A 144,179-nucleotide genomic window follows, 5' to 3' on the forward strand; every position below is an offset into this window, starting at 1 on the left:
GCATATCTTCTTTAGTTTTTATGCAAATAAGCTAAACGTCCTTAATGGTCCCATATTCCTTGCAGGTATACCCTAGAAATTCGATTTTCGGGGGTTTTGTGGTGCTGTTTCGGCTCTCACCCAAAGATTCCATTAAAAAAAAGCCTGTTCTCACCCAATGACCCCATATTTTTTACATTTTGTTCGAATGCCAAAAATCATGCTCTCACCCATTGACCCCATATTTTTAACATTTTGCTCTCACCGAATGCCCCTTAGTGCGAAAGTGCTAGCCCTACACCTAGGCCTATATCCATTTCATATTGAAGTGCCCCCCCCCCTGTGCTAAAACTGATCTTTCAGGGGTAGATAATGGAAAAGCGGGGCTTTTGGAGGATCTTTAAATTTAATTATTTCGTGGGCAAATTCTAAAAAATGTGTGTTTTGGTTGCAGATGCTGAAAGCCGGCCTCGGATTTTGGGGGCGGGCAAGGAGGTTTGTGAGAAAACGAATCAAATACCGTAAAATGGGGGTAACTTCGGTCAGCGGGGTAACTTTGGTCGGTCAAATATATTTATTTAAATTGTCATATTTTCGTACAGCAATATTGTTTTTAGTCATATTTGGTATGAATTTGTTAAGAAATATATTTGGAAGAAATAATAGTCGCTCATGTCCAATTTCCTCGAAATTTACGAAAAAATCAGGATTTTGACCAAAATGAGCATTTTTTATACATTTTTTCAGAAAAATAAAAATCGATATTTGTGAGCAAGGATGTGTGCTTGATTAATTTTACAAAGGGGTCAAATGTCACAAAAAATAACAACTTGCCCATATACAATGAAGATCAATTAAAAAAAAAAATTCTTCATGGAATGTAGGCCTAATACTCCGGGCTAATATACTCTGACCAAAGTTGCCCCAAATGCGGGGTAACTTTGGTCAAGCTATTTTTAACCCCTAGGGCACCCTTACAAACTTATTAAACTTTTTCAACTTCAAGGTGTAGAAGGGAATCCTAATGTCCTAAAAAAGAGATAATTAGAAATGTAATGGGTTTTTGTTTGGAAGCAGTGGTTTAAAAACTCTGAAAAGTGCCCAAAGTTACCCCATTTTACGGCAATCATGCAAACTCGCAAACGCAAAATGAAACAGAGCTTACCTGCTATTCTGACTGATGGCAATAAAAGTCAAATTTAAACATGCGTTTTAGTGTATTTTTTTATGCTGTGACTTGTACTATACGACTAATTATTTCAGGTTAAGCATTATAATTTTTAGAAAAAACATTTTCTAATATTTTTATAACCAATTATCAAAATTAATATAAAACATACCGGGTAGCATTTACTCACAATTTTGAATGCTTAGACTTTTTGTTCCAAATCTTTTGAATTTTGAGATAGCAAAATTGTATGTTTTTGGCCCATTTCCCTCCAAATTGAAAAAATGTTAAAAGTTTATTTTTATTGTCATGTAGATAGTAGGCCCCTAATCCTACTAAAGTTTTAGAATTTAGCTATGTCGCAAAACAGTAATAGGATAATATTAAAAAAATAAATAAAACCGTAAGTCCTGTATTTTTCTGGGATCAGGACAGGAGTACGATTGTCAAGTCATTTGGTGGTGGTTTACCTATGCAATTTGGCACTTTGTATCAAAAGCCAGAGGGGTTGCAGCAACAACAAAATTAGCCCAAATCACTCCTCTATCAGAACTTTGGGAGTACCAATAACTAAGGTCCGTTCACTACGCCGAAGAGTTTAAAAACTCTGAAAAGTGCCCAAAGTTACCCCATTTTACGGCACTCTCGCAAACGCAAAATCGGAATCAACTGAAATGTTGGGAATAAGCTTTTTTCGTGGATAGGCCTATCTACTGAAAAATGTCATAAAAAGAGGATGCTAGGATCACGAATACTCCTTTAAGCCAAATAGGCCTACGTCTAGAGCCCGGGTCTAGAGTAGACTCGTAAATTATTTTATTAACTCTCTTGTCTGTTATGATGACAGATGCCGTCTGCCAGCTGGTCCACTTTCATGACTTTCAGGGCTGATGATCTGGATGACTTTTAAATTGTGTTTACGCCCTCTTCTTGCATGAGCCATATCAGCAATTTCACCCAATTTACGCCCAATATATTGATCTTTTTATTGGGTTGGTGGCTCGGTAAATTTCACCGCTGTCGCTGTGATGAAACGCGTGTGAAGGAAATCCATGTTCATTTTATACAACATGAAAACAGTAAGTTTACAAGCAAAATAGCATAGCTATAGTATAGTAAATTAACAGTGATTGAGCAATTGATCATTTACTTAAATCCTCGGTTAGGGCCAACGTGAACCCTATAATCCCTGACCCAAACATGAAACATCTTTAAACATGCAAACTGCAGAAAAACGTGTGGCAAACCATGATTACCATGTTTATGTTATGATGTTTACCAATACCATGCATGCATGTCATACCATGCATACATACCATAATATGTTTGGTTCCATAATTATAATTATGAGTCCCCCCGGGGGCGTAAATTTCCAAGCGGCTTGCCAAAAATCGCCCGCCAAAAATCCCTTGCCCCCCCTAGTCACGATTATCGCACTTTCAGTTTCCCACGCGTTTGAACGGGAATTGGATTGCCTACTTTTTCGTGTCTAGTGAGCAAATTTTTTCATATTTTGAGAAAATGATGTCAAATTTTCTATTCTGTATTGTTTGGTAATAATGTCTTTTGCCAATAGTATGTTTAAAGTTGTAATTTTGTGTTTTTGATCGCAAAGATCGGATATTTTCGTTCGATTCAATTCTGAACCCTTCGCAAGGGGTGCCGATTTCGCAGAACTTTGACGATAATTTTGCCTTTTGGACACTAAAATGCTTTCGATCCTTAATTTTGTTTCAACCGAGTCTTAAATTAGCAAGCACAATACGGTTGGTACCACTTTTATATACATTGATAAAATTTTAAAGATTTTTTTCAAGTTTTTAACCGGTATAAAGCGTTAAGTGTGTATTTCCCATTGACATCCAAAATGGGAAATACGAGTCTGATGGACATAGGAACGGCGTCCATGAGACTCAGCGAGTCTAGCCCCCCCCTATCATGCCTATTGGGCCACCAAAAAATGTTTGCCCCCCCTTGCCTTGAACTATATCTGGTTCCATACAGCAATACGCAGTATTGCTGTCTGGTAAGCAGGTACTGAATTGAGACGTTGTGAATTGAGGCGTCGGAGCCGGTCAAACACAGAGGACTAGCCTACATCCTGTATCCTACTATCACTCAAACAAGCAAATCTCTTCACGAATTCACTCACCTTGCGATCCTACATCATCAGTTGAAACAAACATCTAAGTTTCCAAAAACAACTTTGTCATTCCTCAAAACTACAAGTAACTTCATTTAAAAAATTGAAATCATACTATTACCCGTTATTGAAAATTTTGTTCGATTTATGTGAACCAAAAGAACGCATACGAGTCGAGTTCAGTTTACCAAAATGGTAGCTCCTGCCTCCTGGTCACCTCAGATATGACGTCAGTATCAAGCTGCTTATTAAACGGTGGATCGGATTGGTTGAAATCAACGCCACGTTTTTGACCTTACAGGGGTCAGAGATATGCATATTCATGTATGAAAACAGCGATGCGGATATAGTATCATCACCGAGAATTGCGACATTTTCGATGTTTGTACCGGGGAATTTCAGACACGGAGACTCAGCGGAGATTTCAAAAATTCGTCCAAAGGTAACCAAAGGGTTGGGGATCGCATTTTTAACTATCACTAAATGTTTCGGAATTGAGGTCGGCTAAAAAGTAGACAGTTTCGGGGACTGTAATTGGTGTAGATGTCACATTTTGAACAGTGAGCGATAAGTGACCAATTTCATGCTCAGCACAAGTGACTATCTTTACACAGGGTAGCCTTGAACATGTTATGCCAAATTTTTGGGATCGATTTGCAAACCTTAAATGGTCTAAATCAATTGTATGTTGCGAGCGCAGCATGCATGAAAATGTGCATAAAAGCGTTTCCGTACTGTTTTTTATTAAAAAGGCGCCCCATGAATGCGTGCCAAAAATCGCTTGCCCTCCCCTCTCTCGGCTTGCCAAAATTGCTTTCCCCCCGTTTTGGCTCACCAAAAATTTCTTGTCCCCCCCAATTTTGCCCTCCCGGGGCGTCATAACAATTAACATGATGATTAAACACATTTAAGGAACTCTGATCGTAAGGTATATTGCTGATCAAGATAGATGCCGATGGGCAAATGTGATGCATGCTGGGAATGAAAAGTACTTCCATGGTTGTTCATACTAAGTTAGAACCTTTTGAACAATATGTGACCAGCTCCAACAAAACCCGGAACAAGTCACCAGGCATGTTAAAGATGACAATTCCCATTTAAGGCAGCTGTGTACTCTCAGACATGCATGTAGTGAAAGTGCAATAACTTTGTAATTATTTATGCAAGACATATAAAAGTATACATTTTTATGAAGGCAAGACATCAATAAATCTTAATATAAATACAGATTTGGGGTAAAAACAACAATTATGAAGAAAATCACAAAAAGTGAGTTTTTGGCAATATTTGTTAGGTACATCATAACAAAAAAACACTCTTTCCAAAATATTTTATTTTGTTTTTAGCTCAATCTTGAGGCTCCATTCCAAAAATGGTTTTTAATTTTTTGATATTGGCCTTATTTTTTGAGATATTGACCATATAAGGCATCAAATTGAACTTTTTAAAATTCACAAATGCCTATTTGCACAAAATGATGCCTAAAATCGAAATAGACGAAAATATAAAAAATGAGAAAACCGTTTCTTGAGTCGATCATGCTTTTTACGATGATCGTATTTGCTTACCTATAGATGCTGTATTTATTGAGTTATAGTGTACCTAAATCGTCATTTTACCGAGAAAATGAACATTGAAATAATGGCCGTTGAAGTTTAAAGTGGTCACATTTTGCACTTTCATCGAATCTCACAGGAGAATCGGCAGTTTTCGTTTTGTACCTATTATTACGTGAACATCTGGTAAATCCATAGCCCCTTGAGAAGTTTGAGCGAAATCCATTCATAACTTGATATTTAAATCGGGGGAAAGAACTTGCAAAAACCCACATTTTATCAGCTAAAACGGAGCCATTTGACCGCTAGGTTTTGTGAAATCAGTGCTTCATGCGGTGCTTCCATAAGATGCGCCACAGCATGCAGATAAGCGTCAGCGTGTGCGTAAGCGTATTTGTTGTGCGTTAACAAATTGCGCGATTATAACGCGATGCGCTGTTATGCAAGCGTGTACCCTGCTGGTACAACAAAGATTTTCTTTCCTTTTCAATTTCAAACACGAGTGGAATAGTGAAATAAAATCCTTAAAATATTGCAGTTGGAGTTTACAAATCTGGATTTTCATTCCTTGTATTTATAAAAAACATAACAAAGTACAAACATATCAAAAAAACTCAATTTTGAGAAAGAAACAATGTCTAGAGTACATAGCTGCGTTAAAAAAAATATCAAATTATGGAATTCTTAATTTCATGGTATTTGACTGTGGGACTATTTTAAAAGTGGACTTTCAAATCCTTGGAAGTACTTTAAGAAGTTTATTTAATCAATAATTAATAGTTGATCTATGTCACTAGTACTCACTACTATGATAATCCCTATTCAATCCTGTGTAAACAAATTGGCTCATTACTCAGAATAGCAATTTGGGAAAGATACCAAGGTATTAAAGCTGGCATTTTCAAGGCGGGCTAGCTGAGTACCACCGAGATTACATTACCAGGCGGGAAATACTCTGCCCGGCACCAAATTCAAAAATTCGGTTTTGTAGTGTCCCTAGACCTAAATGCTAGGATCTTTCATGGTTGACCTAAAAAATAATTCATGTCATAGTCTATTAATGATTTCAAAATGCATTGAATTTGAATGCATTTTGAAATCATTAATAGAGTATGACAAGAATACAAAGTATCAATTTTCATATTAAAAATACAAAACATCTTGAAATTTTTTTTTTTTTAGGTCAACCATGAATGATCCTAGCATTAAGGTCTAGGTCCAGGGACACTACAAAACCGAAAAAATAAAAATCATGAAATGTCAAAAATTTGACTTATTCCTGGTTTTGACAGAGCAGGTCACATAAGACCCTTGATTTATGCTTCCGTCAATTGCAAGCCCGGCTACCAGGGACCCGGGCACAGGGGGTACGTAGCGGGGGAGATTACCAAAGGCAATTGTAATAATCCCGCTATGCCCCGGTATTGTCCCGCTTTACAGGGGCACAAATTGTGGGTGAAACCCCGGTACTGTCCCCGCCCATGCCAGCCGGGTTTCAAAGTGCTGTATTAATTTTCAATGTTTTTAATCAGCAAATCCAAAATTTAAGTATTTTCATGGCCCCGCTACCGGGACGACTGATTGTACATCCAGGGTACAGTCCCGGGTACAGTCCCGGGTACCGGGGACGTACTTTCTGGTAATTTCAGGGTGACAATCCCGGGTATTGTGTCTACAGTGCCCGGGTCCCTGGTAGCCGGGCTTGCAATTGACGGAAGCATTACCATGAAGACTAAAACATGTGAGATGTAATGTTTGAACCAGAGATCAAACAAATTGGGATATGACAGCTAAGGGAATGGTATGTACATATGTGTAAGCCGCCATTATCCTGCCATTGCGTATCCTGGAACACTACCATGATTTCTACCGGCTGTATTGCGTCTGTGCTCCACATTCAAGTAATGAAATTGCTCAAAAAAATCATGGCTTGTTGCATCAACGGAGCCTGCTACAGTGTATTTTTTTTCAAATGTTAAACAGCTATTTTAAATATTTTTAATGACATTTTTAGAGCATCCATGAACTAACATTTATTTTAATACTGTACATCAAATTAACCATTAATCCTGCTATCCGGGCCAAGATATATAAGAAAATACTGTTTCAAACAAGAAAATTAACCCGGTAAACCTAACTTACATGCCTACACGTAAGACTTGGTAATAGTCTATTCAGATATTGTTGTCAAGCTGGAGGTGATTGACCCCCGGTGATTGACAGTTGGGTATGCGTACTGTACGCGATGCTGATCGCGTAGCCATGGTAGCCGGTGCTAAAGGATGTGCTTTTTGGCATCCCAGGACCCCAATGGCAACCTGTACCGGAGGTGCTAAAGCTGGAACCAAAACCCCGGGACCAAAACAACAGCAGGAATCGCTGGTTAAATGATTTCCACTGGAAAAGTTGGCACACATACATGTAGTAGCAAAATTTACTGTCGGAATCCTGTTTAAACTGTCTAGTCATGCTAGTTTAAGCCATGGTAATGAGGAAAGTTTTAGATTTGCGTCCACTGCCCGCATGCTTCAAAACCTACGTTGTACTGCATGAAAGTTAAATTATTTTAAAAAGTTTTCATTATTTCCACAAAACAAGGCTCTGAAACAAAAATGGTATAGAATATAAAAAATTTGAATACATTTCAAAAATTCCAGCATCGCTTCAAATACTCCGCCATTTTAATTTTAATCAGGGAAAAACCTAACATCACCCGCACCAATCCATATTTGGCAATATTGACCCCTGTTTATTTTCTTACATGGAATAAATCGCATACCGTACCTAATCCTGTTGAAACCAGCGAAAGACCAAGCGCGCATGTGGATTTTAATAGAAACAACTCCTGACCAGTTTGGTCGTCAGTGGGTCAAAAACTGGTCTACCTCGATATAGTTGCAGAATGGACTTTTCGCTGCTCTTAAAAATCATTCAAAAAATCATCTTTTTAGGTATTTCTTCGGACCAAAGCTGATGTATAGAATAAGTTGAGCAATCACAGATGACATACATCAGTGACACAGGTTTCTAAAATGAGTCCCGGGAAATGAGTACTTTACTAGATATACTTATGCAAACTTGCCAACAAATTAACACCATAGGACACCCTACCGAAGGTTCTACAACTTGAGAACAAGTCCTCAAATAAATCCTTGCTCCAGGCTTGGCCAGAAACAAAGACTGTAGCCTGTATTTTTTCACACTTGACAAACACAAGCAGTAGCTTATTTTACACAATCACAGCCATTGTTTTAAATCTGCTACAAAAACTATCTCTAATTTCTAAAAGTCTTTTTTATTTGTTTTTTACAGATTCAGCTATGATTCAAGCAGTTAACATAACATTGATACATGGACAATGATGTCATGCCAGATCAAACACTCAGTGTGTCAGTGGCACACCATCCACAGGGTTTTAGTGAGTCGGTTCAGCAGCACAGGCCAACAACAATCCAATAATCACTTAGAATCCAACCACAGGGTGATCCAAACCCAACCATGTGATAGACATACCCTATGTGCAATATCTGCAGAGCCTTCGACTAGACACAGTCAACAGACACTACACACCACTAATTGCATACAGAGAACTTTCCTATCTGTTCCGGATGTTAACACAAGAGTCGTACACAGATGTTTATCAACCACACCACCAAATGCAGCTAGCAAGAAAGATAGCAAATCCTCAAAGAAATATAAGCATAATCCTCTGACAGCCAGGACCAGTAGATATGTGCTGACACCGGAGCTAGCTTCTTTATTGGTAGACAAGATATGGAATTGGGATAGTGTGTCATCAGAGTCAACACAGAGTCTTATCATAGATGTGAATCCTGGTAAGTTCATAACAACTCTGGATATGAATACAAGTGAATGCTTATGAATACAAGTGAATGCTTATGAATACAAGTGAATGCTTATGAATACAAGTGAATGCTTATGAATACAAGTGAATGCTTATGAATACAAGTGAATGCTTATGAATACAAGTGAATGCTTATGAATACAAGTGAATGCTTATGAATACAAGTGAATGTGAACCATCTGGAGTTACCAGACTCTGACATGGTCTTACTGAATTAATGTCAGAGCGGAATGCTTCCCAAATTTTGAGATTTTTTGCCAAGTGCGAGAATCCTTTCGGATTCTCCCAGTGGAATTTTGCAAGAATCCATGGATTCTCGCCATATAACTTTGTATGATAAATTGAAATATTTACGAGAATCCATTTAGATTCTTGCAAATTTGTTGACGAGAATCTTTGCGAAAATGGATTCTCGCCGAATTACTGACCCTGTTTGCATTTCTGTACAGAGCATGCATCATGTCAAAGTTTTGGATAGATGTTTTCAGAAGTTTTACATACTGTAGTTTAAAGTTCTGTAGTTTTATGGAATTAGCAGTTGCATTATTTGCACCAGATAAAACGTTAAGATACATGTACTCAATTGCTTAAATGCTGAGTATTTCTTTAACATTTCACACTTTTGTTAAATTGTTAAGCAATTTTTTTGTCATCATGGTTCAGCCTTCAATTTTCTAACTGATTTTGATTTTCAGGACCAGGTCATGTTGTAAAAGAACTGCTCAACCGTGGTGCCAGTAAAGTTCTTGCAGTAGAAAGGAAAATCCAGTTCATGAGCGATCTGCATCAACTAGCCGAGAATAGCAATGGACGGGTTACAGCTATGCATGCCAATTATTTCAAGCCATCTCAAATCAATAATGCAACTGCCCCATGTGTGGTTGTGGAAGATATCTTCAAAGACGTCCAACCTCAGCCATGGGACACCACAGATCCTAGTAAGTTCGACCAGACGGGTCTGGAAAATTTCCAAGCGGTTTAGATTTTTCACAACACCCAACATACATGTATAACTGATGTAAACTTATTAACAAAAGTCATCAATGTCACTTTTAAAGTCCTCAGTTGACAAAATAATAAGATTTTTTTCTCTAAAATTTGTGAAAATGATCACAACTAGGCCTAATCACAACTTCCATTTTGCCCTTCAAACAATAGGGCAGGCTTACCACAATTACAGCAGCTTGAAATCACGCCCACTACAGATAGGCGTGAACTGTTCATCACATAGGATGTAGGGATTGGAGTTTACTGTTAATTTGCTATCCGTTTAAAAAATGTATATTTGTTCACACAGTTAACAGGTTGCTTTGTTCAGGAGTGCAGTAAGTACTCCCAATGGTTCATAGCACTATGGGCAATATTAATGTGTGGCCCACATTAGTTCAATTGTGGCATTAATCAACAAAACAGTGTTGATAGGAAGTCATTGTACAATGTAATCCTACAATATGTTATACATGGAGGTCATAGATGGATACCAATAACCTCTGCTTGTATGTGTATGTATCATGATTGGGATGCACATACATTGTATAATGTGATATGTGGAGGTTATGAATAGTATAATCTTAGACAGATTGAAAAAGACTAGTCTGCTCCTGATATCACTGTCAATCAAACTCCCCACAACCCTTGATTGGTTAGTTGCACATAAAAGGGTGCCGATCATAGAAAGGGAATTGCAACAAATAGTGAAAAATTACTGCATTTTTGACATGGTGCCTTTAGGAAAGAATATTTCCCATTACTAACACCGAACTTTTGAGGTGGTTTGTATGTTTGAAAGTGCAAAATGAACGCCGTTTTACCATCACATTCACAAACTCAATCATCACCACACTGCCACACTCGTAATCAAACCTCCGAGTTTCATGATTGACAGATGATGTCAGACAAAAACAATTCTGTGCTTGATTATAGTCATAGGTTTGAAATATTTGCTGTAAACAATTTTCAAATTCTTCTTACTATAGTATGTTGTCATAAAATAAAAAATGAAGACAAGGGGTGGCAAGTTTCCCTTGGCAGTAAAGCCAGTAGTACCTTCTCCCCCCCAAAAAAAATCACCTTATATAGACTTTACCTCTTTTGTTTTCCTTCCAGAATTTCCTGTGAATGTTGTGGGTGCTCTACCCGCTGGAGCAGATGAACTAAAACATGCGTCTGCCTTAGTTAGACAATTACTGTATAGGAATAGAGCATTCAGCTATGGTTGTGTGCAGCATAACTTATTCATGTCTGAGAAGATGTACAGGGTAAGTCTGAAAACCAGAGGAGATATCTTACCCTTCCCAGAAACCTTTGCAACATGATGCATCACCCCACTACATCAAATGACACAACTATTACTTTGTACAGGTTAACTTTGTTTTCATGTTGAGAATAAACTGGCTAAACATGGGTCAATAGTCATGATATAAACATATTTTGCAAGATTATGATGTCCTGTGTTCATTGAGGTACTTTTCGTCACTATTGATCCATGTTGCACTAGATAGCAAATCAGTACAGATAATGGCAATGGACAAAATGCATTGTGGGAAGTGTAAGATATCTTCTCTGGATTGCCACCATCCAAGTCCTTATTATGTAGAGGATTAGAGTTGGTGTAAGGGGTTGTATACGGAAGCAGGCTGAGCTACATACACTCATCAAAAGAATTAAAGGATCAGTTGAATATAATCAGCATTTTTGAAAACATTGGATATGATGATAATATTATTGATAATTGTGCTTGATCTTTCATTACATCACTTCCCCATCCCCGGCGATATATTGAGGGCATCTTATACCCACTAATATGACGTATAGACCCACACACATGTCATATACACAATCGAAATTTTGGCCTCCATTTTCCTCCCTCCCCTCACGATGTGGGTGATGGCGGATATCATATTTGCAATGAGTGAATTTTGTCTGCAGCTTAGGGAACAAGTTATGTAATGAAAGATCAAGCACAATTATCAATACCGTAACCACTCGGGTATAAGCCCACCCCCCTAGATGGGCAATTTCACTTCAAAAATGGGGGTGGGCTTATAACCGAGGAGGGGCTAGTAGTTAAATTTAAAAATAAGAAAAATCTTCCCCATTTGTATATGGCCAATGTATCAGTAATTACTATCATCTTTTTCAATTTTTTAAAATTTTAAGTATGGAATGTTAATTTTTAACTGATATTTTTTCAATATTTGTTCTTAAATGTGAAAGAAAAGCATTGATATGATTTATCAGTAATTATTATATACTTCATTAATATATTCTTGTTCATTGATTGGTTAAAAGTGGATCACATGACCAAAAATAGTTCTACCAACAATACTCCTATCCGTAAATAGTACCTCTAAGCCGTAAATAGTATGTTCAATGTCCCGGATGAGCCGTAAATAGTACCTCCAAGCCGTAAATAGTACTTTTGACCATGCCTTCCGCGTGCGCGGCTGCGCGCATTCGATGCGACGGAACAGATCACGCACGCGAAACTGCCATAGCGCGATTTCGCGCTGCTGTATTGGTTAGCCCGATTTTAGCCTATTCGATTTATTTGAAGGGTCGTACTGTTCACTCAGGATAGAAGCTGAAGAGTGCCAAACGTCAAATAATTTTCTTTTAACCAATTAATGAACAAAGAACATATTAATGAAGTATATAAAACAAATATATACTGCCTTTATTCGAAGTTCTGGTTAAAACTATGGTCCCTCGTTGAGATCAATTAATACTATTGATCTCACCTCGGGCCCATAGTTTTAACCAGAACCTCTCATGGCAGTATATATTTGTATACTATCATCTTTTTCAATTTTTTAAAATTTTAAGTATGGAATGTTAATTTTTAACTGATATTTTTTCAATATTTGTTCTTAAATGTGAAAGAAAAGCATTGATATGATTTAAAAACTTAGCCAAAATGACTACTGGGCTTATACCAGAGTACACCCTTGTTCCCTGAATGGTTTGAAAAATAGGGGGTGGGCTTATAGCCGAAGGTGGGCTTATACCCGAGTGGTTACGGTAATATTATCATCATATCAAATGTTTTCCAAAATGCTGATTATATTCAACTGATCCTTTAATTCTTTTGAGGAGTGTATTATGTATATAGCTGTAAGTGTAAGCAGTAAGAGACCCACATTAAGATCACTTTGAAGAGATTTTGATGTTACAGTAACCTATAGAGTTACAATGTATGCAGAGGATGATTAAAGGCAGTCCCATCATGCAACAGGATTCTCTGTCCTATAATTGTGCGCTAAGTCAAGGTCAGCTACAGTGTCCATTGTTGTTTGGTAGCATGTTGAATTGTATTTTCATGCTCTCAATCTCCTAGGAAAACATCACATGTGAATTAAAAGTAATATTGGAAAATAATATATCAAAATAAGCTATTTGTTTTCAAGTACTGACAGATGACCAATTGTTATACCATTTCTTACTCTGATGTGGCAGTGACGTCGACACGTTGAGGCAGATGTTTCGCTCGTGCATGTATATGCAGCGTCAGCGCTTTGAGCAAATGCTAGCGATCTGAGGCTGCGCCCAATGAAATACACACTGACATCACTCCCACATCAGGGTAAAAAATGGTATAGTAATGTTTATATATAATCCACTGGACACAGTAGTGTCAAACAGTCCACAAATTATGTGCCAGATTAACCCAAGTCATAGTGGATTCTGCGAGGCTATTCATCTGCTATTGCGAGTTTTATCTCATACCAATTTCTCCCAATATTTTATTGTCTATACAGAAAATGATCCAAGAACCTGGGCATAGACTATTGTATTATACCAGCCTGTCAGCAATGTACCAGCTTTGTTGCCATGTCAAATTACTTCATATGGTAAGTAATGGATAGAAAGATTGGAATTGAATTCTCACACTAGACTAACCATGCAGTAACAGGGGTAGCGCTAGAACAAAGCGCTCCAGAGTCCGCAGGGACCCCATGAACTTGCAGAAAATCTGAAAGTAGGAGGTCCGTAGTACACTTTCGTGAGTCAGAGTTGCACAAATGCAGCATAAATAGTATGTCTGCGGTAGTGCTAGATTGAAAAGCTGGGGTCTGCAGGAACCCCTGAACTCACAGAAAATTTAAAAATAGGAGATCCAAACTGTATTTTGGTGAGTCTGGGACCCCAAAAAGCAGCCTAGCGCTACCACTGCCGTAATAATAATGTTTGGTATGGCCAAGGAGATGAGACCCAAAGAGGACCAACTCAAAATTGCCTCGTGTGTAATGCTATGGCAAATCTGTCATATTGGTTTTGTCACGTATGGATACCAAATTTGTACATCTTTGGCATTTATTAGCAAAAGCCTGATATTGATTGATAACTTGCATCTTTACGCTTGAGCATTACAAGGTTTACCCTCTGTGAACAACACACAAACATGGCAAAGTTGGGTTTTCTTTGGGTCTAATCTTTTGGTATGTTGAATCTGTAGATGTACTTTACTAATTTTGAGAAGGGGATGTTGACAAGGTCCAGTGCCCTCTATCTTTCAATATTTTTGTTGATTTTCATTTAGTATTTAGTATTTCTTTGTACTTAAGGGGGTACTACACCCCTGCCCAATTTTGTGCCTATTTTTGCATTTTTCTCAAAAATTATAGCGCATTGGGGACAAGTAAGATATGCATTTTATAGGGGCAAGGACTACAACTACTGCACTGGAAATTTTATTTCAGCACAGACACCAGTAGTGGGATTACAGTCAAAAATGAGGGAAAACCAATATTGATCAATAAATCAATCACTACTTGCTTTGAGTTGCTGAATTTTCAGTACAGTAGTTGTAGTCTTTGCCCCTATAATATACATATCTTACATGTCACCAATGTGCTATAATTTTTGAGAAAAATGAAAAAATAGGCACAAAATTGGTCAGGGGTGTAGTACCCCCTTAATATATTCATATTTGGTGCCTGCTGGTGTCATTGTAGGGTCATTTTTAGAGGAGTTTCAGTTGCCACCTACCCCTCCCCCCCCCCCCACCCGATTGCTCAAAACTTGGTAACATGATAAGTCAAGATGAGTAATGTTTAGTTCCAACAACAGCAAAGTTGATATGTTTAATTATTTTAATATGTTACCATTATTTAAGATATATCAAACAATCCCTAAAGCCTTATACAAAGCCTTATATAATTATTTTGTTATATATCAGTGCATCTCTGCATACCATTTTCATTTTTACTTGACACTTTTTGTTTTCAGGAACCAAAAACATCCTTTTTCATCAGTAAAACACCTGTTGAGGTAAGTATTTCTTTCACATACCATTATCGCCTGTCAATTATTTTGGATCTTGAAATGCTCATAAATTGTGGTGATTATGATGGTCAAGTTTAATCCCAAAATCAAAGCCAATAGGATCATGTTATTCTAAATAATGAATGGCAGTGGGCCAATCCAACCACTTTTGTTTAAATATACACCACTTGGGGTAAATAAAACTATTAATGTTTTAGGCTCTAGAAGTATAAAAAGTAGGTAATGGTGAATCCAACGGACAACAAGGCTCCCGCTGGACGCAAATTCTTGCATCCAGATGCAAAATTGTATTGCTGGACGCACTGTTCAGCAAGCTGCATCAATGCCTTGCGTCCGAGTGGACGCACATGAATATCAAATCAAAATCCAGTCTAAGCTTACTCAATCTACTTCCCATTGAAAATAAAATAAATATTTTATTATTTTCTAAACCTCCATCGTGCATAAATGAATACAGTTATGCGTCCAGTTATGAATACAGTTATGGTTTTACAGTTGTGCGTCCGATCGGACGCAGAGTTTTTGAAGGCTAACGGGAGCCTTGACGGACAAGGACACAAAACACATCAAGGATCAATAACTGATACATTAGCAAACAAGACAACAAGTTCAGAGTAAAATTAGCTAATCTTATCTTTACCCAATGAAGGCAAGTTCACTACTATACTATGATCAGCTCTTAATAGGCGGGAATTATTTGGTTTTTGTTACTGCGCGAGTCAATAAAGTTCCAACTTACGGACGCGTAAATTCACAAAAGCGCGCATCATTCACGCAAAATGCAAAGCGCAGTTCGCGTAGGTGCTGCGCCTAGCTGTGTGTACGCCATTCTCTATCAATCCACGATGTTATGAGTCCCGCCTATTACGAGCTGATCAGAGTATAAAATTATATTCAATTTGTTACTATTTAACCTTGTGATTTTCTTTGTTGATTGCAGAAACCTGAGAATCTATGCTTGGTCCAGCTGACCCCTAAAGTGGATTTCTTTGAGCGTGGTCTTCTTGCTGAAGAACACGCATATCTGTTCATTCACTTCTTAATACAGATGCTTGTCAACAGGAAAACATCATTAAAGGACAAGATAGAGTAAGCAATTTACTATTAATTAAAGGCCCATTCAGTGTTTTGCTAGTAGAGAAATTAGCTACATGTATTTGAATGGGGCGTCAACTTTGTCATTACTGCTGTTTTCTTGTTCTAATGACAATTTGAATGACTTATCCTTCACTTTTAGGCAATTTATAAACAATTTTAATTTTTTTATACTTACACTGGGATCACTGAATGGACCCTAAAGTCAAGGAAAAATATTTAACACCCTGAAAAAAATATTATGGAATGCCTCCTTTGTATGAGTATGTGTGATGTTATATAGAAATATTCCCAATCCCTTTTTTCCAAAAGTTGTTCAGTCCATGAGAGCATATTATCTTTGTCATGAAATTGTGGAAGTTGCCCATTTCAAATTAACAAATCAAACCTGCATCTTTTCTCAGGGAAATGTTGGATGTTTATAAATGAGGAATAAGTTTATATAAATACAAATGCTGGTGGACTGAGTGTAAGTTCAGGAAAAGCATTCTTTAAAACTCAAATTTCTTCCATTTAGAGAAAGTTGGTTTGCTTGAAAAACCCTGAAATATGCTAACATTTGTTTTTGAATGTACAATGAAGATGTGATCACAAGCGTATAATCCTCAACCCAACATACCTGCCCCACAATTAATAAAACTATCTCTCTATCAAAAAAATACTCAAGTCCCATTGCAACAGTGGCACACCCAGGCCACTCCTACCTGGAGGTTGGAGAAAAGGTGAATTTTGATGCCCCCTTCAACAGTCCGAAAAGTTTTGCACAATTTTTTGTTTGATGGTTTGAAAAATGTGAAGAGCAAAGAAAAAAAAAAGGATAATAGGCACTAGGAACCTAAAAAACAATTTTTTTATAATTTCATTTGTTTCACATTTTTTTTTTTTTACAATTTTCCGCCTTTTTTGCTTTTCGATTACAATGAGTATTTTGAAATAAAAAATAAAAATTAATAACTGTTTTGTTACTCTTTGTAAAAACTTCTTCTGATCTGATAACATCTACTTAGAAGTTGTGATTTCCACTTACACACATTTCAATTTCTCAACAGAGGGTGGGCACCAGGTCATTCAGATATCATCTTTGATTTCAATTACAACTTGAAGACCAAAACGGGAGAATTGAGCGGCACTGACTACCTCCACTTATTCAACGCAATTCGCAAAGTGGACACATTTAGCGAATGGATGGGAACTCATTTTTATAACACGTTACAAAGAAATAATTCTGAAAACAAGGACTATGAGGACCTGTTGGATAGGATAGAGCTAGATGGAGTAACTGATGTTGATGATGATCACATGGATGCTGCAGCTCTCTCCTGATGAGCAAAACTTTATAGGTGAGATTCAAGTGCCAAAAGTAAAAGAAAATGATGATTTCTCAAGTAATCCAAGAAAGCTCAAAACTAAAGGGGTTGTTTCCATAGATAGTAGGGCTCTCAACTAATGGATAATTATGTACTGGTACCCGATTGAATTTTCAGGAAATCTGGGTACCGAAAATACAATTATTTTTTACAAAATTGAAAAATAAAAGTTATAGGCCCTAAATTAATTGTTATTTAAGGTTTGAAACTAGAAATACTACAAAAAAAAAAAAAAAATTGCCAATTTTATTTAGTCAAAGTTGGATAAAGTTGTACTTTTTAATTACTTTTACTTCTATTGAACAGGCAGGGACATATTGAATTAGTATGCATTGCTAGCTGTTCAATAGAAGTAATTAAAATGTACAATTTTATCCAACTTGCAATTTTTTTTTTGAAGTAGCAGTATTTCTCTGGTTTCCAACCTCGAATAACAAGTAATTTATTTAAGGCCTGTAACTTTTTTTTCTAATTTAAATTTTTTTGCATATTCGGGTACTTTGACCCGTGAATTTTGACCTGGGTAAGCCAAGAATGGGCAGGAACTCGGGTACCTGAGAAATGAGAATTGGTGAGAGCCTTAATAGATAGACCAAAAAGCGTAAGGTGTGATCAGTGAGATACATTTTTTCTTTTTAATAAAGATATTGTGGAGTTTATGTAAATCTGCCTCAAATCACACTCGTTTTCAATCCCTGTATAAAAAGTGAAGTCAGTGTACCAGCATTTAGGGAGTTTTTAGCCTAAACTTAACATCCTTGTGCTGATGCAATGTTGACGTACTGCTGCAATAGTGAAACTGACCGACTCCCTATTTTGTTTGATTGACAGTTGCTAGGCTTGATCATACTTAGTCCCAGATCTTCAATTACAGGTTATGATTGTTACGCAATTACGCTATATGGTCTTGATCCAAGTCTACCATAGTTTGTCTGTCGCACTTTGGAGAGATAGGCAATTAACTTCATTTGTGAAAACAAGTGTCTTATCCTATATAGACTAGGAGCCCAGACAATTTATTCAGCTCATCAGACACAAAAGGTTTGATGGCCTGGTTATGTTAGTATAGGGCCAAGATTCAAAATTCCATATTGCTGCCAGGTCACAGCCTGTACGTTTAGCCTGGGGGTCACAAAATAGGGGGCCAAAAAATGCATTTATTCAGCTCAAGAGACACATGGACAAAACTTGTTGGATATCACTCCCAGAAGGATACTTTTCATGCCTATAGCAATGACAGCAATTTGGGCCTGTGCGGGGGCCCAGACAGTAGCCCCAAAGGGGCCCGCCCATATGGTGTTATTCAGCTGAAGAGACACATGGATAAAACTTTTTGCATTGGAACTATCACCCATTGGGGTGCTCAAAAATACCAATGACAGCAACTTTGTCCTGTACGGGGGCCCAGACAGTAGCCTTAAAGGGCCCGATGTCCATCAACTGATTTATTCAGCTGAAGAGACACATGGGTGAATCTTTTTGCATTGGAACTATTACCCATTGGGGTTTATAAAAATACCAATGACAGCAACTTTTTCCTGTACGGGGGCCCAGACAGTAGCCTTAAAGGGCCTGATGTTCCATAGCTGGTTATTCAGCCAAAGAAACACATGGATGGATCTTTTTGCATCCGAATTATTACGCATTTGGGGTTACAAAAATACCAATGACAGCAACTTTTTCACCCCCCCCTTATGAGCTCCTAAAATCTAAAATTTTGAATTGCTGAATGGGTCTTCAAACATACTGACATCTTCAAACATAACTCTCCCCTTATGAGCTCCTAAAATCTGAGAGGGGGGGGTGAAGGGGGTAGCAGAACGTCCAGCCGAACTGATGAAAGTCCAAATCGGTATTTTGTCTCTCTATCCCATAAAAGAGTATAACGTACCCGTGGGTTATATACATTAAAAACTCTATTCCGGTTCATTAGTACAAAGCAGTAATATAGATGGATTTGCTTGAAGATTCGGTCATATTGTTCTCCTTTTTGTGTCGTATCCCGGGGGTCACTCCCTTTGTGGCCTGTACACCATCCGCGATAATCAACTTTTGAAAAGCACCCTAAACAAGGATTTAACCCTTGGCTAAAACGACACCCTAAACAGGGATTTCAATCCTAACATCAAATTTCATACCCTAAATTTCATTTCCGCGTATTTAGAAATTGCAATTTTGCTACCCTTTTTCCAATTTTTCATGTTTTGACACCCTAAACGCGATCACGCTGGTATCGTGCCTACCCACAAAAAACGACCCTTTTACGCGTTTTCATTATCGCGGATGGTGTACAGGCCACAATGGGAGTGACCCCGGTGTCGTATACATGCAGAAATTTCAAATGTTAATTTCATAGAAATTAAAGAAAAAGGTGTAGTTGTCATCCTTGTTGGGTCTTGGTTATGATGCTGCATCCTTGACCATTTTGTGAGAGGTATGTGCACGTATTTCGCGTATGGTGCGTATAAACGCAATCTAGTGTGCATGTGCGCTAGTGTTGGAGACTGAGATAACACGTAACTATTAACTATGATGGTTAGCTCCGAAATAGAAGAGACGCATAGGATTAGAAATCCCGTCATTTGAGTTTTTATAAGAGACTTCTTGTGATAGGGGATCTTCGGTTTCTGTGTCCACTTGATGATTAAGACAAGGTGGGTCGCATGTCCTGAGATATGGGACCGGAGTATAGCTGGATACTACGACTCTCAGGCTCCGTTTTGGAGTCTGAAAACTGTTACTCAGTGAAACATGAATTGTATGTGATTCACTAGGGCCGGGTTGTTATCTTGTAACATTTAACAGGGTCGAGTCCAGGCTATATAGCAGCTTGCTAGACACGTGTTTCTGGACCATGTAAACGGAATACGATGGTCCTTCATCAGTAGCTTGCTGGAGGCCCTATTTCTTTGGAACCTCTTTGAAGAGCTTGTCTATTCCTGGTGTAGGTGGGTGCTTCAGGGCTGTCAACTTTTTGGAATTGCTTGGCGTGAGACAGAGGCGTACCGGGATTTGCCGACTCAAATGTTCATTTTCTGCCATAATTATTTGAGCCACAGTGCTCGGAAATGTGAAGCGGGGGGTAGGGGCAACATAATATTCATGACGATGCGTGAGATTTTACCCATTTTCCAGCTTTTTTGCGTGAGATTTACTACCTAGGCGTGAGATTATACTACCTTGGCGTGAGAAAGTGACCCAATGCGTGAGACTCACGGCCAATGCGTGAGAGTTGACAGCCGGCCCTGGTGCTTGGGTGACTTTGTGTTTGGTATAGGTCCGTAGGCCTATTCCCTGTGTATATTTGAAAGATCTTCGTGAAATTATAGGCTATCTATTTTGTTGGTGGTGAAGTCATGTTGTCACCTAACAAGGCGTTGCGTAGGCCTTATGTCTTCGTGCATATTTTCTTAATGTTTGCAATTAAGAAGAGTTGCTGGATACCTCGTCTCTTCAAAATCTTCAGATGGAGAGATCTATTATGTGTGGGTGGATTCAGTATCTGAATCCTCGATGGCTACAAATTTGTTGAATCCCCTACTCTCTGTTTCCAGTTCTTGAAGTTGTTGTAAGGTGGGTGAGGCGAGAGGGGTGCCCTCGTACCTCATGGAGTCCTCATATAAAGTGTGATCATCTTCTTCTGGAGATGGAAGTTTGGCCTTTACTAGCGAGTCCCGCAGGTTCTCAGCTCTGCTGTAGGCTATCATTGGTGGTTTGGGGAATGTTATTTTCAGCTTCTGATTGTTGCTGATAATATTCCAATGTTTTTGTATGGCGTGTTTTATGTGCTTGCCCGCGAAATGCGGGGCATATTTGGTCTTGAAAACCAAAGGTATTTCTCGAGATTTTGGTTTCTCCTCGAGGAATAAATGGCGGTCTTCAAAGTTGATTGAGGAACCTGCCTTGAGAAGTTCAGCTTCGCTGTAGCCTCTGGTGGAAAGTTTCTCCATGAAGAAATCTTTCTTTTCCAAGAATGTTTCATAGTTGTTATTATTTCTTGCGTGTCGCATGACGTCAGCGCGTATGACACCATCGAAACCTGGCTGCGGGTGGCATGATGATCTATGTAAGAATTGTCCTGTCTCTGTTTTCTTTGTATGACATTTGATGTCCAGGATACCTTTCTCTTTAAAGCGTTTGCCTTTGTATATGACCAGGTCTAGGAATTGGATTCATATGTAAACTTCAAACTGTCGTGGAAGGTGTTCACCTGCTGGACGAAAGTTTGTAGTTCTTCTAAACTTCCCGTCCAGAAGACTAACGTGTCATCCATATACCTGTATAAGGTGTGGATGTGTGTAGTCGATTGTAAGATCTTAGTTTTCCAATTCATGGACTACAAGGTTACAGATGCTACCTGATGATCTTTGGCCCATAGGTACCCCTGAGGTTTGTAGGAAGTATTCGTCATTGAATTCAAAAATTCCTGTATAACACCAGACGTAGGAGTTCTGCCATGTATTTCATATCTGGAAGGATTGGGTCGTTATCAAAAGGGTCCAGATTTGCGAGTGTCTCCAAAGTAACTCGAAAAGCTTGATCTTGTGGGACCGATGTGAACATCAAAACCACATCCAGGCTAGCTACAATGATGCCTTGAGGTAGAGTCAAGTTTTCGATCTTCCTGATGGTGTCCCCTGTATCCTTCAGGTAAGTGGGTTGGGATCTCACCACTGGTAGAAGGTAGAAGTCTATGAGTTCTGAGGCCCTCTCCAGTGGAGAGGAGCAATTGGAGACAACTGGTCTTCCTACAAAGCGTACTCCTGGTGGAGGTGGTTTTGTGGACTTTAGGTAGCATGAAGAAAACCGGGGTTCTCATTTGACCATTAAATGGGTCCAGGTAGTCTGTCAAAGCTATGTCGATTTGTTTTTCAACATACATTTCGCAGGCTAGACTGTGTAGCATGTCTGCTGTAGCCTTTGTAGGGTTATAATCTAGTTTTAGGTACTGGTCATTTATACTTAGTTGTCGGTATCCTCTTCTAGGTAGTGTTGCTTAGACATTACTGCACCTCTACCTTTGTCGTATAGGGTTTGAGTATTATCTGAGTGTTTTTCTTCAGAGTTTCCCATGCCCGTTTCTCATTTGGGTTATAGTTGGGTTTGACTTTCTTGGTTGGGATTTACATCCCAATGTGCAATAGTTCCAATTCAAAAAAATCCGTCCATGTGTCTTTTCAGCTGAATAACCAGCTATGGGACATCAGGCCCTTTAAGGCTACTGTTTGGGCCCCCATACAGGAAAAAGTTGCTGTCATTGGTATTTTTGTAAACCCCAATGGGTAATAGTTCCAATGCAAAAAGATTCATCCATGTGTCTCTTCAGCTGAATAAATCAGTTGTTGGACATCAGGCCCTTTAAGGCTACTGTCTGGGCCCCTGTACAGGACAAAGTTGCTGTCATTGGTATTTTTGGGCACCCCAATGGGTGATAGTTCCAATGCAAAAAGTTTTATCCATGTGTCTCTTCAGCTGAATAACACCATATGGGCGGCCCCTTTGGGGCTACTGTCTGGGCCCCCGTACAGGCCCAAATTGCTGTCATTGCTATAGGCATGAAAAGTATCCTTCTGGGAGTGATATCCAACAAGTTTTGTCCATGTGTCTCTTGAGCTGAATAAATGCATTTTTGGCCCCTTTTTTTTGTGACCCCCAGGCTGAACGTACAGGCTGTGACCCGGCAGCAATATGGAATTTTGAATCTTGGCCCTATACTAACATAACCAGGCCATCAAACCTTTTGTGTCTGATGAGCTGAATAAATTGTCTGGGCTCCTAGTAATAGTATATGTGAGCTATCACATCAAAAGGGACCTCTTGGAGGAGAAAATAAAAATTGAGTTATTCATACAAGATGAAAGCTGATTATCTTAGCTTTAAAATAACACCATTTTTATGGGTATCGGATGTGCCATTCTCGAAAAATTATCAAAAAATCAAATAGAAACATGCCCAAACTTGAAAATCATGTTTTTGAGAAAACCCTGTTTTAAAATAAAGGTTTACATAAGAAGTGAATTGACATGGGTAATTTATTCTTACATTTGTGCAAATTTTATTAATATGCTGGGTATTTCATATTATTTTTCTTAAAATATCCACTTCAAAGTTTATGTTTATGTAGAAATTGAAAAATCAACATCGGACATGATTTTGAGTATGTGTAATCTTCAACGGCCTGTATCTCAAAACGCCCAGTGCCACGAAGAGGTCCACAATGCGATGGCTCACATATTAGACTCAAGAATCCTTGATATTATGGTAAAATCTGTGCTAACTTTTATAAGTTGTGAAAAAAAATTACAAATTTTAGAAAAAAAATTAAGCAGTTTTTGTGTCCCAAAGGAGATACCATCAAATTTGACCATTTGTACTGTTCTGTTCCCTGTTTTGCCAGATGAGGCTCAGTGAAAATTCACATGGGTTTTTCCTGCCCAGTGACGATATTTGATATCAATGTTCTTGATGAACTCTGAACGAAGTGCCAGTTATAGGAATGGTCTAAAGTTTGAACAAAAACGGCATAAATATGCACTCTAAACAACGGTCGCATTGGATGTGTAGGGTACTGTCTGGTCACAATTCTCACTCTTTGCTGGCCTGGGCCTTAACAATGAACAGAAGATTACTAGCATTATCATCTCATTGAGTGTCTTAAGGTAGAAAAGAAAATTCTTGTGGGGTATATAGCCCCAAGATTAGGGACTTACAAAACATAAAATAGACTGCAATAATAATAGAGGATTGTTTTTCCTATTTTTACATCCTCTTCTCATTTCCCTTCTTCCTCCCCCCCCCTTTTTCCTCTGCTATTTTTCCTCCCTTCTTCTTTTTTATAAATATTCTGCTCAGAATGAGTTGCCCACCCGGGAAAGTCCTACTCCCAATTCAAGAAAAATGCGGCCCTAATTTTTTGGGATTAAAAAAAAAACATTATCTTGTTTTGTCAATTTATGAAACATAGCTAAATCCTAATCCTTCAGTTAGTTAGTTTTAACTGGCAATAAAAGTCATCGACATTTTAATATTTTTGCAATTTGAGGGAAAATGGGCTAAAAACATGAAATTTTGCAATTTCTTACAATTGTATTTACAAAATTCTAACCTGAAGATTTGGCACAAGTCTAAGCATTCAAAATCTTTGAGTATATGCAAATAGTTCACTAATAACATTAATATTTTATATTATATTTGATAATTGTTATGAAAAAGATTAGAAAATGTGTTTGTCAATACTTAGAATGCATAACTTGAAATTAGTCTTTGTACAAGTCTTTGGGCTTGATTGTCACAGCATACAAAAAACACTCTTAAAGTGCATGTTTTGGCCTTTATTTCCAAAAATTGACCAAATATTAAAATTGGACTTTCATTGCCAGTTAGAACTAAATAAAGGATTTGGATTTAGCTGCGTTTCATTTGTCAAAACAATAACAATTTTTTAATCCAAGAAAATGTGTGCTGTATTTGTCTAGAATAAGGAGTAACTACATGTATGCCATTGATTATTTGCCATTGGTAATGATAAGCTGAAACAACCAGGAAAAATATAACCAAGTCAACCAAAGTTGAATTGCAATTGAAAGTTTTATTTCAGTTCAGAAAGTAACAAGAGCTACAGTGATAAATATATCCACAGAATGTAGCAGTCAACTTTGTACAAGGAGGAAACACATTATTAGTGCAACAAGGAGATATCATCAACAACTGCCTTTCCTTAATTGTATCGTTCAATGTCAATTTGTTTATGAGTTTCCTCATGAGTTTAACAGTTGATAATTTTCTTGAGAATTGTATTAAAATTATTTTAAAATTAAAAATCCGACACAAGGCAGTTATTGTTGATACAATTTTGTTGCAAGTAAATGACAATAAATATGACTGCAAGAAATATATAACCCTGTCAGCTAAGATATACCTTGCAAACCCCATAAGGGCGTAAACCACCAAATAACTTCTCCATTGAAAAGCACGTAAAAATCACCTTTTTTAAACGGCGTTTTCTACCAGGCGTGACAATATTTTTCACTTTTTAACGTCATCCCTGTATTAATTAAGGACTGAACTTTTATTTAAGCTTCAATTTTGGGGAACTTTATAGAATCAGTTTTTATTAAAAATGTTGAAAAGCGGCCTTACGCTATTTCAACGCCAAAACTAGCATTAAAACTTGTTCTGTTAGCAGTAATTCGGACAGGGCCTACTTTTCTTGTGAAATCGATTTGTATAATTTCATATCTATTTTAGTCATTAATAGGTTAGCATCTTTCATTTAAATCAGAACATGCCAACCTCACGAAGAACATGGTCCCTAAGGACACCACATTGTCTCATGTAGGCATATCGTTTAACCGAACTCATCACCATTGCACCTTTCACGCAGTGATTTAGTGTAATCGCCCTTGAACCGCACAAGAGGTTTGAATTTTTTTAACTTTTCTCTATTTTTGGAAACAATAAACCATTCTAAGAAAAAGTGTCATTTCTTTAATTCATACATTACACCAATCTGCTATAAGGGTTCTCTAAACAATTTTTGATACATTAAAAAAACCCGCCATTTTGGGTACTTTTGACCAATTATGGATAAACAGAGTTTATAGCAGGTTTGATCGATCTTTAAATACAATTATGACGTCATAATAGTTAAAACGTTAACAACAGTGAGTCAAATAACTTAAGTTGCACATTACATAAGCAAAATGCACAAAGGTTTCCGAACCCCCCCCCCCCCCCATGACAAGCACCATCTCATTGCACGAGTATATGCCTAGGTCGAAAGCGTTAGGGGTAGGGTATAAAGACACAACACCCCCCCTTGCGCGCATATTTTCCCCCAATGTCTGATAATATTACAATATCTTCAATCAAAGAAACTCGTCACAAACTTGGTTAATCAATTTCCCTCTAGAGAATTGAAAACGGCGCATTGTAAATAATAACGCCATATACCGACCAAATTTCGTTAAAATTGAGAGGAAAATAGACACGCACCTTAAAACGCTATTGATAAGGTAGTTGGAGGTACTTGGATACCTTTGATGGGATAAATGTTTCCGAGAGTATCTTATAAACGCATTTCATGTTATACGTTTGTCAATTATTGTACCATTTTCTTAAACAAAAATTTTAAAAGTTGAATGGTTATTCGATTTTAAACTCAAAATGGTATATCTGAGCAAACATGGCCGCCATTGCCAGCTTTGGTACCAAACCCTGTTTCCAACGAGTTTTCCAGAAATTTATACTCTAAAATCTTGTTTGAAAGCTTCGGCATTATCACATAGAATAATCTCATTTCAAAATAAATCAGTTTGAGGGGAAAACTTTCTTTAATAACTTTAAATTCCGAACTTTATAGCTCATTCCACCATTTTTTAACATGCTTTCAAGGGCGTAAACCACCAAATAACTTCTCCATTGAAAAGCACGTAAAAATCACCTTTTTAAACGGCGTTTTCTACCAGGCGTGACAATATTTTTCACTTTTAACGTCATCCCTGTATTAATTAAGGACTGAAATTTTATTTAAGCTTCAATTTTGGGGAACTTTATAGAATCAGTTTTTTATTAAAAAATGTTGAAAAGCGACGCCGCTATTTCAACGCCAAAACTAGCATTAAAACTTGTTCTGTTAGCAGTAATTCGGACAGGGCCTACTTTTCTTGTGAAATCGATTTGTATAATTTCATATCTATTTTAGTCATTAATAGGTTAGCATCTTTCATTTAAATCAGAACATGCCAACCTCACGAAGAACATGGTCCCTAAGGACACCACATTGTCTCATGTAGGCATATACGTTTAACCGGAACTCATCACCATTGCACCTTTCGCGCAGTGATTTAGTGTAATACGCCCTATAACTAGAATTGAAGCTTTCATCAGGACGCCCTCCAATAATTGTTCAGAGTTTGTTACTGCAGGGATATGAGACATGAATGGTGTTGTGTGTGCATGCAATTGTGATTGACCTTTTGGATTTTGATTGAGCCACACACCATCTGTGCAGTGCATGTACACTGTGCTTGGGGCTCGCATTTGCGATACATGTATGTTGGGCTTACTTGAACTCTGAACAATTATCAGGTGCATACATATGTACATTGTACTGTAAAAGTGGTCATTTTCATGTGTGTAATTTTTCACGCTTTGCTGATTTTGAACTACATTGCTTGTTTTTAATTTTGCAATTTTGAGTTTCTTACGTAGACCTACATATTAAAAGAACATATTTGTGTGTTTTTATTTTTGTGGTAGCTGTGTTGCGTGCAGAAAGTGCGAAAATTAATGTACCCGAAAATTTCCACTTTTACAGTATTTGTTTTGCTGTATTTGTGTGACTATTTTACATTACATAGTAACTTTATCCATTACCAAACAATGCAGTTACAACTTACATCAAGTTTGTGAAAGTTTTTAATTCAATATTAAATTTAGAACTTTGTTATGGTTACCACAAACTGAAATAACATAAACTATCATAATAGAATCAGTTGCATTATTGTCATAATCCTCTATGTGACATAATCCGATCCACTCACTCACACCGAAGTCGGAAATTTTAAACATGTTGTTGTTATCATTGCTAACTTGCTTAGTTGCTACGCTTACTGCGATGTTGAAATCCCAACATCCCAGCATAATTGGTTGCAAAATAATTATGAACCTTATATATGTTCATTTTTTTGTGTTTTTTTTGTATTTTTGCTTCTTATTTTTGCCTGTATCTCAATTTAATCATTACCGCCTTTGATGTACTAATTGGATTGAATAATGTCACATATTTATATATAGGAAAAGTATTCTCATTGATTTATAAGTAGCAATTAATACACAAATACAATTTAAGATATGACTGAAAACAGATTAGTGAAACCTTTCCAAAGTGAAACATGAGCTTCAAAATACATCTACGGAAATATATATATAAATTTTTAACTGTTTACCAATAGGTAACGATGACAAAATTACTACATTACTACCTAACATGACATAATGCTTCAAATTGTAATATTAACATTTGAAAACAATAATACTGGTATCAAATTTTACTTGGATTCTCAAAATAAAGATTAATTTCCCTAAAATATTCAAATACACACACTGCAGGTTTAGTTCAAGCATTAATCCACAATAAAGACAGAGGTTTTGCAAACAGTATGTCTTACTGCAGTATAACACACACCCTTTAATATATATACATAGTCAAGAGATTTTCTGTTACAGAAAAAAATACTTATGATAACACCTTTTTTAAAGGGGAGCGGTCATTATTTACACCGGGGGAATTGAGGATTTTAGGGGGTATGCGAAAATGTTTGCCAGGAAAGAGGGGGGAATGTTAAGTTTTAAATGGAGAAATTTCATGAAATAAGGGGGATGGGGAATGCGGAATTTTTGAACGGCGAAGGGGAGCGCGAATTTTTTCACCAAAAAATAAAATCCTCCATTCCCCCCGGCATAAATAGTGACCGGTCCCTAAATGACTTGACAGATCTGCATTGCAGATACTTTTTCTTAATGTATTGTTACTATGGTTACGATAAATAATATTATTCATTAAAGCCATGTTGTAACATTTCCATAAAAAATACAGTACTTAAAGTACATACAGTTTTATATGGTTATCGTGTATGTGTTCCAACTAATATTTCAATACAATAATTAAACCATGTATTCCGTTGTTTTATTCAAAATTTCAGGTTTTGTCACAGCACCTAAAGCCTTGATTTTTGTAGGGAATGTGAATTTACTAAAGTACATTACAATCATGTAATAATCAGAATTTTGCCAAATCTTGGGGGTGTCCTCGGTAAATGTTACAATATGGCTTTAGCTGTTCTACATGTGACCTACCACAATTTGAATTTTTTTTTTAATCCTTTGTGGTTTTAGGTAAAGGCAGTATTAACTAGGCAGATATAAATAGTAACTTACTGAGTATTGTCTTAGTCTAGGTACAGAATATATTTTATGGCAAGCTTTGTTTATAAGTTGAAAGGAAGTTACATCACTTCTGTAGTTTTGTTAAAAGGGAATTTATAAAGGTATTACAATGTTCACCTTGAGTATTACAATCCAAGTACTATACATAATTATAAAATTTCATTTATGGCACATTTGTAATGGAAAATACATAACTGATGAGTGGTGTTCATATAGGCATCCTCTAATAATATTAAAGAGTTACATAAAATAGCCTAGCAATATGTTTGAGTCATACAATGTCCCAGGGCTCAAATTACCAGATCTAACTTCCATCCAATGAGCACACTAGTGACATTGCGCAATCAGAGCAGTTCAGCTACCCTGAGAGTATGCACACACAGTAACAGGCAGCAGTGAGCTTCCTGTTTCTAAAAATAGCTACAGGGTATTCCCCCAGATTGTAGGATAATCAGTGCACTCAACCACATGATATACCAAACTTAAGTACGATGATTAAAGTTGTAAGTGTGGTAATAAATATCTATATTAGTACTTCCTTTTGGTATGGAATGTCTTACTTCTGTAATTTGAGATTTATATGCAAAATGTTTTATTATGATTACATACATATTCATTGAATGCTTTTAGCATATCATTCTGTAATTAAAAGTAGAAATTTTTGGGAGATTAAATTTCATGCTTTGTCAATTTTATTCCTTACTTTGATCTACCAGGCTATACACAAAAGGAATATCCATATGTGGTGTTATTTTTGTGGTAGTTGCTTGGAATGCAAAAAGCAAAAAAAATTATTTCCAATTTTACAATTACTATAACTTACATTATTGATATGTCATTATGTGACTGCAAGAATATTGTATGTGAAGTAGCATTTAATAGCTGCTCTATGCAAAGTGCATTACAGCACAAGCCACCTTGATGTAAATGTAGACTTGCTGCCAGTTGCTGGTACTTCCATGTTCCAACATGTAATCTTTTGTATGTTTTAAAAAGGAAGGCTAGTCAATGTTGACACAACCTAGCATATTATAGAGCTCCATGGTCATTTGTAAAGTGGCAGCTATTATTATACTAGCACAAAACCTAGCATAGAGTTCCACGGTCATTGGCATTTGTAAAGTGGCAGCTATTGTATTTCTGTGCACATCAGGTATTCTTGCACTCACACAACTATTTGCACAATGTTAAAAGCATAATTTTAAATCACAATTTCTGAGGGCTTGCATCATTTATTTTCTGATCCTCGCATATATTATTTGTGCATCGCATTATCGCACCCCTTGCTAGGATAAAGCATATGACCACCTTATTCTTCTTTATTTATGTTAAAAGCATGAAATATAAAATATGTTATTCGGCAGGAAAAAAATCCTATGTGTCATTGGCCCCTGAACATGTTTAAAGCAAAACCTCCTATGTAACCTGTTGGTAGTTTTGTTTTAAACATGTTCATGGGCCACAAGCACAAGATTTTTCCTACCCAACAACGTCTACTCTACGTCTATGAAATCAAATCCTTTATTCAGTGATAGGTCCAGTAGGATTGTGTAATCATTCAACCAGTGATGAGTCACTTTAGTAGCAATACATTGACATCTTGTTTGTACTATTACCAGTACAAGACAAAATTGATATACATTTTTAGCTGTTACAGCCTAACAGTGGATGAAGACATTCTGGCATTTTTATTTGAAAATGTGCGCAGATTTTGTTCAAATCTGGCAGCTTGTTCAAACTGTGCCAAAATTCTAAATAATTAAACACAAACATTTCCATACTAGAAATATTTGCTTATAATTCATAGTGAATCATGTAATATTAATCAATATAATTAATCAATATTATTATAATAATGATAAATCAAATATAGTATGTGTAAATCTGAGTAAATAGCTAAATAATATGACTAGAATCTAAACTGTGCACAAAAAGGTTGTTATACTTAACTACAGACAATTTCTTGATGATACATTACACTAGATGAGAAAAGTTCACCAGATGGAGAAAATCAGTCTACACATTTGGATACCACACGGTTCATTGGCAATTTGCATGAGAAAAGTATCAAAATGTGCAATTTTATAGAGCTCTTTAGTTGTTGAGTGTAATCTTCTTCAAAAATTTGCCTCTTATTTAAGTGTAGCACTTTACAGTACTTTTTGTGTGCAGTGTGTAACTACTACTACATATAATAACATATAAAGGTGACAACAAAAAAACCTGTTTTACGGGTCTGACCGACACAGTTTTTTACATTTAGGTGTTTTTGTTATAGCTGCTTAAAATTAAAAATACTTTTTGGCTGAATTGATTGATTTTACCAATGTTTTCAGATTTTCAGTGATTTTTATGGTCATTTAGCCTTTTGCAGGAAAAAAAAAAATGCTGACCAACCGACCGACCCAACATCTACCCATAGAACAGATTTTTTTGTCTCCTTAAATGTGTGATAAAAAATAATCTTATTAATCATCCCTTTGATGATCATGCAAGTTACCCTGTGAATACATAGGATTATCGTGGTTTTGATTTCAACTAATTGTGTGCTTCAAAATAATATGAAATTACCAACTGCATCAGCGATCTCAAACACAGATATGCACTTTTAAAAACGGAAAAATTGATTCAATTCTGCGTTCATAACTTAATAAGCTGCACAATAGTCAGGATGGGCATAATAAATTAATAAGTTAATTATATTACATTATTTACAATTTGATAAGGCACCAGTACTTCCAATATATCTGTAGAGTGCATGTGTGCCAAATGCTAACTTCAGACTCTTAAAAGCTGAGTTTTATCCCCCTGAGCATTACTTGCCGATCTAACATTGCCTCTGATTGGTCAATTACATGATATTTTTTAATCACCAATCAGAATGGAGTTTTGCAAATAATTCACCACAATTATTTTGCATGGTGAAATTATTCTAACAATGTTGCTGATTGGTCCAATTGATAAAGAAAACTTCTTTTTGGCCAATCGACAGGTAGTTCTCATGGGGTTAAGCATGCTCAATTGTACTTAACACAAGTTTCCTAAAATATTACTACAACAGGTTAATTGGTGTTAGATAAAACAAGGAAACTCTTACAAGTGCTGAAGTTACTCTTATTCTTTGCAATACTTGGGCGAGACTATTTCTAAACACGTTCAGAGGGAAGTGACTGGTGCATCTTCATTTCTTGGGCATCGTCCATAAGATATACGTCCGGGGCGCCTCCTTAGCCTATAGAATATGAAAGCCAAGCAAAATACAATTGTTACTATAAAGGCAATGTTTAGTCCAATCTTGATGCAGCCAGGACAGCTTGAAGTGTTGCCATGTTTGGTGTTTTGGTTGTTTGGATGAATTGAGGGCTGAGTTGAACCTGCAGAAGTAGGAGTAAATGAATATCACACACTTAGTATGCTTACCTTTGAATATACTGACTTTAGTGCAGAGTCTTTCACATGCATGTCAAGTATATTTGACATTTAGATTAAGTAGATATATTTTTATGTGATTATTATTTTGTTATTAAAAATGAATTGCAAATGAACTAATGAATGAGATTCATCAAATTAAAATAGTGATAAAATTTGAAACTAATTTGGCATGATATAAAATGACAATGAAAGTGAATTGGTTGCTCAGGATGACATAATCAGGAGGCAAGTTTACATGCAAAAGTGGCATTTACCTAAAAATAAGGTTGACAACTTAAAAAACTAGGAGCAAAACTAATAACAGAATACCAGGGATCCCAAAGAGGTGAGCAAGAAGTGATACATTGGTAATTGAACTGGGGTTGAAAAAAAAGGATGAAGAAATAATGGTTGTGTACATCAGAACAGATGAAATCCTTGCAGCGGTAACATTCGCAGGAATTTATCTCTTCCTAGATTGGCATTTGGTAGCAGGTGCTTAAATGTGGCTTTGCAGTAAGCACTTTTATCGACTTCTCAGTGCCAGAAGTGGATACGTGCAATAGCTGCCCTGTGAACATTTGGCAATTTACACATAGTATATTGTACTCATCTACATGGCACCTACATATGACAGCTATTGCACTTACCCACTTCTGGCACTGAGCAGTTGCTATAATGAACGGGTGTGAATAGGGATGCAATGTAGAATGTATCTGGATTTGTACCTATTTGGGTTCCCTGGACCTATTTTAATGCATGATAGCGGGACTTACGGTCCAACTTGAGGCATTGATTAGTGACTTGACCATGTTGTCTCATCATTGGTCGGTGATGTCTGCACTTCATTGTCATCATTCAGTGTAGGTAGACAGGCTTGGCTTATGGCATCATATACTTCATTGGGTGAACAGCAAATATCAGTCTCTGACTGCAAGGGGTTGGTTTTAGTCATGATATGTGTGTTGTTGCAGCATATATGCGTAGTTTGGTTGTATGGGATGTATCCACAGCAGGCACCATATGTGGATTTATCAGTGACGCTGTTATTGCAGCAAATATCGGTTGAGACATCATAGGCAGTGGTATTGCAGCATCTGGTTGTATTCGTTAGCTTCTCATGAAGTGTTTCATTACAACAGATATGTGTTTGAAAGTCATAAACAATCTCCAGACAGCATCCTTGAGATGAATTGTCATAGATCTGATCGCCGCAGACCTCCGATTTTGGCACACAGTCTTCATTCGATATGTTGTATAGAATGCCGTCACAACAACCATAGATAGCGGGGTTATAGGAGACACCGTTACAGGTGGGGTAAGCAGGGTTGGTGAGATTAAATGTGATGGTGGTGATATTAAAATAATCAGATGAGGTGGGTGATGGAATGGTGGTGACATTTAAATGGGTATGAGTAATATTTAGTTCACCTTGAATTGATTCATCTTGTTGGATCTCATCACACGCCTGAAACGAACTGAGGATTACGCTATTGCAGCATTGTTTCCATGGATTTCGGGACATAAGTTTGCCACCGCAGCATTCGTATCGCCTCTTGTCGATTATGTTTTGACCACAGCACACAGAATCGCTGCCATATGTTTTTGTTTTGACAGATCCATCACAGCAAAGCTCTTTGGTGTTATCTCGGATCAGGCTGTGACCACAGCATATACCATTTGGTACAAACTTGTGGAGCAGCCCATCACAGCAAGTATGTTGGGTTGAGTCGTAGTTTCCGTCATTGCAGCATACTGGATCGGTACCTTGGTTTGCTGTATTTGAAAATTAAAAGGAAGAAAATATAGCTGTAAATTAGAATCCCAATGTTTCATTTTAATAATATTGTTATCAAAATAATTATCAAAACATATAAAAATTTGCAAGGAGATAGGAATATCAGGTTATTATCAGGAATATTAGGTTATGTGGCACATTACAAGATAAGAAATGTCAAACATATTTGCACCATTTATGCAAATTTATCTTCTTTTCTATTGTTATATATAATTGACTTGTAATTGTATTCTGTCGGTCCGTGTCACGTCACTTCCGGTTGATGATGTTCGAGTGAAAACAAGTCCCTGATTCGATTTTTGTTGATGATTTCTGTCATTGGTGTAATGTCGATCGTAAATAGTCAGTGGAATCAAACAACCGTTTCTAAGTCTTCAGAGTGAAAGAAACTTACTTGATTTACCGTTTATATACTGACAAACTTAAAATTAAATTCCATGGTCGAGTGTAGTTTTTCCGAAATTGAATGTCACTCCAGCAACATCGCTATGTAGCCTCCTTCACAGCCGGTTTCTGTTGTTCACAACAAACCGTGAGCCACATGCAGTTTGGGCCCAAGACTAGAGATAGCCCGGATGTCCGACCGACAGAATACTGTTTTTACTATCTGAAATGAATTGACATCCAAGCTTTGATCCACCTGTGACTTGCAAGTACTAAGATCTTGTCTTTACACATGAGTGTTCATAAGAGTCTCGCATTACTTTGACATTACCATGCAATGGAAGATCCATTTATTTGTGAACAACTCACCTTTTGAGTATGCAAAACGATGATCATTATTGCCACAGCATTGCATAGTACTACTATCAATGGCAGAAGTACCACAGCAAACAGCACCTGGTGTATGATTATGTAGGCTTCCATCACAGCAGAGTTTGCTGGCATCGTTGGCATTGTATGGCACATTACCACAGCAGTCACTTTTAGAATCGGTTATGTTGTAACTGTAAAAAAATTGTATAACATGGTTATAAGTGTTAACTGTAACTTGAATTAAATGCCATAAATGGCATATTGAATGCATTGCTTTTTGGGTTGTTTTTAGATTTGATATGCTTTTACTTCTTGGGTTATAATGAATGAACATTGCATTTATAAGCATGGATTATAAATCATGATAGTGCATTTTGTTCTGGTAATATTTTGGTCTGCATCATTTACACCTTAAGATTTGAACCAATTATATAGTTCAGCCTTCAGAAGGCTGTGCATTTTATATGGATTTAAGCCTACACAGACATCTACTTCTGAATTGGTGGGATTTCATGCATCCATATTGTTTTATTGGTTCAGTGCAAGGTTTTGATACAGGTCTGGATGAAGGTATTTTTAGAATGAAAGACTTATGATTCAAAATTGAACAATGCCTGTGACATTACCATGTTAATTCGCTGTCGTAGTGCACGTTAGTAACCATTGGTTACTGCTTCAAGCCTGGGCTCATACAGCTGTTCCGAATTTTGATATGCCATAGGCTTTGTGTTGTGATTGTTTCGATCAGTGGTTCGTAACAAAGAAAGTGTGATCAAGTTGACCTAGCAACGGTCATATTCTAACGTGCACTACGACAGTGAATATGTTAATATACTTACATGATATTCTGACAGCAGACCTGTGTGCTCACATCCAAGAGCTGCTTTCCACAGCAGACACCACCTGTTACACCATACACGACATTCTCGCATACCGTCTCGTCAGCTCTGTGAGCGATATCATTAGTGCATGTATACAGAGAACGGCCACCTGGGCTTGATTGTAGACTAACATTTCCACAGCAAATTTGATTGGAGTTGTTGATGTCATAAGCTCTAGGTCCACAGCACTCCATATCTATATTTAAAAGAAATCAAGGTGACATTTTCAGGATTAGTTGAACATGTTATCAATTTAAAAAGTGTTTGAAAGTAAATTGACATTTTGACCATTTTAACATGTTATTAATAAAAACTTTTGTGTCTAGCACTTGCTTTCTACATGTATGATTTGATACAGATACCTAAATTCCCAAAATTGAAGCCTTATGCTGGTTTCATACTTTCCTGCCGCTTGCCGCTTTGCCGCTTGGAAGATGATTTTACTTCACTGCGCAATCTCACCAAAACGCTTAGCGATGACCAGCGGCAAGCCGATATATCGATCACTCCACCGCTGTGACGCGGGGGCAGCACCGCTGGGAGTTGAATTCAAGTCAACTCGGGCGGTGCCGCTCTGACGATGAGAACAAAATACGATTTTGGAGCGGTGCTGAGCGGCAAGAGTAGCTTTCAGAGTCATGCCGCTGCCGCTTAGAGGTGTGCCGCTCCGCTTGCAGAAAAGTACAAGCGGCATGATGAAGCGTCATGCCGCTCAGCGGCAAGCGGCAGAAAGTATGAAACCAGCTTTAAGCTGAATTTATACTTCATCTCTGAGTGATAGCAACTGGTTTTTAGTCAAGGAGGTAGAACTCCTTTTGTTGCTTTGGAAAAAGCTAGCTACCTTATTGGTCAAATGCCAATCGCTTGTCGCTCAGCGATGGAATAGAAATTCAGCTTTACAGTAAGTATTGCATCTTCAACTGAGTCAGTACAGCATGGTCGACACATAGTTGCACAGAAAGGCAATGTTATTTGTAGGTTAGGTGTGCAATTTCAATGTCAGGATATAAAGGATTAGGTCTACTGATATTAGCATAATGGAAGAAACCTTACCTCTGCCAGATTTTAATATCAGTTTCCGCTCGCAGCAAATGTGTTCATTTGGATCATATGCAATTCCAGCACAGCATTTGCCTTGTCCCAAAGCCGTATTTGGTGTATTAAATTTTTGTCCAAAACAACATGTCTCTCCTGCTACCATTAGTATTCCATTACAACAAGCATTTACAGATGGGTCGTATGCTATCCAAGATGACCGACCAGTCGAAGGGCTACCACAGAGCTCTGGCTTTTCCTGAAATTCTTGCTTGGAACGGATCACACCATTTATGTCACAGAGGTGTGTTGCAGTGGCGTAGGCAAAACCGTGGCAAGCTCTGTGCATACAAAATAAAGCAAAGATAGATAGATCTTGTTATTATGTTTTTACCAAGTTTGAAAGAAATTGGATGAATTGAAAATTTTGACACTGTTACTGCTATAGTTATGAATATTTAAATTTATTGATGTGTTTGGAGTGTGTGTTGGGGTGGGTGTGTATGTAATTCTGTATTTGGATATGTTTGTGGGGTGGGGGTGTGTGTGCGGATGTTTTACATAATTGAGATATGCGCCATTTTGTTTAAGTACAAATGTCAAATATAAGTGTTCAAAGCAGGATTCTGTATACTGTATTATGTAATTTATATTCATTTTGGAATATTATTGAAAATGTGCAACATCCTGACACCAGTTGGTGACTTTTTTACAAGATAATAAAAAATAATGTATCAAGTATCAACATACCCAGCTTCTGCTTGTGGAATATTGAACACTCTTCCAGCAAAGCAGCTCTGTTGAGCAGGGACATAAGCTTCTCCACCTCCTTCACAACATGTCCTGGATTGTCCATAGCTGTCCTCCTTATCAAAGATTTGCCAACCACAACAGAGTTCTGTGCGAGTGTTGTAGAGAGAATGCCCACAGAATTCTTCCTCTGGTTGTTTGCCAATGATGCTTCCATCTAGTGTGCAGGCCTGTGTGTTTCAAATAGAAAATATGCAAAATATGGGGTCATGATTCTGAAGCATAACAAATATCTTTACCTCCTATGTAGGTACATAGAAGTGTACTTCTTGTTAGTCTTATGGGGAAATGAATGCGCAAGCTGAGGAGGAAGCCTGACAGAGAGGGCGTATCCTGATGTTTACTATGCTATACTCATACACATGTTGGTGGCTTGCAGGTAGTAGTCAGTTTCCCAGCCTGTGACACAGACTAACTCTCAGAATATTAGAGGCAAATAATTTGTTAATTCGTCAAGTCAACACAAGATTTTATGGAGACCATATCCAGCAATCGGGTTTTGCTCAAGGATAAAGTCAAAATTCATATAGACTGCAAATACCCCCTCGTGAATTATCGGGCAAGGGGGCTATGCATGTGTGCATCATGTTTGTGCTTAGTATCAAGTGGAAAGGTGGGGGGGGGGACTATGAAACAAAATGTTGTATAAAATTTGTAATTATTTACAATGAAAGGCTATTCTGGTTCTTTCCATTTCTTCATTTGTGTATTTCATTTTGCGTAGACTATATTTGGGCATTTTTTTATCCCTGTAGCGTTTGATATGCCGGAATTACATCATATTATATTATCGCCTTTTCGCTAGAATATGAGCAGCGTCAAGTTCTAATTCTATTCATATTAGGTTCTATTCGTGAAATATAGACAATGTTATTTTTACATCAGCAATACAGGAAATATTTCAATTAATTGAAACAGGTTTTAATTACAATAAGCCAGTTAAACCTGTTCTAATTACATAACCCCGTAGTTTGCATTTCCAGGTGTGTCACTATAGTAAAACCAAACGGTTATGAAATCAGTTAAAGCTGAAATAGAAAGTTGCACCTTGAATTCCAGAAATTGAAAGTGTTAATATCTTTATTAGGAGACACAGCACATCCTGATGAATTAATTATGAATATAGACGGGAGTATTTGAAACAAGAAATTTGTCAACGGGGGAAAGAATTTGCTGTCCCACGCATATCCTCATAATCCACTGCTATTAAATAAGATCCATAAAATTGTCATTACAGGTAGTATGTAAATAGTTTTTACTTCATTTGTGTTTTTCTTCGTCAAATTTCATAATTTTGATAAGAATTTGAAATGCTTAAATGAGAACTTTAATACATACATATATTTTCTTTGAGCAATATGACTAAGCACTTTCTTAGGGAAGTGTTTCAATGTTTTTAGGGAAGAATTTAAAAAGGGAATAATCTGTGATTTTGAAGACCTAAGAGAAAAATTTGTAACTACAGAACTTGGAAGTTGAGTTTTTCATCCAAGCAATTGATAACACTTTCAAATGTATTAATTACTTGTAGCCGAGTTTCAATATAGTTAACATTTCCAATTCATGCTAAAACAAGACATGCTTTCTCAGTAAATTACTTTCTGATTCCCAAAGTGGAAAGATGGTTTCAAAATGACCAATGTGTCTGAAGATTCACACGCTTAATTGACACCAAATGACATCACAGGAGAGTAAACGATTTCTCAGGGTGGGTGGTGAAGTTATATGGAAAATGAAACTCCTGGATTAAAATATCCCACACATTAGAACAATGAAAAATATATTTTGTTTATTTTACTGTTATTTGAAAACAGGATGTCTCTTAATATCTTAAAAGTGTGTGCACAGTATACCTATATTTGCCGTTTCCTGGATCCAGGTTTATATTTTCTTGGTTACTTGTATCTTGTTTATTTTCATTTACATGGACAATTTCAAATCTGTCCAACCATATCCCTGGTCCAACCCACTCAATTATTACACAATTGATGAAACCAAACACTCGCTTTGCTTTTTAAAAGAAGATTGACACGATTTCAAATCCGTGCACCCCACTCAATTATTACACAATGGATGAAACAAAACACTCGCTTTGCCTTTTGAAAGAAGAAAACAATTGTGACCATAATAATTATAGCTCCATTATTTCCTCATGAGGGATGAAGAGAAAAATGATTTTTGTTTTCTTGAACTATGACAAAAAAATTTGGGAGTTATAGTTGGACAACATAAGTTGATGTTGCCTCAAACTTGATCAAAGCCAGGGACGTAGCCAGTCTTTTACTGTAGAAGGGCAAAGTCAATTTATGTCCCCTATTTTGTCATTTTAATAACACTTTGCCATCCCATTTTATCCATTAAAATTTCAGGGGGGGGGGACAATTTCCCCCTTACCTATACATAATCTTCAAGTATGGACCCTTTTCCCAGGAACCATTTTATAACCTAGCATGAGGCTAACAATGTGCACATTCCAAAAGGGAAACAACATAGAAATTCACAACATTGATGAAACTAGTCCAAGTTGTTTTAGCCTTCACCCATCCAGGACTTGATCAATTTTTATTTTCAATTTGTACCAGCTAGAGTATGGCATATCTGGGGGAATACCCTCAGTATTAGGCTTTATAAAGTGCAGTGTTTTGTTGTGATTTGAATCATAATATCAAAATGAAACTTAACTGGCCACTCACTAGGATCCACCACATGCTCATCTATCAGGACAAAATTCTTTAAACCCAATACATTTGTACATTCATTGAATGAACTTTGAAAATTTGGGTACAAAAACTCATACTCTGCAACTTGAGATCAAATTTTGTACTATGATTGTTTAATTAAGGTTGTTGAAATATGCTATTGGGATGAGGCTATTGTGGTCTATAGCGACTGACTTCTGCTCCTGAGAGGGAAAAATGCTAAGAATTTATCCACTTTGCCATGTTGATTAAATCACCCTCCTATTGCAAGATATGTCTTGATTTTTATATCAAATTATTTTGTTCTGTTGAAGAAAACTTTTTAGGTAACAATGTGAAATTGAATGGTAAGGATTCAAGTTTGTTTGGAATTGAATCAAAATGATTTTCATGAAAATTGTGATAAAATAAATTGGTGAAAGTTTTCTGTGCCCTTAAAATTATACCTTTGTTCGGTATGAGAATTTGGTTTTTGTGAATTTGATTCATGCAAAGTGTTGCAACATTGAGCCTCTTAAGCCCTCCAGTTATTTAGGGAGGGAGAGGAAGAGATGTGAGGGAGGAAATGAGGGCAGGTAGGAAGCAAGGGAAAGAAATGAACAGACAAAAAAACATACCTTGTTTACTGAGTTGTATGTGTTAACATGTATTTCATTTCCTGTAACTGGTCTTCCATTCCGTCCATTTATTGGCCAGCAAACTTCATTGTCATCATTGTCACCCTTAGAAACAGGTATCATGTTTGACGAATCACAAAGTTCGTTAGGTGTCAGAAGCTGTGATCCACAACATTTGTTCTGTTGGTGAGCAACTGGGTGCACAGCTCCTGAAGGTTGAGAAAACAAAGAGTTTTATTATATTTTTATGGTCATTTACATACTGCATTATCTCCTCATTTATTGCTCCTGCGAGTGCGTACGCAATCAAGCGTACGCAATCAAGCATACACAATCAAGCATACACAATCAAGCCATAGTATGATAGCACAAAATTGAGACATTTGTAACCCGAATGGAAGAATGTCATGAACTTTTAATATACTTTTAGCATAAAAATTCAATTCTACCAAATTCAAGACAGTGTGATATCTCTGACATGTCGTAATATTTACTATTTATCTTTCTCAATATAAAGAGGATAGGTGTCTTACTTTTGAAAATGTTACTTACGATGTGAAAGTACCAACTTACACGATACAAACATTAGTTGAAATTAACTTATATTTAAGACTTTTTTGTTCTGGTTTACATAATTATATTGGGCTATTCCAGTTGAATTCCAAACTACGCCTGTGGAAGATTTTGGAAATATTTTCCACAGAGGAGAGTATGTTTTTCACACGTAATTGGTCGGAATTAATCATTTTGAAAGCCATACTCCCTCTGTATTATAGCTTTACCCATATCTTCCACACCTGGAGTGAGTATTTCAAATGGAAGTTTATATCCAATTGTCTATTCTATTCAACATTTATACTCCCCTCTGTGGGAGACTTTAGCTAAATCTTCCACAGGGGTAGTGTGGATTTCAACTGGAATAGCCCAATTTTGTGCTTACCATTCCAAGATGTTTGGCAGCATGTCTGTGTTTCAGGATCATACGCCTCCTCGTGTGTGTCATTCAACATGCAACATGCGCCCTCAGCAATATTAAACACCTGTTTAAACACTGGGCAACAAGTTTGCGTGGCTGAGTCGTAGGACCTTTGTCCACAGCATTTTGAAGTTGTTGTGGGTTTTGCTATTCTGGTGTTGTCAGAACCACAGCATAATTCAGTTGATGTGTTGTATGTATCTATAGCAAAGTCAAAAATAAATAAGAAGAAAGGAGATAAAATTTTTATATAGAGACATGTAAGCAAGACTGAATTTGTTTTATAGAGGGGAAACATTGTCTCCTGGACCCTTCCTAAAAGTTGGTTTAAGCCATAAAATATGATTTCCATCAAATATTAATTTTGTTTTCTTTACTCAAAATGCTGAAATAATATTAGTAATAACTTTCAGGAAAGGTTTCTGCCCATTTGAAGCTGAAAAAACAAGGTAAAGAAGTCCCACTTGCTATTTTGGCCATTTAACATGGAGTTCTACGACATTATGTCAAAATTACTCTTTTGACCTGACTGGATTTGGCCGATTCCATTTAGGTGTAAGTTTGGACATGTGTAAACATTACAATATGCCAAAAATTCAGGCTTGGAAAAACTAAATTAACCAATTTCATATTATCAGATCGTACACTGTGGCTTTAATTTTGGAAATATATTGTGGTATTGTTATGGATTAGGTAGTTGATCTGAAAATGTGTGTAGTGTTATTTGCAAGGGGTCTTTTAGAGAAGGATATAAAGTTTTTGAAAGTAAGAGGAATGATGAGTAATGAGCCAAAAGTACACAATAACATTGGATTTTGAATTCACGTGAAACCTGTCTTACCATTGCCGCAGCACATCATATCTTGTTGCCAGTAATGCAGCATACCGTTGCAACATACTTGGTTGGTTTTCAGATAAGATTGGTTACCGCAACATGCTTGAAGGTCATCTACTTCGGGAATGTTTTCCGATAGCACATTCTTGCAGCACGAAGCCGTGTTTGGGTCATAGGGAACATCTCTATTGCAGCATTTACCATGCCCTGAAATGAGACAGAAATTGTTGATATAATATGAATAGTTAGAAATGTAATTAACAGATGATGACCAGCCCTAGAATTAAGGATCTGAAGGGGCACAGCAACTTTTTTTTAGGGCAAGTTGATAATTGCCTTGGATTTTCACTGAAAAGGCAAGGCAGCACGGCAGTTTGTAATATTTCAAGAGGGCATCATGGCAACTGTTGAAAATTTGAGAAGGGCACAAGGCAATTTCTCAAAAGCGAAGAAAACACACACAAACAATCTGATAGATGATTTTATAATGAAGGGGCAGGGCCGTCGGTAAAGGACATATATTTTGAGGGCATTACGGCAGTGGGGATGGGCACCCAGGGCATTATGCCATGGGTGCCGTGGGTTAATTCGAGGGCTGATGATGACCTCATTATGATATGAAATACATGTTTGAGTGATATATTGATTGATTGATATATTGATTGGATTGATTAATATACATGTATGATTGAGTGATATATTGATTGATATATTAATTGGATTGATTGATTGATTTATGATTGGATTGACTGATTAATTGATATGTCAAATGGGAAAAGTAAATTGAAAAAATTTACTGTAAATTGAAAAAATTGACTGTAAATTAAAAAAATTACTGTAAATTGAAAACAATTTACTGTAAGTTGAAAATAAATTACTGTAAATTGAAAAAAAAGAAGATTTCTTCTTGATTGCATCTTTTATGAGCTTACCAATGGGTGTAACAGCACCATCACAACAGTTTTCATTAGCTGGGTTATATGGAGTATATGTACTCCCTTCGCTTCCCCAACTTGCACAACACTCTGTCCGTCCTTCCGTCAGGGGAAGGATAGAAGAACCTCCGCAACAAATTTGATTGCTTTCATCAAACGCACCTGTACCACAGCAACTTGAGAAATTGGTTTTTGCAATCTGGTGACAAAGAAAGTGGTAAATTTCAGTGTATATTAGGTAAAGTACATAAGATTAGGATATTTGCACTTAGCATAAGAAAGTAGCACTAGTACATGCACAAGCAAAATGAATCTTATTATTGTTTTGTTTAATAACAACAGGACCTTTGCATAATGTTACCTTCAGACAACAATAATATTGATACCCCTCAATACCTAAGAAAAGACTTTGTGCTTAAAGCCATATTATAACATTTATTGAGGAGGACGCCCTCCCTGAATTTTTAAAATTCTTTTTTTTACACGATTAAGTTGTACTTTATTAAACCAATATACCCTGCAAAAATCAAGACTCTAGGTGCTGTAGTTTTGTCAAAATCCGAGATTTTGAATAAAACGACGGAACCGGCGCTTTATTATTACGATGGTAACACACAGTAAGTGCACGGCGTGCGGGACGGTGATATTCACAACAAAGGGTCGTACCATAACATGACCGAAGGAGTGGTACGTATTGGCGACATAACTTTTTGAGTGCTTCCACTCACATTTGGAGAATCACAGTTCCAAAATGTACATGTTTCAATACCAGGGCTATTTTGTACCAATTCTATCAACAGTAACCATGGTAACCCTCATAATGTTTGCCAATTTGCTGAATATTTGTTCACGCACAACAATGTACAACTTTAGTAACAGGCACTCACAAACATATGCAGTCATGCAAGTGCAAAGACAAACACCTCCACCCCCCACACACACCCACCCCAACACACCTATCATATCTAGTGCAGTATAGAGGCCCTGCATGCTTAGTTTTATCGATTGGCTCCAAACAACAAAGGATTTGAACCGGTGTCCTTCAGCATAATAAATCATGGCTCAGTGCAGTCCATTCAATCAAATGTTGTCATCAACCTATTTGATCGTTGTGCATTTGTTATGTGTATGAGACGAACTGTTGCAGTAGACTGCAATCATGCTTGTGTGGAATGCATTTGAGAAGTCTGCCATATTTAAGGTATGATACGTCATATGCACAACCTCTATGGGTGAAGCAAAAAAACAACTTACCTTTGTATTTTGACAACAGTGTTCTGTCACAGTATTGTAGGTATTGTTAAATCCACAACACTGCATATTGCCAGCTTCAATAGCCTCACTACCAACCAGATGTTTGCTACTCTGTAGCCCATTCACACAGCACAGCTCAGTCATTGGGTTATAAACTTTATCTGGTCCACAGCATTTACCTACACCTGAGACTGGTGACCATTGCCTGCCAGTATAGCAACATGTCTGAGTAGAAAGATCAATAGCATTTCCTCCACAGCATCCATATCCTACAAGGAAAATTAACAAATCAACTGATTAGGGTTTGGTTGGTTTGTTAGTGACTATGAACAAACATAATTATAATTTTGTTTTCTTTTGTCTTTGCTTTTGTCTTTCAGGTCAGACTCAACAAAGCACAGAAATCCTCATGAAACTACATGAAGAAGAAGGATCTTACCTCAGACCTTGGAACATACCTAAACCTAGGATTGTGAATTGCACACTTACAGAACTTTTCAACTTAAATGACATTGATAATAATATGTACAGTTTGTCCACTTTGAAGTACGAAGTTATAGTATGCAGTCAATTACGCAGTTTCTGCGCGCTGTAATGTCAGAAGGAATTAACACACTGCTAGACGCACACAAATGCATGAGTGTCTTTATACGCGACGCACAATATATTTACGCAAAATGTGCTTCGTACTTCAAAGTGGACAAACTGTAGGGGCGAATGTTACATCAGGAGAGTCAGACATACATATCTGTGCATGGACATGAACCACAGAGCAGTGTTGGGCATAGACTGTTATTGCAGTTATGGGATACATCATGATGTTTCAAATTTTGCAATGTAAGTGTACCGTAATTACACAAATATGATACAAGTTTTGTAAGTGACAAGTAATAATCCTGCCCCAGACCTTGAAGTCTGATGTGAGTCTGATACCTGATAATACACTCTTTGTATGTTTGTATGTTACAGATCATTGTTAGCAAGTTGAATGTGTAATGAAATAAAAAAAAATCCCTTTAAAAAGGATGTGCTGGGTCAAGGATGCTCACAATGAGAACCCTTAACTGAAAAATCAGACACAGTACTTGACATATTTGTTGCAACCTGATATATCTGAATAGAAGAGTATCTTGGGAAGCATTGTGTCAGTCACTGATGGCTGTTGTTTATTTTGTGGAAAATTCTTAGAATTTACAAATAAGTTTAATATTGCAACTTATATAGCACTTTTCCTTATATGGGTACAGTTACATATATGTGATCCAATCAAGCAAAATCAGTCGGAACTCGGAAATATTAAATTTTCTTATAGGATAGTAAAAAGCATTTACAAAGCTGCATATTGCACAAAACCCCATTGAAATTGAACAACCAGTTCCAAAGATATGATGAGCAATTAAAGAGTTTCCACAGGAAACAATAGGAAATATTTCCTTTGTTTGGCTATATCTCAAAATCAATATTTCTGAGTTCTGATTGATTTTGCTTGATTGCATCACATATAAGGTTGCTGTATGTTTCATGTATAAATAAAAGAGGCTGGAATAGTTACGATTTCCTCAAGCTTAAACCAGAACAAGTTGTTTTTAAGTCGTCATTTGCCAGCATTTTTGTATTAATAAATATTTGTATTACTATTTTTTAGCTAAACTAAACATTTAGTTAAACTAAAGATTATTAAAGACTACATATATATGCAGGTATAGACCCAGAAATAGGAAGGGGCTGCTAACAAAAATGGTATTTTTGAGAGCCAATTTTGAGTCGGAAAATGTTGCAAAATTGGGGTCATTTTTTTAGAGTGGTTCCCTTGGTCCATTTCTGATACATACCTGGTTGTTTGAGCATCAAGTTGCCACTGCAGCACGTGTGAGTGGTAGGGGTGTAAGTTCTTCCATTGCAACAAAGAGTAGGGTCATCCTTCAGTAGTCGTTGTGTTCCACAGCACTTGTGTGTCTCTGCCGAGTATATATCATTGCCGCCTGTATAGAATTGTAATAATGGATCAAAAATGTACAAGAGTCGTTTGGTAAACAATTGTATGCAGTTTAGTGACTTTTAATTACAATATCCCTGTGTATACATGTATAATTAATATTATTAAGGTATCCAGGTTTTTCCTTTAAAGTTGATTGTTTCAAGTGCAATCATTTAAAGATAGTCTTGCAGTGTGTTCCAATATCTGTGGTAAAACTCAAGAATGTTTGGAACTTTTCATTGGAGAATGCACTCACTTGGACACCAAAATAGAATACAAATATATATTTTATATTAAAAGAGAAACCTAATCAGTGAGTTGTCATTTATCATGGTGATCACCTTATTTCTGTTACTATGCCGTTGGTATAATGTTCTGATTAAAAATAAGATGTTATCTTCAGAATTTCACTACTAGCAACAATTTCGAGCTATGTTTCAGCCTAAAACATATTACATGCACTGGTCATGCTCGTTAACAAAAAGTCAAGTGGATAGAAAAACGGTACTAACATTACCACTAAATTATTCCATCTAATCTTTTAAAACAAGAAAACATGTTTGTTGGTGTCAATATAATTTGATATTTTTGGATAACTACTCAATTTTATACATTGATGTTAGTAAGATGAGTTCTACCTTATCCCCAAGAATACTGTATAGTTTTGTTCCTAGCAAAATTTGTCAAAAGGCAAAACAAATATTAATCTGAATAACGTGGGCCAGAAATTCAACCTTTATTGTAATTAAAGAGTTTATAACAAATTACGATAAATAAATAATTTTATAAACCAAAAGAAGTTACTGATGTTATTTTGTGTTTGTGACTCGTGATGTCTCGTGTGCCAATGGGTGTATCGAATGAATTATCAATGTAAAAATCAGTGGGTGGTTTCAAATCTAATACCTGTTGCTACCAGAGCCCAATTCCCTGCTATCTTATTTTGAAAGATCAAAAGTCATTAAGATTTTAAAATCATCTCGATTATTTAATTTCAACTTCGTCAAAAAGGTGGCCAAACCATGACCAATAATGCCACGTATTACCGTACTACTATAAACATTAAGTACCGGTAAGTTAAATCAGATATTTTACGTACAGCACTTGTAATCCTGGTCAGATCTCTTCTGGTAGACGGTCCCGTTGCAGCAAAGTTCTGTTGCCGGAGTATACTTCCTGTCAAAGCATTGTAATTCATAGCTAGCGGCAGGCAGAACTGGAGAAAAAATAGGAAATGAAAATATTAATTTATGCATACATTTAATAAGCAATTTGTAACCAAAAATATCCGCAAAAGCGACTTTTGATATTACATTATTTTTGCTTCATAACCGATCACTTTTAACATGCCTTTTAGAAGTTACTGTAAATTTGCTTCATAACCGATCAGTTTTAACATGCCTTTAGAAGTTACATCTTGTAATGTTTATGAAAAATGTGCATTTATGTGAAACAAAAACACACTAGTGATAACATTCCTAATAAAACAGTAGTGTCGAAAGAACGAATCCTTGGGTCGTTTGTAGCATTACAGAGCATTCGTAATATCAAGTCACTGGTATTAAAAAAAAAAGGCGATTTATATAGTGCGCTACGTCCAACCCGTTGATCCACAAGCCTCAGCACACTTTACAGGTTGTCGCTGACCCACTTTATTCCATCATGGAAATAGTAGATACTATTTCCATGATTCCATAAACCATTTAACAACAACACATGGACTTTGCTGCTTTGCTGAAGCGCATTCACCCCAGACATTCCACAATTGACCATCACAGCCAGGATCAGTTATTAAAACGAGCATGCAAAGGTTTTTGGGTGTTCGCATGTTTATTATTTTATTACAAACACATTACAACAAACAAAAATTTAGTAATAGTAGTTCTAAAATGTACTATACGAAGATGCTGAATTAAACCATCGAGCTAGTTATAGCTCCATGATTGAAATACAAGTATTTCATATTTAGTGATTAAGTTAAGGGCTGGGGTATGAACGTTTGGACAGTATTTATTTTGGGACATTAGAGCACATCAGACATATCGAATTGCATTCTGAATATGAAGAATGTCATTCTGATATCAAATAATTTTGATTTTTTGAAATTCGCAAATTAATACATATTTTATGGCAAATCATTAAAATTGATATTTTTGATATTTAACAGTACTTGAAGTAAACTTTATAAATCTGATGATTTATACTTAAAGTGTATGTAGGTGGGATGAAAGCCGACAATCAATTGAAAATTTTGACCTTTCGTATTGAAGATATGGATTTTTTTCCCAAAACACCAAAAAAAATTAGGTCTTTTTGGGAAAAAATCCATATCTTCAATATGAAAGGTCAAAATTTTCAATTGACCGTCGGCTTTTCCTCCCAGCTACATACACTTTAAGAATATATCATTAGATTTATATAATTTACTTCGAGGACTGTTATATATCAAAAATTTGAAAAATATCAAATTTTTATAATTTGTCATAAAATTTGTATTATATTGTGATTTTAAAAAATGAAAATTATTTGATATCAGAAAGACATGCTTCGTATTCAGAATGCAATTCGATAGGTCTGAGGTGCTCTCATGTCCCACAAAAAATACTGTCGAAACGCAATAAACGCTCATTTTGGATCCCTTAACATGGTTAAAGATATTTATATCATATCCGATCTCAACTTCTCATCACATTTTGCCACTCTTAAAATTTGTACATGTAGTTTCCTTCCCTTTCGCTCTCTTTAGTGTTTTTTTAAACATTGAGTATTTCCCACGACAGCTCAGTTTTCTTTTATTAATCAGGTATTCCAATATCTGTGGTTATATTGAGTAGATCGTGAATTCCAGACATTGAAATTCACGACGAGCCTTCGGCGATATCTTAAAAATATCTACCTTTTGGGGGCGTTGGGCATACTGTTAATTAATTTGTCAAAAGAACAAGTTAAAATATTTACGACAAAACAAAACAAAAATTAACCAAAATGTGAGACTTAAAATAACATCAAAGAAAATCGGGAAGTGCATATTAGTGGTGGATAAGAGGGAAAACACCAATTGCGATCCAATACATGCTGATTGTCAAAGTGGGGTATATTAAATAGGCCTACTCACCTCTAGAAAGAGCTGAGCAGCATAGTGTTTGCTCTGAATAAAAAGCAAGTGAAAGTTTTTGAAATAAAAAAGTCCTCTATGCCTCGTGTTAAGAACAATTTTTCTTTTTAATTATATGGGATTTGCATTTTGGACTGAAGAATTTCATATAAGTCTTATAATAAACCTGTGTGTTCTTCATTGCGACTCTCTAGATTAAATAAAGACATTCATTATCGGGGCGGGGGAAGAGTGCCCCCCCCCCCCTCGACGATACTTACCGGGCAAACATTTGACCCGTCTTTGTGGCCCGTTTAACACCAAAAAAGTCTCGTCACATTGATTATGATAATGTTCTTGATGTTTCTGATTTGAAACAGGTCAGCGGAAAAAAACCACTTTACGGTCCATCTAAAAGTGCTCGATTATGCTTGTACGTATTTAAATTCAGTCACTTTGTACGGGTATTCGCTTGGATATGTTCAGAGCATTATAAAAAGAAGAATTATACATATCAAACTAATTTCAGTCGAAGAGAGCGTAAACTGATTCTTACTTTTTTCTTGCAAACTGTTTCCTCATTTAGTTATTATACTAAATGTTACTGATTACCCTTTTAGTATCATTAAAATTTCCATCCAGGTTGCCTTTATAGAATACTCTGCACATGCAGCAGTATAATGTATTGGCAGATTCTTCTCAAAAGCTAATTCAGAGAACACGGAGAACGTTTCTCAGATCCATTGAAGTAGGCCTATATGAGATGCTAGTACTAAACTTCAATCAGAATTATAAGCAGTTGCGTTAGTTGACACCGAATTTAAGGCCAAATTCATTTACGTTCTTTTTAAATGAATTTGGTTAACTATTTTTAACCTGATTTTTTGATATCTAGGCCTATATGTAATGCTTACACATATCCCAACATACATTTAATTTGAATCAACCAAATAATTCTTTTTGTAGGACAACAGCTTAATTTTGAAGTAATGTTTTAAGACATTATTCCACCATAGAATAGGGCTACCGATCAAGCGGCCAAAACAGTAAGTATTTTTTTTTATATTACCTCATTTATTTCAACTTAAAAATATAGAGAAGAATAGGCCTACCTTACAAATATTTTTCAGAATTTTTCGAAAGAATAAGAAAAATACAACTTGACCAAAATCTTATGGCTTAAACAAAACATGCAAGTTATCATGTTTTATTTGTGGCGGGGGTTACATTAATGTAAACCACATAATCAGTAAATTGTAAGAATAACTCCTACCTGTGTTAAATAACCCTATCGTAACGATGATGATGGTCCTCAACATCAAATTCAACCCGTGGTTAGCCATGGTGAAGTTTAACTTTGTGCTTCTTGATATTATCCAATAGTTATGTGTCCTCATGTAATGTCGCAGTAATAAATGTAGAATTTTGTTCTACCTTTTCGTTGTTTAATGTTTGTAAAATAAATTCTCTTACAGAAATGGTTCATTTTGATCAAAGTCGCTCTAATATATATACACATGTCCAAGTCTTTGGAACAGCCCCACTCCCTAACAAGCTTCCATTAATAGACCAAGTGTCTGCCACAAACGGGGATTCCCCCAAATGGCTATCGTGGTTGCAATGCGTGTAAGCCATTCAGTTCGCTGTGCAGTCATCATTATGAAATCGTCACCGGTTTCAATATTCATGTTTTAGTTCAGTAGTGGTAGTTGTATGGGAAAAACACGTGTGTCATGAATATATTAATTAAATATTAGTTATTTAGTGAATTAAACCAATGAAATGTGTGTTTTAAGCCGGTTAAAAGTACAGAAAACCAATGAATGTACGCCAGCAGTTGCACAGTTTCATCGTGACTAATCGTGTCATTTCGTCACTCACTATCCGAATCTACGTCACCGAAAGGGGACTTTTGCGTGACACGTCACGAAGTTGAATCACTAAGCGTCAACTGTTCAATTATAATTAAGTGAATTTACGTTTATTTCACAATTTAAACAGCTAAGAATTATAATGATGAGAGAAACAAACAAAATGTGTTGTGCAAATAAAGAGATCTCATCATAACACGTCAGTGAACCTTTGGCAGTTCGCTTGCTATAAATATAACAGATTATTGCTCTTTATTTTCCATAATAAAATACTGGAATAGCTGCAGTGTAATAAATGATCTTGTTTCTTGAAAGATATTGTAGGCCTGAACACCAATACTACTGTTATTGCCAAAAGGTGGGTGGATGGAATTAGAGTTGTGTAAGGTGTGGTCGAAATGTGTGTGGATAGAAACAGTTGTGTAAGGTGTGAGTTGTGTGCTTTTGTATTGTGAGTTTTGTTGATTAGTTTAATTATGTTTTCGATAAGATTTGTAAAATGGAGATTATTGTCCAATATGTTTATTTATTATTTATCATTGTTTAATATTTATTATTATTATTATTATTATTATTATTATTATTATTATTATTATTATTATTATTATTATTATTATTATTATTATTATTTCATAATCATCATTATCATGGCCTTGAAGAATTTATGTTTTGCACGCTATGTTATATAGTGATTATACATTGGTTTAATTTGTCAGGATACCAGTAGCGTAGCCATGGTTTTGGTGTGAGGGGGCAAAGCCATATTTTCGTCCCCATTTGTCAATTTTTGTCCTATTTAGTCATTTTAAGGACACGATCCGCTTTGCCGTTCCCATTTCCCCTGAAAATGTTCTGGGGGTACTCTGCCCCCTGGTTACCGTCACTGCAACCTGACACCTAGAGCCAGGCCTTCCTAGAGCTGTGTAAATGTTTTGCTTCTGTTTTACATTGGTTTGTTTTATGAGGCACCACAGTGCTTGCTGTACGTTGTTTTGTGAGGACAAATGTAATATTTCATGTAATTTTGGCCTACGGGCCACGAATTTGAAATACATTTAATCTGAATCTGACACCCACAAAGACAGGGAGGTTTGCATACAATGACCCCTACACAGGAAAGTGTGCGTGTTGTGTTACGTTTGTTTTGTGAGGATGCCCAAAGACAGCAAGTTTACATACATGCATGGCTTGCTTGCTGTGTTAGACGTTGATTTGTTTTATGAGAACACCCAAAGACATGAATGTTTTAGATACATGTTTTGCTTCTGTTATCATTATCCTGATCATTGGCTTATTAGGAAGATTTTCAACATGGGGGGGGTCTGAAAATTGATAAATATTTGGTGGGCCATCCTGGGAAAAAAAAGAAGAAAATTTGCAAAATATAGGTCACAAACACCCGTTTCCCCCGGCTCTATTTTATCACAATTTTTAACTTCACCTAGGATCATTGGGGGGGGGGGCTGAAAGGTATTCCAGCCCGCACCAAAATTATTGAGGGTTCCTAAGCCTGTGCTGATTATATTGGTTTGTTTTGTGAAAGCACCCAAAGAGTTTGATATTATCTTCTCATTTTTGCATGTTGCACGTTCAGCGCTATGAAATTCGAGCAAATCATTCAGAACGAACTTATTTTATGTCTTTCATGTTTCCACTCATGCTCTTGGTGTTCTTTACCAACTTCTTGGGCATGACCTAGCAAATGAACTGAAATCGCTTAACCTTATAGTTGCATTTGATCATCGTAACCATGTAAAAACTCCCAGACTTAAGGGCCGTTTTAAGTTTCTTTTTTACTGGAAAACGTTTTACATTTGTCACCCACATCGGACCCCGATTATACCAGGGACCACTGAATTATACACATTATCGCTTACAGAACATTATAAAGGTAAACGATGAATTATATTAAATCAAAGTCATTCTGATCGAAAATAGCGTATATAAACGACGCATACTTTTTATTTATTGATAAAACCTTCCTGACAGTGCCAGTAATTTTTGGTAAAGAGTAAAAAGTAAATATAACTTGATTGAAACTGTAGGCTACGGCTTTAACAAAACATATGTTTTTTCAGTAACAACATTGCTTTTGCGTAACACACAAAATCAGTAAGTTTTAAGAATAATTCATACCTGTATAACATATCGTAACGAAGATGATGGTCTTCAACATCAACCCGTGGTTAGCCATGATGTAGTTTTAACTTTGTGCTTCTTGATATTATCCAATAGTTGTGTCCTCACGTAATATCACAGCAATAAATGTAGAATTTTGTTCTACCTTTTCGTTGTTTAATGTTTGTAGAGTAATTTCTCTTAAAAATATGATCCATTTTGATCCAAGTCGCTCTTATATATCGTTGGAACAAACCTATCCCTCCATGCTATATGTGGCTACTCAATCGAAGGGAATTTCCCCATGTGTTTATCGTGGTTGCAGTGCGTTACCATCCATTCAGTCCGCTGAGTGCATGCATTATGACATCGCCCGTTTCAATATTCATGTTTAAGTGCATTTGAGGTAGTTGTATGAGAAAACACATGCGTCATGAATATTATAATTTAGTATCAGTTATTTAGTAAAATAAATTTATGAAATATGTGGCTTAAAATTGGTTAAAAGAAATATTAACCAATAAATGAACGTCAGCCAATTTGCATTTTACATCGTGACTAATCGTGTCATTTGTCACCCGGATCAACGTCACCAAAAGGGGACTTTTGCGTGGCTCGTCACGAATTTTAATTGCTATGTCAAACGAAGCATGGAAGTATGGTAAGTGAAGTGAATTCATGTTTATTTCACAACTAAAACAGCTAAGAATTATAATGATGAGAGAAACAATCAACATGTGTTATGCAAACAAAAGGATCTCATCACAACACGTCTGTGAACTTTCAAAATGGCAGTTTGCTTGCTCATAGATTATTGCTATTTACTGAAGTCTCATTGTAAAACACCGTCTGGAACTAAAATGTGCAAGAAATTATTTTGTTCCTTGAAAGATATTAACACAAATGAACGAAATGCGGGTGGGTGATTGAAGAGTTGTATAAGGGCTTGTGTTGTGTGCTTCTGTATTGTGAGTTTTGTTGATTAATTTCATTTTGTTGTTGACAAATCTTATAAAAGGGAGATCAAATTGCAGCACCGTTTTTCCTATATTTATTTTTATTATAAATATTTATTATTATTATTATTATTATTATTATTATTATTATTATTATTATTATTATTATTATTATTATTTATAATAATAATAATAATAATAATAATATTATAATAATAATAATAATAATAATAATAATAATAATAATAATAATAATAATAATAATATTATTATTATTATAATTATTATTATTATTATATTAAGGGTGTTTATTGTCAAAGCAGAGAAAAAGCAAACACATGAAGCAAGTATATCCGTAGTTACAACACATTAAATATCTTAAATTTACATATAGGCATACACGTGGAGTCCCGGGCGGTGGTTCTCTCAAAATCCGGAAGAGTATCAGTAGACCTACTTCTAACCTTTATCCATAAAAATCACCATAAAAATGTAAAATTTCTGAAATCGTTTCAAATGAGCTGTTCCCACAAAACCCAGAACACGTCAAAATTGTACTATTTGAGATGTTGATATACTTGTATAAAAGATTTATAGTAGATAAGCTTTAAAATGAATACCATGACAAGGGGCGTTAGATAGACCTATGACGTTATAGAGTCAATTCAATTGTGCCAAGGACAGTGCAATTTATTTATCCAAAATACACAGCACTGAATAGAGATTAACAAAGGCCGACAGATAGTTCGCAATAGCATTTATTGAATTATAATCTTGGTATTATTAAATACATTTATACATTTAATATTTAATATCAAGCATGCATACATCAGTACGCAGAAAGGGGGTTATTAATCAATAGTTAAAAAAACGGAGTCATATTACATTTGGTTTGTGACACACAAAAGACAGGAAAGTTTACATACTTAGTCTATACTTGTCTATGTCTGCTTGCTGTGCGGACGCTGTTTGTTCCAGTGTAAGGATACCCAAAGACAGGAAAGTTTACATACATGTCTTGCCTGCTGTGCGGACGCTGTTTTGTTTTGTAAGTACGCCCAAAGACAGGAAAGTTTACATACATGTCTGCTTGCTGTGCGGACGCTGTTTTGTTTTGTACAGGAAAGTTTACATACATATCTTGCTTGCTGTGCGGACATTGTTTTGTTTTGTAAGGACACCCAAAGATAGGAAAGTTAACATACATGTCTGCTTGCTGTGCGGACGTTGTTTTGTTTGGTAAGGACACCCAAAGATAGGAAAGTTTACATACATGTCTGCTTGCTGTGCGGACGCTGTTTTGTTTTGTAGTACACCCAAAGACAGGAAAGTTTACATACATATCTTGCTTGCTGTGCGGACGCTGCTTTGTTTTGTAAGGACACCCAAAGACAGGAAAGTTTACATACATGTCTGCTTGCTGTGCGGAAGGTGTGTTGTTTTTTAGGGAAACCCAAAAGACAGGAAAGTTTACATACATATCTTGCTTGCTGTGCGGACGTTGTTTTGTTTTGTAAGGACACCCAAAAGACAGGAAACTTTACATACATATCTTGCTTGCTGTGCGGACGTTGTTTTGTTTTGTAAGGACACCCAAAGACAGGAAAGTTTACATACATGTCTGCTTGCTGTGCGGACGTTGTTTTGTTTTGTAAGGACACCCAAAAGACAGGAAAGTTTACATACATATCTTGCTTGCTGTGCGGACGCTGCTTTGTTTTGTAAGGACACCCAAAGACAGGAAAGTTTACATACATGTCTGCTTGCTGTGCGGACGTTGTTTTGTTTTGTAAGGACACCCAAAAGACAGGAAAGTTTACATACATATCTTGCTTGCTGTGCGGACGTTGTTTTGTTTTGTAAGGACACCCAAAGACAGGAAAGTTTACATACATGTATGCTTGCTGTGCGGACGTTGTTTTGTTTTGTAAGTACACCCAAAGACAGGAAAGTTAACATACATGTCTTGCCTGCTGTGCGGACGCTGTTTTGTTTTGTAAGGACACCCAAAGACAGGAAAGTTTACATACATGTCTGCTTGCTGTGCGGACGTTGTTTTGTTTTGTAAGTACACCCAAAGACAGGAAAGTTTACATGCATATCTTGCTTGCTGTGCGGACGTTGTTTTGTTTTGTAAGGACACCCAAAGACAGGAAAGTTTACATACATGTCTGCTTGCTGTGCGGACGTTGTTTTGTTTTGTAAGGACACCCAAAAGACAGGAAAGTTTACATACATATCTTGCTTGCTGTGCGGACGTTGTTTTGTTTTGTAAGGACACCCAAAGACAGGAAAGTTTACATACATGTATGCTTGCTGTGCGGACGTTGTTTTGTTTTGTAAGTACACCCAAAGACAGGAAAGTTTACATACATATCTTGCTTGCTGTGCGGACGTTGTTTTGTTTTGTAAGGACACCCAAAGACAGGAAAGTTTACATACATGTATGCTTGCTGTGCGGACGTTGTTTTGTTTTGTAAGTACACCCAAAGACAGGAAAGTTAACATACATGTCTTGCCTGCTGTGCGGACGCTGTTTTGTTTTGTAAGGACACCCAAAGACAGGAAAGTTTACATACATGTCTGCTTGCTGTGCGGACGTTGTTTTGTTTTGTAAGTACACCCAAAGACAGGAAAGTTTACATGCATATCTTGCTTGCTGTGCGGACGTTGTTTTGTTTTGTAAGGACACCCAAAGACAGGAAAGTTTACATACATGTCTGCTTGCTGTGCGGACGTTGTTTTGTTTTGTAAGGACACCCAAAAGACAGGAAAGTTTACATACATATCTTGCTTGCTGTGCGGACGTTGTTTTGTTTTGTAAGGACACCCAAAGACAGGAAAGTTTACATACATGTATGCTTGCTGTGCGGACGTTGTTTTGTTTTGTAAGTACACCCCAAGACAGGAAAGTTTACATACATATCTTGCTTGCTGTGCGGACGTTGTTTTGTTTTGTAAGGACACCCAAAGACAGGAAAGTTTACATACATGTATGCTTGCTGTGCGGACGTTGTTTTGTTTTGTAAGTACACCCAAAGACAGGAAAGTTAACATACATGTCTTGCCTGCTGTGCGGACGCTGTTTTGTTTTGTAAGGACACCCAAAGACAGGAAAGTTTACATGCATATCTTGCTTGCTGTGCGGACGTTGTTTTGTTTTGTAAGGACACCCAAAGACAGGAAAGTTTACATACATGTCTGCTTGCTGTGCGGCATGCGGTCGCTGTTTTGTTTTGCAAGGACACTCAAAAACAGGAAAGTTTACATACATCAGTGTCTTGATAGCTGTGCGTATTGAATCGTATCGCCAAAGCTATCCTTGTTTCCAAATTGTTTAAGCAAATCGTCATTTGTAAGCTTACTTTCCAATTTTTTCAGCTACATCAAAATCTCAATAAAAGTACAATTTTGACAGTCCCAAAACCCTAGTTTTGTGTGAACTGTTGTGATTTAGTTTAACGTGTGTTGTACCACAGATGTTCCAATATCTGTGCTCTCATCTACACTGTTCATGTTTGACATGTCAGGTCTAATTTTCGCCTGAGTAACTTATGAAATATGTTCAACGACACCGCCCGCACTTAATGTTAACAAAAGGCCAATTGAACCCACGGTATTTTGGTCTGGAAGGGTTGTGACCGTTAGTAGCCAAATTGTATGCTAGTTCACGATATGAATCACGATTTTTACGGAATTCCGGCAAATCGTGCGTTTTTTCTTACATTTTTTGTGTATAATACGACACTTTAACGGTTAGTTTTAGTACTTTGGTTAGTTTTGCGACCGAAAGTGTTTAACTTGTGTTATCGAAGAAAGCTTTCAGAAATAACAGGTATAGTTTGTTGATAATTTATATCAAACCTGTTTGATATTATGTATTGAATGATTCTTTATTCGCAATTATTGATATATTTATTTTTTTGTCAATTAGTCGTCACTCTCTTGCCGTTATATTTATACAATTAGAATGTCGTTTATTTTGTTCGATCAGCGTTATAATGTTAAAACTTGTAAATGCGACTTTTTTTTATCTTGACGTTTTATATAATTAAACGTTAATCCGAATACTCGAAGAATTGCTTAATTTGAAATTTGTATTTTTCATCCGATCAGTTTCCAGTTGTGACATTTTAAACCAAACAATCGACAAATTAACATCTCTGGATCGATCAAGAATGCTACATTTGAGAAACATGCTAGTTTTTGGAGTTATCACATTTTTCTTCTGCGCTACTGGCAGTTGTAAGTTAAAAATTATATAATTATGTATTTCTTTTTTGAATCCAATGGATGGAAGCATGAATGCACTTTACATATTTTGGCTAACCACTGTGGCCCAAAGCACACCTTATAAACAACATTAGACTAACATTCAGGCACGCAGCTCAATAGGCGCAGTCTCATAGTCTACCCACATATAACCATCGCAACCAGGATCAGCTCCACGAGTAACCTACGGGTATAAAGTATAAGCATATAGTATACCTATACAAACTATTTTCTTTTATATTGACAGTACCAGTACAAGAGGAACCTTTTAGTAGACGCATAAAAAGACAAGGACTATTTGATATAGGTATGATACCAGGCTTAATATCAGACTGCAAAAATTGTACATGTAGCAGTGAAAGACTCTCTCAAGGTTTTCCTGTAAGGGTCTATGATCTTACAGATGACCGCAATTGTAGCAGACAGGTGCCCAGCAACTATAAGCCTCCTCCGTGTCTCTCTCTACCGTGTCCGCCATGTCCTCCAGGATGTCATCCATGTCCACCAACTACTACCGTCATCATGTCAACAAAGGCACTATCAGGTATGTAATCATGCAGCCTATTGTATGAATAACAGCTTATATAACAATTCAAAAGAAAACATGATAACTTTAATTGCATTAATTTACCATGCATGACAGGATAGCCTGAAACGTGTTTATACCCCACTACCCCTCCCCCAATCCAAGAACCATTATTTTGAAACCAATGGAAGGAATGATTTTGGTATACCCTGCATGCGCACAAGTATAACCCTAACCCTAATCTTAACTCTACCCCTAACCCAAAATACAGGTGCGCAGGGTAAGCCAGACTTGTACTTAAAGGGAGTCTCCGGCAATCACAACATTATGCCTTATATGCAAGAAAAATATTTATCAAGCACGAATCACGTGGTTTTATTTAAAATAAACTCATAGTGACCATAAAAACGAATAAAAACATTCGGTACTCAACACACGATATTCACAATTCCCGGGCGCCGAAATTGTCGAGTGCAATGACGTCCCAGTAATACAATGAAGCACAAATGACAACAATTGAACACAAATAAGCATTACTTTAATACTTCATTGCACTTAGACAATTTCGGCGCGGGAAATTTGAATATCGCGTGTTGAGAGCCGACTGCTTTTATTCGTTTTTTATGGTCAATGTGAGTTTGTTTTAAGTACAACCATGTGATTTGTGCTTGATAATTATTTTTCTAACATATAAGGCATAATGTTATGATTGCCGGAGACCCCCTTTAAAACACAGGGTGCGCAGCGTAAACCAGAATTGTACCATCGTCGATTTCACCATCACAAAAGTTCTGTAAAGCAAACTTATTTCATCATGTTTATAGTATTATCTACACATATTTGCTCACATTAATCAAGCATTATTTGCACCCTTTTTGATTTTTTTGATCTGGATTAGATTAGTAGATGATGAATATATAGTTATTGTGATATTTTGATCAGTTTACATGAAGCGGTTAACTAAATATGTTTGCTTTATTTGTAAATAAGCCCATATACCTTTTTCACTACCTTCTTTATACATGATACCATAGACTCTGTGTTTAGAGCCTATGTTGATACAAACGCATATTTGAATCAAAAACATCGCAAATGTGTTTTTGAATATTGTTTTAATAAAAAAATATATTTGTACCTTTGCTTGATTAGATACAACAATGACAACTCACCTAAGAAGTACTTCTGATGCCCAAACGTCAACCGGCGCAGCTTCTACCGACATGATAGCAACAACTGCAGATGATAACCCTTCTACCGCGATGGGTCTTTCAAGTGCCATTACGGATCATACCTTTACTAACCGCAACCGACCTCATTCAACAAATACGGACAACAGTAACACTGTTTCATCAACTGTTGGAAATCATCATACGGGGTCACAACAACTTTTTACAACTACGGACAACAGTTACACTGTTCTGTCAACTGTTACAAGTCATAGAGTTTCACAGCCACCCTCCACAACTATGCAGAACATTGTCGCATCAACTACTACAGGTGATCATACGGTTTCAGAGCAACCTTCCACCCATACCCAAAGGACAATCGCAAAGACAGTGCCACCAAATGTACTATGTCCACCGATAAGAACAAGACCACGAGCTAAGCTCATGTATAGACGACCATGTAGAGACGCCCAAGGCACCTGTGTTTACAAATTCATGTGGTGTGATGGCAAAAACGATTGCCCTAATGGCGCTGATGAGCAATTGTGTTCATAACAAATAAAAGAGAACACGGATTTTGATACATCAACTGTTTCAAATGATAACACGGCTCCGTATCAACCGCCCACAAGTACGAACGCTGACATGGACGCACGTACTGTCGCGAGTCACTCGTGACTGATCACAGAACTTCGCAGCAACTTGACACAATGTGGAAGATAATGAACTTACTATCTTGAGTGCTCTAACTTATTATAATTCTGTAAATCAAGTTCAACCCACCCAAATTTAAACCGCCATTCCAGTTGCAACATAAAGACACCCAAATACAGGAAAGTTGACATTATATACATGGCTTGCTTGCTGTGTTATAATTATGTTGTTTTGTTTTGTGAGGACACCCAAAGACAGGAAAGTTTACATTCACGGCTTGCTTGCTGTGTTATTCGTTGCTCTGTTTTGTGAGGACACCCAAAAACAGACAAGTTTACATACACGGCTTGCTTACTGTGTTAGACGTTGGTCTGTTTTGTGAGCCCCCAAAAACAGAAAAGTTTACATACATGGCTTGCTTACTGTGTTAGACGTTGGTCTGTTTTGTGAGGACACCCAAAAACAGAAAAGTTTACATACATGGCTTGCTTACTGTGTTATACGTTGGTCTGTTTTGTGAGGACACCCAAAAACAGAAAAGTTTACATACATGGCTTGCTTACTGTGTTATACGTTGGTCTGTTTTGTGAGGACACCCAAAAACAGAAAAGTTTACATACATGGCTTGCTTGCTGTGTTATGCGTTGGTTTGTTTTGTGAGAGTAGTTGTTGGGAATGTTGGCCGACTTTTTTGCTTGACAGGAAATGTTTAAGAGAATCTTTTAATTAGAGAGTGTTAGTAAATGTTAGGAAGTTCTATCCTACCAGGGTCCCTACATCAGGGGGAAATTGGGGTAATTAGGGTGAACTGTCAGTCTTAGGGTAATTGTTAATTAGTCGTTATCAGGTAGTAGTAACTAATTATGATTATTAATTAAGTAATGTCAATTCATTTATACTTAAGCGCAAGACTATAGGTTAATTCAATCATATTTATTACTAAGTTTCCGAAATATTCTTATAATCCAATTTAATTCTGATTCTTATTTGGATATAAATACAGATAAAAACTAGAGTCAACAGACGCTGAATACAAGCCGCAATTTGACCCTATAACTTGACCCCTGGGTTACGGATGGGGTCAACTGCTCTTGCATTGTGCTTAGGATGTCATAAGAAATATTCCTGGTGAATTTCAGCTTAATCGGAACTTATACATGGATTTTGATTTTTGAAAATTTTTGATTGACCTTTTGACCCCTTTAATGACCTTTGACCTCAATGAAAAAAAAAACCTTATGTACACCGACAAAATGCATTGTTCCAATTTTAAATAAAAAATTATAACATGTTCAGTTCTTGAGATAAAAATTCTTGAAGTTATTCAGCTAAAAACAGGAAATGACCCCTTAATGACCTTTGACCCCCAAAATAAAAATACCATGCATACATCAGGGAACACTAATTCATGTATGTTGGTTATATTATTCTGGTCTGTTTACATTTTGAGATAAAAATTTTTTGAACATTTTTGGTTTTTGACCGGAAGTAACCCCTTAATGACCTTTTGTCCCCAAACCTGTAGGCATCCTAAAGACCCTGGCTAGTAGCAATGCATGTGTGCTAATGGCGACTCTCTGCTATATATTTTGTAAAGACAGTGATTTTTTGAATATTTTTAGCTTTCAGACCGGAAATGACCCCTTAATGACCTTTGACCTCAATTCTTTTTAGGAAGTTTTAAGCACTGCCACATGTTGATTCATATGCATGAGTCACATGATCATTGCATGAAATTTGTGGAAGGAGTAGCATTTTTTGTGAAATCACATGTTTGACCATTATAGCTAGGTCAAAGGTCACAGCGAGGTCAAAGTCAAAGGGAAGGTTTGGCCTAGCCCAGTGGTCATTTGGGTCAACTTTGGTTGAAATCTGTCAATCCTTTGCGAAGCTAGATGCAGTTGATTGGTTGCCAGAAGAAAGAAAGAAGAAAGAAGAAACTAGAGTCAACAGACGCTGAATACAAGCCGCAATTTGACCCTATAACTTGACCCCTGGGTTACGGATGGGGTCAACTGCTCTTGCACTGTGCTTAGGATGTCATAAGAAATATTCCTGGTGAATTTCAGCTTAATCGGAACTTATACATGGATTTTGATTTTTGAAAATTTTGATTGACCTTTTGACCCCCTTTAATGACCTTTTGACCTCAATGTAAAAAAAAAACCTTATGTACACCGACAAAATGCATTGTTCCAATTTTAATTAAAAATTCTAACATGTTCAGTTCTTGAGATAAAAATTCTTGAAGTTATTCAGCTAAAAACAGGAAGTGACCCCTTAATGACCTTTGACCCCCAAAATAAAAATACCATGCATACATCAGGGAACACTAATTCATGTATGTTGGTTATATATTATTCTGGTCTGTTTACATTTTGAAATAAAATTTTTTTGAACATTTTTGGTTTTTGACCGGAAGTAACCCCTTAATGACCTTTGACCCCAAACCTGTAGGCATCCTAAAGACCCTGGCTAGTAGCAATGCATGTGTAATGGCGACTCTCTGCTATATATTTTGTAAAGACAGTGATTTTTTGAATATTTTTAGCTTTCAGACCGGAAATGACCCCTTAATGACCTTTGACCTCAATTCTTTTTAGGAAGTTTTAAGCACTGCCACATGTTGATTCATATGCATGAGTCACATGATCATTGCATGAAATTTGTGGAAGGAGTAGCATTTTTTTGTGAAATCACACTTTTGACCATTATAGCTAGGTCAAAGGTCACAGCAAGGTCAAAGTCAAATGGAAGGTTTGGCCTAGTCCAGTGGTCATTTGGCTCAAGTATGGTTGAAATCTGTCGAAGCATAAGAGAGCTAGGGCGAAACGTGGCAATTCACGCAAAATGTCACGAGGTTGCCAGAAGAAGAAAGAAAGAAGAAGAATTGAGAAGAGACAGAACAAGCCGACATCCGTCGTCGGCTTGTAAGAATTGAGAAGAGACAGAACAAGCCGACATCCGTCGTCGGCTTGTAATAATCTGACTTCATTAATCTTCTCAGAAGACAAACCAGATACATCTCTTCAGTAGCTTATATACCATAGTATACTATATACCATAGTACCAGCAGCCATGGCTAATGTACAAGATGTTCCAGCTCATCAGATTGCATTTTGGGATATAGAGCCTGAAAATAGCTCAAGTCTTTCGCACGTATACATCGAAGTTTTTCAATGTGCCAAATGTGGCGATGCGTTACCCTATTCTAACGCAGACCACCAGTGTATAGATGGTGAGGGAGAAGACGATGGGCGCAGCTTCAAACCCTGTGTGTTCGCTCAAAGTGCTGGCGTGCATACGCACAAGCTTAAAGATGCTGTCTAGATTAGCGCGCGAAACAATTGCCTCAACGCATTGACGTCACTGCCACATACTTAAGGGTATCTTGTTTGGACGTATAGACAGAAACTGTGTATATCGTCAGTGCTCTAATCTTTTCCCAATGCCCTAATTCAGAATGAGGTAATACATGTAGCGCATCATGACCTATGCACTACAGGATGAATAGTTTATTTCCCTTATGGAACATGTACTCGAGACGCAACACGTATGAAACAACTACTATACGACTTGCAAGTGTATTTTTCAGTCAAATTTTATTCAGTATTATTACCAAGTAACTTCTTTTACATTTAATTAAACACTTAATACATATCATCAAAAGGTATGTAAGGATAGCATAGTTTTGGTGTTGCATAGAAAGTCTATATGTCTTTGAACTGTTCATCGCTGTCTCCACTTGTGTCTTCCATGTTTTCATCATCATCATCATCATCGTACTGGAACAGACCATCAAATTTGGCTGGATACAAATTCATTTCAGGCCTACATAAGTTTAAATGTTAAGTGTACTTATATTTATTTTACGCTTTTTATCATTAATCATTTATACTTCAACATGTTCATTTCATATTAAATTGGTTTAATTTGTCAAAATCAAAATAGACAATTCACTCAAAAATGATATCATATGACAACAAGAAATAGTAGCTGACATATTTTTAAATAAAATAGTCTTTAAATAAATTATGCAACTTATGAATGATCTAAATGTCGATTTAGATTAGTATAGTCTTTATTCAGCATTATCTTCTTCGTCTGTCTCCTCGTCCTCATCTTGTTGGAACAATCCATCAAATTTGGATTGGTGTTTAGGTATCACTCTGCTCAGTGCTTTGTTCACATCCATGCCTTTATCCATTTTCTCTTCAAGATCTTCCACAATCTCTTGATAAGTGTCGTCGTCTTTAAGGTGTAGGTAACTGGACAAAAAGTCCATATATTTGTTGAAAAAGCTTTTCTTGACTGCCCAAGTGGTTTTCATATTTGCTTTTTCCTTGGCTTCATCTTCCCTCATGCCTCCATGGACATACTTTTCATACTTCACACTCCACATCTCTTCAGTTGATTCCATGGCTTCTTTCAACCAGTCTTGATAGGCGGTATTGTCTTCCAGATCAGAACTAGACTCATTTTCATTCGATGACTCATTATCTTCTACCTCCTTTTCAATCTCAGAATACTCTTCCTCTGAATTGCCATCTTCATCCAAAGATTCACTTTCAGAATCTTCTTCTGATTCTTCAACTCTAGGATTTTTAGATACAGGCTCATAATTGCTCACCATAGAATTGCCAGGATCATAGTTCACACTATCATCCATTGTAGATTTCTCTTCAGCATGTACACTCTCAATATGTCTCCTTAAGCTATACCTTCGACCAAAACTTTTATCACACATGTGACAAGCATGGGGTCTGATGGCAGAAATAGAATTCATGATGTTTACTCTTCAAAGGTTTGTCTCCAAATGACAGGAACATTGTTTAAATATAAGGAAATACTGAACACGAAGACTCTGAAAATATTTGTCATTGGCTTGTAATGTAGATCGCAAGATTTGAAAAAGTAAGAAATCAGCCATCAGACCCCATGCTTGTCACATGTGTGATAAAAGTTTTGGTCGAAGGTATAGCTTAAGGAGACATATTGAGAGTGTACATGCTGAAGAGAAATCTACAATGGATGATAGTGTGAACTATGATCCTGGCAATTCTATGGTGAGCAATTATGAGCCTGTATCTAAAAATCCTAGAGTTGAAGAATCAGAAGAAGATTCTGAAAGTGAATCTTTGGATGAAGATGGCAATTCAGAGGAAGAGTATTCTGAGATTGAAAAGGAGGTAGAAGATAATGAGTCATCGAATGAAAATGAGTCTAGTTCTGATCTGGAAGACAATACCGCCTATCAAGACTGGTTGAAAGAAGCCATGGAATCAACTGAAGAGATGTGGAGGTGAAGTATGAAAAGTATGTCCATGGAGGCATGAGGGAAGATGAAGCCAAGGAAAAAAAATATGAAAACCACTTGGGCAGTCAAGAAAAGCTTTTTCAACAAATATATGGACTTTTTGTCCAGTTACCTACACCTTAAAGACGACGACACTTATCAAGAGATTGTGGAAGATCTTGAAGAGAAAATGGATAAAGGCATGGATGTGAACAAAGCACTGAGCAGAGTGATACCTAAACACCAATCCAAATTTGATGGATTGTTCCAACAAGATGAGGACGAGGAGACAGACGAAGAAGATAATGCTGAATAAAGACTATACTAATCTAAATCGACATTTAGATCATTCATAAGTTGCATAATTTATTTAAAGACTATTTTATTTAAAAATATGTCAGCTACTATTTCTTGTTGTCATATGATATCATTTTTGAGTGAATTGTCTATTTTGATTTTGACAAATTAAACCAATTTAATATGAAATGAACATGTTGAAGTATAAATGATTAATGATAAAAAGCGTAAAATAAATATAAGTACACTTAACATTTAAACTTATGTAGGCCTGAAATGAATTTGTATCCAGCCAAATTTGATGGTCTGTTCCAGTACGATGATGATGATGATGATGAAAACATGGAAGACACAAGTGGAGACAGCGATGAACAGTTCAAAGACATATAGACTTTCTATGCAACACCAAAACTATGCTATCCTTACATACCTTTTGATGATATGTATTAAGTGTTTAATTAAATGTAAAAGAAGTTACTTGGTAATAATACTGAATAAAATTTGACTGAAAAATACACTTGCAAGTCGTATAGTAGTTGTTTCATATGTGTTGCGTCTCGAGTACATGTTCCATAAGGGAAATAAACTATTCATCCTGTAGTGCATAGGTCATGATGCGCTACATGTATTACCTCATTCTGAATTAGGGCATTGGGAAAAGATTAGAGCACTGACGATATACACAGTTTCTGTCTATACGTCCAAACAAGATACCCTTAAGTATGTGGCAGTGACGTCAATGCGTTGAGGCAATTGTTTCGCGCGCTAATCTAGACAGCATCTTTAAGCTTGTGCGTATGCACGCCAGCACTTTGAGCGAACACACAGGGTTTGAAGCTGCGCCCATCGTCTTCCCCTCACCATCTATACACTGGTGGTCTGCGTTAGAATAGGGTAACGCATCGCCACATTTGGCACATTGAAAAACTTCGATGTATACGTGCGAAAGACTTGAGCTATTTTCAGGCTCTATATCCCAAAATGCAATCTGATGAGCTGGAACATCTTGTACATTAGCCATGGCTGCTGGTACTATGGTATATAGTATACTATGGTATATAAGCTACTGAAGAGATGTATCTGGTTTGTCTTCTGAGAAGATTAATGAAGTCAGATTATTTTTATCTGTATTTATATCCAAATAAGAATCAGAATTAAATTGGATTATAAGAATATTTCGGAAACTTAGTAATAAATATGATTGAATTAACCTATAGTCTTGCGCTTAAGTATAAATGAATTGACATTACTTAATTAATAATCATAATTAGTTACTACTACCTGATAACGACTAATTAACAATTACCCTAAGACTGACAGTTCACCCTAATTACCCCAATTTCCCCTGATGTAGGGACCCTGGTAGGATAGAACTTCCTAACATTTACTAACACTCTCTAATTAAAAGATTCTCTTAAACATTTCCTGTCAAGCAAAAAAGTCGGCCAACATTCCCAACAACTACTTGTGAGGACACCCAAAAACAGGAAAGCTTACATACATGGCCTGCTTGCTGTGTTATATTGATTACCTTGGTTTGTTTTGAGACGACACCCATAATACAGGAACACCCCTACACGTTTTAAGTTGCTATATCGTACTTGTTTATCCCCGTTCAGTGTTATGTAATTAGAGAAATTCAACGGACTTTCACTTAGCGTTTTGTTATTGTCTGTTATTTATCTTAAAAAAGAAACCAAAACATATATATACACAATTATTTTTATATTATTTATACTGAAGTTATTATATTCTACAGATTTATGTTAGTGCTACATAGCATTTAATGTGTGTGTTTTGTAAAGAGTTATAGTAGTGTTATGTTCAAATCTAGCGTAGTACACTATATTGCAATGGCATGGCGTAGCCAGGATTTTGCAAGTGACATTTGACTACTTAGTCAAATTTAGATTAAAATAATTTTGCACAACATAAAAGAAAAAAATAAATCAATAATGGACAAAATTAATCGTGGAAGTTATGTTCTTTTACTCGCGAAAGTCCAAACAGAAAGACAAAATCAGAATCAATTCTTCAGGCACAATAATGTGCAAAACTTTTAAAATGTAATGTTTTTTTTTTTAATCTGATCATTCAAATATTAGTAAAGAAGCAAGCAAGTACTATAAAAGTACGGTATATTTAAAAACAGAGGAATTATTTTGAAATTAAAAATCTTTACACAAATGTGGCAGATAATGAACTTAATACCTTTAGTGCTCGAAGTCATTATATACTTCTGTTAATCAACCCACCCAAACCCACATTCCAGTTACAACATCAGGACAACAATGTCCACTGATTCAAATAAGACCTCTTGGTAAATTGATTCAAAGGATGTCATGTGAAGTCGATGTAAGCACTTGTGTTTTCAAATGAATGTGGTATGATGGCATGTATGATTGTCCTAATGGTGCTAATGAAAGGTCTTGTTTATCGTAGAAGAAATGCCAGAGATTGATGTATCAACTGTTTTAAATGATCATAGTGACAGTTCCGTATCAGCATAACTTCCGAAAATATGGACAAACCGATCACGACCATATGACTACATCCAACCTTACACAAACGGCAACCGAAAGCCTGCATCATCAGCTGTTACAAGTTGCTGTTATCACTTGCGAGTTATCATTCATATCATATCATCATTGAACTTCTCAGCTATAGCAACCATTCACAATTTAAGAAAATAATGAACTGCCTGCTACATACACCATGTTCCACTCAACGACCCTTTCCCAAATTCAAATCGCAGCATCCAAAGTTGCACGTTTGTTTGTTTGTTTGTTTTGTAAGGACACCCCAAAACAGGAAAGTTAACATTCAAGTTTTACTTCCTGTGTTATTAGTATACGTTGGCTTGTTTTGTTAGGACATCCGAAAATAGGAAAGTTTACATGGCTTTCTTGCTGTGTTAGACGTTGGTCTGTTTTGTGAGGACACCCAAAGACAGCAAAGTTTACACACATGGCTTGCTTGCTGTGTTATACGTTGGTTTGTTTTGTGAGGACATCCAAAAATAGGAAAGTTTACATACATGGCTTTCTTGCTGTGTTATACGTTGGTTTGTTTTGTGAGGGCATCCAAAAACAGCAAAGTTTATACATTCATGGCCTGCTTGCTGTGTTATACGTTGGTCTGTTTTGTGAGGACACCCAAAAACAGCAAAGTTTACATACATGGCTTGCTTGCTAGCTGTGTTATACGTTGGTTTGTTTTGTGAGGGCATCCAAAAAACAGCAAACTTTACATACATGGCTTGCTTGCTAGCTGTGTTATACGTTGGTTTGTTTTGTGAGGACATCCAAAAATAGGAAAGTTTACATACATGGCTTTCTTGCTGTGTTATACGTTGGTTTGTTTTGTGAGGACACCCAAAAACAGCAAAGTTTACATACATGGCTTGCTTGCTGTGTTAGACGTTGGTATGTTTTGTGAGGATACCCAAAAACAGGAAAGTTTACGTACATGGCTTGCTTGCTGTGTTATAGTTACGTTGGTATGTTTTATGGGGACACCCAAAAACAGTAAAGTTTACATGCATGGCTTGCTTGCTGTGTTAGACGTTGGTATGTTTTGTTAGGACATCCAAAAACAGGAAAGTTTACATACATGGCTTGCTTGCTGTGTTAGACGTTGGTATGTTTTATGGGGACACCCAAAAACAGTAAAGTTTACATACATGGCTTGCTTGTTGTGTTATACGTTGGTATGTTTTATGGGGACATCCAAAAACAGGAAAGTTTACATGGCTTGCTTGCTGTGTTAGACGTTGGTATGTTTTGTGAGGACACCCAAAGACAGCAAAGTTTACATACATGGCTTGCTTGTTGTGTTATACGTTGGTATGTTTTATGGGGACATCCAAAAACAGGAAAGTTTACATGGCTTGCTTGCTGTGTTATACGTTGGCATGTTTTATGGGGACACCCAAAGACAGCAAAGTTTACATACATGGCTTGCTTGCTGTGTTAGACGTTGGTATGTTTTATGGGGACACCCAAAAACAGTAAAGTTTACATACATGGCTTGCTTGTTGTGTTATACGTTGGTATGTTTTATGGGGACATCCAAAAACAGGAAAGTTTACATGGCTTGCTTGCTGTGTTAGACGTTGGTATGTTTTGTGAGGACACCCAAAGACAGGAAAGTTTACATGCATGGCTTGCTTGCTGTGTTAGACGTTGGTATGTTTTATGGGGACACCCAAAAACAGTAAAGTTTACATGCATGGCTTGCTTGCTGTGTTAGACGTTGGTATGTTTTGTGAGGACACCCAAAGACAGGAAAGTTTACATACATGGCTTGCATGCTGTGTTAGACGTTGGTATGTTTTATGGGGACACCCAAAAATAGGAAAGTTTACATACATGGCTTGCTTGCTGTGTTAGACGTTGGTATGTTTTATGGGGACACCCAAAAACAGGAAAGTTTACATACATGGCTTGCATGCTGTGTTAGACGTTGGTATGTTTTATGGGGACACCCAAAGACAGGAAAGTTTACATACATGGCTTGCTTGCTGTGTTAGACGTTGGTATGTTTTATGGGGACACCCAAAAATAGGAAAGTTTACATACATGGCTTGCATGCTGTGTTAGACGTTGGTATGTTTTATGGGGACACCCAAAAATAGGAAAGTTTACATACATGGCTTGCTTGCTGTGTTAGACGTTGGTATGTTTTATGGGGACACCCAAAGACAGGAAAGTTTACATGCATGGCTTGCTTGCTGTGTTAGACGTTGGTTTGTTTTGTGAGGACATCCAAAAACAGGAAAGTTTACATACATGGCTTGCATGCTGTGTTAGACGTTGGTATGTTTTATGGGGACACCCAAAGACAGGAAAGTTTACATACATGGCTTGCTTGCTGTGTTAGACGTTGGTTTGTTTTGTGAGGACATCCAAAAACAGGAAAAGTTTACATACATGGCTTGCTTGCTGTGTTAGACGTTGGTATGTTTTATGGGGACACCCAAAGACAGGAAAGTTTACATACATGGCTTGCATGCTGTGTTAGACGTTGGTATGTTTTATGGGGACACCCAAAAATAGGAAAGTTTACATACATGGCTTGCATGCTGTGTTAGACGTTGGTATGTTTTATGGGGACACCCAAAGACAGGAAAGTTTACATACATGGCTTGCTTGCTGTGTTATACGTTGGTATGTTTTATGGGGACACCCAAAAATAGGAAAGTTTACATACATGGCTTGCTTACTGTGTTATACGTTGGTCTGTTTTGTGAGGACACCCAAAGACAGCAAAGTTTACATACATGGCTTGCTTGCTGTGTTAGACGTTGGGATGTTTTATGGGGACACCCAAAGACAGGAAAGTTTACATGCATGGCTTGCTTGCTGTGTTAGACGTTGGTATGTTTTATGGGGACACCCAAAGACAGGAAAGTTTACATACATGGCTTGCTTGCTGTGTTATACGTTGGTATGTTTTGTGAGGACACCCAAAAACAGGAAAGTTTACGTACATGGCTTGCTTGCTGTGTTATACGTTGGTATGTTTTGTGAGGACACCCAAAGACAGGAAAGTTTACATACATGGCTTGCTTGCTGTGTTATTGATTGCCTTATGTACAGGAACAACCCATACACGTTTTCAGTTGATGTATATACCTGTTAATCATCGGTTAGTGCTATGTAATTAGAGAAATTCATTCAACGGAGTTTCACTTAGCGCTTTTTTATTGTTTGTTATTTGTATTAAAAAAGAAACAAAGACATTTATATACATAATTATTTGTACATTATTTATACTGAAGTTATTGCATTCTACAGATTTACGTTAGTGCAACATAGTGTTATATTTGTTCCCTGAATTAATGAATTAGAAAGCTCATGGGCCTATTTAAATCATTGAGGTTCTTTATAAAACTTTTTAAGGTTCTTTATAGACCTTTTATAAGTGCTATAAAGAACCTTGAAACGTTTTATAAAGAACATTGCATAGGGTGCTGTATACGGGACAAAAAAGGTTCAAAGGCGCACTTTATTTTATAAGAGTGTAGGTAAAGAAGCAATTATAAAACAACAGAGGACATTCATTTCCAATAAAACAATGTATCCATTCCAGAGAATAATTGCAATCCAAATATACGTGCCCTTCTTCAATCTCATAACTCGTATTATGAATAACAATTTAACCTGTGTTCAAAAATCCCGGGTAAACAATAATGCAACAAGCATGATGAACTGAGTACCCTCAGTTTATTTTTCCGATATTCAGTCCGTTTTTGAACGCCGAGAAAGGTCATTTCGTTTAAAGCTTCTTTTACAAATATTACAAAAAAGTCTAAAAACATATCGCAAAATAAATATAAACATAGCTGCTAATAGAATTAAAAACAGCCCTACATCAATCATGTAATACTGTATAAAATTCAGTTCAAACACGTGGGCACGTAGATGTTCGTCTCCAAACTTCAGCACATGTTCAATCCAGAAGATAGCTTGTTCTTTTGCTGGTGGTAAGTCACGAAGAATCGCAGAGTAGTGGGATACTTTCTCCTGGTACCTAAAACGAGTGAAAGAAAACACAGTTGTGAATTAGTATTTGGCTGCAAAACGATTCTCTTATAAACGCATCTAACGATTCTTTTATAAACGCATCTAACGATTCTCTTATAAACGCATCTAACGATTCTCTTATAAACGCATCTAACGATTCTCTTATAAACGCATCTAACGATTCTCTTATAAACGCATCTATACACATTGTCCACCTCGATACACCTGAGCACACAAATTTGTCCAAGCAAGAGCTAGCAAGCAGTGCATTGTCCCTACACAGTCTGTGTTTACACTATACGGTTGAGTGCATGACATCATAAGAGCTGTGTGAGCTTCTAGCTGGTGACTAGTGGAAAATACGGCATCTGTGATTGGTTTTTGTCAAAACCCCGCGTGTTCCCTTCATCCAATCAGATTTAATTTTTATATCGAACGAAAGCTAATACTTCCCGCTAAAAACCTCTTATTTTCATTACCGTACGTCATCAGATGACGCAATTCAATGTTTATAGCAAGGCGAATGTGATAAATCTGTTGAAAACAACCTAAAAATGTATGTTTTAAAAGTCAAAAGCCTGCATGCACTTGCCTTCCTCCAGCATGCTACTTACCCTTTGCTTGCTTTGCTATTCTTACTATACTATAAGGTTGTAGGCGCAGGAGGCAATACCATCAGCCCTCCTGTTCCTAATCGCCTCTCTGTATAGTTACCAACCCCCACGTTCACGAAGATTGCTAGTCAATCGCGTATCACCTGTTACGGCTTTGCCTTGCGGCATAGTTAACAGACGGGTGCTCTGGGGGCAATACTCTATGACCTGAAGGCTGTTGGAGCAGTCTGAATGTTATAGAGTATTGCTTGTTTACTGTAGTGACATCTTACAGTTTCAAGAAATCTACATTAAACATCTGTAGTGACCTGTAGGGAGAGAAGTCAAGGTCCTTCGCTCTACCATGGTAAAAGACCACTGAAACCGAAAAACCATGAAGAAATCTAATAGCACTCGGGTTAAAGCCCCGACTAATAGACTAACTCCACGACCTCAGAGCCTGCAAGAAGCAGAGCATCATGATGCATCAGCCCCAAACCTAATCGGAAGGAATGATGGTCCTCCTACAGCAGGGCGAACACCATCCCGAGCCCCAATTAGAAGGACTGATGCTGACAAACCTGATGGGAATAGAGCCTTATTAAATGCGAAAAAAACCATAGGTATAGGTACGTGGAATGTAAGGACACTCCACCAAGAGGGAAACATGGAACACCTTTTACATGAGTTAGATCATCTGGATTTCAGAAACCCACTGGTGCGACTCAGGGGAGTTTACGAAAGATGGGTACCAAATATTGAGCTCAGGAAATGAGTCCATCCACAGAAAAGGAGTTGCTATCATCCTCAACAAGACAGCTCAACGATCACTGATGGGTTATAACCCAATCTCAGAGAGATTGATATCAGCCAGACTTCGCACGCAAATTAGTGCAGCGACAATTATTCAAACGTATGCTCCAACTTCCTCATCAACCGAAGAAGAAGCGGATCAATTTTACGATCAGCTGCAACACACTATTGACAATACACCTTCACAAGACATCTTGATCCCAATGGGCGATTTTAATTCCAAAGTTGTGACTGGCAGTCATGGAATGGAATACTTGGTAAATTTGGATATGGAGAGTCCAATGAAAGAGGAGAAAGGCTGCTAAACTTTTGTGCACAAAATGACCTGTGTATTTCTAACACCTGCTTCAAGCAGAAAAAGGAAAGCAGAGAGTGGACGTGGGAGTCCCCAGATGGTAAAACCAAGAACAAGATTGATTTCATCCTGATAAAGCAAAGGTGGAAAAGTAGCATTTCTATGGCCAGAAGTTTTCCCAGTGTTGACACCGGTTCCGACCACCAATTGGTACTCGCCAACTTCAAGCTTAGACTAAAAGTCAAGACCAAACCATTGAGACAGAATAAATATGATATTCAAAAACTTCAGGATTCTACAACCAGAAGTTCATTTGAGATCCAAATAGGGGGCAGATTTGAACCACTTCTAGATGTACCAGACACAGAGCTTGAGGTGGAAGACCTATGGGACTCAATGAAACAAAGCTTCAAGGAAACATCTGAAAACGTACTTGGCCTCAAGAAACCAAAGCCACAAAAGCCTTGGATTTCAGCAGAAGTACTCAAATTATGTGACGAAAGGAGAGAGATTAAGCAGCAAAAGCTTACAGACAACTCAAAAAACAGTAGATACAACTTCCTGAACAGAGAAATCAAAAGACAGTCAAAACAGTGTAAGGACATCTGGATCAACAATCTGTGCAAGGAGGTAGATCATTACCACCAAGCCTCTAAAACTAGACAGGTCTACCAAACAATCAAAACCCTAACAGGGAAACAAACTCTCCGGATGAAAAGTGTAAAAGATAAAGCAGGAAAAATTCTCACTGATGAGGGAAAAATCAAGGATAGATGGAGAGAAAATTATTCGGACTTATATAACATGCCAGGTCCAACTGACTCAACCATACTACAGACATTATCCAGTACTCAATCCAGTGATCCTGAACCAGGAATACTCAGAGAGGAAGTGGAACTAGCCTTGAAACACCTTAAGGAAGGGAAAGCAGCTGGACATGATGGTATCACAGCAGAGGAATTAAAAGCTGCTGGTGATACAGGAATAGACACGATTCATAAATTATGCCGAAGGATCTGGGAATCCGAATGTGTACCTGGGGCAAAGCAATCATTGTCCCCATTTTCAAAAAGAAGGACAAGTTAGACTGTGCCAACTATAGAGGCATAAGCCTACTAAGTCTCGCAGGGAAAGTCTTCTGCAGCATACTTCACAGCCGGATGAAAAAGCAAACCGAGGAGATACTCTCCGAATCACAAGCAGGGTTTAGACCAGGCCGTAGCACTGTTGACCAGCTTTTTACACTAAGACAAATAACAGAAAAATACACTGAAATAGACAAGGCGCTGTATCTCTGCTACATAGATTACCAGAAGGCCTTTGACACCGTGTGGCAAGATGGACTATGGGCAGCAATGAAGCACCTAGGTTACCCGGACAAGAGAGTTCGACTCTTACAGGCTTTGTATGGCACATCGAAAAGTGCAGTGAGGGTGGACAAAGATATCACAGAGTGGTTCAGGACTGCCACAGGAGTAAGGCAAGGTTGCATCCTATCGCCACAGTTATTTAACATACTACTGGAATTAGTCATCAGTTTAGCAATCCAGGACCTGGACACTGGCATCAAAATCCAAGGCAAAACCCTCAACAACCTGCGGTTTGCCGATGACATTGTTTTAATGGCAGATTCAGAGGAAGATCTTTAATCACTTGTAACTCTAGTACACACTCAAAGCAAGAAATTTGGCCTCACTATAAACAAGGGGAAAACTGAAGTTCAGATCATCAACAAAGTCAGCCACCCAATAACCATCTTCATAGAAAGTGACCAACTGAAGCAAGTCCAAACCTTCACCTACCTGGGAGGAGTTATCACAGAGAATTCAACCAGTACGGAAGACATCAAACGGAGGATTGGACTGGCAATGGGAAGCATGCGGAAGTTAACCACAATATGGAAGTCAAAAGAAATTAGTATCAACACAAAAATGGAACTCTACCAGGTGCTAATCTTGTCAATAGCAACATATGGGGCAGAAGCTTGGACGCTCAAAAAAAGAGACGAGAAGAGATGTGTTCAAGATGTCTTGGCTAAGGTGGATAATGGGAGTCTCCAGAAGAGATAGGCTACGGAAAACATCAATAAGAGAGGCAACAAGCAGCCAGGTCACAATACTAGACAAAATCAAAGCCAAACAACTGTTCTACTTTGGACACATCGTACGGATGCCAAAGAACAGATACCCTAAATATGCCCTTGAAGGTAGAATACCTGGACACAGGCCTAGAGGTAGACCCCAAAGCACTGGCTTGACAACATAAAAAGCAGCTGCCAAGAACTTGGGATTACATCAATCTACAATGCAAGGAGTATGGTCACAAACAGAGGCATATGGACTTCCATGGTGAAACGGCTGCTAGCTCCAAGGTTCCCAGGATCCGAGGGAGGAAAGCAATAAGTCCAAGTAAGTCCAAGTCCAACTTTTTCTAATATTTGAATAAGGTTTAAAATTCTGTCCGGTTTCAAAAATGAACTCTGGCGAAAGGATTTTTTCTTTATTTCAACCTTACCGTTTGTTACTTAAAACTTCAGATATTGCTTCATACACATTTTCCTCTGTAATCATTTTGGAATCCAGATGTAAACCCATTCCTTTTGACACAACTCGTGCTGCATTATCCCACTGATCAGGTGCCATTAATGGAGTTAAAATCATGGGGATTCCGTGGTAGAGGGCTTCGTAAACACCGTTCGTACCTCCATGTCCTATGAAAAGGCGGGTCTTAGAATGGCCTATTGACAAAATAGAACACGAATTGGATATGGATGAGAAGAGGAAGGATGGGTTTGTAATAGAAGTAGAAGTTGAAATAGATAAAAATAGGATGGGAGAAGGAGGAGATAAAGAGGAGAAGATAAAGCACACATAAATATAAACTTCGTCTTTACATTAGGTCTATCAGCGTAGCAAATGAGAACATGCAATCAGTCTTAGGTCTTTACCAAAGGGGCAATAGTGTGAGTTTTACGAATCACCGATGGTCAGAAAAACGACATAAACTATTGATGTGGCGTATCGTGGCCACTCCTACCCGGGGTGCTACAGAAAATGTAAATTTTGCCGCCTCCTGCAGCAACAACCCGAACGGGTTTGACCCAATTTTTTTCCAGCCATTATGGCGGATAAAAAAATCTTCACCAACTTTTTGAAATATTAAAGAATTGGAGGTGTTACACCCCACAATTACACATACCTCCTCGAGAGGTGGCCCTGTTGGCGACGAAAAAGGTATAGTTACATTAGTTTTCAATAATTTTGCGCCCTTTTTCATTAATATATAAATAATAATTCTTCTTGCCGCCCCTCCTGCGTGCGCACCCATTTTTCTTTAATAATTCTTCTTCCGCCCCTTCATCTTCCGTCGCCCCTTCTTTTTTGCCGCCCAGCTTTTACCCCCAAGCCCCCCGCCCCGCCCCCCCAAATACTCGCATGCTTCTCAATGGTTTTCTGTGAGAACTAAGGAAAAGTTCACATCTTACCTAATAAGTCATTCTGTGGAATCCATTTCATAAGTTTGGTATTATTTCCTAGGTTGGTAGGTTGGTCACCATCATGTCTCCAAACAACTCGCTGTGGCAATCTGCTGAATGCTTTGGCAAAATTTTCCATAATTTGGGTATCGCCAAGAGTATCAATTTTACTTCCCAGCGAATAAACAATAACTCCGTGGTTATCTGAACCTTGGACGAATTCTTCAAGCTCCTGTGGATTTTATGATAATTATAAAGTAATAATAATAATAATAATAATAGGCCTAATAATAATAATAATAATAATAATAATAATAATAATAATAAATTTGAATAACAGTTTGATTGAGCCATGGAATAACTGAGCAAATAATTTTACAGAAAATAACATCATACCAACTTTCAACAGCCGCCAAAATGATTCACTTACCGTATCAAGTGCTTTAGCTGCTCTTAAGGCCATCCCACCTACAGGAACAAAATTCGGCATACTTGGTCGTGGATAATCTAAAGATAAGTCCGAATAGCCTAACCATAGTGCTGCTTTGCCCATCATACATGGTAAATTAGAATCAGGATTTATGTCAAAGTCTTTCTGTATCTGAACAAAATCTCGCAAGAGAATTGGAGGTAGGACATGAGAAAACAGGACATGTTGAAATACATTCTGAACTCGTTGCATAAAAGTCATTTTGTCAGTTGCACCAAAGAAGGTTTCGGGAACGTAGGACAACTCTGCTGGATAACCGTAGAGACTCTTTCTAAAGGTAGGATATTCGTGTGTTGTGGTTACACCGATAAACGGAATGTTGAGGTAGTGAGCTAAAAGTACATCGCATGGGAAAAAAAAATATCAGTTATCATCAAATCATATGCTTCATTTTTTAATCGTGCAAGAGTGGCTGTATCTGTGAACAACGCTCTGCAATCGTCACTGGCATGTTTTTGTGCGCGCATAATCAAGCTAGGCCCAGCGCCAGACTTTTCTGCTTCAGACTTTAAATAAGCTTCTTCTTTGAGAACATCCTCTTCTGTAAATGCCGATTTATAATAAATAACATCCGATGCTTCGAAACTAGAAATCAATTTGTCATCTCGGGGCAGATTATTCCCAAGTAAATGCAAAACATGACCTTTGTCAGCCAATCCTGATCCTAAGGCTGCTATCTGTTGATCATGACTGCCTCCGGGCCATGTAAACAGTGATGTAAGGATTTTGCCGGGCAATTTCCCAAGATGAGGTGAGTCCTCATTTGCGCCATCGCTAGTAGTTTGATCTGCAGATTCAACTGATTCAACGATAGGCTTGCAAGCAAGAAAAACTAAGAGTAAAACAAAAGCGTTTAGAGCCGGAACGTTAGCCATGTTGATTTCGACCTTTGACCAAAAGTAAACCTTACGCCCGAGTACTCACGCCCTTACTTCACTATCAAAACATTGAATGGGGGCGCACGTGCCCAGGATTTTCCCGTGGTCTGCATGCTATAATCATCTAGAACGCGTGTTAGGCAATGTTTTTTGGAACATTATTATTTTGCATGTTTTTTGCTTTGCTTGCTATCTTCTGTAGATAGCATTAAGGGCCTACAAAGAAAGTAATTAATACCTCTATTTTTTCTTTGTTTAATGATTTTCTTGCGAACTGAATCATCATGGTTTTTTGTTGTTGTTGTTGTTGCTTTTTTGTTTTGTTTTTTGTTTGTTTCTTTTTTCCCCTTCATGTTCCTGATAATCTCTGCTATATAAGGCTGTCATGTGAAGACGATGCAAACACTTGTATTGTGTTTTCAAACGAATGTGATGAGATGGCTTGTATGACTGTCCTGATTGTGCTCATGAAAGGTCTTGTTTAGGCCTATCTTCTTTTTTTTTAAGAAGAAATGCCAGAGATTGATGTATCCCCAGCAAACACAAAAATGTTTTTAAAACGTTTTAAATAAGTTATATTTTGGGTTTTGGTTTAGGTAAAAACGTTTTAATAACATTAAAATGTCGGGTTATATAAAGGTCATGAAATCGTTTTAAAACGTTTTGTATGAAAACACACTACAACAATATTGTTTAAATGTTTTCGAAATGTCATTGTAAACTATTTTTGCAAACATTTTTGGCCAAATATTTTGTCAACACTTAAATAACATTATGTTAAAATATTTGCACCCAGCAAACACAGAAATGTTCTTAAAATGTTTTTTACAAAACGTTTTAATAACATTTAAATGTCGGGTTATATAAAGGTCGTGAAAACATTTTAAATACGTTATTGTAAATATTTTGGGCAAACATTTTTTGCAAAATATTTTTCAACCCCAAAATAACATTCTGTTTAGAATGATTTGTACCAAGTTTTCAAAAATGTTTTTGGAATGTTATTAAAACGTTTTTATACCCTTTATATAACCCGACATTTAAATGTTTTCTGTAAAACATTTGTGTTTGCTGTGCAGTAAATTACCAACAAATGTTATTTAATGTCATGAAAACGTTTTATACCATTAATGTACCCTTTATATAACCCGACATTTAAACGTTTTCTGACAACCTTTTATAACCTTTTGCGAATGATGTCGAAAACGTTTTGTGTTTGCTGGGTCAACTGTTTTAAATTATCACAGTGACACAGTTCCGTAACAGCATAACTTCCGAAAATATGGACAAACCGATCACGATCATATGACTACATCCAAGGTTTCATACCAACCTTACACAAAAATATATACAGGCAATCAGAAGCCTGCTTCATCAGCTGTTGTAAGTTACTGTTACGACCACTTACAAGTTATCATTCACATCATCATCATTGAATTTCTCAGCTATAGCAACCATTCATAATTTAAGAAAATAATGAACTGCCTGCTACACCATGTTCCACTTAACGACACTTTCCCAAATTCAAATCGCATCATCCAAAGTTGCACGTTTGTTTGTTTTGTGAGGACACCCAAAAACAAGAAAGTTAACATTCATGTTTTACTTGCTGTGTTATACGTTGTTCTGATTTGTGAGGAAACCCAAAAACAGGAAAGTTTACATACATGGCTTGCTTGCTGTGTTATACGTTGCGCTGATTTGTGAGGACACCCAAAAACAGAAAAGTTCACATACATGGCTTGCTTGCTGTGTTATACGTTGGTTTGTTTTGTGAGGACACCCAAAGACAGGAAAGTTTACATACATGGCTTGCATGCTGTGTTAGACGTTGGCATGTTTTATGGGGGCACCCAAAAATAGGAAAGTTTACATGCATGGCTTGCTTGCTGTGTTAGACGTTGGTATGTTTTGTGAGGATACCCAAAAACAGGAAAGTTTACGTACATGGCTTGCTTGCTGTGTTATAGTTACGTTGGTATGTTTTGTGAGGATACCCAAAAACAGGAAAGTTTACGTACATGGCTTGCTTGCTGTGTTATAGTTACGTTGGTATGTTTTGTGAGGATACCCAAAAACAGGAAAGTTTACATACATGGCCTGCTTGCTGTGTTATAGTTACGTTGGTATGTTTTATGGGGACACCCAAAAACAGAAAAGTTTACATACATGGCTTGCTTGCTGTGTTATACGTTGGTATGTTTTGTGAGGACACCCAATAATAGGAAAGTTTACATACATGGCTTGCTTGCTGTGTTATACATTGGTATGTTTTATGGGGACACCCAAAAACAGAAAAGTTTACATACATGGCTTGCTTGCTGTGTTATACATTGGTATGTTTTATGGGGACACCCAAAAACAGGAAAGTTTACATACATGGCCTGCTTGCTGTGTTATAGTTACGTTGGTATGTTTTATGGGGACACCCAAAACAGAAAAGTTTACATACATGGCTTGCTTGCTGTGTTATACGTTGGTATGTTTTGTGAGGACACCCAATAATAGGAAAGTTTACATACATGGCTTGCTTGCTGTGTTATACATTGGTATGTTTTATGGGGACACCCAATAATAGGAAAGTTTACATACATGGCTTGCTTGCTGTGTTATACGTTGGTATGTTTTGTGAGGACACCCAATAATAGGAAAGTTTACATACATGGCTTGCTTGCTGTGTTATACATTGGTATGTTTTATGGGGACACCCAATAATAGGAAAGTTTACATACATGGCTTGCTTGCTGTGTTATACGTTGGTATGTTTTGTGAGGACACCCAATAATAGGAAAGTTTACATACATGGCTTGCTTGCTGTGTTATACATTGGTATGTTTTATGGGGACACCCAAAAACAGTAAAGTTTACATACATGGCTTGCTTGCTGTGTTATTGATTGCCTTATGTACAGGAACAACCCATACACGTTTTCAGTTGATGTATATACCTGTTAATCATCGGTTAGTGCTATGTAATTAGAGAAATTCATTCAACGGAGTTTCACTTAGGGCTTTTTTATTGTTTGTTATTTGTATTAAAAAAGAAACAAAGACATATATACATAATTATTTTTACATTATTTATACTGAAGTTATTACATTCTACAGATTTACGTACATAGTGTTATATTTGTTCCCTGAATTAATGAATTAGAAAGTTCCTGGGCCTATTTAAATAATTGAGGTTCTTTATAAAACTTTTCAAGGTTCTATATAGACCTTTTATTTTAAGTGCTATAAAGAACCTTGAAACGTTTTATAAAGAACATTGCATAGGGTGCTGTATACGGGACAAAAAAGGTTCAAAGGCGCACTTTATTTTATGAGAATGTAGGTAAAGAAGCAATTATAAAACAACAGTGTAAAAAAACATTATTTTGACATTTAAAAAAAATGTTCTATCTAATCAAATAATTTCATGTTGTGAACTTTTTCATCAATCTACAGAATACAATAATTAGCTTTATGAGGACATTCATTTCCAATAAAACAATGTATCCATTCCAGAGAATCATTGCAATCCAAATATACGTGCCCTTCTTCAATCTCATAACTCGTATTATGAATAACAATTTAACCTGTGTTCAAAGTACCCTCAGTTTATTTTTCCGATATTCAGTCCGTTTTTGAACGCCGAGAAAGGTCATTTCGTTTAAAGCTTCTTTTACAAATATTACAAAAAAGTCTAAAAACATATCGCAAAATAAATATAAACATAGCTGCTAATAGAATTAAAAACAGCCCTACATCAATCATGTAATACTGTATAAAATTCAGTTCAAACACGTGGGCACGTAGATGTTCGCCTCCAAACTTCAGCACATGTTCAATCCAGAAGATAGCTTGTTCTTTTGCTGGTGGTAAGTCACGAAGAATCGCAGAGTAGTGGGATACTTTCTCCTGGTACCTAAAACGAGTGAAAGAAAACACAGTCGTGAAATAGTGTTTGGCTACAAAACGATTCTCTTATAAACGCATCTAACAATTCTCTTATAAACGCATCTAACGATTCTCTTATAAACGCATCTATACACATTTTCCACCTCGATACACCTGAGCACACAAATTCGTCCAAGCAAGAGCTAGCAAGCAGTGCGTTGTCCCTACACAGTCTGTGTTTACACTATACGGTTGAGTGCATGACATCATAAGAGCTGTGTCAGAGCTTCTAGCTGGTGACTAGTGGAAAATACGGCATCTGTGATTGGTTTTGTCAAAACCCCGCGTGTTCCCTTCATCCAATCAGAATTTTTTTTATATCGAACGAAAGCTAACACTTCCCGCTAAAAACCTCTTATTTTCATTACCGTACGTCAACAGATGACGCAATTCAATGTTTAGGCCTATAGCAAGGCGAATATGGTAAATCTGTTGAAAACAACCTAAAAATGTATGTTTTAAAAGTCAAAACCACGAGAGATCCTCGCAATGTTTGTCAAATGTTATGTCATTAAATGAGATTAAATGAAAGAGCACACTTACATTGTCCATATACTAGATTCATTTCAATGAGCAATGGCCAATTCTCTTTGCAAATCTTGTGCGAAAAGTTACTATTTTCGCCTATTTTGTCATACGGTTGTAAATTCAATGAACAATGACTTGATATGTGTCGAATATCACCTCCAAAGCTCACATAAAATAATGCAAACAGGGTTCAGGTAGTACATCAAGAAGGACCACGCTATTGTTAGAACAATTAATAATCCATCCGCTCCATCAGTTTCAAGTAACTCCTGGTGAAACTCAGCGTGTGAACTTATTAATAAAATACCCGAACACAATTCGCTCCCCCATAATACATGTATAGGTACAATTTGCCATGTCTGATTGCAGTAAAACATTTGACAAAAAAATGGGGGGGGTGGAGTGGGGGTAAGGATACATTTTTTTGTATGAACTCACAACCGCAACAGATTAAAAACTATTAAACTTATTGGGCTATTTTCTTTTACAACAAAATTTGCCCCATCACTAGTGCAACAACGCACTCCCAAATAGCTGTTGTAGGTTCATATGATGTTAGTACGGGCGCTAGTATTATGGTTAATAGTTGTTGACTTAGTCTTTCCTGACAGCAGTGGTCAGATTTTGGCAAACGCCATGGGTGTTAATTGACTGCATGACGCGCACTTCCAACCTTTGCTGTGCTCTCCCTACCTAACCCCTCTTTCTCCCTGCATGCCCTTGCCTTCCTCCAGCATGCTACTTACCCTTTGCTTGCTTTGCTATTCTTACTATACTATAAGGTTGTAGGCGCAGGAGGCAATACCATCAGCCCTCCTGTTCCTAATCGCCTCTCTGTAGTTACTAGTTGCTAGTCAATCGCGTATCACCTGTTACGGCTTTGCCTTGCGGCATATATATAGTTAACAGACGGGGGCTCTGGGGGCAATACTCTATGACCTGAAGGCTGTTGGAGCAGTCTGAAGGTCATAGAGTATTGCTTGTTTGCTGTAGTGACATCTTACAGTTTCAAGAAATCTACATTAAACATCTGTAGTGACCTGTAGGGAGAGAAGTCAAGGTCCTTCGCTCTACCATGGTAAAAGACCACTGAAACCGAAAAACCATGAAGAAATCCAATAGCACTCGGGTTAAAGCCCCGACTAATAGACTAACTCCACGACCTCAGAGCCTGCAAGAAGCAGAGCATCATGATGCATCAGCCCCAAACCTAATCGGAAGGAATGATGGTCCTCCTACAGCAGGGCGAACACCATCCCGAGCCCCAATTAGAAGGACTGATGCTGACAAACCTGATGGGAATAGAGCCTTATTAAATGCGAATAAAGGTACGTGGAATGTAAGGACACTCCACCAAGAGGGAAACTTGGAACACCTTTTACATGAGTTAGATCATCTGGATTTCAGAAACCCACTGGTGCGACTCAGGGGAGTTTACGAAAGATGGGTACCAAATATTGAGCTCAGGAAATGAGTCCATCCACAGAAAAGGAGTTGCTATCACCCTCAACAAGACAGCTCACGATCACTGATGGGTTATACCCCAATCTCAGAGAGATTGATATCAGCCAGACTTCGCACGCAAATTGGTGCAGCGACAATTATTCTAACGTATGCTCCAACTTCCTCATCAACCGAAGAAGAAGCGGATCAATTTTACGATCAGCTGCAACACACTATTGACAATACACCTTCACAAGACATCTTGATCACAATGGGCGATTTTAATTCCAAAGTTGTGACTGGCAGTCATGGAATGGAATACTTGGTAAATTTGGATATGGAGAGTCCAATGAAAGAGGAGAAAGGCTGCTAAACTTTTGTGCACAAAATGACCTGTGTCTTTCTAACACCTGCTTCAAGCAGAAAAAGGAAAGCAGAGAGTGGACGCCAGATGGTAAAACCAAGAACAAGATTGATTTCATCCTGATAAAGCAAAGGTGGAAAAGTAGCATTTCTATGGCCAGAAGTTTTCCCAGTGTTGACACCGGTTCCGACCACCAATTGGTACTCGCCAACTTCAAGCTTAGACTTAAAGTCAAGACCAAACCATTGAGACAGAATAAATATGATATTCAAAAACTTCAGGATTCTACAACCAGAAGTTCATTTGAGATCCAAATAGGGGGCAGATTTGAACCACTTCTAGATGTACCAGACACAGAGCTTGAGGTGGAAGACCTATGGGACTCAATAAAACAAAGCTTCAAGGAAACATCTGAAAACGTACTTGGCCTCAAGAAACCAAAGCCACAAAAGCCTTGGATTTCAGCAGAAGTACTCAAATTATGTGACGAAAGGAGAGAGATTAAGCAACAAAAGCTTACAGACAACTCAAAAAACAGTAGATACAACTTCCTGAACAGAGAGATCAAAAGACAGTCAAAACAGTGTAAGGACATCTGGATCAACAATCTGTGCAAGGAGGTAGATCATTGCCACCAAGCCTCTAAAACTAGACATGTCTACCAAACAATCAAAACCCTATTAACAGGGAAACAAACTCTCCGGATGAAAAGTGTAAAAGATAAAGCAGGAAAAATTCTCACTGAGAGGGAAAAATCAAGGATAGATGGAGAGAAAATTATTCGGACTTATATAACATGCCAGGTCCAACTGACTCAACCATACTACAGACATTATCCAGTACTCAATCCAGTGATCCTGAACCAGGAATACTCAGAGAGGAAGTGGAACTAGCCTTGAAACACCTTAAGGAAGGGAAAGCAGCTGGACATGATGGTATCACAGCAGAGGAATTAAAAGCTGCTGGTGATACAGGAATAGACACGATTCATAAATTATGCCGAAGGATCTGGGAATCCGAATGTGTACCTGGGGCAAAGCAATCATTGTCCCCATTTTCAAAAAGAAGGACAAGTTAGACTGTGCCAACTGTAGAGGCATAAGCCTACTAAGTCTCGCAGGGAAAGTCTTCTGCAGCATACTTCACAGCCGGATGAAAAAGCAAACCGAGGAGATACTCTCCGAATCACAAGCAGGGTTTAGACCAGGCCGTAGCACTGTTGACCAGCTTTTTACACTAAGACAAATAACAGAAAAATACACTGAAATAGACAAGGCGCTGTATCTCTGCTACATAAATTACCAGAAGGCCTTTGACACCGTGTGGCAAGATGGACTATGGGCAGCAATGAAGCACCTAGGTTACCCGGACAAGAGAGTTCGACTCTTACAGGCTTTGTATGGCACATCGAAAAGTGCAGTGAGGGTGGACAAAGATATCACAGAGTGGTTCAGGACTGCCACAGGAGTAAGGCAAGGTTGCATCCTATCGCCACAGTTATTTAACATACTACTGGAATTAGTCTTCAGTTTAGCAATCCAGGACCTGGACACTGGCATCAAAATCCAAGGCAAAACCCTCACTAACCTGCGGTTTGCCGATGACATTGTTTTAATAGCAGATTCAGAGGAAGATCTTCAATCACTTGTAACTCTAGTACACACTCAAAGCAAGAAATTTGGCCTCACTATAAACAAGGGGAAAACTGAAGTTCAGATCATCAACAAAGTCAGCCACCCAATAACCATCTTCATAGAAAGTGACCAAAGTCCAAACCTTCACCTACCTGGGAGGAGTTATCACAGAGAATTCAACCAGTACGGAAGACATCAAACGGAGGATTGGACTGGCAATGGGAAGCATGCGGAAGTTAACCACAATATGGAAGTCAAAAGAAATTAGTATCAACACAAAAATGGAACTCTATCTTGTCAATAGCAACATATGGGGCAGAAGCTTGGACGCTCAAAAAAAGAGACGAGAAGAGATGTGTTCGAGTTGTCTTGTTTAAGGTGGATAATGGGAGTCTCCAGAAGAGATAGGCTACGGAAAACATCAATAAGAGAGGCAACAAGCAGCCAGGTCACAATACTAGACAAAATCAAAGCCAAACAACTGTTCTACTTTGGACACATCGTACGGATGCCAAAGAACAGATACCCTAAATATGCCCTTGAAGGTAGAATACCTGGACACAGGCCTAGAGGTAGACCCCCAAAGCGCTGGCTTGACAACATAAAAAGCAGCTGCCAAGAACTTGGGATTACATCAATCTACAATGCAAGGAGTATGGTCACAAACAGAGGCATATGGACTTCCATGGTGAAACGGCTGCTAGCTCCAAGGTTCCCAGGATCCGAGGGAGGAAAGCAATAAGTCCAAGTAAGTCCAAGTCCAACTTTTTCTAATATTTGAATAAGGTTTAAAATTCTGACCGGTTTCAAAAATGAACTCTGGCGAAAGGATTTTTTCTTTATTTCAACCTTACCGTTTGTTACTTAAAACTTCAGATATTGCTTCATACACATTTTCCTCTGTAATCATTTTGGAATCCAGATGTAAACCCATTCCTTTTGACACAACTCGTGCTGCATTATCCCACTGATCAGGTGCCATTAATGGAGTTAAAATCATGGGGATTCCGTGGTAGAGGGCTTCGTAAACACCGTTCGTACCTCCATGTCCTATGAAAAGGCGGGTCTTAGAATGGCCTATTGACAAAATAGAACACGAATTGGATATGGATGAGAAGAGGAAGGATGGGTTTGTAATAGAAGTAGAAGTTGAAATAGATAAAAATAGGATGGGAGAAGGAGGAGATAAAGAGGAGAAGATAAAACACGCATAAATATAAACTTCGTCTTTACATTAGGTCTATCAGCGTAGCAAATGAGAACATGCAATCAGTCTTAGGTCTTTACCAAAGGGGCAATAGTGTGAGTTTTACGAATCACCGATGGTCAGAAAAACGACATAAACTATTGATGTGGCGTATCGTGGCCACTCCTACCCCGGGGTGCTACAGAAAATGTAAATTTTGCCGCCTCCTGCAGCAACAACCCGAACGGGTTTGACCCAATTTTTTTCCAGCCATTATGGCGGATCAAAAAAATCTTCACCAACTTTTTGAAATATTAAAGAATTGGAGGTGTTACACCCCACAATTACACATACCTCCTCGAGAGGTGGCCCTGTTGGCGACGAAAAAGGTATAGTTACATTAGTTTTCAATAATTTTGCGCCCTTTTTCATTAATATATAAATAATAATTCTTCTTGCCGCCCCTCCTGCGTGCGCACCCATTTTTCTTTAATAATTCTTCTTCCGCCCCTTCATCTTCCGTCGCCCCTTCTTTTTGCCGCCCCGCTTTTACCCCCAAGCCCCCGTCCCGCCCCCCCAAATACGCGCATGCTTCTCAATGGTTTTCTGTGAGAACTAAGGAAAAGTTCACATCTTACCTAATAAGTCATTCTGTGGAATCCATTTCATAAGTTTGGTATTATTTCCTAGGTTGGTAGGTTGGTCACCATCATGTCTCCAAACAACTCGCTGTGGCAATCTGCTGAATGCTTTGGCAAAATTTTCCATAATTTGGGTATCGCCAAGAGTATCAATTTTACTTCCCAGCGAATAAACAATAACTCCGTGGTTATCTGAACCTTGGACGAATTCTTCAAGCTCCTGTGGATTTTATGATAATTATAAAGTAATAATAATAATAATAATAGGCCTAATAATAATAATAATAATAATAATAATAATAATAATAATAATAAATTTGAATAACAGTTTGATTGAGCCATGGAATAACTGAGCAAATAATTTTACAGAAAATTACATCATACCAACTTTCAACAGCCGCCAAATTATTCACTTACCGTATCAAGTGCTTTAGCTGCTCTTAAGGCCATCCCACCTACAGGAACAAAATTCGGCATACTTGGTCGTGGATAATCTAAAGATAAGTCCGAATAGCCTAACCATAGAGCTGCTTTGCCCATCATACATGGTAAATTAGAATCAGGATTTATGTCAAAGTCTTTCTGTATCTGAACAAAATCTCGCAAGAGAATTGGAGGTAGGACATGAGAAAACAGGACATGTTGAAATACATTCTGAACTCGTTGCATAAAAGTCATTTTGTCAGTTGCCCCAAAGAAGGTTTCGGGAACGTAGGACAACTCTGCTGGATAACCGTAGAGACTCTTTCTAAAGGTAGGATATTCGTGTGTTGTGGTTACACCGATAAACGGAATGTTGAGGTAGTGAGCTAAAAGTACATCGCATGGGAAAAAAATATCAGTTATCATCAAATCATATGCTTCATTTTTTAATCGTGCAAGAGTGGCTGTATCTGTGAACAACGCTCTGCAATCGTCACTGGCATGTTTTTGTGCGCGCATAATCAAGCTAGGCCCAGCGCCAGACTTTTCTGCTTCAGACTTTAAATAAGCTTCTTCTTTGAGAACATCCTCTTCTGTAAATGCCGATTTATAATAAATAACATCCGATGCTTTGAAACTAGAAATCAATTTGTCATCTCGGGGCAGATTATTCCCAAGTAAATGCAAAACATGACCTTTGTCAGCCAATCCTGCTGCTAGGGCTGCATGCTATCTGTTGATCATGACTGCCTCCGGGCCATGTAAACAGTGATGTAAGGATTTTGCCGGGCAATTTCCCAAGATGAGCTGAGTCCTCATTTGCGCCATCGCTAGTAGTTTGATCTGCAGATTCAACTGATTCAACGACAGGCCTGCAAGCAAGAAAAACTATAAAGAGTAAAACAAAAGCGTTTAGAGCCGGAACGTTAGCCATGTTGATTTCGACCTTTGACCAAAAGCAAACCTGTTTAACTATAGGCTATTTGTGTAGGCTACTGTATATCGACCCCTTATCGACACGTGAATAACATCATGTAGAAAGAAAATGGCCGCTAATCCGCCTATTGTCTTTTGTCCATTATTCCTGTCTAGACCAAGGCTACATCTTCCGGGTTGGTTACGTCATTTCAGATGCCCATCCCGACTATATCCCTGTCATGCCCTTACTTCACTAAACATTGAATGGGGGCGCACGTGCCCTGGATTTTCCCGTGGTCCAGGCACCTGCCGTGGTCTGCATGCTATATCATCATCTAGAACGCGTGTTGGAACATTATTATTTTGCATGTTTTTTGCTTTGCTTGCTACCTTCTGTAGATAGCATTTAGGGCCTACAAAGAAAGTAATTAATACCTCTATTTTTTTCTTTATGTTTAGGCCCTAATGATTTTTTTAGGATTATTATTTTGACTATCTACTGAAGATAGCAATTACGGCGGGTTTATATAAGACAAAAGGTAATTTCTTGCGAACTGAATCATCATGGTTTTTTTGTTGTTGCTTTTTTGTTTTGTTTTGTTTTTGTTTTGTTTTTTTGTTTGTTTCTTTTTTCACCTTCATGTTCCTGATAATCTCTGCTATATAAGTGCCGTTTTTTAATTTTGGTCAGCTTCGTCATTTTAACATTTCTTTATAGCTTTGCATTTGGCCTATATTGGACGGCCAATTATAGCCGTTTTGCCCCGAGATTTTGCGTATACCGTACTGAATCATTAGATTTTGCGTACTGAATCATCATCTAGAACGCGTGTTTTGTGGAACATTATTATTTTCCATGTCTTTTGCTTTGCTTACTATCTTCTGTAGATAGCATTTAGGGCATACCAAAAAAATTAATAGGCCTACCTCTTTATTTTCTTTATGTTTAATGATTTTTTAATGATTATTATTTTGACTATCTTACTATCTACTGAAGATAGCAAAGATAATTTCTTGCGAACTGAATCATCATTTTGTTGTTGTTGTTTTTTGTTTTTGTTTTTGTTTTGTTTTGTTTCTTATTTTTCCTTCATGTTCCTGTAATCTCTGCTATATAAGTGCGGTTTTAAATTTTGGTCATCTTCGTCATTAACATTTCTTTATAGCTTTGCATTCGGCCTATTGGCTAGTTTTTTCTAAGCGCGAGGCCAATTATAGCCGTTTTTGCCCCAAGATTTTGCGTACTGAATCATTTTTTGGCCTTTCGAACGGCTCCTCCATGTCATAATAACAAAACAACGTGTCCTATTTTTTTCTCATTCTTCATTAAGTAATGTAACCACTATATTGACTTTCATGTATGTTTATATTTGTAATAGGCTATATGACATAGAAATAAATTTGATTTGATTTGATTTATAGATTTTGCGTACTGAATCATCATCTAGAACGCGTGTTGGGGAATGTTTGTTGATGGAACATTTATTTTGCATGTTTTTTGTTCTGCTTGCTAGCTTGCTATCTCTTCTTTAGATATCATTTAGGGCCTAAAGAAAATAATTAATACCCATATTTTTCATGTTTATGATTTTCTTTTTATGATTATTATTTTGACTATTACGGCGGGTTTATATAAGATTAAAGGTAGCCCCCCCCCCTAATTTTATTTTGCGAACTGAATCATCATTGGTTTTTTCTGTTTTTTGTTGTTTTTGTTTAGTTTCTTAATTTTTCCTTATGTTCCTGATAATCTCGGCTATATTAGTGCCGTTTTAAAATTTGGTCAGTTTCGTCGTCTTAACATTTCTTCATATCTTTGCATTCGGCCTATTGGCTATTGTTTTCTAAGCGCGCGGCCAATAGCCGTTTTGCCCCGCGGGATTTTGCATATACTGAATCATTCGATTTGCGTACTGAATCATCATACATTAATTATTATTTTGCATGTTTTTGCTTTGCTTGTTATCTTCTGTAGATAGCATGTAGGGCCTACAAAAAAAATAATTAATACCCCTATTTTTTCCTTTATAGTTTTTTTTATGATTATTATTTTGACTATCTATACTGAAGATAGCAATTACGACGGTTTAATATATTTCTTGCGAACCGAATCATAATTGTTTTTTGTTTTGTTTTGCTTCTTTTTTTTCCCCTTCATCATAATCCTGATAATCTCTGCTAAATAAAGGTCGTTTTCAATTTTGGCCAGCTTCGTCATTTTCGCATTTCTGTATAGCTTTGCATTTGGCACATTGGCTATTTTTTCTAAGCGCGCGGCCAAAATTTATATACCGTATAGCTTTGCTGATGATGATTCAGTGCGCAAAATCTAGTGGATTCAGTACGCAAAATCCCGGGGCCAAACGGCTATAATTGGCCGCCTGATTTTTTTGCAAAAGGGGCTCATTAGGGGTTAGGGTAATAGGTAGCCAGTAACACAAAAAGGGGGTCACTGGTGGGTATAGGCTACAAGCTCGTTTTAAAAAGGGGGTCTACATGTATCTCGAGGCACAGAGGGCCTCAAATGTGAGGCCCTTTGAAACCACCCATATCAGAGCACGTCGCGGGACATATCTCTATGCTTAAGGGGGTACTACACCCTGTGGTAAATTATGACTATTTTTGCATTTTCTCAAAAATAATAACACACTGGTAACAAAGGTTATGTATATTATTGGGACAAGGAATCCAATTACTACACTGAAATTTCAGTGACTCAAGACAAGCGGTTCGGTATATATGATAGGAAACGAGGTACATTCTAGTGGTACCTCTTTTCTTACCATAAATGACAAACCGCTTATCATAGGTCACTGAAATTCCAGTGTAGTAACTGATTCCTTGCCCCTATAATATACATAACTTTTTGTTACCACTGTGTTATTAGTTTTGAGAAAATGCAAAATAGACACAAATTTATCGAGGGGTGTAGTACCCCTTAACTATATTTAGGGTCACGCACTTTTTTCACAATTTAATAAAACTTGGATTTACACATTTTGTTTGTTTGTTTTATTTCTTCTTTAAGGTTATTAATTATTTTAAACTGTTGTGATTTGGTAGTTCACAGCATCTTACGAATGGTAGTGAGCTTTGGCAAAAACTGCATTGCTCAATTCATAGCGAGCGTGTAGAAGAATTAAAATATCACAGATATACTTGTATAGGTGCTGCGGTTCTTGAGTTACGTTGTAAAGAGGGCTGAAACAACAACACTTTTGTAAAACGTGCGTAACTCATTAACAACAATAAATTAACCAAGTTTGCAAAGTATACGATTTGTAGAATGAACTTTTGCAAAACATCAAGCTTGTTAATTTTCAAAAATATATATCGATCTAGATAATGCCAATCGATTTTTAGGTTGCCTCGAGCAACAATACCTCGTCTACCCTTAACCTGGGACACTCAATCAGTTGAAAACACAATTAATCATCTGTTCTTCCTTGAGGCCCAGGGAAGTCAACTTAAACAAAATTACCCACCACTAATTGCAACAGAATCCATTTTGCATGCGCCCATCTCCCAAAAGCTCACACAAAAACATATCATAAGTCTCTAAAAATCCAAGTAGTGGAACAATGCCTAATTTGCATGAATCCAAAATGTCCGCTTTATGCAGGGGTGAAATATTTAATTTTGAAAAATCTTGCTCAAAACCATACCAATGTGTCGCTCTTGTCATAAGGATTCAGAAAAAGTATAGTTTGACCTATCTCCGATATACATTTCTTGAGTTAAATCAAATCTCATTGAGCCGTGTTGACCTTGACCTATTTTGTAGAGTTACCTATATATGCAACAAAACATCCAAAACAATGCAACTTCTATCATTTCGATTTATTTTTGCCAAAGGAACAATTTGAGACCAGTTGGACTAAAATGGGACCATATTTCAATTGTAAACGCCCGTAGGCTCAAAATTTGATCTTTGACCTTCTTGCCTATAACTCAAGAACTACATGTCGGATACTGGTCAAACTGTATTTTTTTTTCTGAATCCTTATGATGATACCAATACATTGTTAACAAGATTTGACTAACTTTGACATTTCACCTCTGCATAAGCGGCCATTAGGAATTTTGACTATGCTTTTCTGAAATGAATGGTAATTAAGGGGGAACTACACCCCTGGCCAATTTTGTGCCTATTTTTGCATTTTTCTCAAAAATTATAATGCATTGGTGACAAGTAAGATATGTATATTATAGGGGCAAGGACGACAACTACTGCACTATTGCCAGAGATTGACGCATTGACTACCAGAAGATCATCTTACTGCCAGCATAGATTTTAATTCATCTTTCAGTCTGCAGACTCACACATTGTTCAGGTAACAAAGAAAGCAAAATAATAAAGTATCACCTATTTAAGTCATGTATTGTACACCCCCACATACAATTGGTATTATACAAAACCCAAGGAAGATACAAATTCAAAAGTTGCAGTTTGCTCCAATGCATGCCCTATTGATTTGTACACAACGTACCAGAGCTAGCGTTGTGCTTTCCATTGATAAGCACATTAAAACTAGCGTCATGCTTTCATTGATCAGAACATAAGTGCAACTTTTGATTTCGTTCCTTCCTTAGACTTTAATTCTCATTCAATTTCAACAAACGAGGTCTTAAATCAGAGCTAAAAAGTACATGTATTGGCTGTTTGCTTTAATTTTGACATATTTGTCTTGTTTAGCATATATATATAGGTAAACGTAACTGGTACCTCAATTATTTTGCGTATATAATGCGGCCTTTCACCATAGCATAAGTTATATTATAATAATGTAATGCAACACTTATATAATTGTAATCAATATTTGAATTGAATATTAAATATTTGAATTGAAATCACATAAAAAACTGGGGTGGTTTTTTTTTTGAGTTTTTTTTTTTGGGGGGGGGTATTTTTGCCCAAAAGTGGGATCATTTTTTAATTGTTGGGTCTGACTGGGTGAACAACCAGGGACAACGCTCAAGTTTTGCGGGAAAATAGTCCCATGCCTCAATTGGAGCCGCCACTGCATTTCAAATGGAATTGAAACATTATCAGTATGTTTTGCCCGAATAAGGATTTTAATTGCAACAATGTATGTTTCATTTGGCAAAACAGACTACTATTAGGCCCATGCCAAAGAAAGTTGCCGGGAAAAGTTGTTTACTTGTTCTCGCCCGACCTTATATTTTGATGACAGTCTCATGATCCTCATCCCCATCAAATGCAGATTTTGGTATTAGGTGAAAGCTCATATTTTTCTCATTAACATAATTGAAATTAGGAATTCCAAATCGTTATATTTCCGAAGAAATCATCAAACAACTGTTGAATTAGTCTTAACTGTGGTATACACAAGTTTGAGACTAATTCGGCAGTGTTTTGATGATGAAATGTTCGGAAATTCACCGATTTTAAACGCCTAAATTTCAATTATGTTAATGAGAAAAATAGGATCTTTCATTTGATTACAATGTAGACTATATTATCGGTACATATAAATGCCAGTAATTCCATAAGAAATTAGTCCCATTTTTTACAAGAAACATTTACGTGTTCTTTTTGCATGAATGCATATTCATATTTTATTACCATTTGGTCCATTTATCTAAAGAAAGGGATGTCAATTTTAAAGAATTCTACTTTCCAAATACCGGTATACCTTTTTTAATTAACCCGAGGTTAAGGAGTATGGACAGTAAATTGGTTATACTTATTATACCCATTTATATTATAGATATTATAGCATTATTGGCTATATATTATTATAATAGTCAGTTAGTCATAGTTGTAGTTCTTCAGTCCTGGTCGCTTTCGTTTCACTATAATGTCAACGACGTGTACACCTTCGTTTTGTTGTGGCTCCATATTTTCTACGTTTGCATTGCTTTCGCTTTGCTCTGCCATCATCTTCATCAACCATTTCATCATCAGCTGATGATGGGATGATGCTTTTTACATATGGAAGATACCCCATCCTGGTCTTGCGTAACACTTTCTCTGAATCCTTTATCCATGGTGCATTCTTGCATGTATTTGGTAAGTTGTAAGTTATCTTGTGAGGATAGGCCCTATCAACACTCAACCAGTCCATCTTCTGCAACTCAAGTACCAGAGCTGATGGAGCCATATCCTTCGTTTCCCCGATGCAACGCTTGATCAGTTCTTGCCATATCTGTCGACGAGTCGGTAATTCTACAGTCTCATTGTTGAGGTCCATTTGGTTCTCAGGTTTCACAGATTCCAACCAATTTTCCAGATTACTCAATATTTTTTTCTTTTCAGCACTACTAGCTTCTACAAGAGTGCTGCCTTTGCTTCGAGAAGTGAAGCTGGTCAATTGGACCATGGCTTTACAAAACTCTTGACCACGAGCAACAGCCCTCCGTCTTATGTTCACATATTTTTTAACATTAGTTTTTTCCATTCCCATTTCTTCATCATTTGATTCGGCGGGTTCTTTCTCCTGAGGATTTGTCTCTGAAGTTGATTTGCTGTTTAGTTGGATACCAAGAATTCCAGCAGGGGTAAGTTCCATATCTTCTATCCTCTTTCCTTTGACACCAATTGCCACTTTGGTTTGACCTCTCTTCATGTTCTTGCATTTGACATATTTCTTATTTGCTTTGTCAGCAAATATTTGACTTGGTGGGAGTACATACATCACTCTACACGCACCAATTACTTCTTTCAGTAAATCTGCCAATTGAAGTGGTCGCTTTTCTGGTGCCATTTCATAAAGCATCAACAGAACTCTGAGGTCTGGTATTTCTGAAGTGTCTAGAATATCTTCTTCATCTTCTGATAAATATCCATATGTTGGGTTATAATTGAAGGCAGGACGGTATCGGTATCGATATCTGGCTTTGGTCTCATCCACAGTATCATCCGTGTCTTCACATCCTTTCAACTGAGCAATCAAGGTGCTTTTGATAAGTTCCATCTGCTCATGTGATGGTAAAGAATATGTAATAATGTCATCATCGGTTATTTTTAAGTACCCATGCTTCTGAAGATGATTAACAACATCTTGTGGTTCACAATCACCAATACACACTGCTTGTTTGGTAAGCCCCTCCAACAGCTCCTCTTTTGATCCTTTTTGATTTTGTGCCAAGAAGGAACATATTTGATGAGTAATATTCTGAAGATACTTGCCCCCTGATTCTTTGGTAGGCTTTGCGATTGCCCTTCCTGAAACAGCAGCAGTAATTCTAGCATGCTTCCACACCATTTTGTCTGCCTCAGACTGCTCAACATAAATAAAATTCAGTCCATTCTGGATGCGGATATGCGGAACATCATCAGCAAGTTTGTGCAGTATGTCAAGAGCATCAAATGGGTTGATATATGGAGTAACTTTTGTACAAGGTCGAATGTTCAGTGCATTTTCTAGTTTTTTCAAAGTTTTTGGCTGGCTGGTTCCCATGGCAACCAATGTGGATAATGCCTTGCTCACAAGGAATGTTTGTCGTCCATGATGCTTTGTAATTGTTGAAGCCATCCTTTTTTGACATACAGTCATTAATCATTAGCTGCAACTCTGCAATGGTGGTTGACAGCCGAGCTTCCAACGCCAAACCACGAAGTGTCTGTGAGTGGAAGAGCAGACGTCTCAAATATATAATGTACATCAATGGTGAACGTTTACCCTACGTACTACATCATACATTGCCAAACGTTAAACCAACGTCATCAAAATTGGGCCTCATATCATGATAATCGATGAACGTACATTGAACGTACTACCCAAGGCCTTTTCTTTGTTGTCGATGAGTCATATTGGTCATATTCACGGGGTCATAAACTAAACACATAGTGCAGGGATCAGGCTATCGATTTAGTTAAAAATAGCATCTGTGAACCATTATTAAAAGTGAACCATAAAGTCCATACTTGAACTTGAACTCATATCTCATAAGCATAGTTGACCCCTTGGACATACAATGCAGTGCATGTGAAAAACATTGTTTTGATTCTTTCTCGCAAACATTGCGACAGCACGGGAAATCCCCACTGCACCGTCTCTGGCAATGTCCCGTGTGTCATGGGGAGTAATTTGGAACCACAGTTTTGTTCACGCGTTATAGATACTGGGGATCAGCAATAAAGATAATCAAATTCAGCAGCTTGAAATGGACGCGAAAGATGTAATGCCTTTTGTGCAGAGATGTTTTCCCTCCTTCAAATTACCTTTTGCAAGAACGCTTTTTAAACATTAGCTGTATCGACGCCATCTCTGATATATGCAAAATGGACAACACCCACAGAAAGAGGCAGCTCGAAGAGGAGTCCACTGAAAATCCCAAAAAGCTTAAAATTGGGGTGCAGAATTTTGCACCAGCACAAAAGTTCAGCTTCAGCAGTGCTAGCAGTAGCTCTGATATTGATGGTAAGAATTGTTTTGACAGGGCCAAAATCAAAGAGATTAGACTTACAAGATCCTGGACTATAAAGAATAAAGCAATAGACTAGACTAGATATAGACTAGACTAAAAAACGTTTGGCATTCCTTTACTAACGGCTTTACCGTACTTTTTTTAGGGTTTTTTTTTACTCGAGAACTCAAGCTTCGAATTTGCACACGATAGTTACACATTCGAAGCTAGAGTGCTTTGCTATGGTTTTTCGGTCGGACATTGGTGCCATTTTTTGCACCGGAGGTTATTTATTCTATTAATGTTTAAATTTGGATGACAGGTATTTTGATGAGTCAACTGTATCTTTTGAGCAAGATTTGCCTATTTTGGGCAGTCTAAAATTTAGCTGAAGTGTAATTTTAGCAACATTTTTGATGCAATCGCCTGTCGTGATCGGCTGTGTTTACTTCTGAACTTCCAATCAATTGCTTTACACGGTGCCATGCTTCAGCGAATCTGACTACATTATCGGAGCTATCGGTGAGCAAATTCTTGGCTAGACTTCTCGAGCAAGGGTTTTTATTTTTACATGTAAGGCTAATGGAATTTGATTGTTAGTTTCCTATTGACCGCCCGCGTCACCTTTTCAATTTGACCAAAACTTTCATTATTTTCATTAAAAAATCAATTATCTGAAAATTGAGATGGAAATAATCAAAATTGATACTTTCAAAATGGCTGACATCCTTTGCTGATCATAATGAGCAGTTTTTCTTAGTTGTAGGGGTAGAGGATGTAGTAAATAATGGAAATTTAAGGATTACCTCATCATGTTTCTAGTGATTACAAAATTCAAAAATTGACAATTTCTTTTCATTTTAATAAAAACAAATTCAAATCTTTCTCAATCTATTGCAAAATGTCTGTAAAGATGATCTAAGCATTCTGTTTTGAGATGGTCTTTCACCAACAATATACTTTGGTACTGGTGGGGTACCTACATTTGGAGAAAGCTGTTCATAAAATCATTGATTTTGTTGAAATAATGGATAATGAAAAGAGACCTAATAATGAATAATGAAATAGCGACCTCGTCCTTTCTTTCAAACATCCAATCGGAAACTAATAATCGAGTTCCATTGGCCTAATACTAATACTAGCTGCCTTCTGCAAGGGTTATAACACTGTACTTACTCGAGAACTCTAGCTTCGAATTTGCACACGATAGTTACGCATTCGATGCTAGAGTGCTTTGCTATGGTTTTTCGGTCGGACAGTGGTGTAGTTTTTGCAAAGGAGGTTATTAATTCTGTTAATGTTGAAATTTGGATGAATCATAAAAGTTATTTCGATGAGTCAACTGTATCTTTTGAGCAAGATTTGGCTATTTTGGACAGTCTAAAATTTTGCTGAAGTGTAATTTTAGCAACATTTTTGATGCGATCGCCTGTCGTGATCGGCTGTGTTTACTTTTCAACTTCCATTGCTTTACACGGTGTCATGCTTCAGTGCACCCGACTAGATTTTGAATGCAATGGTTTCTAGCCTAAACTAGAATGTGAAGCTATCGGTGAGCAAATTCTTGGCTAAACTTCTCGAGCAACACTGTACTTCCACAAGGCAGCTATAACATGTAAGAATAAGAACCACTAAAGTAAAGAAACGCCAAACGTTTAATGGGTTCGTTCGGCTGTGCCTTGCTCGAGAAGTCTAGCCAAGCCCAGTTGTACTAGTAACTCAAGTTGTAGCAGGTGCCATACATGCATAGGGTGTCTTCAGTGTTAATTGTTTTCATGTTGCAAAATATTAATATTGACAATAATTAACAACCTGTTTGACCTCTCCATATATGCATACATTGCTCACCTGTGTTTTCATATTATATTTTGTGGTGAAAAATGATTACAAATGTGTAATTTGCAATCATTTTTGGAGCAACGATTTCTTCGTACCAACGGCTAAGTAAACTCATCCCAAAAAGAAAGTATCCATTTTGATTTTGGTCCATAAGTCAAAGATGGGGTCTTAAATCAAGACCTACCCAAAGTATGTTACAGATAAACTTATTGCATACATTTTGATACCTCATTTGTCCAAATCAATGCAGAATTGATGACACAATGACCTTTTGAATGCACCTACCCAGGATATTAAAGTTGCAGTAATTCCTATTGATGTCGCTTTCCTGCCTCTCCTGATTCTTCATTAAGGTACACCATATCAGAGACGGACTAAGACTGTTCGACTTCACTTCATGTGTTTTATTGAATACAGATACTCTTTTACTCCTTCCTCAATGTTTTACCCTTCACACTTCACTGCCAATATCTGGTATGTCCTCCTGCTGTCCATCAATGACTGCCAGACATCTAAGGCACATGCTCTCAGTAAAACAAAATGAATATTGAGTAGCAGGACCAAATCAATAGCAATTACTGCAACTTTTATAATTGAGGTGATTGCAGTCAAATAGTCATTGTGTCATTAATCTCTCCATCGATTTTGACAAATGAGGTATCAAACTGTGCGGCATAAATTTATCAGTAACATACTTTTGGTAGGTCTTGATTTAACACCCCTTCTTTGACTTATGGACCAAAATTAAACTGGATACTTTCTTTTTGGGATGAGTTTATGTATGTGAATGCACATTAAACACATTATAAACACATACACAGCACCTGTTGGAAGTATTTGCTCACCGATAGCTTCACATTCTAGGCTAGAGACCATTGCATTCAAAATCTAGTCTGATTCGCTGAAGCATGACACTGTGTAAAGCAATGGAAGTTCAGAAGTAAATACAGCCGATCATGCCAGTCGATTGCATAAAAATGTTGCTAAAGTTACACTTCAGCAAAATTTTAGACTGTCCAAAATAGGCAAATCTTGCTCAAAAGATATAGTTGACTCATCGAAATAACTTCATCTAAATTTCAACATTAACAAAATAAATAACCTCCGGTGCAAAAAATTGCACTGCTGTCCGACCGAAAAACGATAGCAACATACTCTAGCATCGAATGCGTATACTATCGTGTGCAAATTCGAAGCTAGAGTTGTGTGGGACGCACATTTCCCGACCAGGTTTTACAGTTGAAATTATTACAGTAAAAGTAGAACACGCATAACACATATTTTTGGTTGGCATTTTGAATCTTCCCACTTTTAAGTATGTTAATCCACATAACCAACTTCTTTCAAGCCATGTGAACCATATAAAACCTATTCATACCCATTCACATTATTCATATTGTTGTATCATATATGATAACAGCTATGGGATATATATCCCAACATTCCTTGCTGTAAAACAACAAAATTGCTTGTTCCGCAGTAAATACATAGAAAATACTTCACGTTCAAAGTTTAATTAAACTCGCTTTGTTTAAAAAATGCTTTGTTTAATTAAGTTTTCAGATCTATCCACATGCCCCAATATCTGAGTGGTCTTAGTTATTTTCAGTTTTGTATGTTTACTCTTCAGATCCACTACAATGCATGCAGGGATAGCACTTATTGCTGAGAGGATCCTTGTCCCCATCTGATCACAAATATATCCTACCTATACATGTAGGTCTCAATATGCAAGAGGTGTCAGGCTAATATAAAAATACAGTGGCAACTCGTTAACAAGAACCCTCTTAACAAGTTCCTGATAACAAGAAGTATGTTTTACATTCCCAAGCATACATTTCACATGTTATTAGAACTGGATAACACGAACTCCTGATAACAAGAAGTAAAAATTTGAATTCCACACAACTTCGTGTTAATGAGTTTCCACTGTGGTACTATAACATTAAAATTAACCATTTTTTATTCCCTGTTCTTTTCATTTATCTGTAGATGGTATCTCAAGTAAAGGTAGCAATGAAGAGTTCAGTCTCAGTCCCAACTGGTATTCTCCGACTGGAGATGCTCCTTCAGAAAGAATCCCATCGATGTCATTTTCTCCTCCATTCGAGTCTCCGTCATCAGGCCTGGGATTCTCTGCCAGTTCTACAGATACACCAGCCGACAAACCACTGGAGTCAACAGCAGCGTCTACTTCATCATCAAAATACAGTGCTTTCTCACATAAAATGATGGTAGGAAATAAAGAGTGCTTTTAGACATTTTGGGGATTGATTTGACTTGTTACAAATTGTAGTACTAGTGTCACTCTCTTAAAGGAGTATTTTGTGATCCTATCATCTTCTTTTTATGACATTTTTCAGTAGATATCCATGAAAAAAGCTTATTCCCAAAATTTAAGTTGATTCGGATTTTGCATTGTATTACACTGCTCCATAGACAATGTGTTGTAATTTTGTACTGGTGTACCAGAACGTAATTAAAATTTCACGATATTTTTGCTAAACGAATTAATCTGCAAGAAATTCTTTGTACAATAAACATTATGTAGCCAGAGATTTCCAGTGGTATAACAATCTCAACTTTTTGAGAAAAGTGAGGGGATGATGCTGTGGATCACAAAATGCCCATTTAAATGTTGTGGATTTACAATCTACATCTACATGTACCTAACAAAACATTTGGTGTCATTAAAAACTGTATGTGGGCCAGATCACAAATCAATCTGAAAATTGTCTCAAAACTTGACAGATTCAATACCCTTTCATGGAAGTTGATAAGAGTGCTGGTCTAGATACCAAGGGTATTTGTTACTTCATGGCCTATGAGGGAAAGAATCAATTATATGCATACCATTAACCTTAAGGGCTGGGTATGAACGTTTGGACAGTATTTATTTTGGGACATTAGAGCACATCGGACATATCGAATTGCATTGGAATAATCTGAAGAATGTCATTCTGATATCAAATAATTTTGATTTTTGAAATTACAATTTAATACACATTTTATGGCAAATCATTAAAATTGATATTTTTGATATTTAACAGTACTTGAAGTAAATTTTATAAATCTGATGATTTATACTTAAAGTGTATGTAGGTGGGATGAAAAGCACCAAAAAAATTAGGTCTTTTTGGAAAAAAATCCATATCTTCAATATGAAAGGTCAAAATTTTCAATTGACCGTCGGCTTTTCCTTCCTGCTACATACACTTTAAGAATATATCATTAGATTTATATAATTTACTTCGAGGACTGTTATATATCAAAATTTGAAAAATATCAAATTTTTATAATTTGTCATAAAATTTGTATTATATTGTGATTTTCAAAAAATGAAAATTATTTGATATCACAAAGACATGCTTCAGTATTCAGAATGCAATTCGATAGGTCTGAGGTGCTCTCATGTCCCACAAAAAATACTGTCGAAACGCAAATAAACGCTCATTTTAGATCCCTTATCTTAGTCTCTTTACATGGATTGTAGTTTTTTATTTGATTTTTAATAAATACAAAAAATGTTGGGTTGACCAACTCTACTCCGTTCACCTGTGGAATATGTTTTTTTTAATCATATCTGACAACTTTAGAATAGCAGTCAAATCCTAACCCTAAACAATATTTGTCACACTTTTATTCAGGCCATGATGGGTTACAAAGAAGGTGAAGGACTTGGGAAAGATGGTAGCGGTAGAGTAGACCCAGTGGAGGCATCAAGACAGAGAGGAAGGCGTGGTTTGGGTCTCATACAAGAAGGGTTTGAAGCAGCTGATGACTTGACATGGGATGAAAAAGGAGAACAGGTTAGTTAGAATCATAATACTCTGTGTTTTTGTCTCACTGAAGATAAGAGATCATGTATTCACTTTTTGTCTCTCTCAAGGTAAGAGACTATGGTATCACTTTTCTGTCTGTATGTGTGTTGGGGTGTATGTTTGTCTGTGTGTATGTGCATCAATATTAAAGTTTTAATAAATGATATCCTCTTAGGTGAAGAGTTCAAATCTTATTGTAAACAATAGGACATAGGACTCATGTGCAATTGGTTTATCCCGATTCCATGCTCGCTCTTGCATGTTTTCTCCAGGATCTCCGGTTTCCTCCTGTATCAAAAAATCGGTGATTAGTTGTTTGGTTATCAAAACTTCCTTCACCCAATGGAATTTGGGGAGCTGCACAGATAATTGGTGGATGTTACAATCTAAATACGGATAGGTGTGCGCCTTCGGCAGCAACCTAGTTGATGCGATCTAATTGTGATGATTCACCATTGCAGCGAAATTACAGCGCTTTGAGTCCTCTAAGATCTGGAGAAAGGCGCTTTATAAATCCAAAATTTATTTATTTATTTATTTATTGATGTACTATGCAGGTCTTCACATTTGAAGGTCATTTTAAGGTCACATGGCCATTTAAGGTCAAATTAATGAAGCAATATTAAAGTTTCAATAAAATGCTTTGCTCTCGTTTCACTTCACTGCAATATTATGTTCTCCCTCATGTAATATATAGATACACAGATACCAAGAAGGAGCATAGAGTACGGGCCATTTTTTTGTTATATCTGTAATCTGTATGTGCTTCCCCCAGACAGAAATTACAACTATTGAGATATGAAATGATTTGGGCATTCAGTTATGAGTAAATTGTGGGTTTAGTTTTCAATGTTACTTGATACTTTGCATATATATTTGATTTTCAGGTCTCAGCTCAGGAAACAAAAGATTGGATACCATCATGTGAGCAACCTGTACCACAAGAGGATGAGCTGAGAGAATGGAGACAATGGAAGAAGGAAAAGGTCAGGCATACATTGTTCTGTATTTGTTCATTGTAGCATTAATTAACACCTCACAGATAAAGCAACAAAAACAAACCCTGTTCTACTGGCGAACAACAAACATACTTTGGTTGGTTAGGATATGAAAATTTAGTCAAATTAAACCCAAACCAAAAATTTGTGTCGGTCAGGCCCGTAGATCAAGGTTTTATTTTGTTGCCAAAGCAAAAATTTACCAATATAAGAGTACAAATGTGAATAAAGTGTTTTTTCTAAGAAATTTACTGTGAGAATCTGATACTGAGGTAATAAAATGTGTGTCTGCTTTTAATTTGTGTGGGGGTGTGTGTGAGGGTGGTGCACTGATGGTTAAGGAATAAATCAGGATCATGTTTTCAGCTCTGCATATTCAAATAAGGGTAGGATTAAAGATTGAATGTGTAGAAAAGTATGTGGTAAAGAACTCCAGTAAACAATCATTACAATAAATGTTTTAGATATAAGGACATCTCTTGTTTATTTTATTTCCATTATAGAGGAAAGATGTGATTGAAGATGCTTGCTTGTTTTGTGATCAAGAATTGCTGACAACTTTGCTGCAGCACAAAGTAAGTAACTTTTGAGTGTCAGGAACATTGATGGATCTATAATTTCCTTTTTCCCACTTATGATGGGATACTATTAGCCCAAGTAGTCATGACCAGGTAAACACTTTTTTTACTGCAAGAAGTGCTTAATTTAACAACTGGGTTTTAAACAGAGAGGAGGGCTCAACTCTAAACAGAGAGGAGGGCACATACCTCTTAAGTCATGTCTACGACCCACTACTGAAGGCTGCAAAAGAGACTAAGGAATACCGGAAACCACACAAACTTGTTTGCCCGGGAAAGTGGATCAGATGACCATATCAGTCATACCTGATGAAGTCCTCTGATGAGTAGGACGAAATATTGTAGTGAGTACTCACTTGGTTTTGTCAAGCGAAAATCCAAAAGGTTTGGGTTTGGATTATTTTAAGCACTTGAAAATATAACTGTTGTATATTCTGTTGCTGTTAAGGGATCTGGAATGAGCGTTTTAAGCGTTTCAACAGTATTTTTGTGGGACATGAGAGCACATCAGACATATCGAATTGCATTCTGAATACGAAGAATGTCTTTCTGATATCAGATAATTTTTGAAATTCACGATATAATACCAATTTTATGACAAATTATAAGAAATTGATATTTTTCACATTTTTGATATATAACAGTCCTCGAAGTAAATTTGATAAATCTAATGATATATTCTTAAAGTGTATGTAGCTGGGAGGAAAAGCCGACGATCAATTGAAAATTTTGACCTTCCATATTGAAGATATGGATTTTTTTTCCAAAAAGACCTAATTTTTTGTGTGTTTTGGGGAAAAAATCCATATCTTCAATACGAAAGGTCAAAATTTTCAATTGATCGTCGGCTTTTCATCCCACCTACATACACTTCAAGTATAAATCATCAGATTTATAAAGTTTACTTCGAGTACTGTCAAATATCAAAAATCAATTTTTAATGATTTGCCATAAAATACCCCACCCCTTAATGAAGTAGACTTTCACAATTTTAATAATTTAACATTACATTATTTGCATCAGATCAGGTTACATACTGTGCAAGTTATTTCTTGAAAGTTTACACGTTGCACAGTACTTCAAAAGTGGGAAATAAATGAGGTGTACATGCGCACAAAAAGAAGCCGTACACTAAACCTAAATTACCAACTAAAGTAGTCAACAGATGGAGACTTTTTTCTGCATATTTTGGTACCTCAAACAGCACGATGCAACTTTATTTTTTCAACTTACGCCAATTTGAATAAAAAATGAGAGCATTTCAAAAGCGACAAAGATTTACATAGCCTTTTCTCTCGAAGCAGGCTAATTATGAGCAAATCAAGTGAATGTTGATCTGTCACGCTGTAATGAGCCTGTTACAAAAGCCGATGGGAATCACCCTGAAAGAAGAAATATCCCAAATATCAGTTTTGAAATGCGCTTTTTCCATTCATATTGAAGAAAGTGACATTGTGCCGAATGATGAGTCAAAATATGTAGAACAAAATTATTACTTTTAGTTTTATTTGGTAATTTAGGCTTAGTGTCTTTAAGATATTGCTTTTGTGTTAAGTGTAAGGATACTTTTTGTGTGCAGTATATGCAAGAAACATCTGAAATTTGCAAAAACTAATAATAATAAGTTTGATAAAAATCATTACTCATGTTGTATTTTTGCAGCTGAACTATAATTAGAACTTTGTTCTTTGTCACAGACAGTATTTGACAAACTTGATGGCGAGGAGATGAGACAAGCTCGTACCAGGTCAAATCCTTACGAGACCATACGAGGAGCAATATTCCTGAATAGGGCGGCCATGAAAATGGCTAACATGGATTGTGTGTTTGATTATATGTTTACCAAACCGGCAGACAAAACTGGAGTAAGTGGGCTCAATACAGTTGTGAAATCAAACAACTTGCTTGTTTCAAAGGCTGAAAAATGTTTGCCAAGTCTTCATTGCTAAGGAGCGTGATGGTGCCAATGTTCCTACCATGCAAAATTGGGAGTGTTTTTAATAGCTCTTCTTAATTTTCCACATATTTACACATTTTGTTTTCTGTAAAACATCAATAAAGTCTTTTTGAGTGCTTTAAAAATGTTCAATTTTATTTCACGCCGCGATATGGAAATGTAATGATATTTTAAGTATGGTTTTAACCATGGATCTCTTATCCATGTAAAATAACCAGTTACAAAAACATGCGCATATTAATTGTGATGTCATTCATAATATATTAATTGGTTTTGAGTAGAGATCAGTATATTGTTTTGTTGGGGAGGCAAAATATTGTGTGTATTTGCTGACAATCTCCCAAAATTTTCATGTAAAACTGCTTTTATTTGTCTAAAAAATACAGTTAGGAGTCAAAATTTTATTATTTTAAAAACAATGATTTCGCATGTATACTCAATGTATCAACTTAATTGAGGGAAAAATTTCAGAGATGTGCAGATAGGCATGCATGTTATAAGGTGCCAAATTTGGTATATACAATTACTTCAAAACAAACTGCGCTCCTCAGTGATCCAAGATTGTGATCCGAGGAGCTTGATTTGAGCTCCTTGCCAAAACTAGGAGAGCGATCAATCAAGCTCCCATGATTTTATAGAAATGGAAGGTCTGGTGTGCAAGATGCTGCTGTATACTGCATCGGAATGCTGTTGTAACTCCATGAGACATTGATTGATAACATGGAACTTGTATGTTCAGTACATGATTTAGTTTTATATAAAAATGATTTGTGTCAAATATGGTTCCTATGTCACAAGAACTTGTGATTGACTTATCACAAGTAAACCCCTATCAAATCAATTATAAGTCTTTGTGAAATGAACCCACTAAAGTTTTTGTCAGAGAAGAACGGCACTTGTTTACATTGGGCTATTCCATTTAAAATCCACACAGCCCCTGTGGAAGATTTAGTTAAAGTCTTCCACAGAGGGAGTAAGAGTTTTGAACAGAATAGACAGGTAACATCCATTTGAAATACTCACTCCAGTTGTGGAAGATATAGCTAACGCTATAATACAGAGGGAGTATGGGTTTCAAAATGTTTAACTCTGACCAATTATATTTGAAAAACATACATCTTCCACAGGGGTAGTGTGGATTTTAAATGGAATAGCCCATTTTGAGAGCGTGCAGAGCGTAAACACGGAAGTGGGGTTCTGATTGGCTGAATCAATCGTCTGACAATCATAGCAACATACCGATAATCTGATTGGCCGGTTGTGCGTCAGATCGGCATAGGCGTAGATCCCGGGGGGATTTATCCCCCCAATATTTTGCCAGGGGGGGATGCTCCATACAATCATCCCCCCAATGTCGACGCCTGAATATAAGTTTCTGACCAAATTAACCTCATATTTGCCCATTTTAGCCCCAAAAGTACAAATTTTCGCGCGCTTCGCGCGCATTTATTCCACTTTTGCACCATATTTCATCAGTTTAGCTTTAAAATAGCAAAATTTATCGCGCACTTCGCGCGCATTTCTACCATTAACTTATTCTGTCGCCAAAAGGTGCTGCTTTCACTATACTTCAGGAATTTTTTCCAACCCCATCCCCCCCCAATGTCAAAAAGAAATCTACGCCACTGCAGATCGGCGCCCTTGAAGTGAACACAAAGCTCCGTGTATGTCGCTCATTATTAACAGGGCGCTCGTGTCAATTTGAGCAAGGGACTGCCGTTCTTCTTTGAAACCCAGTCTAGGTTGTAACTATTGTAACTTGCTATCCATGATTTCAACTTGTGTCTTATTATATTTCAGAAACCTGTGCTTGGTGCTCATGACCTTCTTTACTTTGCTGATATCTGTGCTGGTCCTGGTGGGTTTTCAGAGTATGTCCTCTGGAGGAAGAAGTGTCATGCCAAAGGGTTTGGTTTCACACTCAAAGGACCTTGTGACTTCAAACTGGAGGATTTCTATGCTGCTTCACCGGAATTCTTTGAACCTTACTATGGTAATAATTACTTGAGAACTCTAGATTCGAATTTGCACATGATAATAAGGTTTCTGAATGCTTGTCAGGAAGAAACCAATTTACTTAAGCAGAGAAAGGTTATACGCCCTTTTGGCGACCTCAAAAAGGTCATCTTGCTTCGACCGGTGAGATTGTCATATGACCTGTTTGGCGCGTGTGGGCTCGTGTAGGTTGGTCCAATCATATTGCGTGTTCTGGTCGGGTTGTTGCGTGGACCAATGGGGACAGGCCTTTCAAAGAAAGGTCGGCTCGGGTTGTCTCCTAAAAATCACATCACATTCAGATTTCATCCGATAAGGATCCAAAATATTTATTTTGCGTATGCCGTATTTGATTTGAGTGCTTTGTCATCATTGCCTGTAGGCTTAAGCTTAACAAGCCAAGGCAAAATAATAAGATCTTCACGTACGAAATACAGCAATAGAGTAACAATTCAGCGTGAAAATTTTCATCGACGGACTGATATTTACTACAAAAAGATCGTCGAAAAATTGAAAAATCATCGTCTTGATTGACGCAATTTTTGTCAATCACGTGATCAGAAAAAGTACGTGAATTTTACGAGGGTGGCATACAGCTCCGTTTATTGACTGAAAAAGACTTTTTTATTTGCATTTCACGAGCTAAGTCATCGTATTTTGGCGAGTTTATCGTATTTCTACCATCATCGGCTCGTCAACTGGAGTTTTGTTTTTCACAACAAAAAATTGGCAACAAGTGAAATTTGGTGAATATCAGCAAGTATGCCTGGGAGAAGAAAAACAACAAAAAGAAACCAGTCTAGAGGTAGAGTTCTGACTACAATACGCACGGGTCGTGTGGAATCAGCGGCAACGGGAGATAGAGAAACACGATCGCAAGCAAGAGCAATCAATCAGTTGGTGCACGGACAGGACTTAATTAATCAACATGATCAAGCGGGGCCATCGCAACAGGAACCAGTAGTACCACCAGTTCAAGTTGAAGGGCAAGTTCAAGCGGCGGTACCAGGCATTGAGCACGGTGAAGAGCCAGCACCGCAACCATAGCAATACCGGTGGTTCAACATCAACCGGCGATGGTACCAGTACAACAGAATCCAGCAGTACTAGCGCCTCAAGCCGAGCCGAGATTAGTAGCAGACCAATTATTAGCAGACCGACACATGCGAACGTGGTTGGTCGGGGATAGCATTTTTAGACGCGCAGGAATACATAACACACAATTGCACGGTGGAGGAGAATGTATGTGGGACGGAAAGCCGGGAGGACATTTGTCATACTTAATTGGTAGAGTAAGATGGCTGTTGGGAAAGGCACAGTTCCCAACAACCATAATTGTGCACTTTGGCACTAATGATATCCTCCAAGCAAGTTTGGGGGAAATAAGGTCATGTGTTACAGAAAGTCTTAAAACCATTAGACAACTACTACCATTTGCTCGCATTATATGGTCGGATATCCTTTTTAGACTTGGGTACTCTTTAGAGAAGAAGAAAGGGGCGGGGGTACGTTGCACTAAGAATATCAATCAACATGCGCACAAGGTTTGCAGAGAAATGTTGGGGGGTAATGCCCACATCATTAGATACAATAACGTCTTGCACCCCAGTATCAACAATGCCGATGATGATGGCCCCATTTATGGGTTTGATTGTACTCATCCTTCAGATAGAGGTTTGTTGATTTTAAGGCAGCAAATATCCAATGCGCTGGTGGTTTTTAATAACAATCCACAAATATTTGCGTACCCACCTGGGTCTGAGAATTTAGAAAATTAGATTAATGGGAAAAGTGCAATTAATACAAAATGGGGAGGGGGGCGGGAGGGATTAGCGACATCCTAGCATTGCATGTCTAGGATGCCGTTTGGAGGAAAATGATGTAGCAAAAATCAAATAATTTATATTAAAAATAGCCATATAAGGCGTACATTATGGAATAAGATGAAAAATAGTAAATTACAAATGTTTATTTTTATACATGTATTCATTTATTAATAATATTTTTCTAAATATAGACAACTTGGTCTTCAAGGATGCTCGGGAAAACTTCTCGCGAGCTCCAGCCAGTTGCAAGGATGATCGTGAAAACTTCTCGCGACCTCCAAGAAATATTCAATTAATTAATATGCTTCTAAGGCTTCAGCTTTTTGCTTATTTTGCTTTGCTTGTAAGCAGGTTCCTTACAGCTTCTAGCGTAAATCACCCTGGTCACACATATGCATCACTTTTAGGCAACTCGTCTGGGAGGATTTTGGGCAGCTTTTCCCCCATTATTGTCTCATCATGTGTTTTGATTAACTTCGAGCTTCCCCAGGTTTTGGCCTCGTATCTCACACAGTCCTGTGATATATACCGGTATCCTTATTTTATATTCAGATGTGCCATCTATTAATATGCTTATTGCTTGCTTGCTGAAGCCTTAGACAATTTTGCTTGATAATGTTGTATTAAATATCTTTAAATGCTTATTCATTGATGATGTATCTGATTCGCATAAGCAAAATAAATGCGATCCTATTGGATGGCTGATATGTGTGGCAAATGTGATTTCCGTTTGGTTTTTCCTTTCTCTGTCTATGGGTAATAAGGTTTCTGAATGCTTGTCAGGAAGAAACCAATTTACTTAAGCAGAGAAAGGTTATCGCCCTTTTGGCGACCTCAAAAAAGGTCATCTTGCTTCGACCCGGTGAGATTGTCATATGACCTGTTTGGCGCGTGTGGGCTCGTGTAGGTTGGTCCAATCATATTGCGTGTTCTGGTCGGGTCGTTGCGTGGACCAATGGGGACAGGCCTTTCAAAGAAAGGTCGGCTCGGGTTGTCTCCTAAAAATCACATCACATTCAGATTTCATCCGATAAGGATCCAAAATATTTATTTTCCCACCCGCCACTCCCAAAAATTGGTGTTTCGTCATGCTCGGATCTCGTGTTCATTTTTTTAAAGGAGCAAGTTTAGAAGTGGCGACAGTGGTTCATGAGGAAGTTTTCGCATAACATTGCAACAATGTGAGCGAAAAAATTGCATCTTGTAATTAATAAAAAATTATTCGCTACAAAGAACAAACGCTTATATTTGTGGTTTAAAAAAGGAGTAAAAATGGTAATTAAAGCTACAATTATTTTCTCATCTTACTTAAACAAGACATTAATTATAGTAGGCTTCTTTCGTTAGGTTTTCCTACAATGACGCTTGGGAGTCTTGTCGCATAGCTCCAACCATTGCATGGAAATATTTTGTGTCTACTTAATGTGCAGTTTAAGAATTTTGAGAGGCAAATGATGTAGCAAAAATCAAATAATTTATATTAAAAATAGCCATCTAAGCCGTACATTATGGAATAAGATGAAAAATAGTAAATTACAAATGTTTATTTTTATACATGTATTCATTTATTAATAATATTTTTCTAAATATAGACAACTTGGTCTTCAAGGATGCTCGGAAAACTTCTCATGAGCTCCAGCCAGTTGCAAGGATGATCGTGAAAACTTCTCGCGACCTCCAAGAAATATTCAATTAATTAATATGCTTCTAAGGCTTCAGCTTTTTGCTTATTTTGCTTTGCTTGTAAGCAGGTTCCTTACAGCTTCTAGCGTAAATCACCCTAGTCACACATATGCATCACTTTTAGGCAACTCGTCTGGGAGGATTTTGGGCAGCTTTTCCCCCATTATTGTCTCATCATGTGTTTTGATTAACTTCGGAGCTTCCCCAGGTTTTGGCCTGCATATCTCACACAGTCCTGTGATATATACCGGTATCCTTATTTTATATTCAGATGTGCCATCTATTAATATGCTTATTGCTTGCTTGCTGAAGCCTTAGACAATTTTGCTTGATAATGTTGTATTAAATATCTTTAAATGCTTATTCATTGATGATGTAATCTGATTCGCATAAGCAAAATAAATGCGATCCTATTGGATGGCTGATATGTGTGGCAAATGTGATTTCCGTTTGGTTTTTCCTTTCTCTGTCTATGGGTAATTATGTATTTGAGGCTAGAATCCAAAGCTATCGGTCAAGTCCTGGTTGCAAAGCTGTTAATTTCACCCTTGGTGTCATGCAATGCAGTTGAATGATTCAATGTAATTCAATTCAATTTTATTAAAATATTACCTTGTGGCCCAAAGGCCAAATTGTCAAATTTTTTACAAAATATAAAACATACAAAAAATATATAATTACAAAATCATTGTCCAATTACATAAAGGTATGGAAAAGTGCTCAATGATAAAATCATTAAAATGCATTGCACAAGATTCAAGCACAAATTAATTCTTAAAAGCACATCTTATCCATATCATGATGCATGAAAATCTTATCCACAAAACCATTCAACCACAAACTGACATTCCCATCCATAACTCAAGCACGAACATGCCCACAAACTTTTCACTACATACTCCACATAAATGTACCTACATGCATATTGAGCAGTTACCAAAAGAAAAACCTATATCACTCCCAATGCTCACAGCTTCCACACATATGCACAGAGACATTTTAACTGCTCACAGCTTCCACCCACTCCACACCACCCACTATGAAATATATTGCACATTTAATATTTTTGTAATACACATTGAAAAAGAAATTAGAATTCCAATGTGTTGAATAGAATTTCAATTTAGTATTTAGTATATAAAAACTTAAAATTAAAATGTTCATCCTTGTAATCAAACACACTCTTATGGAAGACATGACCTTAATCTTCCACACAGGGAGTGTGAATTTCAAATGAGTTTTCATGTATGGGTGCCTCCTTTTGAAATCTACTCCCCCTGTGTGGAAGATCAAGGTCATGTCTTCCATCCCCTATTCTTTTCTAAAATAACCCAATTAGTGTTTACAAGATAATAAGTTGTGATAGCTAATTTGTCAAAACGGTGTGTATCTTCCATGCAGGTGTGGGTGGTATTGATGGAGATGGCGATGTCATGAGAAGTGACAACCAAACAAAATTCAGAGAATTTGTCAAGGAAAATACCAACAATAAAGGGGTTCATTTTGTCATGGCTGATGGGGTAAGTGAACTTGGAATGATAAACAAACTGTATTCTTCGGTTCACTTCAAGTTTGATAGTGACGGCAATGTTTTTTGTGTTTGGGCTGCAAGCGTATCAAGAAACGTGCATGATTCATAACAGAATGATGTGTTATACACACAAACAAACAAATTAAATGAGAAAGATACAATGTAGTTGGATATGGATGGTGCCCCGCCCTAGGAGATGGGATTGGATAAATCCGACTTGCATAACAGATCTTTTGAAAGTAGGTACTGTAATAGACAAGCCTAATTGAAGCCATTTTCGAAGTCAACTGCAAACTGTTTAACAAAACATTGGAAACAAATAAAAAATTTTGTGGAATGCAGATAAAAATGTTGATGCTTCTCTTCTTAAGTTCTTACCTACATGTATGATCCTTCATTTTTGTATTGTTTCATGTTGCTGCAGGGGTTTTCAGTTGCAGGAAGAGAAAATATTCAGGAAATCTTAACCAAACAATTACTTCTCTGTCAATTTTTGAGTGCAATATCAGTAATCCGAACAGGTAAGCTGAAACAATTAATATATATCATAGTGTTGATAGGTTTCTATATATATTACATGAGGACTCATTACTTACTTGCATCTCATGTGTACTCAAAAGATGATATGAGTATATTAAAGCCTTAAAGGTGGGTAACCTGATTGACAATCTCATCCCCCACTTTACCTCATCAAAATGCTGATTTTGGTATCAGATGAAATCTCATATTTTTCTCATAAACATATTGAAATTTGGCGTTCTAAATCGGTATATTTCCGAAGAAATCATCAAAAAACTGCCGAATTAGTCTCAAATATGGTATACCACATTTGAGACATTTGAGTTGGAACTTCTAATTTCAATATGTTTATGAGAAAAATAGGGCCTTTCACTTGAAATCAATATATTACATGATCATGATGATTATCATTAATAAAAACACTGTAGACTACCAATATCACGTATAAATGTCGGTAATTCCATTAGGAATTAGTCACATTTACATGTTCTATTTGCATGAGTGCTAGAAAGGGATGACATTTTATGTTATACATAAGTTTTAAAGAATTTGATTTTCCAAATATATCAGGTCACCTTCCTTTAATATATGATTTTTGTCCAATTTTAATTTGAGTTATTCTTATTTAAATATCTTTCTTAAAATCAATTTGTTTGATTCAGCCAAATTTGATCTTTGTATTTTGTGTATTTTTATCCAATGAATGTAGAAATGATAAATGAATTTTGAGTGTGAATCTGTAAGTGTAACCATATATCTTTGCCCTTAGTACCCAGATGCCTGCTTTCTCCTTTTCTCTTTACAAGTGTCAATAAGGCAACGAAAAAATAGCTGCTGTTCCACGGGTGGACTGACCTTTCTAGTAGGGTCGATTGGTCAGGCATTTTTTTACATGTTTAGCAAAATTTAAAAAAATATTCTGTAAAATGCAAATTCTGGGTTGGTCAGGCCCATAGAACAGGGTTTTTTCCATCGCCTAACCATACAATGTGTGTGCATTTGTTGCTATTTTATGCCATTTTGTGTTTTCCAGGAGGTCATTTTGTATGAGGCCCATAGAACAGGGTTTTTTCCATCGCCTAACCATATAAGGGGTGGTGCAATAATTATGTGTACCCCCAGTCTAATTATAGGGGGGGCAAAGATTTTTGGCAGGCCAAAGGGGGGGCAAGCATTTTTTGGCAGGTCAAAAGGGGGGGCCAAGCGATTTTTGGCATAGATATTTTGGGCACCATTTCTATATTACGCCCTAAAAAGGTATAGGAAAACATTTCAATTTTCTGCTCGATGCGCTCGCATTATATGATAAGACAATTTAAGGTTTTAAATTTGGATTCCCAAAAATATTGCATCTGTAAGGGGGGGGGGAAGAATTTTTGGCACTTCAAAAGAGGGGGGAAAGATTTTTTGGCACAGCCAAAGGCGGGGGCAAGCAATTTTGGCAGACCATTTTGAAAATTCACCACCCCGGGGTACACATAATTATTGCACATCCCCTAATGTGTGTGCATTTGTTGCTATTTTATGTCATTTTGTGTTTTCCAGGAGGCCATTTTGTATGCAAGACCTTTGACCTGTTCACTCCATTCAGCATTGGTCTCATATATCTACTGTACAGAGCATTTGATCAAGTCAGTATTTTCAAGTGTGTCACAAGTAGACCTGCAAATTCAGAAAGGTAACACTATAATAATAAAAACCATTCATTCTTTGAAGCATACTCAACAAGTAATTACATTCTGTGTGTATACTTCACCAGTCAGGCCACAAAATACTTCTTTTTTTTTTTTTCGGAGGCTACTTTTGAAGAAGAAAAAACTCATTGTAATTTAACTTTTGAGGACCACTTTCAGGATTTTTGGGGGACTAAATACCCATATTTATTTTGAACCAGGTGTTAAATTCTTTTAAAAATCGTCCCGGTAATTTAATTTCCGAAGGCTGTTTTGGGATTGGGGGATCATCCGTAGCTCCTGTCTATATTGAGCCCTGTCACCATTGCATTAATTGTTATTGAAATGAAAAATTGTTGGATTGGCCACAAGTTTGCAGTAACCGTCCAGTCAAAATGAATGAGAGTCAGAAAAAAATAAAGAAAAATTATCTATGGTTTTATTGAAAGCAGCATACAGTTTCATACTGCATACATTGTTTGTAAATAAAGGGGTCTGCCTGTTTGGTAGTTGATCACTTCTTTCCCATTTTGTACCATAATTAGGTATGTAGTTTGTAAGGGTCTACGTCCTGGTGCTGATGCCATCCATGATTTCATGTTTGATCTCAATATACAACTGAACCAACTCAAAGATGCCGGCGATACACACGATATCCTTCATGCTGTACCTCTGGATGTCATCATGGCTGATCATGAGTTTACACAATATATGACAGAACAAAATGAAAGGTAAAAGAACACACATTTATTCCAATTGTTGTTGTTCATACATTTTATGTGAACATGATTTGTATACTTTCTATAGACTGTACCAATAAAAATTATACAATTGCATAGCAAAAAACAAAAGAGATCATGGCAATAATGTTATATGCAATGGAATCAGTAACATCTTGGCTAACAGAAAAACTTAACTTGGTTTTTTACTAGTTTAGGCTCACAAACTAAATTGTCCAGAAAACGAGTTGGGCCACTTTTGACATTTTAGCGCATATCGTACTGGCATCGCGTAAAATTGACTTTCATGATTAGCAATTGCATTTTTGCTTTTCGGAAAGGAAAAAAGGGGTCATGGCATAAATGTGATATGCAGTAGAATCAGTAATATTTTGGCTAACAGAAAACTTTACTCGGTTTCTTACCTAGTTCAGGTTCGAACACTATGCCCGATTTTACTTTTTGCCATGTACTCATGTATCAAGTTTGTAAAGTGTTAAGGGAAGGGGTATGAACGTTTGGACAGCATTTATTGTGGGACATTAGAGCACATCAGACATATCGAATTGCATTCTGAATACGAAGAATGTCCTTCTGATATCAAATAATTTTTTTTCCCAAAACACCAAAAAAAATTAGAGCTTTTTGGGAAAAAAATCCATATCTCCAATATGAAAGGTCAAAATTTTCAATTGATCCTCGGATTTTCCTCCCAGCTACATACACTTTAAGAATATATCATTAGATTTATAAAATTTACTTCGAAGACTGTTATATATCAAAAATTTGAAAAATATCAATTTTTTATAATTTGTCATAAAATTTGTATTATATCGTGATTTTCAAAAATTGAAAATTATTTGATATCAGATATACATGCTTCGTATTCAGAATGCAATTCGATACGTCTGAGGTGCTCTCATGTCCGCTAAAAATACTGTCAAAACGCTCAAAACGCTCATTCCAGATCCCTTAAATGAACTTTCACGCTTATTGTTAAATATTTTAGAACAAAAGCAAAGGTTTTTCATGTTTTTCTTTCACTTAATTGACATAAGTAAATAAATAATATGATATTTATCTCAAATTTATAAATTAAAATAGCACTTCAAATCCCCATTATTTAAAATCACCCATCTTAAGTGCACCGACCAGATGGTGCATGATTCAAATCAATTCAGTCACATTTGCTACACAAAGACACAAAAGTGGCCCAAGCATTTAGATATTAAAATGAGTCTCTTGAAATATATAAGTCCTTAGCTTTGATTTATCAATTTCAGATGTAAAATTACTTTTAAGACAAAAGCAATAATTTTGACATAATGTCATAATTCACCTGCCAGTGGGGTTTCTTTCACTTAACCTTGTTATTTCTGATGGAAACCTTTCCCGACAGTTATTACTAATGTTATTTCAATATTTTGGGCAAAGAATAACCCAATCAAAATTTGATTATGTTTTCAATATTTTCACCTTGCAGACAAGCCAGGACACAATCGCAGGCATTGGCTAAGATACAGGCATATGTAAGAAACCCTAACCTATTTGAGCCAAAGCAAGCAGACGTAAGAGAAGAATGTCTCAAACTATGGGGTGTAAGTACAAGGTGTCATTGTGTGGAATTTTTTTTGGTTGAAGAGGGAACATCTTAAATAACTGCTACCTCCCATTGATACATGTCTTATATGAAAGACAGTTTGCTGTTCTTACAGAAATAACGGGGTTGGTTTCTATTTGGTGCACTTTCAAGAGAAATATTGAAGTAGATTTAAACTAGGATGCTGCACTATCAGCATGTTTCTATAGATATAATATCATTCCTACAGACCATTCCTATAATTGACACCTTCTTGCAGGGGTGAACATGCTGTAATACAATAAAAGTGATGTCTAGAAGGGTATCACATGGTTATAAAATAATAAAACAGTCATGTGATAACCCTTCTTTACTTTGCTTTTGTTGTTTTACATAGGCAAAATATCTAATTCTCGATCATGAGTGCCAACTTGGGTATGCATCTATATTTGCTTAGAGTGTTCTACGCAAAGACCACATGCTTATGGTACAAACACAGCTTTTGATAATTGGTCAGTCACGATTTTCAGATACAGATGTCGCTAGGCAAGGTCGAGAGAACATGTTATTCCATGAAAAGTACGCTGACGCAGAAGGTACATCTCATGATTGAGAATCAGATATCAATTTTGCCTATTAATCGATGTGATATTGGGCAGGAAGGTGCCTTTTATAGGAATGGTCTATTGAGATTTATTTGATAAAGTCAGCATATAACTTCTCATCACAAAGTTATAAAGTTGAAAGGGATCTGATGCTTTATACCTAAATGCATTTTAGATTTAGATTTTAGTTGCTCATCAACAAGTAAAGATTATTCTCTACAATATTATTCACTTTGCACACAGAAGTTTGACAACTGAATAAATAAGATTGTAAATTCTAGAAGTTTTTCTTAACTCAAAATTTCGATACTTTGTATGAATATCACAATTGAAATGACAGTTCAGCCATCAAAAGATAATGTGACCAACTTTTTGTGTATATTGTATATATATGAAAGCCTGCAAGCAATTTCTAGTTATATTATCAACATTACTAATTTTGATAATGGAATGCATTTTCTTCTTATTAATAGATTCCTGATACCAGCAGAAGACAGCCTAAGATTCCAGATCCAGTGACCAAGTTTAATGAACTCAGCAAAGTAAGTTTGGAACAGTCATCTTCTAGTAAACATTGGCTCATAAGAACCTGAACCGCTCTTTTCAGAGACATTGAATCTTCAGTAGGAAAGGGGCAACTACTATAAATGACTCTTTTAAGAGCTACATCTCTTCAGTAGATGAGGTGTAATATCTCTGGCAAGGGGTAGCCCACTATGATCGTTGGTAGACAAAGGGAAGCCTACATGCAGCACTCCTATTAGTTTGTTGTGAAGAAGTTGGAGCTAATCTTGAAATAATTTAGAATGAAAGTTCATCTATGTTGGTAAAACATAATTTAGTGGTTTAAACCTTTGATCACAACACAAAAATTTGCGCATTTGTTGATGAAAGTCGAAGTGTCGACTGAAAATTCCAGGTACGCAAATTTTTGTGTTGTGATCAAAGGTTTAAACCACTAAATTATTGAAATAATTTGTTTAAAAAATAATTGTAATGGATACTTATATAACAGTGTTGGCTGGCTACATTATATCCCATGTGCTGGAATGCAAGTACGACAGCACGGGTCCTATAAAGTAGATTGTAAGGGTGTCACTAAAGTGTAATGTGGACATGATTTGTCGTGGGAGGGGGAAAATTGCCGAAACGTTTGTTTTGACCCAATTTTGGTCTTAAATCAAGAACCGCAAGACCTATTGAAATGTGATTATTAGGCTTCCTTGACTCATTTCCTATAAGATAACTGTATTAATATTAAGAAATACATTACAGTTGTTTAGTAAAAATGGCTAAAACTAATATGGCTCTTGCTACCGACTTGTCTGAACTCAAACTTGTGACTAGGTCTGAACTATGTGCTCTAACATGTCTTCATTCAATTTGTCAATACACAGGAAGAAGGTACTACTCAGAACAAGGACTATTTCCACTTCAAACCTACTCCATTAGAAAGAGACAATCTCTCTGATAAGATCCATAGTGTGTATGATTACAGATGTATGATTGCAGCTGGAACAAGAAATTTTATACTTGGATTGGGGGTGAGTACATAAAGAATGTGTCTACTTTATAGGATCTTTGGTTTTTCTTATGTAATGTTGTTTAAATAGATAATAGATGTTTAAATGAACATGATGTTTAACATGAGACATTGTGTGCTGTCAGGTGAATTGGACCTCTATGATGGTAGTTCAAAATAGCTGCCAAACTCGCTCCAAATTATTCCAACTAAACTTGCTTGCAACATCCTTTGTGTCGTCCCTTGTGTGTTCATATCCAAATGGCAATTGATGGAATAATGAAGAACCTGTGATGAAACAGATTGGGAATTTATGTTAACTGTAATTTCATCATTTCATCATTTTCATCATTTATTCATTTATTTCCATATCAAATAAATACATAATTACATACATCAAAATCAGGCAATATTAAATTATCAAAATACATCAAAATCAGAAAAATAACTTATAATTCTTATATAAGTGTTGCTGCTTCATACTTATCGTCTCAGTTTAGTTTAGTTTAGTTTGGGCATTCCACCCACTCAAAATGTACCAGAAGTTTGAAAACTCTCACTATGTGATTCTGAGTGGAAACGTATTATCACATGCAATTCACTCTCCTGTTATCCTATTGTAACACACTAGGGTAGAATTACATCAGAGTAGAATCACACTTTATTCATTTATCCAGATTTTGATTGATCCGACCAGTGTTTGGTCCAGGCCTGGCTGGTTAAGGAGGTTAGACTGTACTAACCTTTTTAGGAAATAGAATGCTATGACTCTGAATGCACAAAAATGGTTTATGGTAGACCAAGTCAAACTCTAGACTTGGTCAAACCTGGATTAACTTTACACAATCTAAGGGTACTTAGATACACAGGTCTAAATAGAGGTCCTGCATGTGACATAAGTACCCACGTCTCTGTTCAACAGAAGCATAAATATCTGTAATACACACACTAGTCTACTCCACAGAAAATATAAAATGTGTCCCATTTATTGATCCCCACAGTTTATTGAAGAGACAAAATTATGGTATAGGACACTAGTTCAAATCCTTTGTTTGGAAGTTAAATAATAAAAGCATGCAGGATGAGGTTAAATCTCATTAATCTGTTTTGTGCATACAGTCCGGCCTTTGTGGGAAACAGCTGTACAAATATTAATTAAACATTTCTTCTATAGAAGTCCAATTGAAACACTTACTGTATGGGACGTTTCAAGAGCTAAGGTCTGCTATTTTCATCAGCCAGATGATGCACTGATCTGCTTGAGTTGTTTCCAGTTGACTTCTTGTTGGTATTGATTGAAGTAACACTCTCATCACCAGAGATCAATACATCATAAAGGTGGCTTAATTTGAATGTGCCATCAACTCTGTTCATAGATTGGGTGCCCCACCTCCAGATCAGTGCATCATCTGGCTGATGAAAAGAACAGACCTGAGCAGACCTTAGCTCTTGAAATGTCCCATACAGTAAGTGTTTCAATAATTGGACTTGTATAGAAGAAATGTTTAATTAATGGAATACTACAGTCCTGATGAACTTAATCAAGAAAGCTGTACAAATACTTTATACTTGCATGTATTTCTTCATCAGAGATCTCATGTATACCAATGGGATGGTAAACCCAGCAGTAGATGGAAGAAGTTGGATGGATGTAACCTACACTTGCCAGGGGATACCCTGTTTGAAGCTGAGCTATTGCAAGAACTCAAAGGAGAGGTGAGGAGATTCTGAAATTTCCGATATGAAACTGGTGTGAATCAGATCAATAAATATTATATTTTCTGTTGCCTAAAGCTGGTTTTGCTTCTAAAAAGGAAAAAGTTGTATCATATTATTTGATGTCTATTCACAGGGTTATGGACAGAGAAGAATGCAGGCATTGCATATCATTGATGCCATGTGGTTGGGCGGTACAGACATCAGGAATCTACACTTCACAGAGAGGTACTATGCAGACTTTTCTTTTCTGTTATTTCAGTCTTAGAGGGGAAAGGTATATGTGACAGGATCAATCAAAATAAGTTATTTATCAAACAAAATACATTATCAGTTTAACATTTATTATCCTTGCCCTTTTATCATGACTTTTTCTTTTGGCTGAAATCTTGTCAAAATTTGAAGTACAGTTCCTGGCCTATAATAAACAGTTAAGCCATATATGTGAATATTTTCAATTAACTACAAGTCTGTGTTTTCTACAGACAAGAAAATGTACAGACTATTCAACAACAGGCCAAGTCCATCATTACCTGTTGATGAGGGCCAGTCATTCCATGAAGCACTCGCACGAAAATGCTTCACCCATTCTGCACCTGTTACCACATATTTTTTCAAAGCACAGATGCGACATCTTTTGTGTTAATGTACATAGGCACCACATAATACACAGAGCTGATTATAAACCATAATACAACTCCATGATAGCCACAAATGGCATGTGTGTGACTTGTTAGACACACACTATCAAACAATCGGCTCTCATGAATATGCGAGAATTGACAGCATACAAAGCATAGGGACATTGTCTGTTGGTGAATAGCCTGTATATTTTCTCATCTGTGCTGTTTCCTCTCCCCATTTAATACTAATTGTTTGACATTTATTTCTGTTCATTATGGTGGTGATCTTTTAGACAATTGTTTCTTGATATATAATTTTCTTCTCAATGTATTTTGTCTTTTACAGATTAAACAAAATTAATGTATTCGTCAAGGCCCTTCATAGACCCAGCATAACCAGCCTCACCCCGCTCAGAGTAAAAGATGTATTTAGATGTGAAGAAATGCAGCATATATTCAGCAGGTAATATATACAATATTGTAAACTACTGCTACAGACTTTGCAATACACACATCTTTGTTACCAGAAATCAAGAATGGCAATCAAGTGTCTTCCACTTGAGAAAATAGGGAGTTTTGCGACGGTAAAACACCAAACGTTTTCGTGGTCGCCACGACAGTTGTCAGACTCTTTGCGTGTTGTAGAAACATCCGTCGTGAAAATCGAAAACTTGCTAATGAGAACAAACCCCTGAACAAAGATAATCACTTGTTTTTGGATCTCTCGTCAGATTGGGCTATTCCATTTAAAATCCACACTACCCCCGTGGATGATTTAGCTAAAGCCTTCCATAGAGGGAGTATGAGTTTCAAATAGAATAGACAGTTGGGTGACTTCCATTTGAAATACTCAATCCAGTTGTAGAAGATATAGGTAAAGCCATAATACAACGGGACTGTGGGTTAACCCTGACCAATTACATTTGAAAAACATACTCCCCCTGTGGAAGATATTTCCCAAATCTTTCACAGAGGGAGTGTGGATTTCAACTGGAATAGCCCAATGTCCTGGCCACTGCTAGAAATTATTTTAGTGTGAAGAAGTTTGTGGTTTGCCAGAGAAGCATGATGTTTGCTTTTTAAAACATACACCCCCTCAAAAAACAGCAAACTTCAAGGGAGTATGGTATATCTGAGTTCAGCATGAAAGTGGGATCACACCATTGATGAATCTGCTCTGTCTGATAACAAATTTGAATGATTTTGTCTTGTTTTATTTTTCTCACACAGAATTGAGCCAAGGCTGACTAAAGGTGGTGGTGGTAGATTAAGACTTTGCTTTAAGACAATGGATGAAAGAATGGATGAGAGATGGTTTATTCCTAGTGGTCTCTACTTCATCAAAACTGTCAAAGGTGATGTGTTGTATCTGTCTTTCATCTCATTACATCACATTTGTTATCACCATCCCATCTATTGAAATATACAAATTTCTTTTAGAGGAAAAAGGTGGGGGCAAGCACCATATCCACTTCATTGAATGTTTCCTTGGTAATTTTGTTTGATATGATGTATGTGGGTATGTGCATACATACATGCATGTGTTTATGTGCACATGTGTACATTGGTTTTACTCTATGTCCAAGGAACTGTACTTGTTGTCCAAAGACCTTACACATGTCTTAGGAAGTAATAAGTAGTGTCGCACAGGTAGAGGGGAAACAAACATCTAATTGTCATGCATGCCCCCCACACACGCACCCCTGTGTGTTCACCGCCAACTGCAGACGTGTGTATGGTGTTTTCATCGCCTAACTGTGGACTATAATTGCTGGTTTTTTTGTGTATGATACGAAGCAGAATTTTACCCATCAACTGCAGACCGTATTTTTTACACGTATGGTTCGCAGTTTTGAGCAAGTATCGCTCAAATGCATGCATTTGCGGTCTATTGCAGCAGTTTGAAAACGTGGACAGTCCTCGGTTGTAGGAATGTCCACGGTGGAAGGTGAGCAATATTGCGTGTGTCCATGTATGACAGAGTGTTGAGCATAAAGTCTTTCTGTGGACACTTTTGATAACATATTAGTCTTTGGAGGACACAGGTTTCAAGTTTTGTGTCCTTGGAATGACAGTGATACCTAAGTGAGTGTATTCATGTGTTTTTGTGCTCTTATTTTTCAGACCCATGGGCAATGCATGTAAGCAGATCACAACAAAGAAAGTACTTCTACAACTGCATGACAAGGGAATCTGTATTTGAATTTCCCATGGGCTGTGCTGCATCATTCAAGTAAGATTTTCATACATACAGAATGCTTTAAATTCTTACTGGAAGTTTTTTTTTCTCACCAGAAAAACTGATTGTTTAAAAGGTGAGAAAAGATTTGATTCAAATAAATATATCAAGAAAATAATAAGTGATAAACAGAGTCAAAATGAGTCACCCCATATTTTGCACAACTTGATAAGATGAGAATCATGTCATCATAGTATGTTGTGTACATATCTGTAGTTGGGCGAACTTTGCATATCATCACCCAAATACGAAACATTTCATTTACTGTATTAACAGAGTAAATAATATACACTCATCATATTCAATCTCATTCATTTTGACAGAGATTGCCGCAGCAACCGTCTCTACTGGTCATGGGAAGATGGGGTCAAAATTCATGATACTCAAACGGAGTATGACCAAGAGAAGCTTACAAAGGACGAGATGATGCATCATATCAAGAAACACTTGTGAACTACAAAAACAACCAATCCAGGGACTCCTAAAAACACTGTGGTATGAGCTGGTACTAGTTGGTAGGAAGATTATTATGTCACAATCCATGATGTGTGGAGAAGGATTGCTGCAGTTATAAAGATGCAATGTCATAATTTTAACAACCACTAGAAGAGTTGTTTCAAGATTTGTGGGAATTCTTACAGGGTATGAGAGAAAGTTTAATACCATTGTTGCAAGGATACAGCATGTCATAAAATGTCTTTGCGAAGCTGAGGAACAGTTCCAGAACTCAAAAATGTTGTGGCAGTATGCTTTATGTTCTAGAAGATCTGGACAATTACTCATGGTTACCAAACCGAGTATGACAGATCCGAGTGTGTAAGAAGTACCTTTCAGGAATGCAGCTGCTAATGGTACTTGGCAGGTGGTATTGACTGATGTGTATAGCTAAAGATGTTTATATGTTTAACTTGCCATTTGTCATGCTTTGATGCAAGACGGCCATTTCATACATCTGATGGCATTTGTTTCATATTAACTTTTATAGAGGGGTACTACACCCTGCCCAATTTTGCCCATTTTTGCATTTTCTCAAAAATTATAGCGCATTGGGGACAAGTAAGATATGTATATTATAGGGGCAATGACTACAACTACTGCACTGGAAATTTTATTTCAGCACAGACAACAGTTGTGGAGTTACAGTCAAAAATGAGGGAAAACCAATATTTGATCAATAAATCAATAACTACTTGCTTTGAGTTGCTGAATTTTCAGTACAGTAGTTGTAGTCCTTGCCCCTATAATATACATATCTTACTTGTTACCAATGTGCTACAATTTTTGAGAAAAATGCAAAAATAGGCACAAATTGGACAGGGGTGTAGTACCCCCTTAAGTAATACCAAAAACGCTCTTGTGTTCTAGTTCAGAAACTCAAGAAATGTTTGTCGTTATATCATTTATAATGGGCAGAAAATCGAAGAAACGTTAGTATTCACATAAGGGTCTTTCTTCCATCTTGTATAAGACATAACAAAAAGTTTGATTGGTGTAACTGATGCTATGAATTCACAGACTCCTCTGAATTCACAGACCCTTCACAGCCCAATCTGTAAATTCACATACTCCTACTGCAATTTTAGCTAGTTCATTTCAAGGTGCTTACATTTAGTTGCGTTTATTGTTGTGGTTTAAACATTTCATATGTGTTATAACGACATAACATCTGTATAAAAAACAATGAATTAACTTAAGTTTTTTGAATAATTCTGCTTCAATGCAGCATTTTGCTCTGCTTGAAAAAAATTGCAGAGATAGAATTTTAATTTACACAGATGAATTTTGAATAAATTTTAATTTTTACCCAGAGCACATAAACGTTGGAAAAAAACCCAGTGCATCTGGCTGGATTCGAATCGGCGACCTTCGTAATACTAGCATGACGCTCTAACCAATTGAGCCACAGAGGCACACTGGAGAAGAGAGGAAGATTTTAAATCTATAGGTATTAGGTTAGAATGATGTTCATTGCATTCCTATCGAAAGGCATCAGAACTGCATTTTTTATAAGAAATATACAAAGTCACATAGGGATGAAAAATTGATAATTTTTCACAGATGAAATTTGAAGCAAAAAATCTGTACCTTACAGACTGCCTAAATGTTTTACTTGTTGCTGAAGTTGAAATAAGATGAACAAGTATGTGTCAGACTCTGGGTATGTGATTTCACAGACGGTTCTGTGAATTCACAGGAGTATTTTCACAGTAATCCTGAACTAATCTGACTGGTTTGAGGTTAAATCAGGAAGTTGAATTAGATGCCCACTCTCTTTCCTAGGACCTCTATGTATATATTTGTCTGTAAATATACTGTTTTATAAGTTCAACTGCATACTTCAGGGTTCACGCCACCAGAACAGTCGCCTATACTTTACTGTAAAAAATAGCAGCTATTCTTCTCAGCTATAAAGCAATTGGTAACATCAAATAAACATTTTCTTGGAAGTAGTCATAAAATGTAAAATAAAGTCTATGGCTCAGACCAAAATTGACCCAGAACTGAAACCACATTACTATGAGGCCCTAATTAGTTACCAGTTCTCTAAAATTCATCAATTGGTTGTTTTTTTCCAAAGTGACACAAAGGAGAGAATTATCACTTATTTCCACTTAAAGGAGTATTTCGTGATCGTAGCATCCTCTTTTTATAACATTTTTCAGTAGATATCCACGAAAAAAGCTTATTCCCAAAATTTCAGTTGAGTCCGATTTTGCGTTTGCGAGTTATGCCTGGTTTAGTGTATTACACTGCTCCATAGGCCACTGTTGTAATTTCGTTCTGGTATACCAGAACAAAATTCAAATTTGGCGATATTTTTGCTAAACGAATTAATCTGCAAGAAATTTTTGGAACATAAACATTATGTAGCCAGAGGTTTCCAGTGGTATAAAAATCCCAACTTTTTTGAGAAAAGAGGGGGGGGGGATGAGGCTGTGGATCACGAAATGCCCTTTTAAAGAAGAGAATGGCCCATGAATAGGCCCAACCTCCTATATGATGTGAAATTAAATTCGACCCAAAACACAATTTTCTGGGATTTTGTTTTCTGTAATTTGGAGAGTGCCACTTCTGCCATATCAACAGGAATAATTGTTCATGTTTCCCCGCCAAGATTTCTATATTTAGTGATGCAGACTCTGCAAGTAATTAAGAGATTGGTAGTAGTAACTGAGGTTAAGTTGTATGATTGTCATTGATTGTTCTCTCCAGTTTAGAAATCCTTGACTTGAAAACTGGTTAATGTGCTAAATCCATTTGAAATTTATACTCCCCCTGTGGAAGATATTTCCAAAATCTTCCACAGGGGTAGGTGGATTTTATATGGAATAGCACATTTCATGGGTAACAATCATTATGATACAATCTGTATAAATAGAAAATAAATGGCTCCACCCAAATTGACTACCGTAATATTGACAGATATTAGCTACTTGCAGTTCATATTATGCACTATGTGCGGGAGAGCCTCGAACTGGCAGCATACATGAATGGGAATTGAACTAGTCATAACGTTCTGTGTAAGGTTACATAATTCTTCCTTTCATGTATGCTGCCAGTTCGAGGCTCTCCCTATAGTGCATAATGGCGAACTGCAAGTAGCTAATACTTGATCACTTGTGCCAAAAAAAGGAAGGCTTGAAAAGGATTCTCACACATGCTCTGTGCACACCTCCTAGAAATGGGATGTTGCTGACCAGTCACTGCCTTCCATTTGAATATTTTTATTTTCCCATTCGTGATTTGCAATTGAAACACTTGAAACCAATACCGACTGCTTTGATTTTAGTTTTTGGCATTTGTAATATTCTTATTGCATTTGCATAGTGATTGCTATCTCAAAGTAATAACGGGTATATTTCACTTCAAGCTCACACTATAGATGAGTTGACCTCAATGTTTATCAACAAAGGCAAGGGACCGGTATATCTTTATGCTTGAGTGAACCCAGTGCAACCACTACGCTGTTCAATAGTCTTGTTGTGATGTGGCGGGAGTTTTAAAAACATATGATGCGCGCACATACTGCCAGGCAAAAAACAATGGAAATTGTGATGATGCGTGAGCATACTGCCAGGCATTGACATCAGAAGTCAACTCATCTATAGAATTAGATATATGGTTGAAAGACTTAAACCTAGTCTGGTGTTCAAGAATACAGCAGTTGTGGCATGTAATGACATTATATTGAATTTACCTTTGTTCTGAGTTTATAATAAAAATGGAATATTCATTTCCAGCCATAATGAAGCTGATGTACTCAGTAAGCTGAAAAGAAATAAGAGTGAAATGTGTTTTGAAATGGTGTGTCAAAGTTTGTATCAGAAATAACATCATTAGGCCTAAATTGTTTGATTGGCGTAACATGAAAAAAATAATTAGGGTAGGTCGGTCGGCAATTTAAATTTTTTTTTTTTACACACATTTTACGCTGAAAATCACGAATTTTTCTTCTTTTTTTTAATTATTAATCTTTTTTTACTTTTTTTATCCATTTTTTGAAAAAAAATGTGAAAAAAAGTCTAGGATCGGGCCTATTTTTAGGGTCGGTCGGGTTACGCCAATCAAACAATTTTTTTAGGCCTTATCCAACTTTACTTTACAAGTGTGTTAAATTGATTTGCATGCCAACATGTTTCATACAAGATACCCACCAGTCCAGTTAGAAGATTCTCATCCGATTAGTCCAGTTAGGAGATTCACATAACAGGTCGCCATTGTGCATGCTGCAGCTAGAGAGTATCATCTCATATAACACAGCCAGCATTCAAAAATCTTGCATGAAATTTTTTGAGGCAGTGTCATGAATAATCAATATGGATTGCGCACTGAGCTTGTGGTAATTGTGTGCCCTATAAAATTTGATTACCGTATTCAATCTAATTTGAGCTCTCTTTCCTAAATAGCACCCATATCGACTCCAAATGCTAAGTTGTTTAAGTGCCCATTTCCATTGCACTAAGGCTTAAAAACCAAGTTTGTTTCAAATAGGCCACTCGTTTTTTGGAGCAATTTTACCGCATTTTTATTTTCTTTGAGAAATCCAGTTTGAGAAATCCAGAAATACATTGTCAAGCAAAAAATGAAATGCAAAATTTATCCAAAGATTTGTTTCTCTTTCATTTTGTTTTACAAGCAGTGTTAAATCATTTCATATCTAACTTGCAGGGATGTGAGAGTTCCTCTTTTCAGCTGATTTCCTCTTCTTTTTTTTTTTTGCCAAAATTTATGTGTTTTTCTTTAATTTTCAGCCCATATTTGGCGTTTTTACCCTGATTTTACGCTGTTTTTAGTGCTTTTCCTCATTTTTGGTCTGTGGCCTCTCACACCCCTGAACTTACACTACACTTGGACTTGGACTTGGACTTATTGCTTTCCTCCCTCGGATCCTGGGAACCTTGGAGCTAGCAGCCGCTTCACCAAGGAAGTCCATATGCCTCTGTTTGTGACCATACTCCTTGCATTGTAGATTGATGTGATCCCAAGTTCTTGGCAGCTGCTTTTTATGTTGTCAAGCCAGTGCTTAGGGGGTCTACCTCTAGGCCTATGTCCAGGTATTCTACCTTCAAGGGTATGTTTAGGGTATCTGTCCTTTGGCATCCGTACGATGTGTCCAAAGTAGAACAGTTGTTTGGCTTTGATTTTGTCAGTACACTACACTGATTTTACATAATTATATATTTGTGATTTGAGGCACATGTTACAATAAATCCTGACTCAATTTTATTTTTAAATAAAACCTCATTTTACATTTTTTTTTTTTTTTGCCATAAAATGAAGTCAAAATGTATGAAATCACAGAAAAATGTATTTTTAACATGAATAAGTGTTTATCAATATTGTAAGTTGATGAACAAAAACTTTACAGAGTTTGTTCACTCGAGTGGTTAGGGAAGGACAATGACGGGGAGCGTTGTTGAGGCCACGCCCTGAGCTGCTGTGTTAAGGTGTCTCCCCAGTACAAGGATCTGAGTGTTTTGTGTATAAGATGTGGGGAAAACGTATAAGCATATTTAGCGAATTTCTATCTATTTTCCTTTGTTGCGCTTTCATGTTGTCACTACTTACCTTACGTAATTTATAGGCCCCCATTAAGAATTACTAAAGCATTCAGGTGCTAATAAGGGCGAATATGGTTATAAGTTATAAATATCAAATGTTATGAATCTAACCTATTTATTTGAAGTACTCTGTTTATACTTCAGGGTATAAGTTTCTGTGATATAGTCGGATGAAGTTTAGATTGTACTGTGAGAATATAATATGAATTCCATGGCAGACTTGATTGTTGAAGTTGTTTTTCCTGTTCAAAGTTTGCCTAGACATATTTTGAAGGCATGCTTGATATTTTAGTTGACGATCGCTTACAAGAATTGCCTTATATCTTAATTCAGTCAATTGCTGCTAGATATTATCTGGAGTTGAACTGGGTTGCATGTGAAACAAGTTGCACTACTGTTCATATATTACAAAAATACAAATGACTTGTAAGATTTTCAGCCTCTCACAAGCTTTGATGCATGCTATTTTGGTTTTTTGGGGGCGGCATAACATACTGAAGAAATTGTACATATTCTAAGAACACTATAAAAACTATACCCAGGCCTTGCCGTTTGAGGCAAGCGATCACTCTCGCTTGCCCAAACTCAATTTCTAGTGAGCGATTTTCCACTCGCCATAGACACTAAATATCGCTTGCTGCGAATCACCATGATCACTCAATTTACACCCAAGTTTCAGCACTTTCAATGTATTCATTCGAAACATTGTAATAAATTAGCCTTAATTCCTGAAAACGATAGAGAGTGTATTTAACAGTCCTTAAGTATAATTGGTATGAATGATATTTGAGACCTAGAGAGTGATGCGACCAATACATTCTACTACTAGAGAGTGCTTGACCACTCCCCTAACATCATGCTAGCGAGTGATTGACCACTCGCCTTTAAAATCTAGATGGCAAGGCCTGTGTACCCAATGTGCCATCTGCTGAATTTGTAAAATTTCCTATCTGGTTATGTGCCAAACAGAAGAAAATTTATACCGAGGACAGCATAAATGGACTTGCCCATATTTTTCTACTTCAAAATAATATATTAGAATATGCCAAATGTACACAGTTTTCTACCAAAAATAGCAGTTGGCAAATACTCTACAACTGATATCTACAACTTGCTACCTCCTGAAGATAGCATGAAGCAAGTACACATTGTTATCTTCTGAAGATAGTATAAAGCAAGTACACATTGCTATCTTTTGAAGATAGCATAAAGCAAAAATACACATTGCTATCTTATGAAAATAGCATAAAACCAGTACATCTTGCTATCTTATGATAGCATAAAAGCAAGTACACATTGCTCTCTCCTGAAGATATTTATTTATTTATTTATTTATTCTTTCTTTAACCAGGGTAGCATAAAGCAAGTACACATTGCTATATTTTGAAGATAGCATCAAGCAAGTATACAAGTATACATTGCTAAGCAAGTATACATTGCTATCGTTTGACGATAACATCAAGTAGCTAGTACACATTGAAGAAAGCAAGTACACATTGCTATCTTCTGGCGATAACATAAAGCTAGCACACATGCTCTCTTCTGATTATAGCATAAAGCAAGTACACATTGCTCTCTTCTGAAGATAGCATAAAGCAAGTACACATTGCTATCTTTTGAAGATAGCATAAAGCAAGTACACATTGCTATCTTATGAAAATAGCATAAAACAAGTACATATTGCTATCTTATGATAGCATAAAGCAAGTACACATTGCTCTCTCCTGAAGATAGCATAAAGCAAGTACACATTGCTATATTTTGAAGATAGCATCAAGCAAGTATACATTGCTATCGCTTTGACGATAACATCAAGCTAGTACACATTGAAGAAAGCAAGTACACATTGCTATCTTCTGACGATAACATAAAGCTAGCACACATGCTCTCTTCTGATTATAGCATAAAGCAAGTACACATTGCTCTCTTCTGAAGATAGCATAAAGCAAGTACACATTGCTATATTTTGAAGATAGCATAAAGCAAGTACACATTGCTATCTTCTGAAGATAGCATAAAGCAAGTACACATGGCTATCTTCTGACGATAACATAAAGCTAGCACACATGCTCTCTTCTGATTATAGCATAAAGCAAGTACACATTGCTCTCTTCTGAAGATAGCATAAAGCAAGTACACATTGCTATCTTCTGAAGATAGCATCAAGCAAGTACACATGGCTATCTTCTGACGATAACATAAAGCAAGTACACATTGCTATCTTCTGACGATATCATGAAGTTAGCAAGTACACATTGAGAAAGGTTTTTGTTTGTGTTAAAAAAACCTTTCTCAGATTTAATTTCCCACATGGTTAAACTTTATTTCTCCGTCAAGTACACATTGTTATCTTCTGAAGATAACGTAAAGCAAGTACACATTGCTATCTTCCGAAGATAGCATAAAGCAAATACACATTGCTATATTTTGAAGATAGCATAAAGCAAGTACACATTGCTATCTTATGAAGAAAGTATAAAGCATGGAATGTCACTTTCTTCCGATGATAGCATAAAACAAGTACACATTGCTATCTTCTGATGATAGCATACGATAAGTGCACACTACCACCTTCTGAAATAACAAAAGCATAAAACAAATAAACATTGCTACCTTGTGAAGGTGTCAAATAAGCCCCTTAAGGGCAGTGTAATGGGAGCGAACATGGACCTTTTCGAGCATCATTATTTCTGAATTGTATGTCCAAAGTATATAAAACTATACATTTTTGGAAAGGAAATGAGTCAAGGAATCCCATGGTGACGTTAGATTTTTTCAAAAATGTTGAGTTTTTGAAAAAATCACAAAAAATCACTTTTTTACCCCAATTTTTTTGTGACAACTTAAAAAAAAAATCCGTACAAAATAAAAAAATTTCAGTTAGCTTTTTATGAAGAAGAGACATGAACTTAGGGAAGGTTTTTTATTTTTTGAAATTCGTCTCTTTTTCAAATATTGAAAAAAACATGTGAAAAAAGGCAATTTTGTCACGTTATTCAACTAAAAATTGCATATAATGGTGTATATTTTTGTTTAAAACAAATATTTTGAAAAAATGAGAAAACCTTCCCTAGACTTTGATGTACTCTAAACGATAGTGCAAAAAGTTTACCTTTTGCTTGTATATTTTTTGAGTTATCTTGTCACAAAAATTGTGCAATATTGTCAAAAGTGAACTATGAGAAATCGACGTTTTAGTAAAAAAATGTCAAAATTATGCACAAAATGTCCTTATATTTTAAAACGGCAAGACTTTCACGCTTGTAAAAGCTGTATATGGTGCATGGTCTAAATATGCATCTTTTTGCACCAATGAATTTATAATGTCTGCTTTTAGTGCGCCAAAATTCAAAATAATTAAAAAATCTAAGTGGCATTTTGACTGCAAATTTTTGTTTTGTTTATACCGCATTTGCCGGCGTTAACAACATACCGAATGCGCCTTGACTGCGTTGGACATACGCGCAGAGTTGCGACGCGACGCGAATCGCAAGCGTAATCACAATATTTCGCATTCGCGCATTTCTGACTCATTATTTCCGCCAATTTACTAAGCTGTCTTGAGCCATGTGACTTTTTAGAGTTGAAAAGAGTGAAATAAATCAAGCAAAAATATGTGTAAATATTAACCAGTTGTATTTAATCAGTTTCAAGTGAAAGAATACATCTTAGTGTTGATAAATATCAAGAAATCTCAAATTCGGGCGTGGACGAATGAGTCTTCCATTACTCTGGCCTTAAATCATGGGCTGCCATGGCAGCTATTGTTCCAAGCCTTATTTTTTTATATTTAATGACTTTTGAAGAAACTTTATATGATATTTCATATACACAGAAGTTTCAAAATCCTGTTGGTCAATTCAAGAAAGCACTCAAAACACACAAATGTTCAGTCCCCAATGAAGATCCCTGGCCTTGGTTAACGCCCCAGGAGATAATGGTCTTGCGGCTTTTTGTTGGAAATGGCCAACATGTAACGTCTTCAACCTGTTGGCTATTGGCCTTGAAGTGACAATGTAGACATGTTTGCGGTTAGCCACAGGACGGACATATGCAGCATAGATTGCAGCCAATTCATAGAGCACAGCTTTTATTAACACTTCTCTCTGATTTCGTGGCCATTATGATTTCATAGTGACAGTATCTGGAGAATCATAGCCACTGCGGTTTCAAGTGTTCAAGTAGTCGTCCTACTTTTCCTGTTTGCTTGTACTGCAGCAGACAAGATGGTACTTTGCGGCATTAAATTGCAGCGTTATTGTCTGTGTTTAGACACCCCTCAAGGCTTATCGGGCTAGCACAATGAACTTCAACCTGTTTTCTTTTTCCACTAGTCACTATAGCACGCATTTCAATGTCAATGTTCCAGTATCCAACCTGTTCATGTTTTTAGATCATGAATTCATGTTTTCAGACGTTCGACAGACCGCCGCCGGCAAATCATGTTATACTAACCTCCTACAGCCAGCAACGTGTGTTAACGTACGTCAAAAACACAATTATGAGTTTTCTTATGATTGGAGACTGGCGGCAGTCATTCTGGAGCCAGCCATTTTTTTATATTCTTGAAGCCATTGAAGAAACACCTCAGATTTCATTGCCTTAGCTCCGTTGTGAATGCACACATCTAGAATATTCTGGAAACTGGGGCATTTTACTCCTTTGTTTTTGCATACAACTTCATAGCTGCTCTATGAGGCGCAGTTTATGTAGTTTTGTGCACCTTTTCATATTAAAATAACATTACAATTGCTTTCATTCAAAGATGTGCAATTTTAATGGCATCCGAAAATTGGTTCACGTTCCTCTACAAGAACAAGACCATGTGAATAAGAAACTGAAACAACTGTATTATCCCAAGTCAGGGGCAGTTGCAGTAGACTGAGTGAACTGACAACATGATGTAGTATAACATGGGCTTAATAACACCGGGCCAGAGAGCGGCCACAGCCGGCCATGGTTTTCAATCTCACTGCCACCACCCCAATCATAATCCTAACCCTAACCTCTTAATCCTAACCTAACCCTATATCTAATCCTAACCCTAGTCCTAATATCTTAAGGTGGGTGGCAGTGATAAGCTAGTTAAGAAACTTTTAGCAGTACCTTTCAACAGGCATTGACAAGAACTTCAGCCTTTCTGCAGCGTAATTGCTGCTTCTTTTGGTGTACACATATTAGACTATGGTGTTGGCACAAGTTGTAAGTGAGATGCATGAATGTGCTACCTCATGGCAGCGCAACATGCTTGCAAACTTGGCACACTATACAGTCCTGTACATAGATAATATAAAGTTGATAAAATCGACTTACATGGGCGCAGCCATTTGCAGTTAAGCCAGGATGTCTGGCATGTGGCTTGAAGCTCTGCGGGCGGTCTTCCGTAGTTTTCAATGGCAAGATAGTAACTGTGGCAATTTTTCTGCTTGGAAAATTGTATTTTTTTGCTAATTTAAAACTTTTACAGAAAATCCTCTCGATAACTTTTAAAATCTCTCGATAAAGTTTAAAAAAATATTGGTTTGTGCATTGTATGTGAAACTCAGAATCGCTCAATTTGAGGTATGCACATATATAGGAAGAAGAAGAAGGATATGCAGTAATTGAAGATTACCCCACAAACCCTTTATACCAACCACCAAGCTTCAATGGTAACAATTTCTTCTTAATTATCAGCCGTGCATCCAAACACTTTGCCTCTTGTTCTCAGGTCATATAACAGCATTTCACCCTTTAAAACACAGCTAAACATTAACTTGTTCCATGAGGCATTTAAATCAGGTTTTGCCAACTTGAACTTTGACTCTTGTATGATATTACTCTATCTGTGTATTTTAATGCCATGAATTAGGGGTTCATTCATATATTTTCATGACTAAACGATTGTTTATGCCTGAGGGCTTTACATACGCAACATTCTGCTTGCTGTTATTTTCCTCCACAACTAAAAATACCATCATTTAAGTTCCTTATCATTTTATCAAGTTTTTCCATCGCTAATTATGAGAAAATGTTTACTTGCTCAGTCCATCGTGTTTGGATGCGCGCGAACATCGCGTACATCGCGTACATCGCTCGCACTTTACGTAAATAGCTCGCGAACATAGGCGTGTAATATCCTACTCACGAGCGTCCATCGGTTCTCGCGTGGCTTGTTTATGATTTGATAGCCGGGCATAAACGCGTTGTTTATGCCCGCCTATCGACCAATCACGCATGCTGTTATATAGCGCGTCTGTATGAACAGGAATTGTTGATTATTTTGGTATTGAATGCAAAAGCGCCACAAATGTGATTTATGAAGAATACCGCCACTATAAAAAATTGCTATAGGTTAAGTTCATGGTGAAGCATACCAAGCAGCTTTGGAGTATGCCAACTAGCACAACTTAAGTTAAAAACCAAGTTTGCCATATACTTTGTAAACTTTGTAGGCATAATGTTGCATAGTGCTAATGAAAGTATTCATGTCTTCCTTAAGGCACTATCACTGCCACTTCCTGTCCATGAGGGTTATTCACTTTAACAAGCTTACATCTTTCGTAACTTTTAAGAGACATGGCCTAATTCTGCTGTTTCATAACCACGTTTGCTGGATATTATGAATACCATTAGATTAGATTATAAGGGCAATGTAAATGATGTGTTAATTAAAAAAATATGAAATTCATGTTGCCCTGAAGGCAATTTCATTTCCGCTTCGTGTTCATGACAGTAATTCACATTGTGGTTTTTTACATCCCTCTCATCATTCAAGGAGACTTGGTTTAATCTTACCATTGAATGTAATCCAAACGAAGTTAGCCAAACCTCAATTGGTAGGCTACAATGTTTTGATGCAAACATTCATGCATTATAGCTCAAAGCAAAAATCATTTCCACTTGGTGTTTGATGGTTATTTACTCTTTTCATAACATTTCATATGGCTAAATTTGACAGTTCAATGTCACCATTCCAAGTTGGGTGACCCAGTTATTGGTAATATCACCCAAGGCTTGATCGAGTGATGAGTTGAATGTCAGGAAGGCCGGCCGGCTTAGACATGACATAAAGTTTACCAGTCCAATCTTTCTATGTAAAACACACTTAGGTTTCTAGTCCCGGGCACACTTCATGCCAAGTTATCACTTGTGCGCATGCTTGTCCCCAATTTCGAAAAATAGGTGTTCATTTTAGATGCTAGACACAGACACGCAATTTGTATTCTGCGGCTTGTGAATTGTATGTTTCCCCTAAACTTTAATATTTGGAATCAAGAATTTACTGACTATACCATATGTGACCCCTCGGCACAACTGAGCCCGGATGTCGCCAGTGCCACTATTGAGATATGCTCCATCGAACTTAACAATAAACAATAGAAAACAAAGGATTTATTGACTGTTTTATTGATTTTTCACTACTTAAATGTCTAGTACTATAGACATGATATACATCATTTTAAAGCTAATTTCAAGCAGAATATTTTGGTTGAATATCTCAAAAATGATGATTGGCGACTTCAGGGCTCAGTTGTGCCGAGGGGTCACATATTCTGTTTTTGCCTGGTTTGTGGAGGCACTGTACCACTTTGCTCCATATGGCACTACCCAGGTTTTCCATCTAAATTGCCAAGATGATTTTAATTTGCTGGCGTTGCGCACGTTAGGATATGATAGTTGCTAGGTAAACTGGCTCACGCTTTCTTTGTTACGAACCACTGATCGAAATGATCACAACACAAATCCTATGGCATAGCATAATTTGGAATGGGTGTATGAGCCCAGGCTGGGGCTTGAACCAGTAACCAATGGTTACTAATATGCACTACGACAGCGAATACATGTATGGGTATTTGTATTTGTCATAAGCAGTTAGAAATACCACCTAGCCAACTCACGCTTTCTTTGTTACGAACCACTGATCAAAATGATAACAACACAAAGCCTAAGGCATATCATAATTTGGAATAAGTGTATGAGCCCAGGCTTGAACCAGTAACCAATGGTTACATGCACTATGGCAGCAAATTAGATCAATGGAAGGCATGGTGGTACAGCGGCACAGGCGTTTGTTTGTTTGTTCTTCCATGAGGCCCAGGGGCAGAGGCTCCAACTCATATCAGAAGGTTGCAGGTTCAAGTCCCAGCAGTGTCACCATGTTGTGCACTTACAAGCACTTAACCTCTACAGGTTCTATCCCACTAATTACCTAGTACACAGTCTTGAATGGAAAAATGGCTAATTTCGGGCAGAATTTTCTCATATTTAGAACTCCCACAGTTAAATGCCGCCAATATCAGATGATAATTAAATGGGATGCGGCTATCAAAATTATTGATGAAACCCATGTTTTGCAAAATCATTTTTAGATTTTCAATTTAATGACATCCATTGTCAAAATTATACACATTTGCTGAAGAAAAAGAATCATCATAATAGTTGCAGAGATGAGAATAGCTACCGGTAGTGATGATAACATCCGGCACTCCTTTGTTCCAGGTGTGTCTGATTGCACATCATTCCTCTTATGTCTTTTGCGTCATGTTTGTGGTGAATGCGTCAATTATAGGATGAAGGGGAAATGGCATTACAAAAAGTTAATGGTCATCACCAATTCACAATAACGTGCAGAATTATGCTGTGCATTATGCATGCCAACTTGGAATGGAATAGAGATAAAGCATGCAACATATATATTACCACACTGTTGCTCAAGCTAGCTGGGCGGCAGAGTCAGCCATTGCCTGCCCAATACTAGAGTAATTTCTTTATAACATCATATCAATTTGGACACAAGACCTGATTTTGGCCTCAATTTCTTGATGGCTGCCCCTATATTTCTGACATTACTATTGTTGCTGCTTACTACACCTGATTTACCACATTTGCCTTGCTATAAACATTGAATTGCATCATCTGTTGATGTAATGAAAAAAAGTGTTTTTAGGCCCATTCTCCGATAAAGCGTCCAAGTTTGGTCTCGCAAATTGCAAAATTCCAACCACAAAGAATTCATGAAAATCATTCAGAATCGTAAACTTTAATAGTTTCAGAGCACAAAACAATGCATGGGTGATTTTTCAACAATACTTAATTTTTGAACAATATTACTTGTACTCATTGGTGGTAATGTATCAGTGGTAACGTATCTGTGAAGCCTTTTCACACTTTTGTCTTAATCGTGCAAGTGTAAAAACTTACCGACTTAATAATCATACTTGATCAGTCATCACCCAAAGTACTAAAGTCTGGTATGGTATTTGGCTTCATTTATCACAGCGTTTTTTCCGAGGGGAGTAGAATTTAGGTAACGTATCTGTGACGACATGAACGTAACGTCAGGATTTTTTGCCGTTAATAGACCTGATTTTTTTTACTTTGAAACCATTCTGTTATGTACCACATATATAATATAACTATGGAGCCTGCTTGATCCATCACATATGAGAACATTCATATAGCTAGTTATTTTGACAGATTGCTATCCATTAGAAATATGGTAACGAAAATGAGAAAAATATTGGCGACATAGTCTCAAAGACCTGTTGGAAAAATTTAATAACCTGCGTTGTGATGTTTTATACTTTATAATTAGGGCATGATACCAGCTAATGAAAAGTACCTATAATCCATTATTATGCGCGCATGTATAGCGAACAGGGACACATTATACGGAACGCACCTTGGCTGGCGACTCCTAAGCAACTCCTAAGTATTAGTTATATTTAAAAAGTCATTTCTTTCAGACGAAACAAGTCTGAATACGACTTGAAACTATGGGCGACACAAATTTGGCTTTTTGAACGCTTTATCGGAGAATGTGCCTTTAGCGGAAAGTGTTGGCTTTCGTTCGATATAAATTTTTTTTTGATTGGATGAAGGGAACATTCAGGGTTTTGACAAAAACCAATCACAGATGCCATATTTGCCACTAGTCACTAGCTAAAAGCTCGCACAGCTCTTATGATGCTATGCACTCAACCGTGTAGTGTAAACACAGACTGTGTAGAGACAAGGCATTGCTTACTTGGACGAAATTGTGTGCTCAGGTGTATCGAGGTGGAAACTGTGCATAGATGCGTTTTAAGGGAATCGTTTTGTATAGCCAAACCTTTCCATATGCCCCTCTTGATCCACCCATTGTGAGAGATCACTGAATTCAAATATTATACAGAGCCCAACACTGAATTATGGTTTTCATTACTTACTTAACTGTATTTAGCTGAACATCATTGCCTTGTGTTGTTATCAATCTGATGTTTGCTTGTGTTGAAATTACAATTGTTTTATTGTTGTATTTTGCACATAGTACTGTAGGTATATCACCTCAAAAATAAGGGCAGCAGAAACACGTTATTTAATGTTTCTACATGAATAACCTTTATTAAAGCATCAAAAATCAAAAAACCGAATTGAAATCGGTCAATGCATTGTGACGTAGTGTCAATTTTAAGATGCTCATAAATGGAATGCAAATCTGCCACAAATTGCTATAATGACAAAATTGGCACATTTCGAGATTTCAAGGTTTATTTGGACACTTGCTTGAAA

At 36.9% G+C, this 144,179-nt stretch overlaps 6 protein-coding genes across 6 annotated transcripts; 3 read left to right on the plus strand and 3 right to left on the minus strand.

Moving 5' to 3' along the window:
- The first annotated feature begins 2,145 nt into the window (after positions 1–2,145).
- Positions 2,146–48,397, plus strand: LOC140153203 (dimethyladenosine transferase 2, mitochondrial-like). Its single transcript, XM_072175887.1, has 9 exons — positions 2,146–2,226; positions 8,159–8,682; positions 9,407–9,649; positions 10,818–10,969; positions 13,469–13,561; positions 14,940–14,981; positions 15,937–16,085; positions 17,141–17,431; positions 45,795–48,397. Exons 2-8 carry the CDS (start codon positions 8,205–8,207, stop codon positions 17,412–17,414), a joined length of 1,431 nt encoding a protein of 476 aa, XP_072031988.1. The 5' UTR covers positions 2,146–2,226; positions 8,159–8,204; the 3' UTR covers positions 17,415–17,431; positions 45,795–48,397.
- Positions 21,875–51,829, minus strand: LOC140152226 (uncharacterized). The gene is made up of 17 exons (XM_072174527.1): positions 51,760–51,829; positions 50,508–50,540; positions 48,492–48,608; positions 47,247–47,396; positions 45,415–45,683; positions 44,158–44,359; positions 43,232–43,432; positions 42,355–42,591; positions 41,415–41,623; positions 38,039–38,268; positions 37,307–37,629; positions 36,212–36,449; positions 35,321–35,563; positions 35,205–35,284; positions 33,623–34,594; positions 32,678–32,781; positions 21,875–22,243 (listed from the first exon to the last, which is right to left on the minus strand). The coding sequence occupies exons 1-17, from the start codon at positions 51,827–51,829 to the stop codon at positions 21,875–21,877; spliced, it is 4,047 nt and encodes a 1,348-aa protein (XP_072030628.1).
- Positions 51,830–58,455: 6,626 nt separating this feature from the next.
- LOC140151878 (uncharacterized) lies at positions 58,456–62,704 on the plus strand. The gene is made up of 4 exons (XM_072174194.1): positions 58,456–58,525; positions 59,548–59,676; positions 59,951–60,247; positions 61,379–62,704. Exons 2-4 carry the CDS (start codon positions 59,610–59,612, stop codon positions 61,948–61,950), a joined length of 936 nt encoding a protein of 311 aa, XP_072030295.1. The 5' UTR covers positions 58,456–58,525; positions 59,548–59,609; the 3' UTR covers positions 61,951–62,704.
- A 10,997-nt stretch (positions 62,705–73,701) lies between these two features.
- LOC140153204 (UDP-glucuronosyltransferase 2B1-like) lies at positions 73,702–80,168 on the minus strand. Its single transcript, XM_072175888.1, has 4 exons — positions 79,776–80,168; positions 79,355–79,577; positions 78,385–78,607; positions 73,702–74,176 (listed from the first exon to the last, which is right to left on the minus strand). Exons 1-4 carry the CDS (start codon positions 80,034–80,036, stop codon positions 73,885–73,887), a joined length of 999 nt encoding a protein of 332 aa, XP_072031989.1. The 5' UTR covers positions 80,037–80,168; the 3' UTR covers positions 73,702–73,884.
- Positions 80,169–83,582: 3,414 nt separating this feature from the next.
- LOC140153205 (2-hydroxyacylsphingosine 1-beta-galactosyltransferase-like) lies at positions 83,583–91,590 on the minus strand. The gene is made up of 4 exons (XM_072175889.1): positions 90,865–91,590; positions 90,445–90,667; positions 89,475–89,697; positions 83,583–84,619 (listed from the first exon to the last, which is right to left on the minus strand). The coding sequence occupies exons 1-4, from the start codon at positions 91,387–91,389 to the stop codon at positions 84,328–84,330; spliced, it is 1,263 nt and encodes a 420-aa protein (XP_072031990.1). The 5' UTR covers positions 91,390–91,590; the 3' UTR covers positions 83,583–84,327.
- An 8,059-nt stretch (positions 91,591–99,649) lies between these two features.
- Positions 99,650–128,560, plus strand: LOC140153206 (cap-specific mRNA (nucleoside-2'-O-)-methyltransferase 1-like). Its single transcript, XM_072175890.1, has 20 exons — positions 99,650–100,175; positions 103,993–104,234; positions 105,648–105,809; positions 106,709–106,807; positions 107,323–107,394; positions 109,095–109,262; positions 111,155–111,347; positions 116,260–116,378; positions 116,814–116,910; positions 118,454–118,586; positions 119,127–119,312; positions 120,784–120,898; positions 121,958–122,026; positions 122,882–123,028; positions 124,597–124,722; positions 124,859–124,950; positions 125,692–125,808; positions 126,576–126,700; positions 127,470–127,578; positions 127,908–128,560. The coding sequence occupies exons 1-20, from the start codon at positions 100,037–100,039 to the stop codon at positions 128,035–128,037; spliced, it is 2,640 nt and encodes an 879-aa protein (XP_072031991.1). The 5' UTR covers positions 99,650–100,036; the 3' UTR covers positions 128,038–128,560.
- Positions 128,561–144,179: the final 15,619 nt, after the last annotated feature.

This window comes from Amphiura filiformis, chromosome 5, assembly GCF_039555335.1.
Source record: "Amphiura filiformis chromosome 5, Afil_fr2py, whole genome shotgun sequence".
Lineage (NCBI taxonomy): Eukaryota > Metazoa > Echinodermata > Ophiuroidea > Amphilepidida > Amphiuridae > Amphiura > Amphiura filiformis.

Excerpts from the sequence above, each read along its gene's own strand:
- LOC140153205 (XM_072175889.1), bottom strand. The coding sequence starts at position 91,389 with ATGCGCGCACAAAAACATGCCAGTGACGATTGCAGAGCGTTGTTCACA. Across the intron at positions 90,668-90,864 it reads CAGCTAAAGCACTTGATACG|GAGCTTGAAGAATTCGTCCA; the intron begins GTAAGTGAATAA and ends TAAAATCCACAG. Across the intron at positions 89,698-90,444 it reads TCCACAGAATGACTTATTAG|GCCATTCTAAGACCCGCCTT; the intron begins GTAAGATGTGAA and ends TTTTGTCAATAG.
- LOC140153206 (XM_072175890.1), top strand. The coding sequence starts at position 100,037 with ATGGACAACACCCACAGAAAGAGGCAGCTCGAAGAGGAGTCCACTGAA. Across the intron at positions 100,176-103,992 it reads CAGTAGCTCTGATATTGATG|ATGGTATCTCAAGTAAAGGT; the intron begins GTAAGAATTGTT and ends ATTTATCTGTAG. Across the intron at positions 124,951-125,691 it reads AATCTACACTTCACAGAGAG|ATTAAACAAAATTAATGTAT; the intron begins GTACTATGCAGA and ends TGTCTTTTACAG.
- LOC140152226 (XM_072174527.1), bottom strand. The coding sequence starts at position 51,829 with ATGGCTAACCACGGGTTGAATTTGATGTTGAGGACCATCATCATCGTT. Across the intron at positions 50,541-51,759 it reads GATAGGGTTATTTAACACAG|AGCAAACACTATGCTGCTCA; the intron begins GTAGGAGTTATT and ends CTTTTTATTCAG. Across the intron at positions 32,782-33,622 it reads TGATGAGACAACATGGTCAA|GTTCAACTCAGCCCTCAATT; the intron begins GTCACTAATCAA and ends CTACTTCTGCAG.
- LOC140153203 (XM_072175887.1), top strand. The coding sequence starts at position 8,205 with ATGATGTCATGCCAGATCAAACACTCAGTGTGTCAGTGGCACACCATC. Across the intron at positions 8,683-9,406 it reads TATCATAGATGTGAATCCTG|GACCAGGTCATGTTGTAAAA; the intron begins GTAAGTTCATAA and ends TTTGATTTTCAG. Across the intron at positions 13,562-14,939 it reads ATGTCAAATTACTTCATATG|GAACCAAAAACATCCTTTTT; the intron begins GTAAGTAATGGA and ends TTTTGTTTTCAG.
- LOC140153204 (XM_072175888.1), bottom strand. The coding sequence starts at position 80,036 with ATGACTTTTATGCAACGAGTTCAGAATGTATTTCAACATGTCCTGTTT. Across the intron at positions 78,608-79,354 it reads TCCACAGAATGACTTATTAG|GCCATTCTAAGACCCGCCTT; the intron begins GTAAGATGTGAA and ends TTTTGTCAATAG. Across the intron at positions 74,177-78,384 it reads GAAGTTTTAAGTAACAAACG|GTACCAGGAGAAAGTATCCC; the intron begins GTAAGGTTGAAA and ends CACTCGTTTTAG.
- LOC140151878 (XM_072174194.1), top strand. The coding sequence starts at position 59,610 with ATGCTACATTTGAGAAACATGCTAGTTTTTGGAGTTATCACATTTTTC. Across the intron at positions 59,677-59,950 it reads CTTCTGCGCTACTGGCAGTT|TACCAGTACAAGAGGAACCT; the intron begins GTAAGTTAAAAA and ends TTATATTGACAG. Across the intron at positions 60,248-61,378 it reads GTCAACAAAGGCACTATCAG|ATACAACAATGACAACTCAC; the intron begins GTATGTAATCAT and ends TTGCTTGATTAG.